The 133,418-nt window shown below is 52.0% G+C and overlaps 1 protein-coding gene and 3 long non-coding RNA genes across 15 annotated transcripts; 1 reads left to right on the top strand and 3 right to left on the bottom strand.

The window, feature by feature from the left end:
• Positions 1–22,109: 22,109 nt before the first annotated feature.
• Positions 22,110–77,669, bottom strand: FOXP4 (forkhead box P4). Of its 12 annotated transcripts, none has more exons than XM_055263342.2 (17): positions 77,189–77,669; positions 58,765–58,984; positions 46,321–46,416; positions 39,559–39,681; positions 38,925–39,011; positions 37,283–37,430; positions 36,927–37,140; positions 36,522–36,626; positions 35,692–35,779; positions 34,576–34,659; positions 34,260–34,467; positions 34,083–34,159; positions 33,108–33,209; positions 29,464–29,585; positions 27,236–27,302; positions 26,527–26,696; positions 22,110–25,725 (listed from the first exon to the last, which is right to left on the bottom strand). In XM_055263342.2, the coding sequence occupies exons 2-17, from the start codon at positions 58,966–58,968 to the stop codon at positions 25,578–25,580; spliced, it is 2,043 nt and encodes a 680-aa protein (XP_055119317.1). In that variant the 5' UTR covers positions 58,969–58,984; positions 77,189–77,669; the 3' UTR covers positions 22,110–25,577. The 12 variants fall into 12 exon arrangements, with proteins under 12 accessions (XP_055119317.1, XP_055119320.1, XP_055119321.1 ...); XM_055263345.2 differs by having other exon boundaries at positions 34,260–34,431; XM_055263346.2 differs by having other exon boundaries at positions 34,260–34,431; positions 36,927–37,137.
• A 136-nt stretch (positions 77,670–77,805) lies between these two features.
• Positions 77,806–100,289, top strand: LOC129473092 (uncharacterized). The gene is made up of 2 exons (XR_008654204.1): positions 77,806–77,960; positions 99,959–100,289. It is a non-coding gene; the product is annotated as an uncharacterized lncRNA (long non-coding RNA).
• Positions 98,749–99,973, bottom strand: LOC134735720 (uncharacterized). The gene is made up of 3 exons (XR_010119130.1): positions 99,952–99,973; positions 99,308–99,583; positions 98,749–98,997 (listed from the first exon to the last, which is right to left on the bottom strand). It is a non-coding gene; the product is annotated as an uncharacterized lncRNA (long non-coding RNA).
• Positions 100,290–104,342: 4,053 nt separating the features above from the next.
• Positions 104,343–121,703, bottom strand: LOC129473323 (uncharacterized). The gene is made up of 3 exons (XR_008654242.2): positions 121,536–121,703; positions 121,169–121,345; positions 104,343–104,819 (listed from the first exon to the last, which is right to left on the bottom strand). It is a non-coding gene; the product is annotated as an uncharacterized lncRNA (long non-coding RNA).
• Between the last annotated feature and the right edge of the window lie 11,715 nt (positions 121,704–133,418).

Raw genomic sequence — 133,418 nt, 5'->3', positions numbered from 1 at the left:
TGAAATGGGAAGATTAGCCTGGATTATCCAGGTAGGCCAATCTCATCACTTAAATCTTTAAAAGTGGAGAGCCTTGCCGGGCACAGTGGCTCACGCCTGTAATCCCAGCACTTTGGGAGGCTGAGGCAGGCGGATCACGAGGTCAGGAGATCGAGACCATCCTGGCTAACATGGTGAAACCCCGTCGCTACTAAAAAATAGAAAAAATTAGCCGGGCGTGGTGGCGGGCACCTGTAGTACCAGCTACTCGGGAGGCTGAGGCAGGAGAATGGCGTGAACCCGGGAGGTGGAGCTTGCAGTGAGCCGAGATCGCGCCACTGCACTCCAGCCTGGGTGACAGAGCAAGACTCCGTCTCAAAAAAAGAAAAAAAAAAAAGTGGAGAGCCTTTTCTGGCAGAGATCAGAGAGAGAGTATGACAGCCTAGCAGAGGGCAGAGGCAGGCAGCAAGTGGGGGACTCTAACCCTCTTGGCCACCTTAGAGGGTGGAGAGAGGGAGTCAGGCCCCTGCCAACACTTCATCGTAGCCCCATGAGACGCATGATGGGCCTCTGACCTGCAGGACCGCAGTAAGATGGGAAACTCACATTGTTTAAAGCCGCTGATGGAATGACGGCAGCGATAGGAAACGAATTCATGTACTGACAAGCACAAGGCTGGAAGTGGAACCATAGTCCTAAAGCAAAAATGACTATTTACCAACTACGAATGAATCAGCCCTCCATCCCTGCAAGCTCAGTTTTTCCTAGCAATAACAACCACCAAAAAAAAAAATCAATGAGTCTACCATTTCTTGAGGGACAACTTCAGGCTGAGTGCTCCGCTAGGCCTTTTAAAAGGTTGTGTCATTTGATCTTCACACCCTGTAATACTCTTTCTATATTAATAGCGTAGACAGAGGGAGAGACCTCTTGTCCTTCCTTCTTCTCTTCTAGGTTAGCTCCTTGCTGATAATTAACTCTCAACAAGTCAAAATAAGCTCTTCAGTAAGCCAAAGTCCCTTTAAATCCAAAGAATTAGTTGGAGAGGTGTGTTTACTATCTTAGAGGCCTCAGTTCAAGAGTATCTAAAAGACAGTCTCGTAGGTTTGACAGAACATCACCAGAATATCTGGAGTGTCCTGGAACCATTCATTCATTCAATACGCATCTGTTGAGCACCAACTCTTGAACCCCTGCCCTCAAGAAGCTCAGACTCTGTGGGGACGGTGAGGTGTGGACAGGCATAACCACAGCCTGGAGCAGTGTGAGTTGTAGCCTCCTTCAGGAAGCATACCATGATTGTTTAACTGGGGAGGAGGCATAAGGCTGTGGCAATCTGGGAAGGCTTCAGGGACATGGTGCATTTAACTTGGGCCTTTAAGAACAGGTAGGCGGCCGGGCGCGGTGGCTCAAGCCTGTAATCCCAGCACTTTGGGAGGCCGAGGCGGGCGGATCACGAGGTCAGGAGATCGAGACCTTCCTGGCTAACACGGTGAAACCCTGTCTCTATTAAAAATACAAAAAATTAGCCGGGCGTGTTGGCGGGCGCCTGTAGTCCCAGCTACTCGGGAGGCTGAGGCAGGAGAATGGCGTGAACCCAGGAGGTGGAGGTTGCGGTGAGCCGAGATTGCGCCACTGCACTCCAGCCTGGGGGACAGAGCGAGACTCTGTCTCAAAAAAAAAAGAACAGGTAGGCTTCACTAAACAGAGATAGTGCCAGAGGCATTCTAGGTAGGACAAGCAAAGGCACAGAGGCAGGGGAACAGAGGCACATGGATCTTCTATGTCTCATGGCATCCTTATTGAGTAGGTATCAGTATTATCCCCATTTTGCAGAAGAATAAACTGAGGCACAGAGCAGTTGAATGACCTGCCTGCCCTAGAGAACACTCAGCTTATAAATGGTAAGCTGGGTTTACAGCTGCAGTCTGACTACAGAACTCCCACTCTGAATCTTTTCTTCACATCTGCTGGGGAAATGCAAGTTTAGCAGGGTGAATTCAGATCATGGGTGCAAATAAGTGAAATGCATTTAACCATTCCCTTTGTCATTCAATAAATATTGATCACATACCCATTGGATGCTAGCTCTGTGCTAGGGGACTTAGCAGTGTCCCCCCCCGCCCCCCAGGAGCTCCCATCTGGAGGAGGAAGGAGATGTGTGGATGGAGACCTGCCTCACTACTCAGTGAGTGCCCCAAGAGAGGGGGACAGAGGAAGGAAATTGTGGATGTGAAAAGCTGGCTCCAGAGGAATCATTTTTTAGGAAGATAAGCGAGGGAGCCAAGTCAGTGGAGTCAGGGAACAGCACTCCAAGAACCAGAAGGCAAGCCAAGAGGGCAGAACCACGCCCACCCCTAACATCTGCAGGACCCAGGAAACCCCATGAACCGCCCCTGGCTCACAGCCAGTCTCTTTCTGTTCACACTCCTGGCTTGTCTTGCAGAGTGAGGAGCGTCATGTGAATGAGCATGACAGCATGAGTGCCAGCAATGCCTTCAAGCTCTGGCCTATAAACAGCTCCACCTATAAACAGCTGCCCCTGGTTACTCCTCAGGCCAGGGGACACATACCAGAATCACACTTCAGCCTCATGAGGACAAAGTGAGGAAAAGGAGGAAAATAAAACAAAACCAAAAACAAAGGGGCATGAAGAAGATTTTGGAGGTAATGGCTGTGTTTATTACCTTGATTGTGGTGATGTTTTCACGGGTATATGCAGAAGTCCAAATGCATCAAATTGTATATAGGAGATGGGTGCAGTTTTTTGTATATCAACAACAAAGAAGAAAAAGGAGGAGGAAGAGGAGGAAGAAAAAAAGAAAACAGACATATAAAAAGAAAATAGATGATGGGGCTCGGGGAGGGGAGGAAGGGGAAGTGATGTTAATGGGTGCAGGATTTCTTTTTGGGGAGATGAAAAGGATCTAAACTTGACTGTGGGGATGGTTCACAACTCTGAATAAATGCAAAACTGTTGAATAGTATTTAAATGGGTGAACTGTGTGGTACATAAATTACATCTCAATAAAGCTGTTACAAAAAATAGCTATATACTGGGGCACATGGAAGCTTCAATAAGCTTCAAGGAATTGAAATAATTTTTTAGAAAATAAAAAAAATAATAGACCAGGCACGGTGGCTCACGCCTGTAATCCCAGCACTTTGGGAGGCCAAAGTGGGCAGATCGTGAGGTCAAGAGATCGAGACCATCCTGGCCAACATGGTGAAACCCCAACTCTACCAAAAATACAAAAATTAGCTGGGTGTGGTGGAGCGTATCTGTAGTCCCAGCTACTCGGGAGGCTGAGGTAGGGGAATCGCTTGAACCTGGGAGGCAGAGGTTGCAGTGAGCCGAGATCACACCACTGCACTCCAGCCTGGTGACAGAGCAAGACTCTGTCTCAAAAAAAAAAAAAAAAAAAAAAAGAAGAATAGGGCAGGCCAGGTGCAGTGGCTCACACCTGTAATCCCACACTTTGGGAGGCTGAGGCAGGTGGATCACTTGAGGTCAGGGATTCAAGACCAGCCTGGCCAACATGGTGAAATCCCATCTCTACTAAAAATACAAAAAATTAGCTGGGTGTGGAGGCACATGCCTGTGGTCCCAGCGACTCAGGAGGCTGAGGCAAGAGAATCACTCGAGCCCAGGAGGTGGAGGTTGCAGCAGTGAGCCAAGATAGCCAACATCGTACCACTGCACTCCAGCCTGGGTGACAGAGCGAGACTCCATCTCAAAAAAAAAAAAAAGAAGAATAGGACAAACTGAGGGAGGAAGCCCTTGCAGGCTCTAGAAGAGAGCCTAGGGCTGTTGGGGCAGATAATGTCCAAACACTGGTTACTTGGCCCATGGCCCAGCGACAAGTTACATGTTCCAGGGAGGTGTGTTTCTTTGACCCCGTGAGCTCCCTGCTCTATCAAGGACCCTGGTTGTCCAGGTCTAAAGGCCATTTTGGATAGAATCATGGAAGCCCTAACTAAGAACAGGTTTCAGCCTTTCTCCCTCTTCTCCAGGGAGGCTGAGTGGAGCAAGGATAAATAAGAGGCCACTGGCTGGGTGCGGTGGCTCACGCCTGTAATCCCATCACTTTGGGAGGCCAAGGCGGGTGGATCACCTGAGGTCAGGAGTTCAAAACCAGCCTGACCAACATGGTGAAACCCAGTCTCTACTAAAAATAGAAAATTAGCCGGGCGTGGTGGCACATGCCTGTAATCCCAGCTACTAGGGAGGCTGAGGCAGGAGAATCGTTTGAACCCTGGAGGTGAAGGTTGCGGTGAGCCAAGATCATGCCACTGCACTCCAGCCTAGGCAACAAGACTGAAATTCCGTCTCAAAAAAAAAAGAGAGAGGCCACAAGGTGCCCAGGCCTTGGTGAGAGAGCAGTGTCTGTGTTGCAGGGGTTTGTGGAGACGTCCCAGGGCATTAGGTGGGGAATGGAAGGTGGAAGGCACAGAGCACTCTTTCAAGAAATTTGGCAGTGAGAGGAAATAAAGCAAGAGGAAAAGAGCTGGAGAGGGAGGGAGGACAGAGGGAATGTTTTTGTTTGTTTGCATTTAGAGGGCAGTAGACAGGAGTATGTTTTCGTCTGAGGGAAAAGGAGTGTGGAGAGAGAGAGGGATTGAAAAATGAGAGGGTAGAGGGAAGGGCATGAAAAGGAAATATGACCAAAAAGGATCTTTCTTTATTTTTTATTTTTTGAGATGGAGTTTAGCTCTTGTTGCCCAGGCTGGAGTGCAATGGTGCGTTCTCGCCTTACCACAACCTCCGCTTCCCGGGTTCAAGCAATTCTCCTGCCTCAGCTGGGATTACAGGCATGAGCCACCACGCCCGGCTAATTTTGTGTTTTTAGTAGAGACGGGGTTTCACCATGTTGGTTAGGCTGGTTTCAAACTCCTGACCTCAGGTGATCCGCCCGCCTCAGCCTCCCAAAGTGCTGAGATTACAGTCGTGAGCCACCCTGCCCGGCCCCCCCAAAGGATCTTTTTACCTCATCAGCCAGGGGATTTGACAGCCTTATGAAAAAAGCAGGACCTCTCTTTCTCTGAGGGAAGGTAGGTGGTAGATTGAGGGAGCCCTAGCTGGGCGGTCTTGATTGTCCCTGAAATAATTCCATGTATTGAACATTCACTCACTGTGTGCCAGGCACTGTTTTAGGTGTTAAACATGTCATATCTTGCTCATTTCTCAAAACTACCCTCAAGGTCAATACAATCATTGTTCCCTTCATTTGACAGTAGGGAAAACTCAGGCACAGAGAGAGGACTGGTAACTGGCCCAAAGTAATGCATCGAGTTAGCGATGCTCTTAGACACAGGCAGAGAGGCCTCTGACCTGAGGTCTGAATGTTTGAAGGCTCTGCACGTCATAGTCACCCAGAAAACAAACATTAACAAAGCAAGACTTCAGCTACTGGCCATAGTGAAGTTACAGAGACGAGATTTACTGTCCTGCCTTAAAAACTAGGACTCTGGATAAAGTAGATGAAACAATGATTTTTCAGACTTTGAACAAAGGCAACTCAGGACTATGATCTCCCAGAAAAGGGAAACAAAAGAGGTGAGCCCTATAATTACCTCCAGCTCACAGCCTGAGGCAGTTTGCAGGCTTCAGTACAGGGACAGGGAGTCCAAACAGAGTTTGGAGTCTTGCTGATTAAGAAAACAGAATTCAAGAGGCCAATGTGCTAGAATTTGCATGGCAGAACACCAGAGAGGAGGGAGCTGAGCATATATCCAAAGATCTGCAGAGATGTCTTCTTAAATCTTTGGCTGAGTACTGATTTGCACATGCATGAAAAGCAAGGCCTGGGAAAGAACCACAGAAGGCAGAGCAGTGCCTGGAGCTCACACAGGGTTGGGATTAGTTTCTGTTCCCACAAGGCAGAACGAAAAAACCTTGCAATACATAGGATATCAGGTACAATTCTCAAACGGGTATTGCCTTAGTAGAGGTCTAAATTAACCTTAGACTAACAGCTCCTCTGTATCTGTCATAACAAATCTTAAAAGTAAGCATCAGAAATAAAAATCTGATTCCAAATGTGTTAAGTGTGTGGCCAGAACCAAGTCTGACATTACTTAAAGAAATGCAACAAAATGCAGCCCCAAACAATGTAAAGTTCACAATGGTCAGAGTCTTGTCAAACTACAGATCAATTACCTCATAAACATACATGCAAAAATTCTAAACAAAATTTTAGCAAATCAAGTCAAACAACATATAAAAAGTATAATACACCGTGGCTAAGTGGGATTTATCTCAGGAACACAAAGTTGGTTTAATGTTTGAAAATCAATCAAAATTAATTCACTATGTTAACAAACTAAAAAGTGAAAACCATGTGATCATTGCAATATATGCAGAAAAAACATTTGGTAAATCCAATATTTATTCCTGATAAACACTCTCAGAAAACTAGGAATAGAAAGAAAGTTCCTCAACCTGATAAAGAGCATTTAAAAACAAAGAAACAAAAAAACACAACAAAAAGCATACAAAGGGCCAGGCGCGGTGGCTTACGCTTGTAATCCCAGCACTTTGGGAGGCTGAGGCGGGCGGATCACGAGGTCAGGGGATCGAGACCACGGTGAAACCCCGTCTCTACTAAAAAAAAAAATACAAAAAATTAGCCAGGCGTGGTGGCGGGCGCCTGTAGTCCCAGCTACTTGGAGAGACTGAGGCAGGAGAATGGCATGAACCCGGGAGGCGGAGCTTGCAGTGAGCCGAGATTGCACCACTGCACTCCAGCCTAAGCAACAGAGCAAGACTCCGTCTCAAAAAAAAAAAAAAAAAAGCATACAAAGAAATAGAAAGTGTGACCCACAACCAATGGAAAAATCAATCAGTAGAAACAGACCCTGAAATGAAGAGATGAAGAAATTAGCAGAAAAGGACATTGAAAGAGATTACATAAATATGACTCATATATTCAAGAAGGTAGAGAAAATGATAAATATAATAATGACAATGTGACTTCCAGGAACAAAAATACAGCACCTCAAATAAATAAAAAAATACAGTATATTAAATAAAAAATACACTGCAGTGGATAAAAAGCAGGTTAGATACTATAAAATAAACTATTTTGAAGATATAGCAAAAAAAACTAAATAAAATACAGAGAGAAAATGAGGGTAGGGGGAAGAAACAGAGCATCAGTAACATTTGAGGTAATATTAGACAATCTAACACATATGTAATTGGAGACCCAGATAGGGTGAGGAGATAAAAAATTATATTTGAAGAAATAATGGTTAAAATTTTTCTAAATTTGCCAGACACCATGGCTCGTGCCCATAATCCCAGTGCTTTGGGATTACTAGGAAGATATGTTTGCTAGGAAGCTGGGACATAGTTTATGTAATGGGTGGACAGCTTTATGTGTAACTCTTAACTATCAAGACACCTCCTTTGGGAGGTTCCTTTGCACTCTTGCCCTGGGCTGCAAATGTGAGGGGTGGAGTGTCTGGCAGGTGGTAGACCCAGGACTTTACCCAGGTGGTCTGGCCCCAGGACCCACTGCACCACCCTCCATGGGAAGAGAGAGTGGGGAGACTGGGAAGAGTACAGCATGGAGAAGTTTCTGGAAGAGGCTTGCAAATAGCCACAAAAGCTCTGTGGGGCTGGAATTTAATATTGATGAGGAAATGTTTGATGGGTGAGGGTGGTAAAGAGGACAGATAAAGGGTGTGAGGTCTGCGGGTATTGACTATTTCTCTGGGGACAAAGGGGTGTTATCAGAAGACAGCTTGTAGCCCGGAGCTGAGCAGCCCTTGGGCTCTGATGCCTGTGTTGAAATGGCTCTCTTTATTTAGCTAACTCCCTATTGCCTTCAGGAATGGAAAGCCAGTGTCACTTGGCAATCTTAAAAATACACGCTGGGGAAACAAAGCAAGGTGCTACGTTTTAATACTGTTGCTGCCAGATGCTGCTAAATTCTGACCCAGCGATTCACCGGTGCTTGAGAGCCATTGCAGACAGGCTGCACTAAGCTGAGATGATTCTCTTTGATGATGTCAGAAGAATTGAAAGAGAATTCAAAATGCAAATTTTTTGCTTCCCAAGGTCCACCAAATCATCTTCAGGACCCCAGTGATACAGCCACCGTGGTCTGGGAAAGTCTGGGAGAGGGTGCTAGTCCAGTTGGGCAAGCCAGACTTCCACCACTTGTCCGAACTTACGTGTCGGGTACACTGTTTTCAAAGACAGCCACAATTTCTCCTATCCCTAGGTCGTGTCACTCCTCCTACCAGAAGGTAGAGGCTGTTTCCCCTCCCCTTGATTCTGGGCTGGCCTTGGAACTGGCTTTGACCAACAGAACGCACCAAAAGTGTTGCCGTGTCAGTTCCAGCCTAGGCTTTAAGAGGCCTGGCTGCTTCTGCCTGCATTCTCTTGGAGGCTTGGGCCACCATACAAGAAGTCAGTCCACCCTGCTCAAGAAAGAAGGTCAGCCAGCCTCCACCCCTTCCACCCACCCCAGCTGAATGGCCAGCTGAATGCAAACAAATGAGCAATGCCAGCCAAAACATAATGGGTAGCTGCTGTTTTTTTATTTTTGTTTTTTTTTTAGACGGAGTCTCGCTCTGTCATCCAGGCTGGAGTGCAGTGGTGCTATCTCGGCTTACTGCAGCCTCCGCCTCCCGGGTTCAACGGATTCTCCTGCTTCAGCCTACTGAGTAGCTGAGATTACAGCACCCGCCACCACGCCCAGCTAATTTTTGTATTTTTAGTAGAGACGGGGTTTCACCATGTTGGCCAGGCTGGTCTGGAACTCCTGGCCTCAGGTGATCCTCTCAACTTGTCCTCCCAAAGTGCTGGGATTACAAGCCTGAGCCACCACGCCCAGCCTAGCTGCTGTTTTAAGTCACCACATTTGAAAGTGAATTTTGCACCGTGTAGAGCTTTCCACGTGTTATTTTTTTTTACAACACAATGTTCCCCACACCATTCATATGAGAGTGTTATCTTTTTTTAATATGAAAATTTTATAATAAAATTATTTTAAGCATCCCCCACCCCGGCCGTTTGCTAAATTAAATCCATTGCCTCATTCTGCTCTAAAAATAAGGGAGACTGTTTGATATGATTATATAAAATTGGTCATGTTCTTGTTTGAAGTTTGAGGAGTTTTTGGCATAGAAATTGCACAAATAAAGATTTCTTTGTTGTTTTTAAATTTTAGTTGACATGTAATAATTGTACATATTTACCGGATACAGAGTGATATTTTGATACATGCATATGATGTGTAGTGATCAAATCAGAATAATTAGCATATCCATCATCTCAATCATTTATAATTTCTTTGTTATGAGAGTGTTATCTCCAGCTCCACTTTACAGATGAGAAAACCAAGGCTCAGAAGGGTAACCACTGGATTCCATGAGCTGAGGGATCACGTCAGACTCCCTCTGGGGAGAGCGTCATCTGCTTCCTTTCTCTTGAACTCACGGCTCCTCTCAGCCTCATCCGTCTCAGACTCAGGCAATCCTGCCCAACATTCTTCTTGGGTCGCCAAGCTAACCCTGAAATCCCTCCTCCCTCTGGATTAGCTGGACGCTGTCTCTGGTGGGTGAGAGGGGAGGGATAAGTTTCACTGTTCAGCATGCTAATATGTCCCCAAGCAAGTCAAGCAGGGTGTCCTCGCTAAGCCACACTGGGACTCCGAGTTGAGCTCTATGCAGAACTGGTTGACTAGGGGCCCCTCTGGGCATCTTTTTGCATGAGTTTACCACCGTGCTGGCAGGCATTCCTTTGGAGGCCTCAGAAGAAAAGGGAAGTTTCTGGAGCAGTTGCCTGGGACAGAGGTTCAGATGGAAGGGAAGGCATGAATACAACAGAGGGTGTGGTAGAATCTGAAGTGTCGTTCAATCTCTGGTCCATACTTCCCTGGAAATGTTGGAACGCTGAAAGCAGCATTGTTCAAAACTTCCTTTCCATAAGGATTCAGGCGGAAACTAGTTTCCACCTAATGTCATACCTTTGGTGGTGTTTGGAAGGCAGAAGCGAGGCGGAGGCCACTTTCTTGCCCCTTTGGCAGCTTGTGTTCCCAGGTGAGGTGGTGGAGATGTGAAGTGTTTCTGCAGCAACATTCCAGGATCCATTCTGGAGTTTGCTGGGTGCTGACAGGAGGGTTTGGGGCAACAGTAGCAGCTTCCTGAGCCCTGGATTGCAGCCATGGGGTGTGTTCTGAAACTTTTAGCTCCAGTGGGGCCTCAGAGGGAGGAGTCTCCTGCTGGGCCCCAGGTGGCCACCACCTCCTCTGTGGAATGCTGTTCTCTTGAGCGGCTTGGGCGATGTTACACAATTCTGGTAGGAGCCACCTGAGCCTCTCTAACACTTCCTCCTTCTTCTGGATGGCTTCGTCTTCCCTCCTTTTATTCCCTCTGTTCCATCTCTTTAAGTCCTCTCTCCAAGAGAGCTGCTTGCCTAACTCACCACCTGAGCACTGGGGAGGGAACATGTCATTTCTACTCTGTGGGCCTCAGTTTTCTAACCTGTAAATAGGGTTGCAATGAAAGTTCCCTTCTAGCTTGAACCTGCAATGATTCATTCCACAAATGTGTAATTGCAGTCTGCCAGGTTCTGGGCTAGGTGGTGGGCCACAGGATGAAGGGGTCTGGTCTCTGTCCTAGTGGCTCTCACCTTCTGGAGGACACACAGACGAGTAAGCACGGAGTGACAACACAGGGGGCTCCAGACCAGGGTTGAGAGCATCAGTTGGTTCCACTGGGCTTGCTAAGAAAGGCAGGAGCATCCTGACTGCCCCGCCTCTCCTGCCTGCTCCCTAGACATGGCCACTTTCAGTTCTTCTAGAGGATTATTTTGATTTTCAGCATCATATGGGTCGAAAAGAGACTTGCATTGCTACTTTTTGATTTTTCAGTTTCAGGTACTCATTAAGCCCACATTCTATGAGACGTGGATTCAATCCCTTTCACCCGCTCACCTCCTTGTAACCTTCCTCCAGCAATCCCCTCCTGTCTCCCCCTCTCCCAATATGGTTACACCATCCTTCTGGTTAGACTAGGATTCTGTGTTTTCATTATTAGGACTAACTGTTATGTACAGCTAAACCACATAGTATGTTATTATTACTTTTCTTTCAACATTTTGCTTAGTTTTATTTATTATCATATTAGGGATTCAACCCCAAATTGTCCCCCATAGCACATTAGATCTCACCAGTGTCTTCACATGTCAGGCATTCTGTGAGTTCCATCTTCTGCGGGAACTCCCTTCCAGCGCCTTTGCCTTCTTTGGTCTGGCCTGGTAGCTCTTTCCTCCCGGGATGGGGTCCTCTAACCTCTTCCTTATGCCCATCCTCTGCTTCCCTTTTCTTGTTTTTGGTGGAACACATCCTTCACCCTCCTACTATGAGAAGTGGTGAGTGGAGCTGCATTTGGGGAATTTGCATGTCTCGACATGTTTTTATGCTGCACTTAATTAATAGTTTGGCAGAGCATGGCATTTTAGGTTGGAAACAATTTTCCCTTAGAGCTTCAAAGGCAATGTTCCATTATTTTCTATGACAGTGTTGTACATTCCAATACTGTTTTTAATGTGCTCCAGGTGTCTGTAGGATCTTCTCTTGTCTGCCATGTTCTGAAATTCTGTGATGATGTGCTTCGGTGAAGGTACATTTTTACACACACTTTGACCCATTCAGTTAGATGTGATAGAAACTCACGTCTATCAATTCTGGGGCATGCTTTTAAGTTACTTAGGAGTTTTCTCTTCCCTGATTCTCTCTTTTTAGGCCTCCTATTATTTAGATGTTGGATCTCCTGAACTGGTCCTCTAATTTTATTTTTTCTCCTCTGTTTCTCTTTGCTGCTGTTTTATTTGCTGTACTTTGTGGAAAATCTCTTTGACTTCCAGCCTTCTTGCTGTAGTTTTCATTTCTGCTATCATATTTTTAATTTCTAAGACCTCATTTTGTTCTTGGAATGTTCATTTTTGTAACATCTTAATCTTATTTCATGAATGCAATATCACATCTCCTTGAGAATAAATGACTTTTAAGTTTTCCTCTATCTGCCTGGTAATATCTTCTGTGTTGCTTTTTGTCTGTTTTGATTTCTGTTTTTCATATTAGGTGTTCTACTCATATCTCTGTTGGTCCTTGCATTTTTATTGAAAAATAGGATTCTAAAAGCTCTGTGTCTGTGAGTGGGCCTTGCTGACCTGACCTTTGGGAACCCTTGATGTCTATGGCTCTCAATCCCCCTGGAGTGTCCCTGCTTCAACCACATCAGTGTCTCCCAGCCCAAACACCCTCTACCCCTCCAGAATATTCATCTCCCATCATCTGCCATGGTATGGGGAGGAGAAGAGGCCTGCCCATACAGAGTGGCAGAGTGGGGTAGGGGATCTGGAGGACTCACTACTCCCTAAACTGACTTTCAACCAGTTTGCCTGATTTTTCTTTTTTTCTTTAACAAAATAGGCTTGTCAGGGCACGGTGGCTCACGCCTGTAATCCCAGCACTTTGGGAGGCCGAGGCAGGTGGATCACCTGAGGTCAGGAGTTTGAGACCAGCCTCACCAACATGGTAAAACCCTGTCTCTACTAAAAATGCAAAAATCAGCCAGGCGTGGTGGTGCGTGCCTGTAATCCCAGCTACTTGGGAGGCTGAGGCAGGAGAATCACTTGAACCCAGGAAGTAGAGTTTGCAGTGAGCCGAGATTGCGCCACTGCACTCCAGCCTGGGTGACAGAGTGAGATCCTGTCTCAAAAAAAAAAAAAAAACAAAAAAAAAGGTTTTTTTTTTGTTTTTTTTTTTAAGAGTGGTTTTAGGTTCACAGCAAAATTGAGTGGAAAGTACAGAGAATTCCCATACACCCCCTATCCCCGACATGCACAGCCTCTTCCATGATTAACGTCCCCACTGGAGTGGTAGGTTTGTTACAATCTATGGACCTACACTGACCACCGTTGTCACCCAAAGTCCACAGCAGTTCATTCTTGGTGTACATTCTGTGGGTGCGGACAAATGTATAATGGCATGTACCCACCATTATAGTATCACCCAGGGTAGTTTCCCTGTCCTATAATCCTCTGCTCTGCCCATTCATCCCTCCCTCCCCTCCAGTTCCTGGCAACCACTTGTCATTTACTTGGTTACAGATTTGCCATTACTCCCACTTCTTTTCCTTTTTTTTTTCTTTTTGAGACAGAGTCTTGCTCTGTCACCCAGGCTGGAGTGCAGTGGCACGATTTTGGCTCACTGCAACCTCCGCCTTTTGGGTTCAAGTGATTCTCTTGCCTCAGCCTCCCAAGTAGCTGGGACTACAGGCGTGCACCACCACACCCAACTAATGTTTGTAGTTTTAGTAGAGGTGGGATCTCACCATGTTGGACAGGCTGGTCTTGAACTCCTGACCTTAAGTGATCTGCCCGCCTTGGCCTCCCAAAGTGCTGGGATTACAGGTGTGAGCCACTGTGCTCGGCCATTACCTCCACTTCTAGAAGTACCCAGTGCCAGCCAACAGTCCCTGAGCATTGGTGGGGAGGTCCACATGCAGAGTGGGCTGCCTCTCAGCTCTTCTCATGCTACCTTAGGACTCAGCTGTCTCTGCCCATCCTCTCCAAGGGCTCTAAAACGTGTTGCTGTTGTCTCCTGTCTGGTTCTATTTGTCTCTTTGAGGCTATTCCTTAAAAGAAAAATCCCTCTACTGTAGTTCAGCAGGGCTCCAGGAGGGCATGAAGGAAAGTGCATGAGCTCAATCCGCCATGTTTATGAGAAGCTGCTCCCATTGGGTTTTCTGATGTCACCTCAAATTCAACTCGACCCAGACCAGTCCTCTCATCGTGTACTACAAATCGAGCTCCTGCTCCATATATCCTGACTTCCGCCAGTGGCTTCTGCCGCTCCCTCACCTAAGGCTGAAAGCCGTAGGGGCCTCATATGTCTTTGTTTTTTTGCCACCCACTGTGGAACCAGTCTCACCTTCTTCTCTTCCTTTGTGGGTGGGGCATCCCTTCCATTTCCCTTCCTCTCTGTTCACAGCCACCGCCCCCATCCAGCTTCTCACACCCAGGCCTGAATGAATGGCCTGTTGATTTTCAAGCTTGTCTCCCTCACATCTAATCTACAAGTGCCTGTTATAAAAAAATGCCATGATTATATCATTCCTCCACTCAAAAATATAGTTTTTATTTTTATTTATTTATTTATTTATTTATTTATTTATTTATTTATTTGAGACGGAGTCTTGCTCTGTCGCCCAGGCTGGAGTGCAGTGGTGTGATCTCAGCTCACTGCAACTTCTGTCTCCTGGGTTCAAGCGATTCTCCCACCTCAGCCTCCCAAGTAACTGGGATTACAGGTGCCCGCCACCACACCTGGCTAGTTTTTGCATTTTTAGTAGAGACGGGGCTTCACCACGTTGGCCAGGCCGGTCTGGAACTCCTGACCTCGGGCAATCTGCCCACCTTGGTCTCTCAAAGTGTTGGGATTACAGGCGTGAGCCACCATGCCCGGCCAAATATTGTATTTCGTCCAGAGTAAAAAGTCCAAAGTTCTGAGTCAGGCCAGTGATTTTCCATAATCTGACTCCAATCTACGTCTCTGGGCCTAATTCTCCTACCATGACTGCTGGGCACGGGCACTCTGAACAGATCAGCTCCTTTCAGATGCTGTGCCCTTCACGTGCTGTCCTCTCTGCCTGGGCACCTCTCAACACCCAGCTCAAGTGCTTCCCTGGTGTGAAGTTTCCCAGGTTACCCCAGGGAAGTTGCAGACATCCTTTTCTGGGTTCCCATGCCCAAACTGAATGCTGTATTGTCATTCTTCTGCTTATATATCTGTCTATATCTATAAGCTTCATATATATACATCATTCTTCTGCTTATATATGTATCTGTTTGGAGTTCTTTGAGGAGACAGACTGTGTCTTATTCATCTTGTACTTTCAGAGCCCAGCTTGGTACCTTGTATGCAGAAAGTTCTCAATAAATTTTGAATGTATGAACGATTAACCTCAGTTATACTTCATATTTGTTGCTTTCTATTCTTTTCTATGCAGCTGCCTTCTCTGTCACCATATTAATAACAATTTTTATAGGAAAACTTTTTGTAAAATTAAACCCCTTGGAAGTGTCGTAAGAAGACCCTTTTCCATATGGGGAGTGCTTACAGCAGAAGGGAGTCGAGCATATTCTTTTGCCTGGGGCCTTATCTTAACTTATTTTACTTCTTTACATATCGGTGCTATTTTCTTTCTTTCTTTTTAATTTTTTTATTTTTTTAGACAGAGTCTTGCTCTGTCGGCCAGGCGATTCTCCTGCCTCAGCTTCCCCAGTAGCTGGGATTACAGGTGCCTGCCACTACATCTAATTTTTTTAAATATATATATATATTTTTAGTAGAGATAGGGTTTGGCCATGTTGGTCAGGCTGGTTTTGAACTCCCGACCTCAAGTGATCCGCCCGCCTCCGCCTCCCAGTATGCTAGGATTACATGTGTGAGTCACTGTTCTTTTTCCAGCTGCTCTGTTAGCCCCTTAGGGTAGGTAGGGCCTGTGCCTACTCATTGCTTTCCGTATTCCCCGTAACTCCCAGCCTCAGGCTGGGTGTAGAATTGATGCTCAATAAAGGTTTGTGGATTGACTGGGTGCGCTCTGGGGTAGGGAAAGATACACGCGTCGGTTTGGGGTGATTCTCCAATGCGGAAGCAAAGTCAGGAAGCTGGGGGTGGGTCGTGGCAAAGGTCTGACAGCCGAGGACCAGAGCGGGTTGTGGGAGAGGGCACCCGGGGACAGCCAATGACAGCTGAGCATTCTTTGTGAAGCAGGAAGCAAGAGAAGGGTGAGGAAGGAATTCCACGGAAGAAGTAGGAGAGAAACTTGTGTGAATGGTGTAATGGTTGGGTGGGAGTGGCAAGTGCAATAGGGGAGGGGTGCAGGGAGGTGAGAAGGCTCCCGGAGTGAAGGCTTTAGCAGGTCTAACAGGCAGGCCAGCCCTGTCTTCCCTGCCACCTCCCTTGGCTCCTGTTCACACAGATGCTCCACACTGCGGCCCATCTGCCAGAGCCACCTTTGTCTTAACTATTGAGGAGCCCCTGAACCGCCCCACACCCTCCTTCAGTGTCATCAGGCCCAGGCCTCTGCTTGGGGATGGGATTCCCACCTGCTCTTGACTTCCCACTGCCAGCTGTGAGTCCCATGACTGTTTCTAGGCTGCCCTTCCCAGAAGGGGTCCCCACCCCTGTTCCTGAGTTCTCAGGGAGATAACAAGGAATGAGACATGAGAACCAGGGGAACTGCTGAGTTTGCCGGAGAAGGGCCAGCTCATGTATGCGCTCATAAAGAGGTATACAATCTGAGCCCATTCTGCCTTTTCCCTTGCTCCTTTTTTTTTTTTTTTAAATTGAGAAAGAGTCTCATTCTGTCTGCAACCTATGCTGCCTGAGTTCAAGTTATTCTCATGCCTCAGCCTCCCGAGTAGTTGGGACTAGAGGCGCACGCCACCATGCCAGGCTTTTTTTTTGTATTTTTAGTAGAGACAGGGTTTCACCATGTTGGCCAGGCTGGTCTCGAACTCCTGACCTCAAGTGATCCACCTGCCTCAGCCTCCCAAAGTGCTGGGATTACAGGCATGAGCCATCATACCCGGCCCCATGCTGCTTAAAAATACACTGAGGCACATATAACCATCACTGCTGAGACAATTAATAATAAAACATTTTCTTGACATTCCTTGGCTATGTCCCACCTCCTCTCAACCTCTGAGGGTCTTCTCTCTCTCTCCCTTTGTTACTTACTAAAGTCACTGAGAGAGAGACCTACACCTGTGCCTCTACTTCCTCTCCATATACAGACTCCCTAACCCAGGGGTCCCCAACCCCTAGACCATGGACCTGGTCTGTGGCCTGTTAGGAACTGGGCTGCACAGCAGGAGGGGAGCAGCTGAAAAGGGAGCATAACCACCCGAGCTCCACGTTTGTCAGCTCAGCGGTGGCACTAGATTCTCACAGGACTGTGAAGTCTATTGTGACCTGTGCATGCAAGGGATCTAGATTGTGTGCAACTTATGAGAATCTAATGGCTGATGATCTGAAGTGGAACAGTTTCATCCCGAAACTATCCCCCCACCCCCACCCTGGTCCATGGAAAAATTGTCTTCCACGAAACCAGTCCCTGGTGCCAAAAAGGTTGGGGACCGCTGCCCTAACCCACCATTCTGCCCTCACTCTTCTTAGAAACTATTCTGTCCTAGGGCATCAGAAGCTTCCAGTCGCCAAGTCCATGGAAGCAGCTCCCAGGCCTTGAATTTTGGGAACCCTGTGGCCTCTGTCACAGTGAACCCTCAGCAATGCCTTCTCTTGTGGTTCTCCTTCCTTGCCATCCCCGTACTATCCCCACCTTCCTTTGTGGCCACATCTCCTGTCCCACGACCAGATGTGGGCCCAGATGTGCTTTGCCAATTTCCATCTGTCCAGTCCTGGGCATGGGAGCCACTTGATGTCCTGCCACCCCTGCAAACCCCTTTAACATTTTGTCTTTTCCCTTGCTTGTCTTGAGCCCACAGGGGCTGAAAGGATAAGAATTCTTCCTGTGGCATGGACCCCAAACCTTGGAGCTATTCTTCTTTTATTTATTGATTTATTTATTAAATCCCTTATTTATTTATTTATTTATTTATTTATTTATTTATTTATTTATTTAAAGGCAGGATCTCACTCTGTTGCCCAGGCTGGAGTGCAGTAGCACGATCTCAGCTCACTGGAGCCTCCACCTCCTGGGTTCAAGCAATTCTCCCACATCAACCTCTCGAGTAGCTGGGATTACAGGTGCGCCCGGCTAATTTTTGCATTTTTAGTAGAGACGGGGTTTCACCATGTTAGCCTGGGCGGTCTCGAACTCCTGACCTCAGGTGATCTGCCCGCCTCAGCCTCCCAAAGTGCTGGGATTACAGGCATGAGCCACTGCACCTGGCCCATTCTTTTTTATTTTTAAGTGAAATATTCCAGCCACAAAAAGGTACAGAGAACAGATTTAACCTCTGTGTTCCCACCACCCAGCTCCAATACTAACCATTACCAACAGACTTGAAGCCCCTTGAATACTCCTCCCCATTGCATCCCCCTCCCCAGAGTGACAGCCACCACCTTGAATTTGTTATTTATCATTCCTACAAATTATTTAAATGTTTGCTACATGTATGTGTGCCCATACATGATATATAGAATTATTACACGTTTTCAAACATACAAATGAGAACAGTCTCTATGTATCTTTCTTCAACTTACGTTTTTTTTTTTTTTTTTGCTCAAATTTACCCTGCTGATGGGAGCTCTTTATTTACTCTTTGCAGTGTAGTATTCCATTGTCAAATGTGCCACACTTGATTTCCCTCTCTCCTGTGAATAGACATTTAGGAAGACCCTGTTGAGCTTGGTCCTGACTTCCTTTCTCTCAGGTAGCCAACAGCCCCTCTTTTACTCTGTTGTTTTGCAAAAAGCCTCCTGACACTATTTTCCAAAGCAACCCCCCACCCTACTTAGGCCTTCATCATCTGTCACCTGGACAACCCGAAGAGTCACCTAATTGGCTCCTGTCATCCTATATGGTTCCACCTGGTCTCTTCCCCAAATCTCAGGTCAATCCTGTTATTTCTCTGCTCTAAATGCCCCTGTGGGTACAGCTCCCCCAAGCCCCAGCTTGGTCCCCAGCTTGACCTGAGGGTCCCTCCCCTGTCTGGTGCCTGCCTTTCCACTATCACCTCCCACTAACCCAGTCTCCCTGTCCGGCCTTCCTGGCTGTCCCCAGGTGTTCTGCCCAGTCCACCTGTGTGTTTTCAGCTATCCCCTGCCTTGCAAACCTTTCCTGCTAAGTCGAATCTGTATGGCTCTGCTCTGCACACCTGTGAAGGTCACAGCACCACTCACTGGCCCCTGCCACATCTGTGAAGTACCCATTTAAGTCCAAGACAGTCCCTCTGTGGATGGAAACTCCCCAGTGGCATCAACAGCAGCAGCAGCATCACCACTTACTGGCGTCAGCAGGTGTGGGCATGCTCATGCCACCAAGCCGGGTAATTCTCCCCTTAGCCTTCTGAGTAGTCAGGGAGTCTTAGGGCCACTTTATGGGAAACCACACCCCAATTCACCCACCCAAAGCCCAGGGCAGTCAGTTGGTAATGACAGGGATGGGGCCAGGTTTCTTTTCTTTCTTTTTTTTTTTAGACGGAGTCTCACTCTGTTGCCCAGGCTGGAGTGCAGTGGCACAATCTCGGCTCACTGCAAGCTCCGCCTCCTGGGTTCATGCCATTCTCCTGCCTCAGCCTCCTGAGTAGCTGGGATTACAGGTGCCCACCACCATGCCCGGCTAATTTTTTGTATTTTTAGTAGAGACGGGGTTTCACCATGTTAGCCAGGATGGTCTCGATCTCCTGACCTCGTGATCCGCCCGCCTCAGCCTCCCAAAGTGCTGGGATTACAGGCGTGAGCCACTGTGCCCGGCCCCGGGGCCAGGTTTCTAAGACCCTATTGGCCTCCCTGCCTCGGCCTCTGTCTCTGCTGCTTCCATTTAATTTTTTGTTTTCTTCCACATTAACCTTCCTTAAGCTCCATCTCAGTTCCCCTGCAGGCCTAGAATGTCCTCTCTTCTCCCCTCTTTCTACCCAAATTTCCCCTCCTCAGCTCCAGAACTCTTCCAGGGAGTCTTCCAGGATACACTGGTCCCCAGTGAGCACTTGGGTCCCCCTGAGCCCCTATGGTGACTGGCACTCAGGACTCCATTTTATTAACAGCCATTATGTATTGAGGGCATATTATGCACCAGACATCTTTTTATATATCATTAATCTTCTCAACAAGCCAGTGATGTAGAGATATTACCCCACCCCATTCTACAAACGAGAACTCTGAGGCCCAGAGAGGTCCAGTGGCTTTCCCAACGCCACAGAGCTGGCAAGCAGCAGAGGCAGGATTCGAACCCTTGTGTTTACTCCCTCACAGCACATGACACTCGGCTGATCTCCATCTGTTTCCCAGCCAGAGAAGCAGCTCTCAGAGAACAGAGACCCACTCTGTGTTTCTCTGGTGACCACCCACCCTTACCCCCTGCACCTGGCCCACTCCTGGAGCCCAAGCATGGTGGCCTTGTATAGACAGGCCTGCATTCCAGGTCCCAGAACAGGAGAGGCCCTCGTGGGAGAGCCAGGGCCAGAAGCCCAGAGTGCCGGCTTGGTTACCCAGCCCACCACTGCACTGTCCCTGTTAATTCAGCCAGTCTTCGGGAGGTTGCCAGCCCTGTCCCTGGCCCCTCCTGGCTAGGACAGAGGGCCTTTCAGCTGGGCTGCCACCATGACCACCTTCTCGGGAGGGGCTGTTTTTCTAAACTTTTGATCCTGAGGCGGATGCAGACTGCAGGCCAGTGAGGTGTCGGGGGTTCTGTGTGGTGGGATGTCCCACCCTGGGGGTCCATGGCTGGTCACCTAGAGATGACTGCAGATGGAAGGGACCTCTGGTGTCAGCATATCGGGTAGTAGCATGTGCATGTTTGTGTGAAGGTGTGTGCTATGCGTGAGGGGTGTCATTGTAAACTCCTCACCACAGACAAGGGGATCTTTGTCTGCACTGCTCTGCCTCACCGTCCCATCAGAAGGGCCCCTGTCTGATTATTTTTATAGGGTAATTCAGACTTCTTTCTCTGCTTCACTCTGTCCTTCAGTGACTGTTCCAAGATCAATTTACCTTATTCTGCTTAGAGAAGAATGGCAGCTGGGGAACTCAGAAGCCAGGGCCTAATTCCTGGCTTCGAGGTGCTCGGAGCCTCATTTCCCCACTCGGAGCCTCCAGAGAAGCAGGGAAGCAGCGAACACCAAAGTAAATTGTGTCACTAGAAAGCAGGGGCAAACCACAGGGTCTCCCTCTTCTCTTTCCCCACCGTCAGCCACAGGTTCCTTTTTTTTTTAAGCCCAGAACCCGGATTGCTCATCTGCAAAGATTCTTTATTCTTAATGCTTTATCTGCTCATCTCTTTGACTCTGCCTCAGTTTCTTCATCTATAAAATGGGGATAATAATATCTAACTCGGAGTCGTTTTGGGGATGAAATGAAATATAAAGCTTCTAGGATAGTGCCTGGCACATAATGAGGGCTCATTAAATGTTAATAATTATTACTATTTAAAAACAGGTACGGAGCCCTCCGCTGTGTGGCGGCTGGCATTCTCAGGGAAATTGTTCTGTGCTCTGGAGACAGGCAAGTTTGTCCAGAGGAGCCGGTCTGCTTTGTTTAAAGCGCCCTCTGCTGACCATCAGCAAGAAGGCCTTGGGCAAGGTGGCGAGTTCACGGTGGGGGAGCCAAGTCTGAGTGCCAAGGGGAAGGGGGACTTCTGCCGGATGCAGAGCACAGAGCGCTACTTATCCCTCCCCTAAAATGTCCGGCTTGGAGCATTTCTCTCTTTTTTTTTCCCCAGCTGAAAACAGGTTCCAAAGATAGCTTCCCCAAAAGGGCTCAGCAATGCTAAGACCAGGACAAGCTGCCAGCCGCAGCTAACAACAGCCTGCACCCTGGCTGTGAGTTAACAGTAGGAAGGAGAGAAGCTACATACCCAGCGTTCAGGGCTTCCTGACGGCAAAGCGTGATGGGCGTTGGCGGGGGGGTGGACATGTTTGTTCTTACTTCGAATAAGGTAATAATTGCGGGAGGGCTGCCCCATGTAGGATGTCAGATCAGGAAGAAAATAAATTACTGAGTCTATAAGCCCAATGCACCCAGAAGGTGATGGCTCATAACAGCTCTTGTTTGTTATATTGCAAGACCCTCTCCTGTACCAGTGTCCAAAATAGATCATCACCCCACCTGCAAATGCACTGACCATTCACTATATCCCTGTGAGAGGAATAAAAAGAGGACTCTAGTTGAAGCAGTAGAAACTGAAGTTAGACTGCGGGAAGGGCGGTCCTGAGAATAAAGTTAGGTGCAGTCTTGTCCCTCCAGAGTCTGGCATAGGAAGAATGCCCCTGGGGCTAGTCCACAGAACTGACGCTCTTCTTCAAGGGGGTAGAGTAACAGGGTTGGGAGACTGGCAGCCAACACCTCAGGATTCTCTGGGGCATTCTGGTAGGTCCCGGCTGGGAGGGGAAGAAGGGGAAGGGGGAAGCGGCTGCAGCAAAATCATGGGTAATCGTTTTATTGCATTGTAGAGAATGCCATTGTCCACAGATTACATGCAGCTAGGTTTACCGTACAAGGCCCTGGCAGCCTCCAGGAGGGCTGGGAGGGGCAGATTACAATACACATCAGTGCTACTTCTTTAAACAGTGTCTGGTGGGGAGACTCTAAGACCAAGCTGAGCTCCCCAGCCCCTCTCGAGGTACCGTGGGGGACAGGGAATTCACCCCAGGCTCTACACAAGCGTCCAGAGGATTAGGGCTGTGGTGGAGCAGGCCTGCAGAGTGGATGAAGGTGAGACAGAGAAAGCGGGGTGAGGGAGCGACAGACAGAAACAGATGGAGGAAAAGGACAAAAGACATGCCTGAAAGTAGAGAGAGGTCAGCAAAGACTCACCATCTAGGTCCTCCTAGCATTTGGCTGGAGAGTTCCAGCAGTTTGGTGATTTGTGGAAAGGGTGATTGACTCCAGTTCAGCTTTCTCAACACCCTCCCCTCCCATGCTCCCCAAATACACTCTTTCCTGGGCCTTGTCCCTAGGGACAGGCCTGGGACTCCTTTCTGCCCTCAAGGAGGGAGTGTCCAGAAGGTGGCATAAGACCAATGAGGGCCGGGTGCGGTGGCTCACGCCTATAATCCCAGCACTTTGGGAGGCCGAGGCTGGCGGATCACCTGAGGTCAGGAGTTTGAGATCAGCCTGACCAACATGGAGAAACCCCATCTCTACTAAAAATACAAAAAAAATTAGCCTGGCGTGGTGGTGCATGCCTGTAATCCCAGCTACTCGGGAGGCTGAGGCGGGAGAATCACTTGAACCCGGGAGGCAAAGGTTGCAGTGAGCCGAGATAGTGTCACTGCACTCCAATCTGGGCAACAAGAGTGAAACTCCCATCTTAAAAAAAATAAAAAATAAAGAAGACCAATGAGACGGCTGAGGCCCTGGGGATGTGCACGGGGGTCTGAGGCGGCGGGAGGGGTTCTGTTGAGGAGGGGCAGCAGGTGGGGAACCAGGACTTAAGATGGGATAAGAGGCACAGGCTGGTGTGCTGGGGCTGGGGGAGGTGTCAGGGCCCATCTTTGGCTTAACAGCTTGGCCCTTGGCCTCTTTCCTTGCGGCCTATCCAGGGTCCCCTTTGTACAGGTTGAATGATCCCATTTCTGCCGTGAGCCCACGACTATGAGGACTACGGTCACCGCACAGCGTGCCACGTGGGTGTGTATGCACACTAATGGTCCTACTGCTTTAGGATGCCACCACCGCACCTGGACACGACTACACACACACACGCTTATCCAGGCAGCCCCCTTGAAGACGTGGACAATGGGCCCGGAAGGACATCTGGGCATGGGGGTGATGTCTCCAGATCAGGTGACACAGGTAAAGGAACCCTGAGGCAGTGGTCCTCTCCATCCCTGCAGCAAATCAGCTGCCTTCTCCAACACTCTGGCAAGAACTTGGATTTCAAACTAGTGAAAGAACTAGGGCAAAGGATTGGGACACTGGAAGAAAACAGGAAAATGACAGAGAACCCTGTTTAAGCGTGGAAGGGACAGGAGGCACAGGGGAACTGGAGGTGGGTGGGCCCTGTCTACAGTGAGCGCACATGCCCAGCACCCCTGCAGGGCTGCTCATTCCATCCACTCACAGAAACCACCACCACAGCGACCCTCACATTGCTGCTGCTCTGCCCAGGTTCCCTGAGCAGAGCGATCTTTCAGCTTTAATGCTCCTCCCCTCCCGCACCTCGGTGACACACACAGGGCCCGGTGAATAGAGGACGTTTAATATTTCTGTGCTGGTCAAACGGAACACAGGTGGGGAATACATGGGGAGGGGGCGGAGGGCCCCCTGCCTCTCAGGAGGGGTGGCTTGTGAGGGGTGTATGTGGGGGGTTCTTGGGAAATATCCAAGGAGTCTTCTCAGTAAAGGGGCCAGGCCAGAGGTGTTATGAGCATCCAATGTGCCCAGTCCTTGGCCTTGAGTTGGGGTCCCCCATAGGGGGTCTGTGGAGAGTCTCACTTTTTTCCAGCTCTTTTGCTAGAATCCACACTCCCAGCATGACGGGTGACTTGGTCCTAGAGAGGGGTCTGGAGAGCCCCCAGGAAGCAGCCCAGGGTCGGGGAGGAGGGCTCCTGTGCCCACTCCTGACGGGGTGAGAGCCTGCTTCCTCCCCCGCTTTCTCCTTCCCCCAGGCTAAGCAGGAGCGGAGGGGAGGGGGGCAGGGCCCTGCCTCCACTGAGCCCCAGGGTCCTCGGGGTGGATGGAGGAGGGGTGGAGAGAGAGGGTCTTGGCCACCAACAGACACTGTAAACTTTGGTTTAAAACAATAACTTAAGTGGAGGGAGGGCTTCCAGCCTGGGGCCGGGGTGGGAGAATGGGAGGGCAGGTGCTGGGGAGGCGACAAAGGAAAAAGCCAACAAAAAGTTTTGGTTTTTGCTTCCGGCATAAGAAAGGTCTTTGGTCATCCGTTTAACTGGGGGAGGGGGCTGTAGGGGGAGAGGCGGGCAGGGAAGGGGAGCTGAGGGCGACTGCAGAGGAAGGGGAGCTGAGGGAGTGTGAGAGGACTGCAGAGAGGCCTGCAGGCTGGATGTGGGTGTGGAGCCGGGGTCCAGCCTGGCCTTCCCCTGGGCTCCCGGCCCAGGCCCCGGCCTCTGGCCTCAGGGGGAGCTTGGCTCCACCTGCAGAAGCGCACCTGGCACAGACCTCTGTGGGTGAGGCAGTACCAGGCCTCTTCCCATGGGGGCGGCTGGAGGATCCCCCAGCAAACGGGGGTGGGGGTGGAGGCCTGGCTCAGCCTGGTTCTGTCTCAGGTTGGGGGCAGGGCTGGAGCCAGGTGGGCCTGCTCACACGGACTCCCACAGGGCACACAGACAGTCCCACCCCAGCAGCAGACGGGGCTGTTTCTTCTGGGGATGGAGGAACAGTTCCTCCACTCAGGCCGGGGCAGGGTGGGAGCTGGGGGTGGAGAGTTCTTTCTTCACAGTACGGAAAAGGCGGCGGAAGGGAGCACGAGTTAGGAAAGTGGGGGCCTCTGGCCAGAAAACACGGCCAGAGCCAGGGGCCAGAGCCAGGTGCCGGGGGCCCTGGGTTTGAGAGGGGTGGCTAAGCCCCGCCTGCGGGTCTCCATGGTGCTGAGGGGCCCTGTGGGGATAGCTGGTGGGGGAGGAGGGCCCTGCTGCTGCTGGTGGTTGGGGGGAGGCGGTTTCAGATGTGGGGAGGGTCTGAGGAGGGGTCTGAACCCTCCGTGTCCTCTACTGGTCCGAGACCAGGGGTTGTGTCCCTGGGGGTGGGGACCGTCCTGCCCCTATGTGTTTTTGTCAGGTCACACTGGGAGCTGCTGGCCCGGGCCTCCCCCCGTCTGAGTCCTGGATTTGCCTTGAGGCTCGGGAGGGGCTGTGGAGTGGGGGGAGATGGGGCCTGGATTCTGGAAGGGAGGGGTCTCACCCCTGCCCTGCCGGTCCCTACAGGCCCTTAGGACAGTTCTTCTCCCGGCAGCTCCTCCTCCAGGTCCCTGTCTTCCAGAGGCCCCGAGGCGCTGGGGTTAGGGGCGCCCAGGGGAGGCCCGGGCTGCCTGTCTTCCTCCGCCTCTGCTGGCTCCTCCTTCACCTGCACCTGGTGGCTGAGGCAAAAGTATGGCATGGGCACCAGGTGGCTGTCCTCTGATGCCCTCTGCCCCCTGCCCCCCAAACTCACCCAGAACTCTGGGGCACACTGGGATGCCCACAGCCCCCTCCCCAGGATCCCATCAGACCTGGGGGCTGATCTCCCCTAGGGCTCTCTTCAAAGAAAAGCCGGTGCTGGGGCAGAGACTGCTCTGGGTTGCGGAGCAGAGAAGAGGGGAGATGAGCGAACGGAGGAAGGAGAAGAAAGAGAGAAGAAAGGCCAGGCGAGGTGGCTCACACAGGTAATCCCAGCATTTTGGGTGGGCGAGGCCAGTGGATCACCTGAAATCAGGAGTTCGAGACCAGCCTGGCCAGCATGGTGAAACCTCATTCTCTACTAAATACAAAATAATTAGTCGGGCGTGGTGGGAGGTGCCTGTAATTCCAGCTACTTGGGAGGCTGAGGCAGGAGAATCACTTGAACCCAGGAGGCAGAGGTTGCAGTGAGCCAAGATCTTGCCATTATACTCCAGCCTGGGTGACAGAGCAAGACTCCGTCTTAAGAAAGGGGGAAAAGGGGGAAGAGAAGGTGGGAAGGTGGGGAGGTGGGGAGAGGGGAAGAGGGGGTAAGAAGAACAGGCAGGTGGGACAAGGGAGGGCTGAGAGGGCTGATGAGGGAAGGTAGAGAGAAGCCACTTGTCCTGGGGAGAGGTGTGGTGGGGGTGGGATGGGGAACCCCACCCAGGGTGGGGGATGATGCCTCCTCCCTGGTGGTTGAGGGGCGCTGGGGTGGGTGGCGGTCCGTGCTGTGTGCTCACCTGTACTGGGGTGGGGAGAGGCGAGGAGGGCTGCTGCTGCCGTTGCTGGGCAGCGGCTCCACGGGGGCACCCACGTCATCGTGGCTGAGGGGCAGCAGGCTGCTGGCGGAGCCAGGGTTCAGCATGCCAGGGCTGTTGAGGAGGGGGAAGCTGCTCTCGGCCAGGGCGGCCTGGAGGGGCACAGGGTTGGGCCTCGTCAGTGGCTCCACAGGACGGGGCACACTCAGTCTTAAGTGCTGTGCCTTCCCCACCCGGTAGAGAGCCACCTGTGTGTCTGCCTACTGGCCCCACGGGCGGATCTGTCTGGGCAACTCCCAAGCCCCAACTCAGCCTTTGAATGTAGCACCCCTCCCCCATGGCTGGAACTCTGACCCCCCAACCTCCTACCTCCCAGCTTTCCTGGAACCTGGGCCTGGCTTATCCCCTCTCCCAGGGAACAGAGAACCCCCAGACTGACAAACCAGGAAAGGGGATGCTATAGGTATGCCATCCTCCCAGCTGCCTGCCTTGTCTGAACCCAGCCTTGAAAGCAGAGGTGGAGGCTGGCCCCGAGCCGGGGTGGGGCAGAGAGGTGGGGTCTTGGAGAGTTTGGGTCTTCACCCTCCTTCCCTCCTCTGGTGAGTCCTCTGCAGGGGAGGACAGGGTCTCTTGTATGAGAAAGCAAGGGGGCGGGAGGTAGAGGTGAGTGGGTGGGCTCTGGGCTGGTCACCTGGTAGCTGGCATTAAGTGCTCCATAGCTGAGGCCCGAGATCATGTTCTTCACCAGGGTGGGGCTCCTGGAGGACAGAGAAGGCCATCTTTGGCTCACTCATTCACTTAGCTCTTCATTCGCATCTCTTCACTCTCACTAAGGGCCTGTGCTGGGAATGGGTCCCATTCCCTATTCCGGGAGGCCAGGGCGGATCAGCCGCTGTCTTGGAGCTGTGTGTGTGCTTGGTCTGATTTGGTCTTCAACACTCAACTGGCCCTGCAGGAGCAGCCCCTTCACAGGTGGGTGCAAGGGGCTTGGTTCAGGGACCTGTCCAGGTCTCAGAGCTGGGAAGCGGGAACTGGCATCCCCCCAGTGTCTGCCTTCACAGCATGCTGCCCCACTCCCCGCCACCCGTTTTCTCTCTCCGGTCTAGATTTTCCAATGTTTGGCAAGGTCCAATCTACAGTCTCAGTAGTTACACACCTGGTCTGCCCGCACTGTCTTGCCATCCTAGATTCTGGGACATGTCAGACATACGCTCAGCCTGTCCCACATGCTTCATACAGAAGGCTTCTCTGCACGGGAAGGTGTTCGGGAGTTGGGACAGGAAAAGCAGTGGCTGGGGGCTGTCCCTTTTCCAGTGATGACACCATCACAGAGCTCTCACAGAGCTTAAGGAAACAGCCAAAGGTCACCAAACTGGTGAGAAGCAGAGGTGCAGGCGCAGCCAGGCCCGGAGACTGGCCCCTGGGCATTCACCAGGCAATGGCTTCCCTCCATTCTCCAGGCTCCCACACTGCCTGAGGTGCAAAGGCTCCTGCCTGGACAGCAGGCATCTTTTGAGCGGAGCAGACACCCCACACCTCAGAGACATCCATCTAACTTGCTCTCCTCTCCTTACCCAGGGGCTCTGGCCCAAGGGGCACAGCAAGCAGGTGGCTGGGGTGGGGGTGTTTGAGGTGGGGAGAAGGCCACTGTTGCTACGTGGAAGCCAAAGGGAGGTCCTGACCCTGTCCCAGGCTCCTCAGTTTCTGTTTAAACTGCCAGGTGGAGGCCAGATGCAGTAGCTCACGCCTGTAATCCCAGCATTTTGGGAGGCCGATGTGGGCAGATCACCTGAGGTCAGGAGTTCGAGATCAGCCTGGTCAACATGGTGAAACCCCGTCTCTACCAAAAATACAATAATTAGCTGGGTGTGGCGGTGGGCGCCTGTAATTCCAGCTTCTCGGGAGGCTGAGGCAGGAGAATCGCTTGAACCCAGGAGGTGGAGGTTGCAGTGAGCCAAAATCGTGCCACTGCACTCCAGCCTGGGCAACAGAGCAAGACTCCATCTCAAAACAGTAATAGGCCAGGCGCGCTGGTGCATGTCTGTAATCTAGCACTTTGGGAGGCCAAGGCAGGTGGATCACCTGAGGTTGGGAATTCGAGACCAGCCTGACCAACGTGGTGAAACCATGTTTCTACTAAATACAAAAAAAAAACTAGCCGGGCGTGATGGTGGGCACCTGTAATTCTAGCTACTCGAAAGGCTGGGGCAGGAGAATCGCTTGAACCCGGGAAGTGGAGGTTCCAGTGAACTGAGATCGTGCCATTGCACTCTAGCCTGGGCAACAAGAACGAAACTCCTTCTCAAAATAAATAAATAAATAAAATAATAAAATTAAAAATAATAATAAATAATAAATAAAATGCCAGGTGGTGAAGCTGAGCACAAAAGACCAGGAGGGCAGAGACCTGGTCCTGGAACTAGCTCTGCCACAAATCTGCTCTGGGGCCTCCTGCCAGCCCCTGGCCCTCACTGGCTCTCCTCTGCCATAAGATGAATTGGTGGGGTCCCGGGACCTCAGAGGTCTAGTCATCCTGATAAGCTGAGAGAGCGGGTGCCCTGGGGGGTGGCAGCCCCTCATCCACGGCCCATTGGCTGGCATCTGCCTGTGTGCCAGCTCTGGCCAGGGCTACTTGGGGCCCCTGTCTCTCTTTGCTACTAGGCCTCCTGCTTGGCCCCTTCCCTCAGTCAGAGTGAGGACAGAAGAGGACATAAACGTCTGCCTTCTGATTATCCATCACTTCCAGATTCCAGCCCCCTGTCCCCAAGCACTAGTCTCCTCTGCTCCTTTCTCCCCACATGCCTTCCCCCAGCCAGGAAGGATCTGGTGCACATGTGTACCCTGGAGAGGTAGGGGGTGGGGGCGAGTTGGCTCCTGCCCCCGGGCAGGTGCGCCCCATCCAGCTCTGGACCCACGTACCCTGCCATCTTTGGCGGCCTCCGCTTCTGATACTCCCGCTCGTCCACAGTCCACACGGCACCCTTGACGTTCTCCACGCGGACGAAGCACTTGTGCAGGCTGAGGTTGTGGCGCACGGCGTTCTGTGGGTGAAGAGGAGCTCAGAAGCGGCTTGCGTGGCCAAGCACAAACATGATAGTCCTCATCCCATCCCACGTCCCCCGCAGCAGTGGTCCACCTTCCCCAGCTCAGGGATGAGCAGGGGAGGGGGGTGGGCTGGGAGGAGACACAGCCAAAGGGAAGGCGGGCCCCTACCCTTTCCATAGAGCCAGGGGCTCCCAGCCTCTTCCCCATGGATGACCCATTTTATCAGCTGCCTCCTCTCTCCCTGCCACATCTTGGAAAGTTCCGTCTACTAACTAAATGCTATCTAGTTAGTAATAATCTGTTTCATCATCTTTGTTCATCAAAGACACATGTAATTGTTACTCAGGGCTTTGGATCAGCAGATCACATTCAGGCCCTGACATCTCTGCAAGCCCAGGATGCTTTATCTCAGGTGCATGCAGAATTTCCACTAAACTTTTAAAAGTTTAGGAAAGAGCTCATAAACCCTCACTGCCACCTCCACTGACCCACAGGAGCCTGGGAGCCATGCTTTGGGCTGTGGCTCAGAACAGGCAGATTATATTTTGAGAGTACAAGGTATACAGTAAAGGCCTCATACATGTTGAAATAAACAGGGAGAGAGGAGAGTGTGGGTTGACAGCTGAGAGTCAGAAAGAGGAGAGAAAGAAGGTAAGTCACCTCGTCTGCTCCACCTCCTCCTGGCAGGATAACTTCAAGAATTGAGGTCATCTGGTTTGTAGGACGCTTGGGTGAGGGCAGGGTGCTTGGCCCAATTCCCCCCCTCACCACCACGGGAGCCCGGACTAGGGCCCTAGTCTGCCCCACCTCATCGTGTCCCTCAGTCCTGTCCCTGCACCCTCCTCTCAGCTGTGCTACCCCCACGGCCAGCTCCCAGTTATCACCATCCCTGCCTGCATCTCTGTCCCTGTTACCTGTCCTCCCTTAGCCTCCCCCACCTCGTCCCCATCCTTGTCTCCTCTTTACATTTCTAAACGGGGAAGAAAGCGGGTAGGGCAGGCAGCCCGTGCCCCTGGAGATCCCCTCTCCCTCTCTCCCTTCCAACTCTTGCCACTTGCAACTGGCCCGATTTCATTACCAATTTTAATTTGCCTCTAATTAAATCCTGTGTATTTTTCCGACTCGCTTGCTAATCCACGAGGGAGGCGGGCGGCTGGAGTGGAATCTCTTGGAGCGATAATTACAAAGGGTCTAATCACGCCGGGGCTCCTGCCTCGGAATAAATTTGCCCGCATTACGGGGCTCCGATCCTCCGCTTTGCAAATGAGAATGACCCCAATTTCCGAGGATGGCCTCACCGGGGCTTTTTTCCCTCATTTCGAAGCCTGATTCGTGATGAGAGACTAATTCGTTACGCTGAAACATTAACGGCAATTTAAGGGGTCTGGCGGGGGCTTCGTAAACAAAAGGACGGGCCCACAACACGGGCCTTGGGAGGGGATGGACAAGGGGAGGGCCAGCAAGGACCATCAGCTTGGCAGATGGCAGCTCTGTCCCTGGATGAACGGCAGCTGGTTGGGCCCACACCATGCCCGCTCCCAACCCTTCTGCCCTGGTCTGAGGTGGAAAGTATCTCAGGGTGAGAGCCAGCAAAGGTGAAGAAGGGAAAGAAGGAAGCACAAATAATTCGGGAGAGGGGCAGAGATGACCTGACGGGCTGAGAAATGAGTGGAAAGTAGAGGTGGAAGGGAAGCAGAGTTGGGTGTAGATGGCGTATTTCCCAAGTAACATGAATGGATGTGGCTGAAAAAAACCAGAAGGTCAAAGTGGACCTCAAGCTGGATGGATTCTGTTGTGCCATGCGGAAGACTCAGGCAGTGGCCTCAGGCACAGAAGCAGCAGCAGAGTACTGCTAACTGGGAAAGTCACCTACTTAGTCGTTCACTTTCCCCAGCCCAGATGCTTCTTACTGGACCCTAGACTAGGTGAGGGGAGACGGGGGTGAAGAACTAGGAGGAACACACCACAGAGATGTCAAAGGCTGGGCTGGGCAAGGGCGGCAGGGTTAGAATATCAGGGGGGTGGCTTCAGGATGGTCACTGAGTAGTTTAAGGAAGTCACCTAAACCAGGTCACCTAACCTGACCTCAAGAGAAGAATTAGAAAATTGCAGCAGGGCGTAACAGGTGAGAGAGAAGGAAGGAAGGAAGGTAGGTGGCTTAGCAGTACTTTGCCCCCAAAGAGGAGGCTGCCTTACGGAAAGGAGGCTCTATATTGCTACCCCTAAAGGCAAAGGATTAATATGCATTATTAAACATTAGGTAATAATTATAATCATTCCTTACGTTTGTAGGACTCTATCATTTATAAAAACCTGGTATCTGAACTGACTTGGAGGTTGGAGACTGGACCAGGTGGTCCCAAGCAAGCCCTGCTGGCTCATAAAGAGGGCAGGAATGTGGCTGGCAGAAAATGACATCACTCACAGCCAATTAGAGCAGCTGTCCCAGCCTCCCAGCTTCTCTCCCAAGCTTTGGGAATTGGGTATGGGGATATGAAAGTCATGATGCAGTCCCTTCTGCTGCACTTAGCATAATCCCAGGGCAAAGGTAGGCAGGCACTGTGCAGACCCCACCAAGTCCTGGGCGCTGGTGGGGAGGAGGGGCTCGGTAACACTTGTTGAAACCTAGTGCGATTGGGGGAGGTAGCCCGTTTAACTGCAGTTTCTTCAGTGGCCAGCAGGGGGACTCAAGAGCCAGGGATCCAATTAAGGTTCAGAGAGGCAGTCCTTGCCCGCGTCTAACCTTCCCTGCAGGGGCCAACTCTCTTCTTCTTCCCCCCTACCCCGCCCACTCTCCCAATTTAGATATCGCCTTCCCACCTTGAGACAGACACACACACACCCCTTTTGGCTATAGAAAAATAAATGGCCTAGTGCCCCAGCATCTCTGTGTCCCATTTTTCTAGAGTCCCCCTCTTGCCTGCTTCTGCTCTCCCAGGAAAACTTATGGCTGAAGGTGTTGAAATGACTAATTGGATGGAGACAATTATCTTCCTGCCAGGGACGGCAGAGCTGAGGACGGCTGTGAGTGCCGTCAGTGCACCAGTGTGTGGTCCAAGGCTCTTGGTCCATCCGTGTGTCTACGCCTGCACTTTCCTAGCCCCACCTCAGGCTTCAGAACATGTACTTTAAGCCAAGGTATCCAGACCCTTAGGGTCTCTGCGAAATTCGGCCCAGGCCTCTGTACCAAGCTTGGGTGTTGGCAGTTCCTAGAGGCCCTACCTCATGGGGCTGGCATCTTTGGGGCCCTTGTGGGTGTATCCTAGAGAAGAGAAGGATTGCTTCCCAGAAAGGAGGCAGCACCAGGCTGGAAGGAAGGGATCATTAAAAGGTTATGGAACAATCCGCAGCTCCTGTTGAGGTGGGCGTGGGGCATGCAGCCCTGGCTGGGCCCTTGGGTGGCTGTTTCTGCAGGACTAATGGTGTAGGGAACTAATTGTTAGGCAGCCTTGGTCTCCATGGGATATGGTAGGTCTAAGGGTGACTGGGGCCCAGAAGGTGGAAGGGGCCTGCTTCACCTTCCAGGTGGCAGTGTTTCTGCGGAAATAGGCGAACATCCTGGTGAACCAGTTATAGATCTCATTCAAGGTCAGCTGCCTGTCAGGGGTTTCCAGGATGGCCTGCGGGGAAGGAACAAGCAAAGGGACCGTCAGCCTGGGCCTCGAAGGGTCACAGCCCTGGGTTCCCTCCCCCAGTATCTCTCCCTTCTGCCTGGGCCCGAGCTCACCTTCTAAGAAGACCTGCTCAGAAATGTGTGGATAACAAGATGGGTGGTGGCTGGTGGGTCCCCTCAGAGGGACAGGCTGGTTACAGCCCGGCCAAGGATAAAGAGGGCAGGAGCCTCCAAGGGCTATGTATTTGTACAAGAAGGATTGGTGCTGCTTCTGGAGAGAAAATGCCTTTAGTACCTGGCCCTGGACCGAGGGTGAAAGCAGTCAGTCCTGTCTTTCTTGGGAGAGACGTCCACGGGGTGGAGGCTGTTTGGAATTTATTCTGATTTTGGCAAAAGGCACCCTAAGCACAGTGTGTGTGAGAGAGAAAGAATGTGTGTGAGGGTGTACATGCCTGTCTGGGTATCAGGGAGGACATATGTGTCCATGTAAGTTCACGCTTGAGTGTGAATACTATGTGAACACTGGTGACATGAAGATCATGGGCTCGAGGGAGGAAAGAGGAAGGAGACAGACTAAGAGTGACCCTGAGTCTATCATGGGGGGCTGTGTATGTGGAAATGAGCACATGAATGCCACGGTGGGCGTCAGTAGGAAGAGCAGTGTGTGCACCCCCAGAGACACATAACCCTATGCAGCAGGCTGACGGGGCCCAGCCTGCAGGAGAGCCCCGCATAGCAGGGAGGGAAGACCGCCATGTGAGAGGGAGCGGGACAGCTCCACTGCTTGGCCCCAGGACCTTCCTGGAGGCAGGGGTGTGGCGGGGGCTGGGGGAGCAGCCTGTGTGCCATTCCCCACCCTCCTCCTACCTGCCCTGCTCACCTGGCGGATGAGGGAGGCGTAGGTGAAGGGGGGCCGGACGTCGGCGTTCTTGTAGAACTCATGATTCTGGGCCAGCTCTGGGGAGACAGGCAGAGGATGAGGTAGCCAGACATGGGGCTCAGATGGGAAAAACAGCCTCACTCTGCTGTTGCCCTGCAGCCCCCAGCCCACCCTCACCTGAGGAGATGGGGGAGCAGAACTTGTCGCTGCTTCTCCGACGGGCTGGGCCCCCACCATGCAGGGAGGCAGAGCCCAAGCCAGGGGGCCGTAGGGGGGTGACAGGGGCTGCGGCCGAGGTCGGGGGGTGCACGAGACCATCTGGGAACGAGTCTGCTGCAGAGACGGTCACCTTGGAGAATGAGGAGGAGCCGGGGACCGGGTTCAGCTGTGAGCAATGGGGAGGGTACTGAGACCAGTGCCCGAGGGTGGGGGTCTCGAGGCTCCAGGGTCTGTGGAAGGCTCTGGGAGGGGCGGGGAGGGGAGCAGCACTCACTGGCTGGCTGAAGGGCTTGGGTTCCGAGGGCCGCATGTGCAGGTGGGCCATCATGGCCTGCAGCCGCTCGCTCTCCTTGGCGAGCTGTGGAGGGTGGCAAAGCAGGAGGTGAGCGGGAGCCTGAATCCTGGAGGCAGTGTTGTCCCACCCCTCCACCTCCAGGCCCTTCAGAAGGCCACCGGTTCCCACCCCCAGTGGCTTCCTTGCCTCAGCATCCACGCTCCCTCTGTGACCTGCTCCAGGGAGGCCTCAGCAATGCTCTACCCCTCAGGGGCTGCCAGCTCCACGAAGCCTCTCCCTTTCTTCCCTGGACGGCGACCATTTGAGCCCTCCCAGTGCGTCCTGGCTGGAGCTTATCCCTGCCTCTACATGTTGGGGGGCTTCTTCCTACCCACCCACGCGGGGTGGCCACTGTGCCTTGTGCAGTGGCACTTGTGTGTGAGGGCCTCGCATACTGAATGCAGATGCAGGAACGGATGAATGGCTCAGACACCCCATTCACAAACTCAATGGGTCTCTCATGACCACCCTCTCACAGCAGGATGCTCTGCTAGGTGCTGGAGGGAGCAGCACAGAGGAGCTGCCCTGAGTCGCTTCCTGGGAACCCTGTGCTGCCGAGTGTCCCCTCTCAAGTAGCTGGGATACTCCCTTGGGAAAGCCAGGCTGCCTGGGTTCTAATCCCAGCTCTGCCGCTCACAGGCAAGTTACTTTAGCTCTGTGTGCCTGTTTTCTCCATCTGGAAAATGGGGAGAATAATGGTACCCACCACATAAGGTTGTTGAGAGGATTCCTTGAGCTATATAAAGTATTTCGTACAGCACAAAGTAAGTGCTGCATATGTTAGCTGCTAATAATTATTTTTGATGTTTCTATGTAGCGTGAGTCTCTTCTGGACCTCCCAGCAGAGACGCCCCCAACCTTGGTTTACCCCTCAGAATCCAGCTGTCCTCACCTCACAACCATGGTCATTAGGACCTAGAAAGCATAAGATGGTGGCTTTGACCATAGGACCCTTCCATAAGACCCTCCCAACAGAGCCCACCTAGCAAGTCAGTGCTGTGGGTGGGCAGGCGCTGGAGCCCGCCATGTCCCTCCCCAGCATCTTCTGGGCCACACCTGGATCTCCAGCTGCTGCACCACTTGCATCTGTACCCGGCACTGGGCTGTACTCCGGTCATCGAGGGCGTGCTCTGTGTTGAGGTGTCTTCAAGGGGAAGAGAGGAGGAGAGAAACTTGGCTTCAGTTTCCCTGCTGCCACCATCCTCCCATCCTATCCTCTAATCCCACCCATGGCCTGAAAAGCAGACAGACCAAGAGATACAAAGAAGAGAAAGAGATGGAAAAACGGGGCAATGGAGGAAGGCTTCTCCCTTCCCGTCAGCCTCCTTTGATGTCTTTGCTAAAATCCCAGCTACAGAGAGATCTAATTGCAAATGAACTAATTAAGTAAACCTCTGACGAAGCGTGAAAACAATTTGTTTGACCCTGATGCTGCAAGGGTCTGGGAGACAGCGGAGTTAATCAGTCAGTGACAGAGCCTGGCACGGCTGTGGCAGCTGGCCGCCTGCTGCCAGCCGCCTGTCCACCTCCCGCCCTGCCTGTCTGCGGCCCTCAGCCTGTCACTCGCCATCACTCCCCGGGGCTGAGGCTGGAGGGGAGCTGGGGAGGGTGGGGGGAGGAGAAATGCTTACGTTTGTCCTCTCCTTCTACCCGCACCCTGTGCTGGGGATGGAGTCCGGGGAATGCAGGCCCAGAAGTATAGACGGGGTAGGGAGTGGGTGATCAGGGAGTCCGTGGGGGGCAGAGAAAGAATTAGAACCCCCTGGAGTGAGGACAGTAGTACAGCTAGTGAGGAGGGCTCCCAGAAGGGGCAAGCTAGTGGGCAGGGTTGGGGGAGGGGCCCTGTGGGGAAAGGCTGCTGGGGAGGCGCTGGGGGTGACACCTACTTGATAAACTGGCCCAGGTCTTCACACAGGGTCTCACAGCCTGGCCACTTGCACTCTCCGTGTCCGTACAGGGGGTGGGAGCCGGGGGTCTCCTCGTGGGAAGAGCTGGGAGGACAGCAGGGAGGTGGCCGATCAGGGACCCTGAAGACCCCAGCCGCCCTATAGTCAGCTGAGCACCAGCTCCCCTGCTGGTGACATTTCTGCCCCAATACAGGTTTCCCAGCGGCCAAGCACCATCTGTACACCCCGGGAGAGGGAGTGGAGAGGGAGTGAACCTCCGGTCCCTGGGATCCACCCCCTCCCTCACAGTCCCCATCACAGGGCCAGCCCTCGGTGGGGTGGGGGGGGGGGCAGGTCTACCCCCAGGCAGGGCTTTGATGCCCCTCCCAGCCTGGACCCCTGTACCTGTCTCTCCGAGATGTGAGCACAGTGGGCTGTCCGTTGGGCAGAGTATGGTGGGAGAGGGGGGGTGAGACCTTGGGGGGAGCGGCAAACGAGGTAGCGGTGGCGGCCGTGCCAGTGAGGTCCAGCCCCTCCTGCTTGACGCTGTCCTCGGCAGGCTGCCCGGGGGCACCCTCACCCTTCCACAGCTGGGGCAGGTCTGTTGGGCAAACAGCTGCTGTGGGAGAGACAGGGGAGGCTGGCAGGGCCCCACGAACACTCGGCTTTCTACCTGGCCCCAAGAGCAGGGGCTGCCAGTTCTTACATACAGGCAGGGCTGTGGGGTTGGGGCTGGGAGGGGAGGAGTGGCAGGCGCTCACCTTGCGGAAGGGTCTGGAGGGGCCCCGAGGCTTGGTTGGGCTGCAGGCTGACCAGCCCCTGCCTCTGCAGGTTGAGCAGGTGCTGCTGCTGCAACTGTTGCATTTGCAGGAGCTGCTGCTGGAAGGCCAGCTGCTTGTTCCCCAGTGCCTGGTGAGGGGCCCGAGGGGGCGGGCAGAGAGGGGTGCCATCAGCTTCAGGCATGCCATCTGGCCCCCACCCTGCGGCCACCCCCTCCCAGGGCCTGTCAGCCCCTGGAGCTGTCGTTGTGGCGTCTGCAGCTGCAGTGTGTCTGCTCCCGGCCCAGCTTCCATAAGGCTGCATGCCTCCTCGCAGTAAACACACGCATGCACGCACGTACGCACGCGCGCAAACACACACAGCCAGACCCAGACACGCAGCACGACGCCCTCCCTCCTCCCGCCTCCCTCCTTCCGCTGCTTCAGCTCCCTGCACCGCAGCTGTGCACGCCTGGGGGGGCCTCATCACAATGATCGATGAGCCTGTCAGATTCTGGGGGCCACTCCTGCCTGGAGGGCACCCTTCCCACATGCCCGGGGTGCCCCCCTTCTGCTCTGGGGAGGGAGTTTGCTCTCCCCCAGCTCTTTTCCTCTCTTGCTTTTTAGATACAGAGAATCAAGGAGTCTGACGGGACTCGCTGGGACCCAGGCTCAGAGAACAGTCACATCACCACTGCCCAGGCGTCCTGTACTCGCTGGCTCACCCACTCTACCTACCCCCACCCATTCAGTTCTTCACACAGGCACTGACAAGTCAGGCTGTCAGCAAGTCTCTTTTGAGCCCCAGGAGCCAAGCATGTCCTGGGTGGGTTGAGAGGCAGAGATGTCTCTGCCTGCCTGCTGGGAGTGGGAAGCATGGGGTAGGGTGGGGGCTGGCTATTCAATACAGAGACACAGGATAAACTTAGCCTAGAGATTTACCTGCCGATAACACAGCAATTACAAGACTGCTGACGGGGGAGACTGGGGGTGCTGGAGAATTCCTGGGTGTCAGGGCAGCCTTCCGGGAAGAGGAAACTTAGAGCTTGGGGCTGCGGTTGGGCAGCAGGAGAGATCCACAGGTCTGGGACCCAGGGGAGAAGGGCCTCCAGGGCCTGGTATAGAAGCTCCGATGGGGTAGGGGATGTAGGCTGGGGAGCTCTGAGAGGAGACTGAGGGGTGGCTGGGCAAGTCATGACAAGAAGGGGAAGAAGCTGGGGGCAGGCTGAGGTAAGGGGAGGTGGTTTGCTGAAGGACTCAGAGATTCGCAGGACAAGGAGAGGAGGGCTGAGGTGCTGGGTCACAAAGACACAAGGGGACAGGAAGATGGCGCGACCACAAGGCACATAAGCGTGGCCTGGCAGACGCCACACACGGGGGTGACACGTACACACCTGTCTACACCCATGTGCACAGAGACAACAACACGAGGCAAGGAGAGAAAGAATGAATGAGGATGAGGGGAGATGGAGACACGTAAGAACCACCATCCCCATTTCCCCCACAATGATCCTTGGTCCCCATCCTCAACCTTTTCTAGATTTTTCTACGATTCCTGCAAGGCAGTTCCCTCCTGACCAGCTCTGGACACCCAGCCTCTGGGCAGGGGGTGAGGGTGGTGGTGGGCCCTGCTACGGCCCCTTACCTCTTTGGGCTGCGGCTTCCCAGCCTGCTGCTGGGTGAGGAGCTGCAGGTGGAGCTGCTCCTGCTGCTTCTTGTAGTACTCCTGCAGCTGGGGGAGTGGGGGAGTGGGGGAGGGTTACCACTGGCAGGGTACTGCTATCCCCAGAACCCCAGCCCTGTCCCATCTGGGCTCCTGGGGGCAGGAGAAGGGAGTTTCCCTAAAACATGGCCTGGCTCTCCGCAGTCAGCCTGGAGGGGCCCTGAGCAGGGTCTGGGTGGGGAGGGAGGGGGCAAGGGATGGAGGAGTTTCATTCCCACAGCTCTGAACCCTCCCTGCTTTTGGTGGATCTCCTGAACAGGTCACAGGGAACAAGGTGCCAGTATGTTCCAGTACTTTGCCCTTCCCTGTTCAGGAGATAGAAGTGGGGCCAGCATGCAGGGAGGGAGGACGGGGGAGTACTGTGGGGGCAGGGCCGCCATGAGAGATGCCTGACCTTTGACCTCTCCCCACTACCCTAGAGGAATGCAGATCGGTCTGGCCTGAGCGGTCTCTCTGGTTTCTGGGACAGCTTGGGCCCTTGGTGAGGTGTAAACAGGATGGGAGGAGCCAGGCCAGGCAGAGGAGGAGGGACCAGCTGCCCTGGGGCCAGACTCACCTGCTGGAGCATGAGGGCTTGCTGCTGCTGGAGCAACGCCTGCAGCTGCGGGGGCGACAGGATCTGCTGCATCTGTTGCGGGGTAAGCATCTGTGGCGACATCATGGCCACCGACACAGGCACCTGTAGGATTCGGCCCGTTAGCCCTGTCCCCTGGACCCCACCCCAGGAGGAGGCACCACCCAGGGCCCCACTCTCAGCGTGGCAGAGTGGCTCCCAGGGAGGCTGCCTGGGTTCCAATTCTGGCTCTGCTGCCTGCTGGTTGTCTCCCTCTTCAGACAGTGACTTACCTCCCTGTTGTCTGTTTTCTTTATCTCTAAAATGAAAACAGTGATAGTACCTACCTATTAAGGTCACCATGAGGACTAATCAGTGAATACTTAAAACAAGGCCTGGCACACAGCAAGTGCATATAAGGGTTGGCTATTATCATAGGACATGCTGTCCTTACAGCAGGAAGATTAGGCTCTAGTGACACTGGTCAGTAGAACCCATGCTTTGGCTGGTTCCCCCCAGTAATGGGGGAGGGGCAGCACACCAGGCCACCCATAGTCTCACAGAGTCTATTTTGAGACCACTTCCTGCAAGGTGGGCCTGGCTGGGAGGGCAGTCTACAGCATGGGAAGGATTCAAAACATGGCCCACCTTGCACGAGGACCTGCACTTTGTCTCCTCTCACACACCCCGGCACACCTGCCTGGACGGCACACACAGTGGCCAGAGGTGAAGCCCACGGAGCGCTCTTGGTGCCATCCTGGTCCTAATGTGTGTGCGTGTGTGTAGCTATGTCTAGGGTGGGGTGGGAAGAATGGCAGGCAGGGAGTTAGCAGGGCAGGCTTCTGCTCCTAGCTCTGCACTGAGCTGGCTGTGCGACTCTAGCAAGTCACTTGCCCTCTCTTACGTTTCCGTTTCCTCAAACTTAAAACATAAGAGACTGGGCTGTAAGAGATGATTCCTTCTAGGCTGGAACATTCAGGATTCTCAAAGTAGAACAGCTACCCAAAGAATCCAGCTATCGGGAAGATTCAGAAAAAAGCAATGACATCATTATCTTCCCAGCCCCACCTCCCCTGAACCCCCCAGGCTTGTGCAGTCATGGACGGGCAGGTCTCAGCTGCTATTTTGTCTTGTTCCCGTATTAGCAGGACAGGTGCTCTGATGGGGCTGTCTGCCGCCTCCACTCTGTGACCCCATGCATACAGGACTCTTCTCTAATTTCCTCTCTCACTCCTGAGCTGTGGCAGAGTGCCTGGCACACAGTAGGTACTCACTAAGTGTTAGCCCCCCTGAGCTGAAATGCCTTCCCCGGCACCTCAGAGGCCCCTCTGCCAGCCTGGGAGCAGGAAGGGAAGGTTACAGGGCTAGCCCAGTCAGAGAGGAGTGCTGTGCAGGAACTTGTCCTAGGCTGTGACAGGCTAGGTCCTCAGGGGACCCTCCCCCAAGCCTCAGCCTCACCTGTGGGGTAGGGGAGGAGGAGCTGGATCTCTTTTCAATGCCTGGCAGAGGCAGGACTCAGCCTTGAACCACCCCTTAAGCCATGGATTAGGAAATCCCCAGGCAGAGAAGCAACCAGGGAGGTACAGTGAATCCAAGGACATCGGGGAATCCCGTGGCTCCCAACACCTCTCGCTCACCCCATCACTGGCAGCTGTCCCTGCCCCTGGGTTTTACTCCCCTATCCCAGCCCATCTCTATCCACATGGCCCTGGGAGGGGTAACACCTAGCTCTTTAGTCATGGGCATACCATGTGAATGAAGGCTCCAAGGGACCTCTAAGCCAGTGGGGGATGTGCCCTTAGGAGTGTTTTTTGTTCTTTGTTGTTGTTGTTGTTGTTTAACATCATTTTTACCAATGAGGAGACCAGGAAAGTCTGGCAGCCTTAAGTGGCAGGGTTGGGATTTAAGCCCAGGTCTGCGTACTCCATAGCTCCCAGGGTTTTCACATCCTATGCTGACTGCCCCACCCCCGGACAGGTCTTGGGAAGGGTTAGGGAGAGAATGTGGAGGTGGGACGTCCGGAGGCTGAGGGGGCTGATGAGGCTGAGATCCCAAAGGCTAACTTCCTACTCTTCGGTTGTATCCTAGAAGGACTCTCTGAAAGCCAGGCTGCAAGGGTGGAGGTGGGGGCCTGGGGTTGGAGGCAGACAACGGCATAGACCCAACTCCAAAGCCAGCCCCTAAGTCTGTTGTTGGGTGTTCCAGAGGCAGCTGAGGAGGCTGCTCAAAGAAGGTGGGTTTTGCCATCCAAAGACATGGAACAAGTACCACTGTCCTTTCTTTCCTCCTCCCAAGGGGGTGCCCAACAAAGAGAGCCATCCTGGTAAGCTCAGAGCCCTAGATTTCTGGGTCAGGTGACCTTGGTTTTTGTCCCTGATATTTACCAGTCTTGAAATCACCAAGCCTCACTTTCCCTGTCGGCTAACTGGGATTTGGGGCACCTGCCCTCCCTGCATTATTAGCAGATGTTGCTGACTGCTTATTATGTGCCAGGCATGGCACTTGGCTAAGCCCTTTACACGTGTATCTCATGGAATCTTCACGGCAACCCTGTGAGGATGGTGCCATCATCATTAACATCGCACAGATGAGATGGGAAAACTGAGGCCCAGAGAGGTTAAATAACCTGCCCTGACCCTGACCCGGAAGGGACAGTGGGAGCAGGGGTGAAAGTGACTTGTACGCCACTAAATTCTATGTAAACGTGAAGAAAATCACTTTTTAAAACATTTTGGATTTTCCCTTTCCCCTCCTTCTCTGTCTCCTCCCCTGGTGTGCCTTAGGGTGCTGCCAAAGGTCACTGAGGACCAAGGCACTAGGTCACTCATTCTCACTGCTGTGAGAGCTGAACTAGAGACAAACGTGGCCCGCGACAGGAAAGACTGAGACCAGACACTCAGAAGATCTTTCCAGGCACCAGGACTGTGAGTCACTGACAGGTGCATGCGAACAAAGGATGTGGCCTTTCCTTCCTTGGGCCTTTCTTACTTGGAAGCAGGGGAATGGAAGAGATGACCTTGGAGGGCCTCCTTGGCACTTGCTTTTCCTGCCACTTGGCTAAGCAGCTGCCTGTGGAGGCTGCTACAGAGATCTGGACGGATTACATGGTGTGCACTTGTCTCGAGGTGGCCCACTGGAGTCACAAAGGGTCTGGGAAGTGGCTGCCGCATGCTGATCTCCTGAGTTGGTTGACCTCATCCACCTCTCCCCGTGCCCCTTGGGGGTCTGAGAACTGAGCTGGAGCTCCGCTGGTGTCCCGGCCGGCCCCTTGCCAGGCTCAGATGCCTCAGGATGGGTGCTCTACAGCTAGAGGGCTCAGCAGGGCCCATGAGTCACCATCTGGAGAGTAGCTGGGCAGCTAAGTGCTAACTTAAGCCCTGGCAGTGTGAGAGCCCTGGGCCAAACGCCGGCAGCTGCTTCCAGCCCCTCCCTCAGGGACCCTGCACCCACCCATGAATACAGTGTGCTCGGCTGGACGGTCTGACTGGAAAGAACAGGGACAGTGCCTGACACACAGGAAGCTTATTTGAGGGCTGAGAGTGGGAACGAATGCAATTTGGTGCCAGGGTCAAGGACCCAAACTGTCTCTTAAGTATGGGGTCCCTGTGAGTGGGGGGCGATGTGGGGAGATCAGGCCAGAGAACTCTCCTGCAAATGACCAGAAGTCCTCAAACTAATTCTGGGCTGCAGCTGCAGCAAGGAAAGATAGCAGTGAGATATAAAGAAGGACTTCTGGAAATGCCAGATGGGGATGGAGGAAGCCAAGGCCCCAGCCGCCTTTGCCCCCATCATGTCCTCAACTCTCGGCCACCTGTGCCGCCTTCTATGATAGGCCTCTCCCTGGTGGTGTCCAGGCCTGGAAGGAGGGCCCCTCACTAGGCTGGAGCTGGAGACCTGATAACAGTTTTGGAAACTCTTCTGAAGCTGGCTCTGGAGGAGAGGGGTGGTGAACGTGGCTGGGAGGTGTGTGGGCAGAAAATCCTGCTGGGGAGCAGAACAGCGTTCTGTGGGGAGCCCTGGGAAAGGAGCTGCCCTCGATCTCCCTTCATTATCCACTGTACTCAGGCTCAAGATGCACTCTTCTGCTCAGGTGGGGAGCCCAGTCCTTGCTCTCCCCCATCCCCTCACCAGTCTTGAGCTCACAGAAGAACATTTCAAGGCCCTGGACCCTACTTCCGGACAAGGATCTGACCTCCTTGGAGATAATAAACTTACGAATAGGGGCAGAAGGCAAGGAAGGTATTCAGGGTTGGAGGAGAAATAGAGGGATCAATACAGGTGGGGAATCCAGGCTCCTTGGGAAGCATGGCTCCATGGCCCCAAGAACCCCCATCTCCCTGAGACCCTGAGAACCATCTGGCCTAGGCTTCTACACCTGGGAAATATTGGCATTATTTCCATGCCAAGCACAAGGGATTGTCACAATGCAGAGATTAAAAGTGTGAGGTCTACTGGCCGGGCACGATGGCTCACGCCTGTAATCCCAGCACTTTGGGAGGCAGAGGCATGCAGATCACCTGAGGTTGGGGGTTTGAGACCAGCCTGACCAACAAGGAGAAACCCTAAAAATACAACGCTACTAAAACCTACTAAAAATACAACCCTACTAAAAATACAAAATTAGCTGGGTGTGGTGGCGCATGCCTGTAATCCCAGCTACTCGGGAGATTGAGGCTTGAGCTACTTGGGAGGTTGAGATCGCTTGAACCCGGGAGGCGGAGGTTGTGGTGAGCTGAAATCGCGCCACTGCACTCCAGCCTGGGCAACAAGAGTGAGACTCCATCTCAAAAAAAAAAAAAGTGTGAGTTCTGGAGCTACTGGGTTCAAATCCTCTGTCCTTTATTCATTGTATAACTTTGGATAAGTTTCTTAACCTCTCTGGGCCTCAGTTTCCTCATCTGCAAGATGGGGCTAGAATAGCACCTCTCCCATAGGACTGTGAGGGTAAGTGAGGTAGCTGTAAAGTGCTTAGTGTCTGCGCTTCGTAGTAAGCACTCTGTAGTGTCAGTTGTTAGTTTGGGATGTACTCAGTAAGTATTTGTTGAATGAATGAATCAATCAATCAATGAATTTTTGGAAGTAATGAGACAAGGAGAGAGAAGGCCTGAGAAAAAGATCATTTTATCTGTCTTTTCTGACCCTGAAACTTCTAGGCCTCTCTTATTTTGGAGGGAGGGAGTTTCCTAAGGAAGATTCCATAGTCTCCCTTCAGCTCTCAATTATTTCAGATCTGTGACCCTTAATCCCCAGCTGAGCAATCCTTCTGGATGTCTTACCCCAGTCCCTCCCACTACCATCAAGCTCCTACCCTCCTACCCCTGGGTCAGCAGCCCCTTTCTGGTTTGGGGGAAACGTTTGCTGTTGTCCAGCCTGCTCCTTCCTGTTCTAAGCTGGGTCCAGGGCGGGCAGGATTCACAGTGGAAGCCCAAGGACCACTTCAAACCCTGGGATTGTATGTGGGGGATCATTAATTTAAAGAGACCCAATCCTGACCAGCATGGGTATGAGAACCTTTTAGATCTCATTCTGATGAGATCTTTCTCTTCCTCTCTTTATTGACTTTCCAGATTGTGTCTTCCCCTCCTCCACCGCAGGCCATGCCCTGATCTTTGCCCAGCTCCTCCCCTTTGAGGGTTGTCTCCTTAGGGTCAAGAATTTTAAAAGAGGGTTACTGTTAAGGCTGCACATCTGTTGGGCACCTTGAACTTTTTCCAAACATAAACTTGTTTTACATAAAACCCAGACTTTGTGAGAGCACTGGAATCTCCGCCCAGGACAAAGCCTGGTCCTGGGTCCTTCTCTGAGCACCCTGCCCCCACCCCACCCTCCTCTTCACTTCCCTCAGCACCCAGCCCCAGACTCCAGAGCACCTCCAGCTCAGGACCAACCATGCTCACCCTTCTTCCCTTAGATAAACTTCCTTTCAAAGCCCGGCTTAATCCCTTCCCCAATTCTGAGCCTCCCTCTGCTAGGGGAAGGGTGGGGGAGGCATGGATCCCAGGCTGCTAGGCAGAGGGGGAGGGGAGCGACTGCCCAAGTAGTGACCCAACCCGGACTCTGACTGCAATTCTCCCAAGTTCTTTGTGACACAAAAGGTAAACAGAAGGCCTGGCTCCCCCACCACCCCCCCGCCCACCCCCCACAGATCTCCCCTCCCCCAGCCAGCCAGATGGGCTGGCAAGCTGGGGGGAAGGGAGAAGGGGAAAAAAGGGCAGATTGTGCAAAGGAAAACAAAAGAGACAGAGAGACATCAAGAGACAGGAAGCATGGAGAGACTGCGAGAGAGCTGGTGGATGAGGGATAAGGGGGGAGGATAAGGGAAGGGGGGACTTGGTGACGTGACCGCAGCAACAGAGATGGCCTGGGAGGGGCTGAGATCCAGACACAGGAACAGAGAGGGACAGAGGGAGGGACCCACAGGGACGCAGAAACATGAGAAGTGAACGAGAGAGACCCTGAAGGGAAGAGGCAGGGGAGAAGAAACAGTGAGAGAGGTACAAAGAGACAGGGAGAGCTGCAGACAAACTTTGAGTGACAGGGACAAAGAGACTAAGCTAGCGGAAGGTCTGGCTGATCAGGTGGAGACGAGAGAAAGTGGAAGTCTTTTTGCTCCACCCCTGCAGTGACTGTATTTCCTTTGAAAAGTTGCCCACTTTTTGGTGTTGGAACTGGCAAGAACAGTTCTCCAACGGGTCCTTGCCCTCCCTCTGTGCCAGGCCCACACTCCATCCCAACTCAGAGCCAGCGGGGTGCTCTCTTCCTCACCTGCACAGCAGAGGCAGACTGTTTGCTCTCATTGTTCCCTGGGGAGCTCAGGCCTGAGGCCTGCTGCAGCAGGAACTGCCGGGCCACTTGGAGAGCCTGCAAGACAGGGGCTGAGTCAGCAATGGCCTGGGAGGCTGGGGGGGATCCTGGGATTAGGGAGTGTTTGGGGCAGTAAGGAGGAGCTCAGGGTAAGGTGGAAGGTCTTGGGGGTGACAGGGTCATGGGTCCATAAGGCCTTGGGGTAAGGGCAGTAGGAGTCACTGAGAAGGGCTGTTGGGGTTCAGGGATCAGAGCCTCTACAGACTCAGCCTGGGACCCAGTGAAGTTTTGCTAGGACTCAACGGGGACAGCAAATGGAAGGGCCCATGGTCAAAAGGGACTCTTACAGGAAAATAAAGGGGGTGGACTCAGGGCATTAGTAAATCAGTACTATTTGTTGAGCATCTACTATGGGTCAGGCACTATACAGGCAAGAGCTTATTTAATCTTCCTCTGTAAGGCTGTGAGGTAGGGGTTATTGCCCCATTTTGCAGATGAGGAAACTGAGTCTCCAGGAGATTAAGTAACTTACCCAAGATCATACAGCTAGGCGGCATCAGAGCCAAGATTTGAGCCCAGGAAGCCTGGCTTCAAGGCCAACTGCCTTACTGGGTGGTCAGCCTGGGGGCTAAAAAGTAGCATTCACTGTGGAGCCAGAGCACACAGTTGGGAGGATGAGGGAAGAGCCCTGGGGTCAGTGGCACAAGGTCTGAGTACCATGTGACTTTCTGAGTTCAAGGATTGTACATGCATGCTGCTGGAAGAATTAGATCAAGTTCTAAAAGGTATACTATTAGCAGAGATGCATGGACCATTGTGCTGTGGGCTTGGTAGCCACAGTGGCTTAGACTGAACTGAGCCAGAGGGGTCATAGGAGTGGGAGGCATATGGAGATTGCTGGAGAAATCACTCTAGTGGGTCAGTATGACAGTCAAGGAGTAGGAGGGGCCTGGAAGGTAAACTGATGGGCAGTGAGACGTCTGGTAGGAGTGAGAGGTCAGGAGGGCCCAGGAAATTATCTATGAGGCCAGTCAAGCCCTCTATGTCCTCACTCTGCTTCAGTGGGAGGTCTGAAGGCAAGTTCTGAATCCACATTTCAGGAGCACAAAACTTATCTGCTTCCAGATTGCTCAAGACCCCCTTGGGAGCCAGTGCAGGTGTGTCTAAGCCCTTGACGCAGGGCTCCAACCTTAGGCAGTCCTGGGTTTGAATCCCAGCTGTGCGGCCTGCCAGCTACGACCTTGGGCAAGTTATTCCAGTTCTCTGCACTTCAGTCTCCTTATCTGCAAAACTGTGAAACTACCCATCTCCAAATTACTAGGGGGATTAAAGGACCAATGTTTGGCATCCAGTTGGCATTCGGGAAGTATTCATTCCCTTCAACTCTCATTAATCACTCAACAATTCTCCACTTCACCTCCTCCAGCCTCTCCCCAACATAGCCTCGTGCCCTGCGCACTTATTAGACGAAATGCGCCTGCTTGTGGCTCACTCTCACATCTGTCCACACACGCACTTGTTTTTTCCCACTTGTTTTTTCCGTATGGGCCCCTATTCTCCTACCCCACCATAAGCACCTTCAAGGCAAAACCTTTTTTTTTTTTTGAGACGGAGTCTCGCTCTGTCGCCCAGGCTGGAGTGCAGTGGTGCAATCTCAGCTCACTGCAAGCTCCGCCTCCCGGGTTCACGCCATTCTCCTGCCTCAGCCTCTCCGAGTAGCTGGGACTACAGGCGCCCGCCACCACGCCCGGCTAATTTTTTTGTATTTTTAGTAGAGACGGGGTTTCACCGTGGTCTCGATCTCCTGACCTCATGATCCGCCCGCCTCAGCCTCCCAAAGTGCTGGGATTACAAGCATGAGCCATGGCACCCGGCCAAGGCAAAACCTTTTAAGGTGGGATATGGCTGCACCACCCGTCGCTCAACAAGCAAAGAGAGTGACCACTGTGTACCAAGCACGTACACACAACCACCTTCGCGTCCATTCATCATCAGTGTGAACAGCCGAGCCTCCTGAGGCTTTAAATCTAGTTTTCCCTAGGATGGCAACTAAATATGCACTGGCCTATTGACGGGAAGGTGTCCTGCAGCAAACCGGGAGCTGCAGGTGTGCTCCTCACAGGCCACCCCCACCCCACCTCCTTCCCTGGATGTCACACCCAGAGAAGTGCCCTGGGCTTCCAGAGCGGGACAGGATGTTTCTCCTCTTCCAGATTCACTTCAGAAAGCAGAAATCTGACCTTTCTAAGTCAAAAGACTCTGCGGAAAGAGGAGGAAGGGTGGGGGGGTTGTGGGTGAGGAAGGGCAGGGAGTCAGGTGCTCATTAGGAAGGAGCCCCTGCCTCTGCTACCTTGCTTTTACAAACCCCTCCAGGTCTACTGACAAGTGCTCTTTGTCCTCCAAAGGTGGAGGTAGAGTAGGGTTGAGGGGGTACAGGGGTCAGAGGCCAGGGGACAAGGGTAGGGGAAGAAGATGGCTCAGAGGGGCTGGCCAGCCCAGGCGACCCAAAAGGGACACTGGTTGGGGTGGGGAGATGACGCACTCCAGATCCCTGGGGGACAGGAGGAAACAGCAGGGAGGGGCTTCTGGGGGAAGTTGGGGGCAGAGTCCTGCTCAGTCTTCTGGGGTGGGGTCGGGGGTGGCCAGGGGAGTTGAATTCACTCCCCACTGACTCTCTTACTTTGTGGTCCCCTGGAGCATGAAATTACATGATTTACAGGAAAAAAATGGCAAGGCCTTGCAGTCTCATTCCTGAGACCTCCCCCTCCCTGTGACAGGCCCTTCCTCCCCCCACACCCCCTACCCACAACCCCTTTCCTTCTTCCTGCCAAGGCCAGGCCGGATGAGAGCCAGGTAAGACCTTAGGTCTGGCCAAGGCTCCCCTCCCTCAGCTTCCCACCATTCTTTCTCATACATAGGTCCTCACTCACCACTCCTCTCACATCTATGAAGTACCTGCTGCATGCCAGGGACCAGGCTAGGGGCTGGGGATACAGAGAAATAGAACATGGCCTCTGCCCCCCAGGGCTCACAGCTCAGGTTCTGTGATGATGGCCTCTAATAATAAAGAATGATAGGCCGGGCGCAGTGGCTCACGCCTGTAATCCCAGCACTTTGGGAAGCCAAGGCAGGAGGATCATGAGGTCAGGAGATCAAGACAATCCTGGCTAACACGGTGAAACCCCATCTCTACTAAAAATATAAAAAATTAGCCAGGCGTGGTGGCAGGAGCCTGTAGTCCCAGCTACTCGGGAGGCTGAGGCAGAAGGATGGCGTGAACCTGGGAGGCGGAGCTTGCAGTGAGCCGAGGTGGCACCACAGCACTCCAGCCTGGCAACAGAGCGAGACTCCGTCTCAACAAAACAAAACAAAAAACAAGACAAAAAACGAATGATAAGAAACTAGTCAGCCTGAAGTGGGGGTGAGTGCCAGGGCTCAGAGAAGGCTTCTACCTGGGGAAGTCTGGGAAGGCTTCCCAGAGGTGGTGGCAGCACTAACTGGAGTCTTGCCATCTGAAGGGCGAGTTGACATGGTGAATGAGGAGGGTCACATCTACCACGCTGCTGCACCAGATGTGTTCACACTGCCTGCTGGCACTGCGGCCTGGAGATCACTGGACTGCCCACCTCCGAGAGACATGGGAAAGAACGGGTCCTAACTCCGGCAGATCCCCAGCCCCACTTTCTTTGAATATGCCAACCAGAGTGAGGCCTCCTTGAAAGCACAGATGTTGTCAACTGTAGCTGTGAACCCCCATCTCCAACCACCAGCACACAGCAGACATGCGATACCCACTCACAAAACTCATTTTAGTCTAGGCTGAATATGGGGGGCTGGCAAAGGCTAACATTAGCTTAACAGCTAACATTTGCCTTGCAGTTTTCAAAGCACTTTTTCAAACATTTAATTGAAGCTTCACAACATTGAGCTAAGTGGAGCAGGTACTGATGTCCCTGTTTTACAGACAAGGAAACTGAGGCCTGAGGTTCCACAGCTAGGAAGTGGGAGAGTCCAAACACCTCTGACTGCTCAGGGCTTACCCCACTGAGGGGTCTCCATGATCCCATGCACAGTCCAGCGAGGCCTTCAAATCTGCCTTCCCCCTAATCTGCATGTGTTCAGCCCTACAGTGAGAAGGGGAAGTGAAGATGGTGGAGGTGGAGGAAGAAGACCAAGAAAGGAAACTCCAGGGAAAAAGTGGGCTCAGTTTCCCTTCCCTAAGGACAAGAGATACCCAAACACAGCCCTGGGTGAGAAAGGTGTTCAGATACCCACACCAGGAAGAAGCCATTATGGAAAACCTAGGGAAGCAGGAAGAGGGGGCTTAGGCAGAGTGGAAAACTGGGAGCCATTTGGCCTCTCAAACCTCATTTTTTTCCTCCTTCTGCCCCTTGGACTGAAAACCAAATGTCCAGCTCTGTGGTTTGGGGATGATGTCCAGTTTTCCTCTAAGGGAGGTGTACTGTCCATTCATGCGTGGACTTCAAGAGAGATGTGGATCCAAGTTCTGGCTCCACCATATACTGGGTAACCTTGGGCAAGTCACCATCTCTTTGAGCCTCCGTTTCTTCCTCTGCAAAACTGGAACAACCCCATACTTTCTTCACGGGGTTCCTGGGAACAGCATGTGGGACTGTGCACATGGAGTACTTAGCACACTGCCAGGCACCCAGTAGGTCCTGGATGAACACTATTATGATGATTCACCAGCAGCTCCTGGTCATTTGCCTGGTGCCACCTGGAAGGCCTTGCTAACCAAACCCTCTTCCAGCCCAGCCCCCATTCCCCCTCAAGCTTAAGAACTCAGTCTCGCTAATGAAGCTGAACTCTCCTCCCCCCATCCCCCATTCAGAAGTCATTAGCAGGATCTCCGCAATTAGGAACAAATGGCTTATAACGGATGGCATCCAGGGAGGGCGGTTGGGATGGTGGAGAATGAAGCTGTAGCTTTGAGGGCAACAGGGAGCTGCTATGAATAGAAAAACAAGTCTTGGTGCTGTGGGGTCTCTCTCTCCCCTCCAGGATAAGACCACACTCCCATTTCTGGTTCTGAGAATTCGGGGTTGGTTGGGGGGGAGGGGTGGAAGAGGGGTCATTCTCTCTCAGGAAGCCAGGTGCGGGGCTATTTACCAGTCCTTTCAGCAGGCTGGAGGATCCCAGATCTATGTTGGGGTGCCAGCCTTATTCTCTGTGTATGTGGGAGGACAGGGACGCGATCATCAGGGAGACAAGCTTGAAGGGCTGTTGAGAATGAGAAGTCGAAGGGCTTGGGCCACAGCCCCTGGAGAGCTGCAAGTGTTAGAGGGTATCTAGTCCAGTATTTTTCAAATTGCTGCTCATGGCCCAGTAGTGGGTCATAATATCAATTTAGTGGGTCAAAAAATAGGTATTTTCTAGTTCACTGACAGATTGAGAAACAGAGATCCAGAGATGGGCAATGATTTGCCCAGTGGGACACAGCAGCAAAAGCAGAACCTGAATGTACCAGACCTGAAACTGGGCTCTGCACAGGGAAGAGAAACCAAGCGCTGGCTGGGCAGGATGGAGGAGGTACTAGCAAATTCTGGTTTGATGTGGATTGTGGTGAGGGGCAGCCAAAACAAACAAACTCCAAACTTCCTTTGTCTGCCTCTGGCTGGTTTTGGCAAAACTGGGATTCGGTCTTATCTAAATTGTCTCCATAATTAATTTTCACTGGGAACTGGCTGGATTTAGGAAAAGAAGGGACTAGAAGGGTATTTGAGGGTGCTGGCCCACCTCGCCCCATTCCGAGCCGGAAAAGCATCCCCAGGAAAGCCTATTACCTTTACCTCCAGAGCCACAGCATGACTATTAATTTAACAATTTAATGAGTGGTTATTAAGCCCCACAGGGCACTCACAGTGTCCTCAGTACTGGGGACTCAGCATCTTTGCTTTAACGGTGCTCACGTTCTAATGGGCTGAGACAGACACTACACAAAGAGACATGCAAACTCAGAGTTGGTGGCGAGTGTCCCACAGAGACTGGCTGGCTGGCTGGCTGGCTCTAGGGTGTGTGGCCAGGGAAGGTCTCTCTGAGGAGACACAACATCAGGAGGAGGCAACTCTTCCAAGGGAGAGAATCTGAGGTGGAGGGAACAGATGGTGCAAGGGCCCTGCTGTGGGAAAAGCTGGGTGCATTATGAATTGAAAAGCCAGTGTGACCAAGAGAAGAGTGGCCTGAGAAGAAGTCCCAGAGGTGTGCAGGGGCCAGACTGCACAGGGACAATGATTTTTTATTTCATTATACACCTGAAAAATCGCTGAAGGATTTTGAGTAGGAAGTGATACAGTCTTTCAGGGTAGATACTTACTGCTGATAAACAATGGATGCCTAATAAGCACTCACTGGTTCAAAGTAAAGCAAGAATATCGCTTCATCTAACCCTCAAAATGCAACTCCTCAGGGACCAGAGGGTGGAAGAAAGGGGTACAAGAAGGAGGAGTTAGCGATTAGTGGTCCTGACCACTGAGGGAACTGACCTGGCGGGGAGGAAAGTTCTCGACCAGCCAGGCTTTGTCCTCCAGCAAAGAGACATAAAAATGAAATTACACAGAGAAGGGGGACAAGGAAGGTGGGGAGAGGAGACCATAAAACCCCTGAAGTTATTCCGCACCTTTTTCCCTTGGAAAAAAAAGCTTTTTGGAAAAGGCTGTAAATTTTTTTTACACCAACCTCGTAAAAATGACATCGGCACATTCTCAAATTAGAACCATTAAAATGAAAACCAGCAATGCACAGACACAGACAGGCCCACGTCGGTGGGAGACGACTCACATCCTGGGTGTACAGCCCCGGTTTCAGGACCCCTTCCCTACCAAGTGCCTTGAAAATGCCTCCTCTCTACAAGGAACTAGTCTCTGGCCTCAGAGAGATGAGAATTTACAGCTGAACTCAACAGCGTGGATGAGGAACTGCGATCTTTCAAAAGGCTCCTTCATTCTCTTCATTCCCCGCACTGCTGCTCTCAAACTCAGGCAGGCTTTGCACCAGCTGTGCCCGGCCTCTGCCTGCTTCTAGCAATGATGCGGCCCAGGGCTCATCCAGCTCCTGCAGCCAAAACCAGCTCTGCAGGGTGTCATGAGGGGGAGAGTCCTCAGTGCCTGGAAGGAACTCTCTGACCTCCAGCAAGGAGGTGAAATCACCAAGGTGGTGGTGGGTGGCCGAGTGGCAGTGATGCAGAAGTTCCTGTGATCATTTTCCTCATTCTTGGTGGCATTTGGAGGTGGCTACCAGACATACATCCCTCCCACCAGTATCTGTGGAGTTCTCTGGAAGTGGGTCTGTGCTGGGGTCTGGGTTCTGAGCCGCTTCACTCTAGCTACCACTGCAGTGTAGAGTTGGAGTGGGGGCAATGGTGGTGGGGGATGCAGTTCTCTTCCTGAAGATTCCTACTGGGCCTTCTCAGAATAAAGGTGCTCCCCCAGGGGAAAAGCCAGCTCTCCCACTGAGGGTTCCAGGCCAAGTTCTGCCCTGATGAGGTGACCCTAGGATGCAGCCTTCCCCCCTTCAATCCTCAAGATAAACCCTTTCTCAGAAGGAACATTCATCTCCCTTCCCCAAATTCTCCTCTGTATCCCCAGTTCTAATCAGCAGGGACAAGAATTCTGCCATGAAGGGGAGGTGAAGGAGGGAAGAAGAGGGATTTCAGAATTCCATATTAGGAGGGAAGCTGGGGGCTCTCCTGCCGGTAGAGTGGGCTGGCTCCTTTTAGTCCCAAGAAAGCAGGGGTCTGCAGATCCCTCCTCCAGGCCCCAGCCCCGCCCTCTGCCCTCCTAGCACTACTCCCTCCTAGGGGAATTTTCCAACATAGGAAACAGGGCGGTCTTTGGCTCTCAGGGACCTGGGAGGGGTACAACAAGGGGGATGGTTAAGGCCCTCTCCCGGCCACAGCACTCCCCAGCTCCTCCCACTTCCCACTTCCCACCTGCCCTTCTCTCACTGTGTCAGGCCAAGGAGGAAAGGGCAGTTTTCTGAGCGTTCCCCAGCAGCTGGTATGAACTGGTGTGATGTCCCTAAGCCTCCCCTCTGGAGAGTGCAGGCCCCAAATCTCCCTCCATGCCATGGTTCCTCCATGGGAGGGGCTCATTCTCCAGAAGAAAAAGGAGAATGCAGAAGGTGTGGGATCAGACAGGAAACTGTAGAATCTGGGGCACACAGCCAGCAGTCCTGAAGAGAAATGGGCCCTGGACCTGCAGACCAAAGACAACTGTTGACTGCGTGTGTGTGTGTGTGTGTGTGTGTGTGTGTGTGTGTGTGTGTGTGTCAGGGGGTGGTGGGGGGCAAATTCACCCTCTGAATCCTCCCCTTCCCCCGCTGTCATCCCTCTAAGTAGCTTGGGCAGAGGAGGGCCAGATGGGGGAGGAAAAGGAAAGAAAAGTCTCTCCCATTCTTCTTCTCCCCTCCCCCAACTGCCTGACATCCCCCCCATCTCTTTGAAGGGGGGTGAGTTAAAAGCCCATTAATGTGCAGAGCCCCCCAACCCTTTTGAATCTCCTCACAGGATGTGAACGGGGTGGGATTTGGCCCAGTTGCCACAGCAACTGCAGTGGGAGTTCCCAGACGCTAGGCAACCCTCCCATGACCCTCGCTGACCTGTCACCCCCGCAACCCATGGACAATGGGAGTGCGTGCTCCAGAGGCCCAGGACGCCTTTCAGCTCGGCCTCAGCACCGCCGCCAGTGGCTCTGCCTGCCTCCACCCCACCGGCTCGGCCCTCCTGGCCCCAACTTGGCCAGCGCACCCAGACCAGCCCCCAAGACCTCCCCTCCCAAAATCTGCCACACACTTCTCCTAGGCTTCATGGCCCCTATCAGAGAGAGTCCTAAGGGTATTTGTGGGGTCCCTGAGAAAATCCCCACACTGGGAACATTTTCATACAAGTGAAATCAGATTAGGATAAAACACAAGGGCAACTTTCAAACAAAAGAGCCATCCCATAGGGTAAAAATGCAGGGAGGGACACTGCGGTAGAAGCATTTGCCTTGGCGAGGGAGGGGACGGATGGGCCGCGGGTGTGTCTACGGTCTAGGGTATACTTTAACAGCAGCTGGGGATCACCAATGCCAGCTGGCCGCCACGGTGCCCAGTGCAAAATAAGACTGAAGGTGTGTTTGCAGCTTGACTGACTGCTCCAGAGCCTACTGTACTTCCTGCACCTTCTCCTCAGGGTAGACAGATTCCCCATAGGGCATAAGACTGCAGACTTGGTGAAAGCCCCAAAGACAGCGTGGAGGTGGTATGGCTCTGTCACTCACCAATGACCAGGCTGGGATGAAGGAGGTGGAAGCTGGGGCCTTGAGGGCTGAAATGGGGCAGCCAGCCAAGGACCCTCTCCCTCTAGTCAGACCTGGCCTGGCAGCCAAGCCAGGTCACCCCCCAGCCTCTGTTTAAACAAGCTCCCAGCCTGCTCGTTGCATGGAAACAAGCGCCTGCTCTTGTTCCAAAGTGACGTGGCCGCCCTCTTCAGCACTGTTTGTTTCAGCCTAAAGTCCTGTCACAGGCCTGACTTCTGACTCGCCCTGTTTATCTCTCTCCTCTCTGCCAACTCATTACTCCCAAAGGCCAGGATTGCATTTCCAGGGCTTGTTTACTGAGAGCAGAGGGACAAGGACCAACAGACAGACAAAGGCAGAGGAGCTTGGAGAGCCACAGACGGTACGAGGAGAATGGGACCAGCGTGTGGTCCACAGACCCTCTCCTGCCCCACTTCCTATCGAGTTTGCAGATGGCACTGGAGTGGCTACTTAGGGCCAGTGGGCAGCATTGCTTTTCTATCACAGAACCCTTTCAGGTTGGAAATGAAATGCTCTCATTTACTGATCAACAGACATTTCCTTAGCACCCACTATGCTTGAGGCCTCGCTGCCTCCATTTCCCACAGTGACTGTGTGATGGAGAAGCAGCAAAGGGGCAGGTGTGCTGAGCCCTGAACTAGGAACTGGGAGAGTGAGGTCTACACAGCCTTTATTGTGCCATCTTGACAAGTCATTGCCTACCTCTGGCTGTCTCATCTGTGAAATTGGAATAATAATATCCACCTTGCAGGGATGGTGAGATAACGACATAGCATATGTGAAGACCCCAACGCACCAAAGAGACGAAAGGCATTGGTTTGTCCTCTAAGTCCTTTCAGGTTGGGGTTGAGAAGGAGCAGGAACCCAAAGGGCCAGGCTCTCTTTCCCACACTTGTTTATCCTACAAGTAGGAACATTTGTTGTTGGGGACCAGAAAATGTTACCCTTGAAGCTCCCCCAAAAGCCTCGTTCACACACTCAGGGTAGAGGAATAGCCCATGGACTATTTCATTTTAATTGGAAATCTTGTAATTTTAATTTTGCAAGGTTCTTTTCATAGTTTGGAGCCAACAAAACCTTTTTTAAGTCTCAAATATGTTCCTTGGCCCTGGGCACTCTGCCCATAGTGAGCCCAAATGGATAAAACAGCCCTCTGCCTGCCTCCAACTCCCCACCCCAGTTTATTTGTGAAACAGATATAGGATTTTCCAGGACTGTGGGATATTCCCCAAAACAAACAGGAATAACTGGAATGTGGAATATAGATGGGAAAACATGGCTCATGTGCAACGCAGAACCAAGAAACCTGATCAGCACAGACAGTTCTGTCTTTCCCCACCCCAAACATTTCCCCAGTTATCCAGAGAACTGTGTTCGTTCTTCATTTTCAGAAATTTTTTAAAAGAAACTTTCCAGTTTCAGTACTCCCCAACCTCTACCACATTTAAAATTTTTCATAACTCTGTCTGCACAGTCACAGAGATGGAACAGCTGGCCATACAAAACGGGTGGCCTTGGAGATTTCTCGTGGGGTGTGTTTTGCTATTATGTTGGTAAAGGGTAGGATATTGCCCTTTAACCTTCTGTCCCCAGCAAACGGCACAGACTCTGTGGGTCTCTTCCCCAGGGAACCTGCTTAGGAAGGCTTGGGAGATGCCAGCAAACTCCTGAAGAATATCTCCCTAGGGAAGGGAGTCAGGCCCTTCCCTGCTCCAGTCTCCACTGCTGGCAAGAGAAAGTGATTTTTGAAGTCCTCCGTTCCACTCACATCCACATGGACAAGTGAGCTGCACGTGTTGCACACCCAAATTGCACCTGATCCTAACAACTCTGTACTTTAGGTGCCAAGGAGGCCAGGGCTCAGGCAGGCTCATGACTTGGTCAAGGTCATGCCACTGGTTAAGGGGCTGACTGGGACTTAAACCAGGTTTCTTCAATTCCTGCTTTAGCGCTGGCTGACCAGCTCTGTGCAGGGGAGTCAGGCTTCTGATGGTGTTGCTTCCAGTCTGACTGGCTCCAAGGAATATGATGGGAAAAGGCCCCTTAGGGGTTATGAAGTTGGGCTGTGGGAGAAGGAGTGCAGAGTCCCAGGGTGAACTTGGGAGAGACAGCAGGGCCACGGAGGAGCACATGAGGGCACTGTGGTACATACATGTGTGCACGCATGAGGCAGGAGTGGAGTACTGAGCAGGGAGGTACACGCAGAGCCCTGCTTCTCCATGTTCCTAGCATACCCCTACCCCCGCCCTGCCCAAGGGCCAGCACCACCAGCAGTGATTCCAGGAGCAGAGTCAAATCAGAGAAAGACAATCCCAAGGCCAGGGCTGTTGGCTGGGCAGGTTCTCCTCAACTTGTTAAGCATGACTCTCCCTTTTTCCCTGGTGGGACCAGGACATGAGGCCCCTGCTCTGTCATCACCCAACCAGATCTAGACCCATCCTAGTGCCTCTAGATCCTCAGAGAGGCTGGTCTTAAACTCCCAAACTCTGCACTTTAGGGTGGAAGAGGAAATAGAAGACACAGACAGGGGTTCCCAGTTTGAGCCCTAAAAATGGAGGCCTGTCTTTGCCTACCTCTCTTGGCCTTTACCCAGCTGCCTGGGCCTCTCTTCACTGCTTGAAATGGAGGCCCAGGCTGACTCGGAGGCAGAGAATGTTTTCCAACAGAAATAATGTGAAGATCCCCCTGTGTGCACAGCACCCTCTTCACCCTGTTCATTTAGCCAGTTTCCTAGCCAGTGTGCAGGTGAAGAGTGGCGTGCCCACCAATCCAACATCCCAATCTCAAGCCTGCTGCCCCGGTGTGTGTCTGTCTCTTCTTACTGGCATTTCTAGGACAGTTTCAAGCTTCATGAGCTCAGACCTCCGAGTCCCACTTCTCTCTCTTGACAATGCTGTGGTAGCCCAGGCTCAAGGTGGCCACCAGAAGGGGTGGGTGGACAGGGAGTCCTTGGAGGCTGGACTGTCTTAAGAATGGTAAAGTGAGGCTGCTTGGCAGGGAGTGGCGCTCCAGCAGCCAGGATGAAGTAGAATGCGGCCTAGTGCCCCCTCTCCCACTCCCAGATACCCCAAGGCGCACCAGCTCCTACCTGTTGCTGCTGGAAGTGCAGCAGCTCCGCGGGGCTCATCTCACCATTGCTGTCTGCACCTGTGGTCACTTCCCTGCCCGTGCCACTTGCAGTTGTCCCTGTGGCCCCGCCGCTGCTGCCATCGGCTTGCCCAGAGAGGCTGCCCACACCATTCTGACCAGATGGAGCCGACCTGATTGTCTCCGAGGCAGATTCCACCATCATGTCGCTCTAGCGGTACCTGGAGGAGGAAGAGAGAAACGGGGGAGAAGCTGAGGCTGAAGGCTGAAAGGGCAGTGACTGCTGACCCCCAAAAACATAACCATCGCCACAGGAGTAGCTGGGCATCTACTCCTCTTCAACTTCCCAGAGGCTGCTCCTGGGATGCCTGATGGAATGTGGCTCCTCCCGATGTCCCCCCAGGTGAGGGGTGGCTCCACACCCCCAACCATGTTTTCTTGACTTCTAGGAGACCTCGTGCTGGGGTGGGGAAGGGAGGAGACAAAGCCCTTGCACTGCTCCTCTGGGTGAGGATTTTTTGCCCCAGTTGAGGTTTTGCACTGTTTATAATAATGACATGAAGAAGGGCTTTTTAAGGTTTTTGTTTGTTTGTTTGTTTTTGAGACAGAGTCTTGCTCTGTTGCCCAGGCCGGAGTGCAGTGGTGCGATCTCAGCTCACTGCAGCCTCCGCCTCCCGAGTTTGAGCGATTCTTCTACCTCAGCCTCCTGAGTAGCTAGGATTACAGGCGCCTGCCACCATGACCAGCTAAATTTTTGTGTGTGTATTTTTTAGTAGAGAAGGGGTTTCACCATGTCGGCCAGGCTGGTCTCGAACTCCTGACCTCAGGTGATCTGCCTGCCTCAGCCTCCCAAAATGCTGCGATTATAGGCATGAGCCACAGTGCCCAGCCCCCGTCTGGGTCTTCAACCTACACCAACAAAGCAAAGACAAAAGTTATTCACTAGGAACCTACCATATTACTGCCTTCCTACCCCCACCTGAAATGGACTTTGTGTTTGCTCCCATCCCAGGGCAAACGACCTTCCCCAGGCCACAGAAGGTCCAGAGCAACAATTATTCTTCTACAAAAAAGGCTGCCACTTGCTCAGCACCTACTGGGAGCCAGACACTGGGCTTCGGCATGGAGGTGTGCAATGAAGGAAGCCCTGGTTCCACTTTCCATCTTCCATTTTAAAGCCCTCAGCCTAGCACCTGGTCAAAAGTAGACACTCAGTAAGGTTAACTCACTCTCCATAGGAACCATGATTTCTCCTCACGAGAACTGTGGGAGACAGTTATCACACCAATTTTACAGATGGAAAAACCGAAGGTCCAGAGAGTTAGGTTACATACCCAAGGCAAAGAGTCAAAGTCTGGATCCCCCGACCCCGGAAATGCCTCTCAAGGAGTTGCTGAAACATACGTCCAGACAGAGAGGGTATGTGTTTGGGATGGTCAGGGCAGTAAGGAGGAGGTGGAGGCCTGAGCTGCTTCTTATAACTCATAGAGGTTCCAACAGTCTTTAAAATTTAATTAATTTACTCATTTTATTTTATCTTTTTGAGACAGAGTCTCGCTCTGTCACCCAGGCCGGAGTGCAGTGGCACGATCTCGGCTCCCTGCAACCTCTGTCTCCCGTGTTCAAGTGATTATCCTGCCTCAGCCTCCCAAGTAGCTGGTACTATAGGCATGCAACACCATGCCTGGCTAATTTTAGTAGAGATGTTAGCCAGGCTGGTCTCGAACTCCTGGCCTCAACTGATCCACTCGCCTCGGCCTCCGAAAGTGCTGGGATTATAGGCATGAACCACTGCATCTGACGAGGCTCCAATATCCTTAGTATGAAAAGCTGTTCTCAAATTCTGGGGGCTCCCCAACTACCCCCGAGTCACAGTCCCTTGAGAGGAATATGGACTTCAGTCAAACAGGTCAGACCACGGTTGGTATCCACTACTGATATTTGATCCATCTTAAACTCCCCAACCCTCAGATTCCTTGTCTGTGGTAGGACAATGTTTCTTGGCACCTATGGGGGATTGGTTCCAGGATCCCTGTGGATACCATAATTTCCAGATGCTCAAGCCTCCCAGTTTGTCCTGCAGGACCTGTGGATACAAAAGTTGGCCCTCCCTATCTGTGGATCCTGCACACTGCAAATACTGTACAGTATTTTCCGTCTGTGGTGGATTGAATCCACGGATGTGGAACCTGCGGATAAAGAGAGCCAAGTATATTTCATCCCAGCCTCCAAGTCTTTTGAGGAGAAAATAAACATGCACATGGCACCTGACAGAGCAAGCCCCCAATATTGATCAGCGCCTTCTCCACCCACCATAATTGTAAGGGTGAGGACATTGAGACCCAAAGAGGTCAAGGACTTGGCCCAGATTGCACAGAGATCATCGAGGGATAGAAGCCACATGAGCATTTAGCAAGGCCCGTGGAAGCCAGCCAGTTTCTTTCCTCCCGATTCGATCTCTTTTGGCCTAGGCAGACCCTATAACCACATGGTCTCCCTGACCCAACTGACAGATGAGGGCCTTGTAGGTAACAATGAGAAACTGCAGAAAGAGACTGGACTGTGATTTCTCTAGTTCCTTCCCCAAGTCAGTAGCTCCCCAAAGCATTTCCCTCCCACTCCCAAATTCTCTCCTTTCACTCCAGAAGAACTCTTCTCCCTCACTCTACCAAGCCATTTGCTCAGCTTTCATCCTGGCTGGAAGCAGAGTGGGGAGGAGACAGAGAACTGCAAGGGGTCCACAGAAGCCACATCCCTGTTCCTGTGGCCCCTCTTCATCTGTGACTCTGGGTGTCACTGTCCCAGTAAGTCTGAGTGGCCTCCTGGGTACCCTGTATTTGTGAATTTCTCTGTATGTTCCTAAGGGCTTGCTCTTCCCCCAACCCAGCTGCTGCTCTACTCCTAAGTTCTGAGAGGAGCTGGGCTGGAGTAGGGGCAGGATGGGAGTGATGGTTCGGAAGAGATTGAGCACTCGGTCTCAGGCCTTAATGGCCATGTCAGCCTGAGGGCTAGTGGCGGTGAAATGACGGATGGGGTGGGCACCATTCTCCACTTGTCACAGCACAGGGCTCCATCACCCTCCCCTGAAACCACCCAGTCAGCAGCACCTTCCCCCACTTGGGCCTGGGCCTCAGTTACATGAGGGGGATGGGGAGACAGGAGGGAGGGGGGCGTCTCCCCCAACCCTGGCTCTGCTGGTGGTGGAAAGCAGCTGCCTGCTCTGATTCCAAGTCTAGCTTCTTTGAGATCTGAGAACTCCTGGGCCCCAGGGGACAAAGACCAGAGCCTCAGGGGTGTATGCATGCAAAGGAGAAAGGAAAGAGAATCTGGCAGTTACCTCCCTGGGGTTAGGGAGAGTGGCCGGCCCCCTTCCAACACTCAAGGAGTATCATAAAGTTGCAGATCAGACAGTAAGTTTGGAAAACGAGAAAAAAGGAAGGAGGAGGATGCAGACAGAGGTGCTCCTTTCTTTTCTTTTTATGGGGGGGGGGCATACAGAGCAACACCCAGTGAACAACATAATTGCTGCAATGTGGTGTATAATAATAGCTATTCAGGGGCCGATCATTCATATTAAACAGGGTGAAGCAAGCCTCTCATTTGCATGCTTGAGATTATATGCATTTGAAAAGTCATTTCCGCAGGGTGTGTGAATGGCATTAATTCCCATGTGGCATGCTCTGCCCCCTCCAGGGTCTTTACCCCACTGACACACACCCATACACCTCCTTCCATGCTCCCGCCCACCTACCAACATACCCCCCAAACCTGCATGACAGACACTCCCAAGTGCTTTCTGAATTCTCACCTCTGCCCTGGGATACCTGCCCGCCAAGGATGAGCACACCAGCAGCCTCATGTCTCCTGCCCACCTCGGCACAGGGCGCCGCGACAGCACGGGGGTGCTCCCTGCACTGTGGGTGAGCAGGCTCTGGGTGCCTGGGACCTAGTCAGCTAGAGACAGGATGGGGAAGGGTGCTGGCAGGAGGCCTTGATTGTCAGTCCCCTGTAACTACAAGGGTGTGGGGTATGGAGGAGAAGTCAGTGTCCACAGGAGCCTGAGCCCTGGTTAGGGGAGCAGGCAGGGGCCTGGGCTCCGTCACACACTATTGTGAATCCTCGGCCTTCCCTTTTCTCTGAGCCTCTATTTCCCCATCTCTATACGAATAGGTGGTCCTGAAGGTCTCTTCTCACTCTCAGTCTGGCATGTGGACATGAAACCACAGTATTTCAGTGAATACTGGTAGGCACTGACTGTTGGTCTGCTGGAGTCACAGCCGGGTCCTTTCACAGTGGACTCCACCCAGTGTAGATCTGAGCTGCTTCCTCTGGTAATGAGGGGCAAGCTCCAAGAGGTCCTCCTTTCTTCTCCACACACCCCTATCTTCCCAATCCATGCTTCTCCCCCAGCCACCAAGGTCCTTAGCAAGGAGCAGCTGAACACCTGCGGAACAGGAAGGCAGAGGCTCTGAGAATTAGATCATCTGGTGTGACCTTGGGCAAGTCACTGGGGTGCTCTTTCTGCCTCCATACAATAAGGTAGGGGTTGGCCAGGGGTCTAAGGTTCGCTAATACTGGGCTCTTATCCCCCACCCCAGACTTTCCATATCCCTCTCCTACCACATGTTGGGGGCAAATGGAGATAGCACCGGAGGCCGAGTTATTTTGGCAGGTCCAGGATTTGTCTGAGGCTCAGGTCCTGCACTTAGGCAGGACCTAGTTGGCCCAACCCTCAGCGTTCCCCGTGGGGGAGCCAGGGCACCTCGGAGCCTATGTCAGGCCTAGAGGCTCCTGCAGATGCCGTCGGAAGGAAGCTGGGTCAAAGCCGCGGCTGCCTCTTCCGCTCTGAGGCAGTCTGCGGGCCGCTGGGGGCTCCCACTTCCCCGGAGGCTCCTGGCTCTTCAAAGAACCTGGGCGGGTGAGTGCGCAACGAGGGACGCCCTTGGAACTCGCCAGAGACCGCCCCGTCCCCTCCCAGGCCGGAAGTGACGAGTTCCACCTACCCTGGGGCCAAAGGGGGGACCCACGGGCTGGGGTGCTTTCGGGGAAGGAGAAAAGAGACGGGGAGCCCCACATGCGGAGAAACCTTTTGTGCCTTTTCGCGGGCCCATATGGCGTAGCGAGTATTAATTACCGTCGCTTTTTAATTAACAATCGCTTAATCTGAGCCGTAACATTTGCCATGACACCCTGCGCCTCGCCGCGAACCCGCACCGCCCGCCCTGCCAACTCATCAATTAATTTTTATTGACGTTTTCTTCCCCCAAACAGGCACAATACCAGGGTTTTCCAATTAACACCTCTGCGATCTCTAATTAGTACAATTAACAGACTGATGGATGCCCGGAGTTTACCCGCGGGGGAGGGAGAGAGGGGCGGGGCAGCCCCCAGCGCGCTCCTGGGCGCGCGTCCTGCCGGGAGCACACGTGCACGCGCAGCTGGAGTGGAGATGAGGCCCCAGTTCTTAAGGGAGACACGGGTGGGGAATGACCACAGGTAGCCCGTACCCAGAGCAATGGTGGCGGTTGGAATTTAAATAAGATATCGTTTCCAGTTCTCCGGAAACCTATAATCTAGTCTGGGAGATAGCAGGACGTGGCCCAGCTGACAGCCTGACCCTGTAAGTTGGTGTCTAGCCCCAGCGCTAACACCAATTTACTACTGAGTGACTTGTTTTTTTAAGAGTGGTGGTGGTGGTGGAGGGGGGAGTCTCATTTTGTTGCCCAGGCTGGTCTCCAACTCTGGGCTCAAGTGATCCTTCCTCCTCAGTCTCCCAAAGTGCTGGGATTACTGGCCTGAGCCACTGCACCTGGCCTACGAGAGTGACTTGGAGCAAGTTGATTCTCCTCTTTTCTTCTCTGTATAATGGGGAGAACTGGACTAGATGTAGCCATCTATTTTATAATTTATAATTCCAACAAAGATTAGGAAGCAGATTGCAATAAGAGGTAAGATTTCTTAAAATACAATAGCACAGAGTAGAAGATGAGAATCATGGACCACAACGTTAAATCGGGGGGTTGCAGACCTGAGTGCATCAGAGTCACCTTGGAGAGCTTGTTAAAGCACATTACTGGGCCCCAACAGAAGTTGCTAACCCAATAGGTCTGGAGTGGGCCTGGGAATCTGTATTTCTAAGAAGTTCCCAGGTGATGCTGATGGTGGTTGTCCCAGGCAACGGGGCTCCAATGATGAACACTAACTTTAGTTATGAGTTTCCTGCTGGGCAAAACTAGATGATATATCTGCAAAAGTCATTCAATTATTCAACATGTATTTAGGGCCCCATTAAGCTAAGCACTGGGGATCTACCTGAAGGAAAGTGAAATGTGGACCCTACTGAACAAGGCAGTGCAGCAGTGTCCTTAGATGCTCTGAGAGCTGCAGGTAAAGGACTCAGCAAGGGCAACTGGTAATAACGGAGGTCCTAGCCCCTTCTCTTTTTTCCTAGATAAACCTGGCACTTGTTTTTCCTCAAAACAAGCTTCCTAAAAACCAGTGGGGCTTTAGCCATGAACAAAGTCATGCTTCTCTCTCCTCCAGTGGTTGGCCAGGAGCATGTTTCACCAGCAATTACCCTTCATCCATTCATTGGTGCGACCAATGTTTAAGTACCTACAGTGTGCCAGGCTCTGTGTATGCAGACTCCAGCAGAGCAGGACACAGGCCTTGCTCTTGTGGAGCTTATATTCCCATGAAGAGGGTACAAATGTTAACTAAAGACACAAGTAAATGGAGAAGCCCAAGTCAGATACATTCTATCAAGTGTGAGTACAGGAAATAAATGGGGATCTAAGGTAAGTGGAGAGGGGCAGGCAAAGCCTCCTTTTTCCAGGAAAGGGCATTTATGCTTAGATATGAAGTCTGAGTAGGTATTGGCCAGGCAAAGTATACAGGGCAAACAACATATGCAAAGGCCTTTATTTTACAAAAGAAGGGTCGTCAGTTTCAGACTTTTCCAGAATTAAAAATCTTTGAAATACATACATTTCGAGATTATATAAAGATACACATGTGGATACCAGAGCACAAGATGTCTTCTGGTTCCTTCTTTCTCTATTTGTTTCTTTCTAGTTATCCTGCTATATCTTACTTGTGTCAAGAGACATAAAACAGAGGGCTTTTCAGAGCAATGAGCCCTGGCCCTACAAGTAACTGCAGGATGCTTCCCAATCCAAAGTCCCAGGGACCAGCCTCCCCCATTCAGCCCTGGCCCCAGAGGCCCACTGGCTTCTGGCTTCAGGCTCCAGGTAAGGGGAGGGCTCCAGGGCAGTGGCCACTTTGGGCCTCTGGCTTACTTAGCCAGCCACTCATTTGCCAGATGATCTGCTAACCCTTCCTGGCCTCTTATTACCTTTGTGACATTGGGGAATGAGGTCACCAGTCTGAGCCTTGGTTTCTTTATCTGTAATGTGGGGCTAATGCCAATACACCTTCCTTCCAGGGTTGCAGTGGTATCAAATAAGACACACTGCATGAGGAAGACGTTTAGAGAAGGGTAGTTACTATAATCACGGGAGTCCAGAAAGTCCTGCTACAACCCACCTGAGTGGGCTATGGTTTAAAAACTGATCCCACCCCCCTCTCCCAGCCCTTGGTTCAGCACTTGAAGAAAGTGAGTCAAGACTCATGAGTTAGAACCTGTGGCTATAGCTCCAAAATAGGTCCTGAAGCCGGAGCTGGGTGATGTGAGTCAAGCATTGCTTGGCTCCCTGATCATGCCAGCAGTTTCTCTCCCCAAGCACATGGGGCTCTGTGAGTTCCAGAGTAGGCTTAATCCCTCTCCTTGGGCACTCCTCATTGTGTGGGTCAGAGGCTGGCACGCTGGACTTCCCTCTGTACCCCCACCTCTGCCTGAGTTCCTGGCCTGGGAGTCTCCCTCAATGACTGTGACATCCTAGAAGCTACCTACCCCAACTCTAGGGACCATTCAAGGCCTCTTAGCACAACACTTTGGTGCTGGGAGGAGCTCAGTACAAGTGGCAGGGCAAAGACATTCCTATCTGAAAGGCTCCAACAAAGCCTTCGATTCGTAAGGTGAATCTGCCATCCTGTGCTGTCTGTTCCAGGTCCTCTTCCAAGTTCCAAATAACTTTATTTCTGAATCCTAAAAGTAAGAGACATCCTGGTAGAAAATTTTGAAAAAAAAGAAAAAAAAATAGAGTACTCATAATCCTACCCCGCAGAGATCTAGCCCTTTGGGATATATAGCCTTTCCGGTCAATCCATTCTCACTCTTTTGGCATATAAACATTTAAAAAGTGAAATTGGGGTCATAATCTATACATGGTTTGAATTTTCCTCTTTTTCCACTCACCACTTACTATCATAAGCATTTCCACATGCTATCAAATATTTTAAGCAACAGTTTCTAACGGTCACACAGTTGCTTGAATGGGCCGCATGTTCCAGAATGTATTGAGCCAATCCCCTAGAGCTGGACATCTAGGCTGTTAGCTATGTTTTACTATGACTCTGCAGTAAACACCTTTATGGGAACAGGATACTCTACATTTTTGACTAGTTGCATAGGATACATGTTTAGAAGGTGGAACTGCATATTTTTAAGGTTCTTGATATATTCATTCCCAAATTGATGCCCATAAAATTCATACCAATTTTGCCCAGTTCTTCTTTAGCAAGGCAGTCACATCTCGTAAGACTCTCGGGCCCTAACCTCTTTAGTGATTTCCCTCAATTCTCCTCAGCTCCTTCTCCAGGAGATTCTCAGAGCCTGAATAAGGCATTTGCAACTCAACACTATAGGCCCTGTCAAATCTGGGTGAGTTCCCCAAGGTCAGAGTGGGGCAGGGAGCCTTCACCTGCAGCTGACACTGAACACAGTGGGCACTGGGGTTGGGGCAAATGGAGGTGAGCGAAATGCAATCCTTGCTTTTGCCGGGCTTGAAATGGAGAGAGGAGAAAGACTAATGGGCACGTAAGTTTTCCTTCTAAACATCGGAATCATCTGGGGAACTTTAAAAAAACAAACCCACCAACCCATACCTACAGCCCACCCTAAGTCAATTAAATCACACTCTTCAGGGAATTGGACCTAGGCGTGGATATTTTAAAAAGCTTTCCAAGCATTCTAAATTCCCAGTGCAGCCAGGATTGAGAACTTCTGTCTTACACAACACACACAGCTTTACAAATGTTATGTTAGACACTGGGGACCATGGAGCCTGGAGGGAGTAAGGGGTGCTCTGGAAAGGCTTTCTGTAGGAGGTGGCTTCTGAGCTGAGCCATGATGCAGCAAGGCCTCGGGACACAATTTGTGAATATATTTTATGGTTAAAAACCATTCGATTGCTGGACGTGGTGGCTCACACCTGTAATCCCAGCACTTTGGGAGGCCAAGGCGGGCAGATCACGAGGTCAGGAGATCGAGACCATCCTGGCTAACATGGTGAAACCCCATCTCTACTAAAAATACAAAAAATTAGCCGGGTGTGTTGGCGGGAGCCTGTAGTCCCAGCTACTCAGGAGGCTGAGGCAGGAGAATGGTGTGAACCTGGGAGGTGGAGCTTGCAGTGAGCCGAGATGACGCCACTGCATTCCAGCCTGGGCAACAGAGCGAGACTCCATTTCAAAAGAAAAAAAAAATTCAGAGTCCCCAAGAGTGCTTTCCTATAGCCTCTCCCTCTTCTCTCCCCCATGCAATTTTGCACTCATTTTGACAGAGGATGGAACCACACTTCAAAGATGCCAAAGACTTGACAAGGTTATCTGACTAATAAGTGGCGGAGCCAAACTGAAACCAGGTGGCTCTCCTGACTCCTAAACCAGTGCTCCTCCCCACGTCCTCTCTCCCCGAGTCACTCTGGAATCCAAGCCTTCCCTTACCCCTACCACCACCCTCCACCTTACCTTTTACTGGCTCCATCCCTGAAACGCTCACAGGCCCTGGCAAGGTGGCCTCCCTCAATACCCCTTCCTACTACACAGACCAAAAAAAAGAATTAACAATACAGGGGGAAAAAAAAGAAAGAGAACCAAAGATCCCACTCCATCTCATTAAGAAAGTAAACATAAGAGCCATCTAAGTGTCTAATTAAGCTTCTAATTAGTCCCTGCTTGTTACTAATGCAAATTAGATTACTCCGCTTAACTACAGCATGTCCACAACACCCTTGTTAATTGCGGCCTTTTGAAATTAAATTACTCCCTAATTAGCATATCAAAGCCATTGATTCGGAGCTGGGAAAGATGAGGGCAAGAGGAGCCGAATGCCAAGTTTGATTAATCAGAGACGGCTAATTAAATAGTGACGTCTTATGTGGGGGGCCTGCTGGTTAAGGGGTAGGGGCAACTCGTCCAGGGCCTGAATGGCCATCTGGAGCCTGGTTCTGGTAGTGCCTTTGGCACCACGGTTTCCTGTGGGCACAGGAGGGGCTCTAGCGGGCCTGGGACAAACCACTGAGTATGGTCATTTCTAGGCCCCTGGCTGTTCTGCCCAGCTTGCCCCTGACATGCCTTGGCCCCTCCCTTCATTTCCCCAGATGTAGGGGGCAAGTGATGACTTTATCATAGAGGGGCTCACCCTGGCAGGGATGGGCTGATTTCATCTTGAAACAGGCCCCCGGAGACACAAGGCCTTATGGTACAAAGACCTAACCTGTATGGTAGAAAGAAGGAAAAAAGAATCACCCACCACCATCAGTTCTTCTTTTTGAGACAGGGTCTCACTCTGTGTCACTCAGACTGGAGTGCAGTGGCGTGATCTCGGCTCACTCACTGCAACCTTGCCTCCTTGGCTTAAGTGATCCTCTGCTCTCAGCCTCCCGAGTAGCTGGGACTACAGTCATATGCCACCACACCCTAATTTTTGTATTTTTTGTAGACAGGGGATTTCACCATATTGCCCAGGCTGGTCTCAAACTCCTGAGCTCAACTGATCCTCCCACTTTGGCCTCCCAAGTGCTGGGATTACAGGCATGAGCCACTGCGCCCAACCCACCATCAGTTATTAAGTAGCTGTGCGGGAATTAGATTTGGGTCAGGGTGTCCTTATAGGTCCTCTCTCTCAGATCTTCTTGTACAGACCCTGCAGTCTTTTTTTTTTTTTTTTTTTTTTTGGAGACAGAGTCTCATTCTGTCGCCCAGGCTAGAGTGCAGTGGCACAAACTCGGCTCACTGCAACCTCCGCCTCCTGGGTTCAAGCAGTTCTCCTGCCTCAGCCTCCTGAGTAGCTGGGACTAGAGGTGCCTGCCACCACGCCCAGCTAACTTTTGTATTTTTAGTAGAGATGGGGTTTCACCATGTTGGCCAGGATGGTCTTGAACCACTGACCTCAGGTGATTCACCTGAAGGTGAAGAACTTCACCTGAAGAACTTTCTTCCCCCATCTTCCATGCAGGGGGGCAGAGCAAGGGCTTCCAAGTGTTCTTGAAAATGCTGAGGGCTTGTTCCTGCAGATATACCTGACCTGACTGTTGGGAGGCTTGGAGGTACCACACACCTATGCCCTCTGCCCTGCATTTAATGGATCAGCTCTGGCAGGGGCAGCAGCTTCTGAATGACAAAATCCTGAGGGTTAAAAAGTCCCTAGCTTGGTCCTTCTATACCTCCCGTCCCCAACTAGGGTGGAGTCTGTTCCCAGCTCTTCCTCCCTCCCCTAGTCCTCCTAAGTTTCTCACCAGTAGCCCCTGGAGCACACAGGATCACGGCCAAATTCCCAAAGGGCGAGATTCTGTTTACCTAAGGAGAGATCAGACATGGTCCAGGGGAGGGGAAGTCCTCCTGTCCCTACCTGAGAAAGGGCGAATCCCAGCCCGTACCCAGCCCACGGGTATCCATCCAAGCCAAATTGGGCAAAGGGGCACAGAGCAGTGGTTTTATTTTAGAAAATAAGTGCAATTAAAAGAAAGGCAGAAAAAAAGGAATGGGGGAGGTGAAGGCTGCCCTGGTGTGAGGGGGAGGGGGGACGGCGGCACACAAGGGCCAAGCTGAAGCCCGCCTCGCCTCGCGGAGCTCTCTCTCCCAACGAAGATTCAATTAATTGATAACATGAGGCATCAAATTAATTTCTGGAGAATGTGAGATTCTGATGAAGGGAAATCTCGTCGATGGGGATCGGGTGGGAGGGGGCAGGCAGCACCCCTTTTAATCAGGCTCCACTGCCTAATTGGGAAGGAGGAGACTTGCCTGGGTCGTAGTGTCCCCTGCCCCGAGCTCCACAGCACCCCTTTCAAGAAGGACCCATGGAAGCAGTAGGCTCCTGATGCCCTTGGAACAAAGAGGGTGTGCGTTGAGACCTGCAGGTCTCTTCCTGCCTGGCTCCCAACCCGCAGCTTCAGGATGGTGAGCCCGAGGATGTGGGACTGCAGGTGCCCTCTTCACCCACTGTACAGTTAGGAAAACTGAGGCCCCTCTAGAGAGAAGAAGGGTCATGCCTAAGGCCGAAGAGTGAGTTAGGAACTTGGCAGCAGTGGGCTTACCGTGGCCCCTCATCGTGTACCTGTGTGGGTCCAGACCGTTTAGGCCTAGACCCACAAAATCATCTCTGAGCACAATGGGTGGGCAGCCTTCTCTGTGGCTAAAAACTGCCATGCTGCCTGAGCCGTCCCCTCTTCCAGTGTTTCCGGATCCCCAGCTGCCGGCCTGAGCTGGCCCAGCTGCAGTTATTTTCTCTGCGTCTGGTGAGTGCCGAAAACCCCTTGTGTTACATCCCTGTGCTCAGGTCTCAGACATGCAGGAGCTTCCAGCAACTGGAACTGATGCGCTCAGTTAAAAAGGTAAAAGCTCACTGGGGGAACAATCCAAAGCGAGTGCTCAGCTGGGGAGGGGAAACAGGTAGCTCTGGCTCTCTGGGAAAGAAAGCTTAGCGGCTTCCTGAAGGAGGGATTCTCTCAGTGGACCAACTGTACACCCTCAGCATGGCCTGACCATCCAGCTTCTCCAGCTCCCATCCAGAGACGTAGCCTCAAAAAGCCTGGCGCTTTGCTCCCTGAATGCTTATAGCTGCAGCCTCTCGCTGGGTCTCCCACAAATCCTGATGTTTCATATCTCCCCAAAACTCTCCAGTGCACCCCTTCCTTTCAGGATGCGGATGTGCATCTGCAGGGGAACCCCGAAGGAAAGGAGGAAGTACACCGCCACCCTCTTTTGGAGCAACTTCTTTAGGCCTGGGTCTCCATTGAAATGTTCCCCTAGAAACGTAAAGCCAGCCAGGAATGGAATCCAAGGAAGACCCGCTGAGGAGACGAGAACGGAAGCCACCTCAACCTCCCCTCCCACCCCCTGGTTTCATTTCACACGGGGAGGCCCTCCTAAGGGCTCTCTGGGTGGCACACATGTCCTGTCTCAGCTGGGGGTTTCAGGACCCACGCGAGCTCAGGTGGCCAGTGCCCACAGATCTGTGCTCCGGCCCTTGTTCCATTTCTGATTTTCCAAGTTGCACGTGAGCCACCCCTTCTCCGGGTCCCTCCTGCTGCCCTTCACCAGCCTGGCCTCCAGCACACAGTAGGTGCTCCACAGTGTTCGTAGGATGGATACAACTACTGACTCCCTGGCTCCATTCTCTAAGCCACCCTGCCTTCAAGTCGCCATCATTTTGCTACCCCTTTCCTGCTAGTTGAGTAACTTCTGCTCCCACCAGTCCTGCCTACCTTGAACAAATGCCAGATGGTCTCTATTCTACATACTGTTAGTCTGAGGAAAACCCACCATGTCACCCCACTTTCCATTTACATGGTAGCCTGGGTCACAGACCATCAGAACTGCAGCAGAAAAGGAAACACCATTTACCTCTATCTTGCACTATCAACTGGCTCCACCCACCATCAGGCCTGGCTGTGGAGGCTCCAGTTGGCCAGAGGATGGGGCCCAGGGAGGTGGGCAGAGCAGCTGGGATTCAGGGAACAGGCGGCTGTATGGCTACCATCCAGACGGGAGAGAAGGAAGGTGCAGGGCTATACCAGAGGGACAGCCGGGAAAAGACCCTGGTCTCAGGAGGGATCCTGGGACCAGTATCAAGGCAAGGAGGGCATTCGCCAGGCCCAGGCCTGCCCAGCCTGGGCGACACACCACAGCAACACTGACTCCATGGTCCAACACCTGCGGCCCTGTCCAGATGTGTACCTTTTGTGCCAGGAGCTCTTGTTTTCTAGCTCAGGCAGGTGTGCCCTGCATCCAGGCTCTGCAAGGGCCCAGGAGCAACATCTCACAAGACCACAGCATCCGAAGTGGCAGAATTCGGAGGAAAGAGGGTTCCCGCTGTGATCCCGGCTTGGTGGAACTGGCAGCGGGCTGAAGGTGTGTATTTCCACAGAGAATCCTGGGAGGCAACGCTGAAGGGAGCCAATAACTTCAGGCTCAAGGGGAGTTTCCTTTTGCTTCTTTGAGATGATCCATTCAGTGACAGGTCCCAAATTGGTCTGAGACTTGTTGCCAAAATCTTCCATAAGGACGTGTAGGCTAGGGTTTCCAAACCCTAGAAATCTCCCTTTCTGGAGAGAGGGGTTATCAGTCATTTTTCCTCCTCTGCATTCTGGGGAATTCTCTCTCCCATTTATGTGTGTCTCACAAGAACCTTAGGAGTGCCTGGGGAATGCTCCAGGGTTGTGTGCAGGTGCAAACACCAGATTCTGCACCTACAGTCCTCCTCCCCACTTAAAGGGAAAAGAGAAAGACTTCACACTAGACACACTAGAAGGCAGGTGGCCTAGGCCAAGCTTATGGAGGAGGGAGTGAGGAGTGGCAGCTCCTCCCATCCTTTCTCCCTTCACCACAGCACAGGCTCAAGCCCTGCTGGTTATACTGGGAGTCGAGGGCCCCATATTTTAGTTCCAGCTCTGCTACCATGTAGCCGTGTAACCTTGGACAAGTTGCCTCTTCTCTCTGGACTTCATTTTCCCAACCCATAAAATGAAGATTAATACTTCAGTATTTCCATATTCAACCAACATGTGGCCTGGCAGTGCTAGCAAATTAATAATAAAAGCCATCCCTTGATCAGTACTACCATGCACCCGGCACTGTGCTAGGTACTTGACATCTGCTCTTTCATCCAACTCCCAAATGGAATCTCTAAGGTGGGTATTATTGACCTACTTTACAATGAAAGAACACTGAGGTTCGAAGAGCTTAATTAAGTTCTCCAGAGTCCCATCTCTAATGCCAAGTTCCAAAGCCTTTTCCACTCTGACACATGTTCTGCCCTGGGGAGGCCTCAGTTCCTTGCTCTGGGTTCCAGGGTTCTGGAACCAAATCTGAGGAGGTCATTCCAGCCAACGGAGCCTCAGAGTCCTGTCAAAAATAGTACCTGCCCTGCCTTGGTCTGGGAAAGCTGGAGCGTGGTAAGATCTGCGAGAAGGGAAACTGTGAGGAGTTTCACGGATGGAAGAAATTATTATTTCACACAGTTTAGGCTATTCAAAAAGTAAAGACATTGTACCTGCTTAGGATGGGACTGGGGGGCTTGCACTGTGGCTGGAGAGACAGGAAACTGCCAAGGCAGTGGGGTAGGAAGGGTTAAGATGCAGGGAAGGCTTCTTGGGGAGACGACCCTTCCCTCCCCTTGCACCTCACACCTCTCCTCTGAAACAGACACACTGTTCCCATTCTTCTCCCCCCCACCATGTGATATCTTATCTGTCTCTCCTACCCCAACAATCTGAGGTCCAGAGAGCAGACTCCAGCCTTCATTGCTTGGGTACCCCAGTACTCAGCCTGGGACCTGCCCAGGCAGAGTAGGGGCTCAGCAAAGATTTGGGGGAATTACTGGATCAAAAGCAAGCCTTTCTCTCCCAGTCCCTCTGCTTCCCTCCCACCAAGGAAGAGGTATGTTTGGGGTAGGGGCCCAGCAGGATATGCACATTCCTGGCAAGAAGGGACCTACCTGCCTACAGCCAGAAAGGAAGTTTTCGGCTCTAAAGGCAGAGGAAGGGGGCTGGGGGAGTCTAGGTGTGAGGAAGGTCCCTACACAGAAAGGGACAGGAGCAGGTCCCTTTGCAAGTGCTCTGGCCCTGGTGTTCTCCAGCACTGGGGTCAGGTCTTTCTCTCCCCAGGGCTCAGGGGTTCCCCAACTCCATAACTCCTGGGAAACCTGTCCAGGACAGGGAGAAAGGCAGAAAACCCTACCCAGGCACCCAGCCCTTGGTGCCAGGAGAGAAGGCTCCCATGGTCTCCCAAACTTAGTAGCAAGGCTAGAGCCAGGATAAAGTGGGTCCTGAGGGTCCCGCAGGAGAGATTCAGCGCTCACCCTGGCCCTGGGTGTGGAGGCTGCGAGGGGGCAACCACAAAACCACCTCTTCCCCTTGCCACCTTGCCCCACTGACTAGAGTGTGAGCGACTCCCCGAACTCACAGTTTTCTGAGAGTCTCAGATAGAAAGGGCACCATGGGAGCCAACAAGCTGTCCAGGTACCAAGAGCAGAGCCCCAGTATCCTCCCTCCAGCCACCAGGTAACAGAGCCCCAAAACCCCGAGGCAAAAGTTTCTCAAGTTGGAAAAAAAAAAAAAAAAAAAAAGGCCTGCAGACTTCCCCACAGCGGTTTTCCGCGGGGGCGGGCAGAGGTTTTCTGAGGCCGTGGCTCCCCTTCAGGCGGCTGGGTCCACTGGGCCCGGCCTTCGGCCCCTGCGCCTACCGGCTGGTTCACAGCAGGGCGGGGTGGGGGGTAGGGGGAGAGCTCAAAATGCCCGGTGCCCGCAGGGCATGGCGGTCAGGGGGCCGTTCAGCCCTGGTTCTCTGTGGAAAGTGAGCTTCTGGGTTCGGCGGTGGGACCGGCACAGATCTTCCCGCAGCTACAGGCCACACGACAACCCCGCTGCTGTTTCTTTCTGCGGGCACTCGGGCCAGTCCTAACAATTGCCCCTCAAGCTGTGTGTGCTGCCCTAACCCTCAATCCCAGACCCGACACAGTGGGTGCTGGGACGAATCCAGGCGGGTCTCCGAAACCGGGGTGAAGATGCTGAAGTTCAGGTAAAAACCCGCATTGGCCAAAATGCTCCCGGGCTTTCTCGGGAGCCACCCAAACGGCAGCTTCAGACTCGGGTTTGCTTCTCCGGACTCCCCACCCCTATTCCCGGCTCCAAGAGCCGCGGTCAACCTGCGGGGAGACCAGGCGTTGGGGTGCCAGCCACGCGGTGATCTCCAGACGCCCGAAACGCCAGGCGCCGAGTGAGCGAGTAAAGCAGCCGTGAGGGGTTTGGCCAGGGAAGCCGGGGAGCAAAGGAAAGGGCGGGGCGCGCTCTGGGCTCAGGGTTCCCATACCCTTTCCCCCTAACCTAGGATCGGGGTGGGACGCAGGTGTGTTCACGAGGTCGCCCCAGTTGGGGGACACAGGGAATCCGCCGCCGTCTGGGCCTCTGTCTCAAAATCCGCATTCCGCGAAATCACCCGGTCCTTTATGGGGGCGGCCGGGACCCCAGGTCGCATTCTAGCGCCACTGGCTCTGCTCTGACGCAGCCCAAGGAAGTTTGTTTGGCGTGGATGAGGAGCCCGAGGCTGAAGCGCCGCGGGTCAGAGAGGTGCTGGGGTCGTCCAGGGGAGATACCAGACTCCTCAGTTGGGGCGGGGGTTCCTGCTCGGTCACTCCGGGCTCCTTCCCTGGTGGCCTCCGGGCCCCCGTGGCCGCCCTCTCTTCTCCCCTTACGCGGTGAAGCGGGAGCTCTCTCCACAGCGGGTGAGTAGAGGTGTCAGCCAGATCGTTTCCCCACCCTCCACCTCCGGCGCACAAATCACAGGGGCCATTTCCAGACGCTCTCAAGTCCCCAAGAAGTTTTCCGCTCTATCCCCGAGCTGACTGAGCGATGGGAAAGGGGCTGACTGGCCCTGGCACTTCCGAGGTGCGACCTCAGCAAGACAAGTCCCCTCTTCACCAGAGACGACACGGCGGGTAGGACCGCGACCCCCCGCTCTCTCGCCCCCACTTTCATCTGCCTCCGGCGCGTCCTGGGGAGTCCGGTACCGACTAGAGTTGGGGGGAGCCACTTCCCTTCCCAGCTCTGGAAAGTCTGGGCCGGGAAGTATTCTTTGTCTGACTCGGGGCGGGGAGGGGGTCGCGCCCCCGTACACCCCATTCCCAGCGGCTCGGCAGGGAGGGGGCGGGGCCCAGATTCTTGGGGAAGGGCGGGCCTTGGTGGCCTCTCCGGCCGCCCCCCTCCCTGCCCTGGCCTCCGGCTGCCCCCACTCCCGCCGCGCCACAGCCCCCACCTGTTCCCGAGGCAGCTCCGGCCCGCGGGGGCCCGGGCCAGGGGCGGAATGTCGCGGCTGCGCGGGGTCAGTGCGCCACGGCCGGCCCTGGCTGGAACAAAGTGCGCCGGCCCGGGCCCGGCTCCTCCCGGCGCCCGGCGCGTCTCGGGCGGGCAGTTTGCAAACACAAAGTGAGCCAGCGAGCGGGCGAGAGAGTGTGCGAGCGAGGGAGTTGGTCTGGTCGCCCGCCCAGCCCCCACCCGCGTCCCTGGGCCCGGCCCGCCACCTACCTGTCCCTCCCGGCCGCTCCGTGCGGGCTCCGGCCCGTCAGCCCGCGCGGGGCATGGGGCTCGCTCCGGTCGCAGCCCGGGCCCGCCGCCGCCCGCCGGGGCTGCCCCTCCGCGCCGCCCAGCGCCGCGCAGCTCCCGGGCGTCCTCCCAGCGCGCCGCGCCGACCGCCGCGCGCCTCAACCCCGCCGGGGCATCGCACTTTATGGGCTGCTTGGCTCGCTGCGGCTCCGCTCCTCCTTCCCGGTCCTTCCGCGACGCTCGTCAGCTCGCTCCGGCTCCCGGGCTCCCGGACCCCGGCGTCCCCGCCCCCAGCCCAGCCCTGGTTCCGGCCCGGGCTCCTCCCCGCCGCGCCGCCGCCGCCTGCGCCGCGCCCTCCTCGCGGGCTGGGGGCTTCGTCCCGGCCGCCGGCCGCACTGTCCGGTCCGCAGGGGCGGCGGGCTCCGGACTCCGAGGGGCTGCGACTGAGCCTGGGCTGCGAGTGGCTGCGAGCGGACGGCGCGCGGGCGGGGCAGGAGGGGGCGGGGGAGGAGGAGGGTGGAGAGGGAAAGAGGGAGCGCGCGGAGCGCGAGGGAGGAGGGAGCGAGAGAGCAAGCGGCGGAGGGAGGGGAGACCAACTTCTAGTGCTACCATAATTCGCCTAAAGCAGGTGCAGCAACTTTCACCCCGCCTGGCAGCCCGCTGAGAGCGAGAGAAGACCACGTGCACCAAACTTTAGGGGAGGAAAAATGGGAACATGGGGAGAAGACGTGGGGCGGCAGATCTGAAAAAGATGGTAGGTGGAGGGACCCCAGGGATTCACCCTGGCCTCGGACTAATCCTATGGCGCGCTTGCAAACCCCGGCCATCCCTTGGAGTCTGGAGGTACGGCCGAGTCCTGCTCCCACACGGTTCACTGGTTCCCGGCGGGCTGCGCTCGGCGCAGGGAGTGGCCGGGGGCCCAGAGACGGAGCCAGTGTCAGGCCCGGGCCCTGCCTGGCCTCCCTCCTGCTCCCCACTGCGTGGGGGCTGAGGGTGGGCTTTCTGAGCCTAGGGTAGAGGGTGGGGAGGCCCCTTCAGGGCTTTGTGAACGGTCACCCCCGGGCGCGCACTGCCTCCCTCTGCGGAAAGGGAATTTCCCGTAAAGTGCTCTGCGAACCAGTGAAGAAGGGGCCCAAGGCCAGAGCCATGCGGGCAAAGTGAAGTGCAAAGTTGAGGCAATTATCCGGACAAATTAGATTGTAAACAAAACCCCGCGTCTCTGAACATCGCTTTTGCCCAGGGGGACTGGAGGAATTGTGGTGCTGGCGGCGATGGTGTGTTTGGGTTGGGAGGGGGAGGTCTGGGTGAGGAAATGCCCACGGCCCAAGGGGGAGGGCTGTGTTGGTAGCAGACGCACCACTCAGAGTCCCGTGGAAATCTCAATACCTGTCCCCCTCCCCGCCCCACACACGCCGGAAACATCTCCCATCTGTCGTGTGTGTTGGGGGTGGGGAGAAGTGAAGGAGGCCTCAGGGGTCCTCATGAAGTACCCCAACCTAGCTCAGTGATGCCGGGTCCCCATGACCAAGGGAGAATCCTGTTGTGGGATCAGGACAGGAAGACAATGGCTCTTGAAGCCTCCCCTGGCCCTAAATCCTCAGGCAGGTGGACAAGGGGCCGGTATAGTATATGAGCCCCTGTGGAGTGGGAGCTGGAAGCCTGAGGGGTGGGGGCGGAGCTGCAAGGATTGATGCTTAGTTGCCTGGGGGGAGGGGATTTCTTGGCCCTTCCAGTGGTCCTTGAAAGAAAAGGGGACCTCAGAGAGGAGGCACCCTCTTGGGTTGTTTTTCATCACTTCTGTCCCTTTTCTGCAATGTTAGTGACACCTGCACAGGTCCACATTTTATATATTTGCCCGTTGGGCAAGTGTGACAGGCATACTTAGGTCCTGCTGGAGCGTTTTAGGTTTCTAGGTGTGAAATTGTGCAGGGAAGACTCTAAGTGCCATTTATGTGGATATCTCGGTGTCCTTTCCAGTGTGGCAACTGAGATAACCATAGCCGTAAGAATAAAATAACAGCTAACATCTGAGTCGTACCACCCACCAGCCATTTAATCTTCACAGTAAGCCCAGTAGGGAGATAATTCTATTATCTCCATTTTATAGAAGAGGAAACTGAGGCACAAAGAGATCAAGTCACTTGCTTGGGCTTACACAGCTGCTGGTCAGTGATGAGCCAGATTCCAACTAGAGCCACTTCAGTGAGGACAAGAAAGAAGCTTATGGTGGTCTCTGAAGCGGCACTGCCTGCCTGTGGGTTAGCTGAGGGGAAGGGTATTCTGGGAGAAGGAAAGCCCTTGGTAGTACTATCTGATTTATCTCCTGTTGAGGGCCAGCTCTAGTGGAAATCATGGTGTGTGGACAGCCCTAGGCCAAGCTTGGAGTGGCAAGTCGTTGTGTCAGACCAGCTGGGCCAGTGACTATGTCATCAGTTCTCCTTCCTATCCTTCTTGCAGCAAAGGCTGAGGGTGGGGTGAGAACTAGGGGCTTTGGAGACAAAAGAGAGAATTTCTGTAGGGGAGTATTGAATGAGGTGACCTCCGAGGGGCTTCAGTCCTCTTCTGGCTGGTTCACTGAATGGTTTTCCCATCGCCTTCCTGCAGCAGCCCTTGTACCTCACACATGGGCTCACTGGTTTTCCCATCCCCTTCCTGCAGCAGCCCTTGTACCTCACACATGGGCTCACTTGCCCAGAGGGATTGCCCTGGGAAATGCTTCGCTTTCAGTTCAGTTTACCCCTCATCTTCAGGCCAGTTCAGTTCACAGCTCCCTGTGAGCTACAGTGGGGGCTCAAGGCATCAAAACACCCTGTCTTGTCTTCACCTAAAGGGCATTTTAGTGAGGAAGACAAAGCCTCCCCAAAGAAAGATACAGAACAAATGCCCCCAAATCAAAGAAGCCAGTCCAAAGCCCTTCTTCCTGGTGCAAGAGCTTCGTTAAGAAGGTTGAAAAGAGTAGCCCTTGGCTCCAAAGTGGGAGTGACTGGGAGCAGGCAGGAGGGTCCCCTTTCTGTCCTTGTTCCTTCACAGGACTCAGGGCAGGTGCAGGTGCTTTGGCGGTGGCTGGAACCAAGGCTCATGGCTTGGCCCTTCCAGGGGGGCCATAGTTAAGAGCACAGGGGCTAGAGTCAGGCAGCTTTGGGTTGAACTTCAGCCTCTGTCATTTAACCAGTGTGTGACCGAGGCAAGTTACATGATGTTTGAGTCTCAGTTAACTCACTCATCACCTCACTCATCCGTTGGGAGATTGGGAGGCCTCCTTGGGTGGTTGGGAGGGAGGATGGGCAAAACTTCTAGCCTGGTAATGTGTTCCTCACATGCTTTCCATAATTACTTATTTTCCCTTTGATGAGTTCCAGGGTCCTCACTTAAAATGAGGAATGCTGACCTCACAAAGCTGCAAATCATGAGTTGCCACTTATTAAATGCTTGCCAGGCAGTCGAATAACGTGCTGTTCAGCTTATCACCCCAGCAATGGTGACTCTTCTCCAGGTGGAGCTAAGAGAGGTCAAATGACTTGCTCAGTTCACATAGCTAGGAAGTAGCATGGCGAGTACTTGCTCCCATGTCTCCTGCTCTGAAGCAGATGCCCTTTCCCAAGGTCAGCCGCCACCCTATTGTGGAGGTGAAGTGGGCTGATGGATGAGCTTGTTCCTAGCAGCAGGCCTGATACTCAGGAGTAGGTTGGGGTGGTGATGGTGTGTACATCTAGAAACATTTGCTTCCTTCCTGTGGTCCCAACAAACCTAAGCCCAGATATTTTATGTTTCTTTTATTCTTATTCTTATTCTTATTATTATTGAGACAGAGTCTCACTCTGTTGCCCAGGCTGGAGTGCAATGGCACAATCTTGGTTCACTGCAACCTCCACCTTCTGAGTTGAAGCAATTCTCCTGTCTCAGCCTCCCGAGTAGCTGGGACTACAGGCTCATGCCACCATGCCCTGCTAATTTTTGTATTTTTAGTAGAGATGGGGTTTTGCCATATTGGCCAGTCTGATCTCGAACTCCTGACCGCAAGTGATCTGCCCACCTTGGCCTCCCAAAGTGCTGGGATTACAGGCATGAGCCACTACACCTGGCCAAAAACTATTTTTTAGTTATTGAGGAATAAAACTTTATCAGCATAGGCTGGGTGTGGTGGCTCATGCCTGTAATCCCAGCACTTTGGGAGGCCGAGGCAGGTGGGCAGATCACCTGAGTTTGGGAGTTTGAGACCAGCCTGACTAACATGGAGAAACCCCATCTCTACTAAAAATACAAAATTAGCCAGGTGTGGTGGCACATGCCTGTAATCCCAGCTACTCAGGAGGCTGAGGCAGGAGAATTGCTTGAACCTGGGAGGTGGAGGTTGCAGTGAGCTGAACTCGTGCCATTGCACTCTAGCCTGGGCAACAAGAGCGAAACTCTGTCTCAAAAAACAAAACAAAAAACAAAAATAAAACCCACTTTATCAGCATAATACAGTAACTCCACTCCATTCCTAAGTATATGCCAATAAAAATGCATATGTACGTATGTTCACCAAAAGGCATACACCAGAATGCTATGCCATCTCTTCGCACGTGCTTACTATTCACAACAGCCGTCAACAATGGAATAGGTGACTAAACCACGGTCTTCTCATCCGTGGGCTAGTCCTTGGCAATGAGAATGAACAAACCATTGCTACGTGCAACAACATGGAGGAATCTCACAAATATAACGTTGAGCATAAAAGCCAGACACAAAAGAAAACAGTTTGATTCCATTGATAGGAAGTTCAAAACCCAATCCAATGAATTGATGGCTTTAAAACTCAGGAGCATGACTGTTTTAGGTGGGGGTGTGACCAAGGGGCACGAGGGGATTTCTGGGGGTCTTTTTGAATTTGGGAGTTGGTTACATGCATGCGTTCACTTTGTAAACATTAATTGAGCTATAAATTTTATGCTTAAAAGTGAAACATGTAAAAATCATTGCTAATATAGGCCTTTCCGTGACTCTCCTTCTTTCCCATTCTCCATCCTTCCCTTGTGGTTTCCTGAAGTTGGCCTTCCCAAGTAAGTTTTCTACTCTTACTCCTTTGGTATTGCTTAGGTATCTCAAAATTTTCTTTTGTTTTAGTTATCTATTTTTATTCACTTTTGTGGCATAGTATAGTATCAAGCAATTAAATTTTTAAATGAAAGGTAGCCTGCTCCTTGTTTTTACTTGTGTTTTGCTGAACTTCATGCTGCCGAGATGAATGTCTACATTTTTGTTGCATGTGTTGTGTGTGTCTCTGGGTCACTTACTTAAGAGGCCGCTGGAGAGGATTCTACCATATCAGTGTGCCCCATCTTGTTTTGTTACCCAGCCTCCCACTGATGGGACAGTTCGATTGTAGTAGATGTTTGGGTATTATGGTCTCCTTGCTGCGGTAGGCTTCCTTCTATGACCTCCCTTCCCACTGTGCCTCTCCTTCCCTTCTACTCCGGAATCTTTTTTTGTGGTTCTTCTACTCCGGAATCTTTTCCCTTTCCCATCTCTCCCCTGTTCCTCCATTCCCTGCTTCCCAATCTTTCTGACTGGGAAAGACTTAGGATCTGTGCCGATTGGAGGTGAGGGAGGGATAGGAGAGGGACAGCCTTTTCCTTTTCCACAAAGGCTCCTCTTCCCTAAGATCGATGATGATTTAAAGAAAGAAGTATTTCATTAGGGGTTGACATCTTAATGAACCATGCCAGGAACCTTCAAGGCACTCTCTAGGCTTCCTCGGTTTTAAGCGGAGCTCCTACCTCTGGGGGAGGCTTATCAGTTTACCATATTGCCCCAAGTAGATGACCATGGTAGTGTGGGTAGCTGTGCCAGGGGCTGTGGAGGAGAGGGCCGCCAGGACTGGGGCGAGGCTGGCTTGTCCTTCTAGGTGCCAGGCTGACCGGGTGCCTGGGCCCTTGGAGATATTTGCAGTTCCTTTTGGGACTTTTAGGGAGTCAGAGACTCAGGCCTTGTCCAAAAGGTGGTGGGCATGGGACTTTGGGCTGATTGGTGGAAAATCAGTCATTAAAGATCAGGAAATAAGCGATAGCTTGACAAGCAGTGAGCAATTTTCCACTAATTGGAACACAGCATTTTTAGGTCAAATGAGATCCCTACATGGAGGGATTTCTGTGCAGGAAGAGAGCAGGACACACAGGGAGGGGCCAAGAGAGCAGACCCAGTGCCTTATCCCTCCTGCATGCACCCCACCCATGGGGGTGGGGATGGGGTGGAGGATGCATGAGGGTAGCAGAAGCCCCAGGAGTGGGCACAGAGAAAAGAATTCCTTTTTCCTTCATTTGGTTCTTCCTCATCTTTTTTTTTTTTTTTTGGACATGGAGCTTCCGCTCTGTTGCCCAGGCTGGAGTGCAGTGGTGCAATCACAGCTCACTGTGATCAACCTCCTGGGCTCAAGTGATCCTCCCACCTCAGCCTTCCGATTAACTGTGACCACAACAGGTGTGAGCTACCACACCCGGGTAGAGAAGGGGTCTCTCTGTTGCGCAGGTTCGTCTCAAACTCCTGGACTCAAATAATTCTCCCGCCTCAGCCTCCTGAAATGCTGGGATTGCAGGTGCAAGCCACCTCTTCTGGCCCTTCCTTATCTTTTAAGAGCTATCCCACATTTTCCATCCACTTGAAGACTTTTCGATTTAAGTCTCAATTCTGTCACTTTTCTAGCCCCAAATCCTGAAGCAAGGGGCTTAACCTCAGTTTACTGAACTGCAAGATGGGAAGAAAGATGAGAGGCTGGCAGAGAGGTCGTGAGGGCAAGTATGGCTCATGTAGGATTCTTCTCAGTTTAGGCATTGGATAGACTATAGCTACTGTTATTCTTTCTTGATTAACCCAGCCCACTTCTGCCTCTTTCCAGGTGCTCTTTAGCACTGCTATGTCATTGATGTTATAATGTGTTGTTAGCTAACTTGTTTAATAAGCTCCCAGTAACTTTTAACAAACCCTATTTTTTGTTAACGGTTTAGCCATTTTATGCCTCATTTCTCCAACTAGATAATAAACTCCTTAGTTTAGGGACCCACAATTTCAGTCATTTGGGGATTTCTCATTGCATCCAGCTTAATTTCTTTTGCAAGGTAGCTGCACAGTACATGCTTATTGACTTGATTATGATTTGATACTTTAGAGCAAAGTTTAAAAAACAAAAAATAGCCTAACACTTTAGGGCAAGTTGGTGTCCTGCAGGTATCGGCTGCATGTTGTAGGACATATGCAATAACTGTGTCTTCAGTGATTGCAAGGAAAGAGCTAGCTAGGGTCAAGGGGGAAACTTGGGTAGAAAATGGGACAAGGAAGACTCTCATTCCCTCAGAGCCATCCCCTTCTCTCAGAGGGCTGTGCTCCCCATTCTTCTCATCTCTCCTCTGGCTCCCTTTCTGCTTGTTGACTTAGGATGCCTTCAGAACTCTGTTCTTAGCAGAGGATGCATTCCTTCCCCATGGAAGCTGGAAGACCTGGGGCTTGGAGTGTCAGCTGCCAGTGCTGGAGGGTGAGGTGGGATATGAAAGAGGAAAGTTAAAGCCCAGGTAGACTCACATTGAAAATAGCTGCCACCTGTCGAGCATCGACTGTTTACCAGGCACTTTTAATATGTGTCTCTGATTCCCGCAACAGTCCTATTTTTTTTTAAGAGAAAGCAGTGCTCCAAATGTCAGAGGCAATGAATGTAGAGTAGAAATAAGGGAAGATAAGAGAGTCTTTATACATCCCTTATTGTGTATGGCATCTGGCTGGGTCCACGGAGTGGGGCTCACACATTTCCTCATCCTTGTAATTCTATGCCAGGCCTGGGCCCCAGGCCCCACCTCCTTCCTGGTTCTCCTGTACCCCCTCTTCTTTCTGGTCTTCACCATGTCCCCTAGGGTCTTCTCTCCTCCAGTCCCCTCTGCTCTTGACCCATGGCTCTCCAGCCCCCAGGACCTCTCTCAAGATTGTAAGGCAGCAGGAAGTCCCTGGAGCCAGGCAGTTGAAGGCAAACTGAAGCTGGGTCTTGCTTAAAGAAGAACCACCCATGCATCAGACACTGTGCTAAGCACGCTCCACACATGACCTAATTTCACCTCCCAACAGTCCTCTAAGATGATGCAACAGATACTTGTTGGTGCTCTGTCTGGTGCACTGTGACTTTTCACCCCTAAGGCTTCCAATCACTAGTGCCTGCCTTTCCTAGCCTAAGGGTTTCCTTTGGCATTAGAGCCCACTTTTCCATTGTGTGGGAGACCAGAAGTGCCAGGGAACTAACACTTCTTGGGGGAGCCCTCCACCCATAACTGATGGGAATTGGTATATAAATACCCCTGCTCCCTCACTCCCCTTGTGGGATAACTCCGAGTCGTGTGTGCCGTGCATAATCCCAGGGTTTCCTCTGTGGGACTGAGCCCATCCTGTAGCTGGCTTGGTAACATATACTTTGTTGCCTCCTTTCCTTGTCTTACCTCCCCACTTTTCTACTGGTATTTCCTTCACCTCCTAAATCAACCATTTGCAATGGAATAGTGTCTCAGGGGCGGCTTCTGTGGGAACCCAGCCTAAATCAGGTTGATACTATTATTATCTTCATTCTATAAATGACAAGACTAAAGCTCAGAAAGGTTGAAATTCATACACGGTTCCACAATTATGTAAGTACAGCACCTGCCTTCATACCCTGGCTTGTTACACACCAGAGTGATCACCTCATTGCTCTAGTATACGGCTTCTTGAGGGCCCTTTCCCCCTCAAGAAGACTGGTTCAAGGCAATTCCCCTTGGCCTCCTGCCTTGAGAGGTAGGAGGTGGGGAGCAGGGTGGGTCAGGGGTACACTGGGAGTATTTCCAGCCCACCTAGTCCCCGTCTTCCTGTGGGACACTGGCCAGCAGTCATAGCCAGTCTCTGGATAGCAGGAAGAAAGAGAAGCAGAGAACACCTACCGGGCTGGAGATATGATGAATAGAAAGAAGTGAAAGCCACCTGGAGTGCTGGAAAAGAAGAGGACTGAATCAGAGGTACAAGGAGAGGGCAGGCTTGGGGCTGAGGAATCTTTCTGAGCATTTGCAGTACACAGCAGCTCCTGCAAAAACAGAAAGAATGTGAAGAGAGACAGGAAAGGATTTATTTTTTTCTGTTTTATTTTAGAGTCAGGATCTCACTTTGACACCCAGGCTAGAGTGCAGTGACATGACCATAGCTCGCTGCAGCCTCGAATTCCTGGGCTCAAGAGATCCTTCTGCCTTAGCCTCTGAGTAGCTGGGACTACAAAAGGATTTCTTGATGTTAGAGTTTGCTCAGCCAGGGAATGTGGGAAGTCCCCTGCTGAGAACCTTCGGACCAGACAAGAAATTGGCCTGCCTCTTTTATGAGAGTGGAGGTGGGCCCCTTGGGACAGGAAAGACCTGATCCCTCCAGAGACAAAAGTTACCTGGTGAGAACATCTTCATGTTTTCTATTTGTTTGGTTTTCATGACACCTTTGTCTTAGTTTAGGTTCTCCCTGAAGCAGACTCTGACAGTGATTCAAGCATAAGTGGTTTATTTGGGAGGTGGTCCCAGAAATACCAGTGGGGGAGCAGGGCAGGGAGAATGAAGGGAAGGCAGCCAATCAAGGGAGTGTTATCCCACAGTCAGCAAGAGGAGTGCAGTCCCACTGGGGACGTGAGCATGCGTAACACACACTGCACACAAGCCAGCCCACAGGCGCAGGCCTTAGGGTACTCATCCACCAACTTCCCCTTCATCATGGGCTGTGTCCTCCTTCTAGGCGCATTCACTCTCCAGCACTTCCGGCCTGCTCTGGGCTGGAGCCAAGGGTGTTTCCACGGCCAGGAAAAAACCCTCAGGCAAAGAGCAGGTGTTGGCAGTAAGCAGGCTTCTACCTTTAGAGGCAAACACTGAGAGAGATGGGCAGGGTGCCAGTGCCTGCCACACTCTGCCCTTCTGTTCTCCTGCTTAACTTTTCCTTTTCATGAGTCTTTGTGGGCTCATCTCATCTCCCACCGTCCTGTCTGAAGCACTGGGCGTTGCCCCACTCTCTCCTCGTCCTCTGTGCTCTCGGACAAGCCCATCTACTCTCATGGTTTTACCTACCACTTTTGAGATGGTGGCTCCCACTACTATAGTGTGTGGGACCTGGATCCCATGTGCATGTTTCTGGGCCTCTAGGGATGGCACACTCAACATGTCCCCAGCCCAAGCCGTCTTCTGTGTCCATAACATGCTCCACCTCTGCATTTTCGCCCCATTGGTAGCACCATAATCTACCCAGTCACTCTAGAAACTAGAATCAGCCCTTGGTTCTCCTTATCTCTTCCTCTTCACATCCAGTCACCAAGTCCTGTGGCTTCCAAGGCATTTCTCAGAGTCATTCCCTCCTCTTTACCTCCACCTTCCCTACTATTGGTCAGGGCAGGACCCTCATCATCTCCCATCTGGAATATTCCAATAGCCTCCTAGCTGGCCTCCCCACTTCCAGCCTTATCCTCTTCTGGAGCCTCCCTTCAGTGCATCCTCCACAGTGGTGAAAAAGTTCTATCTAACATGCCATACCAGGCCGGGTGTGGAAGCTCATGCCTGTAATCTCAGCACTTTGGGAGGCTGAGGCAGATGGATTGCTTGAGGCCAGAAGTTCAAGACCAGCCTGGACGACATGGCAAAGCCCCATCTTTAATAAAAATTAAATAAATAAAATTCCAGCCTGAACTTGTCATGCCCTGCTTAAGATGCATTCAAAATTCAAGCACCTTGGCTGGGTGCGCAGGGTACAAGGTATCCTTTCTTGAACCTCTGGTTCTATCCCTGGCCACTCCCAGCTCTGCCACCTGGGACTTGTGGCATGTCCAATGCTCTTCCATGTAGCTAGGCTTCCTCTCAGACTGTGTCCTCTGTTTGGAATATCTTTTCTCCCATATGCTTTCACTGCTGACTAAGACCCAGCTCAGATGGCACCTCTTCTTGGAAGTCTTCCCTGAATGCCCCAGGCTGGATTAGACACTCTTCTTTTGTGCTCTTGAATCAGTGCAAACATCAGAAAATCCACTTCAAATTGGGCTTAAATAACAATGAAAATTGACTGACTCTTGTACCTGAAAGTCAAGGGAGCAGGACTCGCTGCAGATGATGTGTGATCCGGGGGCTTAAAACGATGCCCTTGGGTGCTCCCATTGCTTAACTCTGCCTTTTCCTGGGTGGGCTTTATTCTTAGAGTCCTTGGAGGGAGTCCCATCAGCTTCAGACTCACATCCAACCCACTTCAGTCTAGTGAATTGTTCAAGCCAACACTTACTTAGCTTATTTGAACTTGGCTAGGGATTGACTTGCCCTTCTCCAAACCCATCAAAATGGCCAAGGGCTTACAGTGTTCTACTTCAGGGGTTGGTGTATGATGGCCAAATCCTGCTTACCACTTGTTTCTGGAAATAAAGTTGTATTGAGCAGAGTCATACTCATTTGCTTATGTATCATCTGTGGCTGTTTTTGTGTGACAGGGGCAGAGTTGGGCAGTGGAGGCAAAGACCAGCAAATTTTGCTGTATTTTAACCTCTGCAGGCTATGAGGCAAAATTGAGAATATGATGCAGGGATTTACATAACAAGAGAGAAAACAAATTTCCACAAAACTTTTATTGATGAAATTAGAATGACAATAATAATTGAGTACTTTTTTTTGTACTACAGGTCTACTAATAAGAAGAATGAAATTTGGGGAAAGGGGATAACATTTTGCTTGGTTGGGGTTCAAATTTAATGCTCCCTATTATCAAAGCGACCGCCAATGTTCATCTGTGAAAACCACTTAGCTAACAGACCATACAAAACCAGGCAGGATTTGGTCTGTGAGCCACAGTTTGCAGACTCCTGAATTAAATCAAAGCATTACAGAGCTAAGGGAAGAGACAGTGGGAAGCTGATGCTGGAGATGATACTGACCCCATAGGTCTGTGGGAGGCATCTTATAAGGCATTTCTTTATAAGGCAAGTTCATGTCCATTGAGCTCCTTAATCCTGACAACAATTCCATGAGGGTAGGCAGGGCAAGGATGGTTGTACACTCTTCAGAGAGGAGACTGAGGCTCAGAGAGAAGTGGCTTGTCTGAAGTTTCATAGCAAAGCCTCTCTGGGACACGTTTGAGGATGCTAAGACATGGGCCTTGGAACATGTGCTTTGTTGAGTGATTGAACAATTATGTGTCTCCTGGTTGGAAGACAGGCTGAGCCAGCAGAGGGACAGGCTGGTCTGAACATGGCCTGGAAGGCTAAGTTTCCAGCTGGCTTTGTGACATCTAGTGGTCTCCAGGAATAGGGCTGGTCAACATGGTGCCTAGGAACCCAGTGTGGCTTCAAGACTCTCTGAGCATAGGCCTGTCTCCCTATGCAGGACTGGGGATACTGGTGTAGCAGCTAGAAAGAAATCAGGGCTGGGCGTGGTGGCTCACACCTGTAATCCCAGCACTTTGGGAGGCCAAGGCAGGAGGATTGGTTGAGACCAGCCTGGGCAACATAACAAGACCCCCCACTTTTTTTTTTTTGGAGATGGAGTCTCTCTGTGTTGCCCAGGCTGGAGTGCAATGGTGCAATCATGGCTCACTGCAACCTCCACCTCCCAGGCTCAAGCGATTCTCCTTCTTCAGCCTTCCAAGTAGCTGGGATTACAGGCACCCACCATCATGCCTGGCTAATTTTTGTATTTTTGTAGACACAGGTGTTTTGTAGAGATAGGTGTTTCATGTTGGCCAGGCTGGTCTTGAACTCCTTATCTCAGGTGATCTGCCTGCTTCAGCTTCCCAAAGTGCTGGGATTACAGGTGTGAGCCACCATGCCTGGCCATGAGACCCCTTCTCTACAAAAAATACAGTTATTAGCCAGGCATGATGGCGTGTGCTTATAGTCCCAGATACTCAGGAGGCTGAGGTAGGAAAATCTCTTGAGCTCAGGAGGCAGGGGTTGTCATGAACCAAGATCTCACCACTGCATTTCAGCCTGGGCAACAGGGCAAGACTCCGTCACAAAAAACAAACAAAAAAATAGAAATCAGACTTCAGGCAATAATGCCCAGCCCTACAAACAAAGATTTTGACCCTCTACCTCACTGCCTACAGCCTTCAATGCCTGGCCTCATCTGGGTCCCTGAGGAGCAAGCCTGCATCATGTGTCCTGTGGGCAGGCTGTGGGCAGCCCTCCTCCGGCTTACCTGGCCTCAGGTAGGGCTGCCTAAGGTCAGGGAGGGTGGGTGGAGGCAATCAGATGTGAAGGACAGATGCTGAGTTCCTTTCCAGGATGAAGATTTGTAGGTACTGAGCATGTGTGTTCTGGTACATACAAATACACACACAGACACTTCACACATTCCCTGTCTCACACACGTTTTCACACTCCTGTAGTCACCTCCATCTTCACTACCACCATCTCATACTCACATACATGAACAGTCTCACGGTTTCTCACTTTTTTTTTTTTTTTTTTTTGAGATGGAGTCTGGCTCTGTCACCCAGGCTGGAGTGCAGTGACACCATCTCAGCTCACTGCAACTTCTGCCTCCCTGGTTCCGGCGATTCTCCTGCCTCAGCCTCCCAAGTAGCTGGGATTACAACCATGCACCACCACGCCCAGCTAATTTTTGTACTTTTAGTAGAGGTGGGATTTCAGCATGTTGGCCAGGCTGGTCTCGAACTCCTGACCTCAGGTGATCTGCCCGCCTTGGCCTCCCAAAGTGCTAGGATTACGGGTGTGAGCCACCGCGTCCAGCTGGCTTTTCACATTTTTTCATGCACTCTCAAGCTAGCACAACATATTCGTATGCACAACATGTTCATACATTCTTCTATTAGTTTCCTGGGACTGCCACAACAAAGTATCACACACTGGGTAGCTTAAAACAACAGGAATTTATTGTATCACAGTTTTGGAGGCCAGAAGTCCGAAAGCAAGGTTCCTTCTGAGACTTGTGGGGAAGGGCCTTTCCTTGCCTTTGCTGGCTTCTGGTAGCCCCAGGTATTCTTTGGTTTGGAGGTGCATCACTTCAGCTTCTGCCTCCATCTGTCTCTGTGTCTTCACATGGACATCTTATAAGGACACTAGTCATAATGCATGAGGGCCACTCTATTCCAATAGGGACTCATCTAACTGATAACATCTGCAATGATACTGGTTCCAAATAAAATCATATTCGGAGGTTCTGGGGTTAGGACTTCAATATATCTTTTTTGGAGAGGAGCACAATTCAACCCAAAATACCACCTACAGCCATAAAATCTCACATACATAGGCCATACTGCCATAGTGACACAGATATAAACACACATTCCCATAATCACAAAAATCACACACTCCCATATACACTTTCAGGATCAGACACTCCCATGGTCCCCCCACATGCATGCATACACACATGGCAAGGTCATCACATACACACTCCTTTAGTTTCCCAGTCTTACATACAGCCCTACACACCCCCTACAGTCACACCCCTTCGCACACCCTCCTGCCCCCACCTCAGTCCCAGAGGCCACCCTGCGGAGGTCACGCTCAGAGACCCGGCACATTTGCAGCCTCGCACTTGGCTCATACATCTCACATCCTCTCCCACCCACACAGTCTCTCCCCTCTGACTCCTCCGCCCAGCTCACCAGTTCCCCCACCAACCGTCATGGCAAGGAGGCAGCAGACTGGCTCTGTCCCACTCCAGCGGGGGCACCAGGTGGCTCCCTCCTTGTCCTCTGGAATCTGGTGCCCCCACAAGCCTTCTGCCTTTTCAGGCTGCCACGCTTCCGTCTCGGGGGCAGACAGACAGACAGACAGACAGGCACATCCACACACTCTCATGCTCACACACGCGCCCCTCCGGCAGCCCCACGGCAGCAGTCTGTTCCTCATTATGGGCCAATGCGCCTGTTTACTCACCCAGCTGGAGATGGTTAGAGAGTGATAAATAATGAAAGAGAAAACAGGCTTTTCCCCTCTGTGGCTTCTATTTATGTAACATGTGTCACTGTGCATTCACAGACTTTGTTTCGGAGCTGGTTGCAGGAAATAGTTTATTTTTTCCGGACGGTGGCTTAAGGGGTGGGGAGGTGGGGGGCAGGGTTTGGGTTTCTGATCTCACGCCCATAGGAGTTTCAGAATCTGGCTCCCAGAGTCCTCTTCCCCTGGTGCCTCGTCTCCTCGCCTCCCCTGACATCCCGGGGGTGGGCATCATGGCTAGAGGCTGCCTCAGAACCAGGTTCTCCCACTCCACCTATTTGGAATGTGCTGGGGTGGTTGGGGGCCCCTCCCAGCTGCCTCTGAAACCTCCCAGACAGATGGGCTTGTTTTTAAGAGCCAGACAGCTTGAGGCTGGGACTCCCAGAGAGGAGGCAGTTGGACAGGGTCTTCCTAGGTAGCCTGCACCTGTTGTTGGGGGAAGATGCAAAAGGATTAATTCTATAAAATAAGAAAAAAAAAGACCCATACCTCGTGTTCACTTAGCACTTTCATCCCCGCGGTCTCTCTGAGGCCTCACAATTTTTAATGGCTGCTTCCCAGGTGAGAGAACTGGAGGAGGGCTTGCCATGGTCTGTGCAACTGGCTGATGAGGAGCCAGAACTTCACACGCAGGTCTCTGAGTCCAGAAGAGCCTCACAGAGCCCGCTGCCTCCTCCTCCCAAGGGTGCCTCCCTTGGTAAAGTTCTGGTCGCCCTCACTCATTCTAAGGTGGATGGGAGTAGTTATAAGGGTGTGGGGGTTGGAATTTGGGGAATGGTGAGTCATCAGAGGTCTGAGAAGTGTCCCCTTCTCCACCCTTTCCGAAACACTAAGGTGAGCCTCCTTTGGGTGACAAACCAGGGAAGGAAGAAGCAGCAGAAAGTGCCCTGCTCCCCAACCTCTAGTGCAGGGAGGCTCTTGGGAAGCTGGAAGGGCACCTGCCCCCACCTGAGCCTGTCTTTTTGAATGCCAGGGCAGGGAGACAATGTCTTTGTTTGACATGGAGCCCCGGTTGTATCCCAGGCCACCTGCTGGGGGGACCCAGAGGTTCTGACCTTTGAGGAATATAGCATCCACTATGGAAAATGGGCCCAGAAGCCCCCAACTCCTGCAGACTGTGGGGGATGAATATATACAGGTGCCATGGGATTAAGGTGCAGGGCAGAATCCTGCCCAGTGACCTCGGGGTTCTTTCAGGGAGCATCCCACAGGAATCTCCTGGCTGGGGGGTGAAGTAGCCACCTTCCCAAGACGAGGACTTTAAACACAGTCTGACAAATAAGAGCACATATGGGCCAAGGGCAAAAGAGAAAAAGTGCTAAGGAGGCGGTTTTCAAATTTAGTGGGTGTCAGATTCACAGGGGAGCTTATTAAATGCGGATCCCTGGGCTCCTTTCCTGGTGTTGATTCAGCAGGTCGGGGGGCGCCAGGAATCAGCATAGTTAGCAAGTTCCTGAGAGTTCTCAGACTAGTGGTTTCCCAAAGACTGGGAGACAACAGTGCCCTATGTGGGCCCTGGAGGCAACCCCCCTGCCCAACGCACAAAGATGAGATACAAGCATCATGGTTAGGTTGGGAGGGGTTTTGACTTCCCCCAAAGAGTGAGAATGATTTGGTTAGAGAATGATAAAATTTATTTGGTCTGAAGGAAGGGAGGGAGGAAGAGAGGAAGGAAAATAGAATTTACCAATACCTGTATGTGCCAAGCTGTTACATGACGCTTTTCATTTTGCTTTGTGTTTTTGTGTTTTAGAGACAGGGTCTTGCTATATGGCCCAGGCTGGAGTGCAGTGGCACAATCAAATCACAGCGCACTGCAGCCTCGAATTCCTGGGCTCAAGCAATTCTCCTGCCTCAGCCTTCTGAGTAGCTGGGACTACAGGTGCATGCCACCATGCCTGGCTGTTACACGACATTTTTACCTGGCTGCTTTGACTTTTTGACATTCATATCCATTTTTGGAACCTAAAACGCTGTCAACATTCTATTTCTTATTACCAAGTAATGCTCATACAGACATACCCGCCACAGCCCAAGTCAAAACTTTGTGTCAGCTGGGATGTTGTGCACACCTTGGAGCATTTACCACATGCCAGGCATTGTGCTTTGCACGTACTGCTTTGTTTTTTACTGCACCGCAGCACCGACAGGCAATACTATTCCCATTTTGCTGATGAGGACAGCAAGGGTCAGAGAGGTTTGGTGACTTGCCTAAGGCCACCCGGCTACGTCAACCCTGGCAACAGGAAGAGTTGGTGCTTTTGATTTTTTACTGATCCAGGGAGAGGCCCTATTGGGGAGGTAGAGGGACTGAATCCAGATCCTGCTTTATAGCCCCCTCTCCAGGACTCCCTCCCTCCCACTCTGGAATGGGGAGGTGGATGGAGAGGCACCCTCTCTGCCACTCACTCAACCCCTCTGCCTTTGGGACCCTATGGACTCTCATACAGCCCACCCAGCTTGCACCCTGAGCTCTCTCCCAAGAAGCTGCGCACCTGGGGTCTCAGGCACTCCCTTCCAATTCAGTCCCTGGAGCACTTATGGCTCTGAGGGAGTCCCTGGAGAGGGGGCCGAAAGAGGTGGGGGAGCTTAAGGAGCACCTTTCCTGGGCTTCCAGGAGCCTCTTACATCCCTATTCCTTTGGCAGAATGGGTGTGTCACAACTGGAGGGTGGGGGTGTATGGGGATGGCAGAACTGGCCAGACCTACGGTCCCAGATGTTTGTTCAGGCTGCGGCTGAGCCTGATTTCAGATGTAGGGACTCCCAGCAGCTTCATGGAGGTCCTGCCTGGACCCCCACATGGACACTCACTTGCTCACTTGCACACACGCGTGCCCTCATGCGACTCCCCTCCACACAGAGTTCCACTTGTGAAAACCCAAAGCTCCAGACTAATGTCCCTGTGGACAGTGACGTGAATGGTAAAAATCAGGTGCTCTGCACACGCTGACTGTAAACTTCACATTGATCCTGCGAGGACGCTTTTCCTAATTACCTCCCCCACCCACCACACACCTTATAGATGAGAAAAATGGGCTTCAGAAAAGCCAAGTGACCGCTCTGAGGCCACACAGCGACCCCATCGCAGAGCAGGGACGGGGGTGCATCTGTTGCAGAGCTCACCCGCGTCCCTCTCACCAGTCTGCTTTTCCCGTCTGGCTCCCAGGACCCAGCAGGTGTTCAGCACGTCCACTGATGAATGTGTATGTCTGTGTTTTCTTTCACACACAGTGCAGGCTCCAGCTGCCCCTCTCTCCAAACCCACTCTGAGCTGTGATCTCCCTGCAGGCTCAGAAACTTGCATACCGCTTGGCTTCCCCTACAGCCAGAACTAGTGCCAGCCTGAATTCCCTGGGCTCCAGCCTCAGTTTCCCCTGAGTTTCTCAGGCCTGCACACCTGAGCAAGTCCCTCCCTGCTTTGAGCAGACCCACAGCACTGGTTGAGCTCCTGCTCCAGGCCTGACCCCCACTGTGGAAGCCTCTGGGGTCCAGCCACCTCCATTCTCCTCTCTTCTTCCGAAACGTCAGGCCTGGCACTGCCCCCGCTCAGCCCCCTCTCCCTACGGCCCCCCGGGAGCCCAGACTTTGCTTGAGGGCAGCGAGTGAAGCCGGCTGTAACAGAGAAACCTCAGGCTCCTCTTTAGAAGTCCCCGGAGGAGGCAGATCTGAGGAAAGGCTGCCGAGAAGGCGCCTGCAGCAATGTCAGCTTGAGAACAACCTGGCTGACAGGATGCTGAGCGGGGATTAAGGTCGGGATCAGGGAAGCCCGGGAAATGAAGGCAAGTTCCCTGCTCCCCTCGCTGCCACCTCTGCTGCCGCGGCTGGGTTTGTCTTCTTGTTTGTTCTGGCTCTGGGAAAGTGGGCGGGGAGGGAAGTGGGCAGGGGTGAGGTGGGGAGGTGGAGGGAAGGACAGGGGAGAGGTGGAGAAGGGCTGGTAGGGGGATGGAGGGAGGTGGAGGGAAGAGAAAGTCAGGCTTCCTCTGGGTCTTGGGGCTCAGCCAGGGACGGGGCAGAGGCACAGATGGCCCTTACCTGGGACCCTTCCCCTATACCTGTCCCTATAGCCAGTCTGCCAGCCAGCGGAGCAGCCAGTCGCCCCCCGACCCCCACCCCGGAACCCTCCCTCATGTCCTGAGTGTGGGTGGCAGGACCAGTGAAAACAGAATCGACCTTGCCCTGAGAGGGTCCCAGATGCAGTCTACCTCCAGAGAGGAGGTGAGCCTGTCTCCACCTGTCTACACATGCAAGATCCCCTGTTCTGGGGAAAGACCATTACCCCAACCTGCCTCATCATTGACATGTCACAAGAGTCCAGCCCAACAGGCTACTGATTTCCAGGTCATCCAGTGCACAATTCCAGTGAAACCTCAAATCCTTGCGTTGCCCTTGGTGTGGTAGTGAAGAACGTGGCTTCTGGTTTCTGACTGCACGGGGTCACCTTTTGGCTCTGCCACTGATTTGCTATGTCACATTGGGCAAGCTGGCTAACTTTCTGTGCCTCAGTGGGATAAAATCATAGCACCTTCTTATAAACTTGTCAGGAAGATAGAGGGAGTGGACACGTGCGAAGTGCTTGGCATAGGGCCTGCCATGGAGGACAGAGGACATATGCCATAGCGTAGCTTTATTTATTATTGGGGCAGAGTACAGGAATAAGTGTGGCAATTTGAAGTGACTTGGCTGGAAGCTTCCTGGGGGAAGGGGTGTGGAAATCGGATTTTGGAGGCTGAGACTGGGCAGGGGTAGAGAAGTGAGTTGGGGGTATGGAACTGAGCTCCCATTTGCCGGGAGAGTGAGTTAAAGACGTATTTGGTGAGAGGTGAGAGGCAGAGAGGACGCATTTTCTAGGAGCCCCCATCCCAGCCAGGCTTTCTCCAAAGTTCCCACTTTAACTAGGGGTAACTCTTCCAGCCCTGCCAAGGGCAGGCCAGGGGTGCCAAGACCATGAAAACATGCAGTTTTTCATGGTGACTTTCCCAGAATGGAGTTTATTCCAGAAACCCTAGCCATTCAGGGAGACTCCACTTGTACCTGGGTTTTCTGGACCTGGCAAGGGAAGAAACAGGCACAGAGAGTATAAACCTGGAGGCAGATCGTCCCCAGGGTTGGGTTCCAGCTCTGTGACTGATCATCTATGTGCCTTGGAGCCAGTCAATTAGCCACCCTGGACCTTAGCTGCCAGGTCTGTGAAATGAGATAGTAATATGTACCTTAGAGGTGTAATGATGAGTAGTTACTCCATAACTATCCACTGTTGATATTCAACTTAGCAAAGAGTTGCTGAGGTCCAGCCAGCTACTGGGGCCCTAATGAATGAGAGACCCTTTCCTAGCCCTCGAGTAGCTGGTGGCCTGCCTGTGAGTCCAAATATGATGCTGAAGGCAGTGGTGCTACCTTAAAGGTCCACCTGGGAACCAAAGAGAAGGAGTTCCTGGCATCCACGTCCCAGGAACGTCCCAGGACACCCAAGCAGGGCCTGCTCCCCTGGCCCACCCTCCAGCCCTGCTTGGGTGTCCTCAGCCTCAGCCTATCACCCTATCTCTGGGACACCCTGGCCAGCAAGCTGGGGATGGGGAGAGTGTTGGTGGGGGAGGGGAATGAGAGCCTTAGGATGGGGTTCTGGGGTTCTGGTAATTGGGGAAAAGCTCTGCTGTGTCTGATTTCTGGGGGAAAGCCTTGGGCAAGGAGGCCCAGGCCCTGCAGAAGTGTGTGAGGAGCACCTTATTGGGGATTTTATCTCTAGGGTCCTGGTTCTAGAATTTTAAAAACCCGTTTTCTTTTCTTTTTGTTCTGTTAATAAAAGTTATGTATATTTATTGTTTAAAAAAATGGAAAATACAGGCCAGGCATGGTGGCTCATGCCTATAATCCCAGCACTTTGGGAGGCTGAGGCGGGTGGATCACGAGGTCAGGAGTTCAAAACTAGCCTGGCCAAGATGGTGAAACCCCATCTCTGCTAAAGCTACAAAAATTAGCCAGGCGTGGTGGCAGGTGCCTGTAATCCCAGCTACTCGGGAGGCTGAGCAGGAGAATTGCTTGAACCTGGGCAGCAGAGGTTGCAGTGAGCTGAGATCCAGCCACTGTACTCCAGCCTGGGTGACAGAGTAAGACCCCATCTCAAAAAAAAAAAAAAAAAGGAAAATACAGAAAAGCATAAAAAAGGAAATAAAGATCAGCCATAATCTTCCCACCCAGAGATAATCCTGGTACGACTTTACTGTATCTCCTAGTTTTTTTTAAGCTGACTCTCATACACACATTTACATACACTCACATGGACACACACATTCACACACACATTCACAAATATACACTCACTCGCACTCACACATTTACATACACATATATGTAACTTTTTGTTACATGTTTAATGTACACGTCTTTAAAGGTTTAGAAACAAGATCATGGAATCATGAATACATCACCATTTTGTCAACTAATTTTTTTATTAAATAAAATATTGAGAACTTTTCCCCCAGGTCATTACATATTCTTCTCCAACATAATTTAAAATGACTGTATAGTGCTCTGTCTTTGGGCATAAAGCATATTATTTGCATATCATTTTATCAGTCATCACCTGTTGGTCATCCATCCCTTTCTAGATTTTTGCTACTATAAATAACACTGAGGTGAACATCCTTGCAGAGAAATCTTCGAGGGGGTCGCTAACTTTCCAATTGTCTATTCATGTCTGTCTACTCCCAGCTTTGATTTTGAACCTTTCTAGGCAGGATCTGTGTCTGATTCATTGTGACCCCAAAGTCTAGCTTGGCTGCTGGTTCACCGTAGGCATCCAGTAATGGTTGAATTGAGTTGCTTTTCTAGAGCATGTGCCCTGGGCTGAGGAATTGGGAAAGTGGGCTGATGAGGAAAGAGCCCACCTTTCCTGCTAGAACACTCAGGGGTCCCCAGTGCCTCCATGCTGGACCTGCTAACTTCTCCTAGGAAAACACCTTCCCAAGCACAGAGCCACTGGCCATCCCAGGGGCTCACTGAATGGCCCTCCTGTATCTCTTATCTTCCCAGGCAAACTGAACCTTGCCCGGACCCTCCCCCTTCATGCCCTACCCCACCATCTCTGACTCTTTTGAGTTCTCTTGTTGTGTTTTCAAGCTGAAGGCCCAGCAGACAGAGCCCTCTCACCTCTCACCTGCCCGTGTCTGCTGGAGCAATGTTGTGGCAGCTCCCAGCTCCCCATGCGGTCGTCTCCTCCGTGGCCCCCACTTTTGACAGCACAGCCTGCTTGGCTCCTGAGAAGTGCCCACGTGGCACACCTCACCCCTGCCCCTGCTCTGCCTGCCACCTCTCATGGCACCAAAGGAGCCTTTGTCTCTTCCTCGTGGGGGCTCTTAGCAGATGCTGACGTTCTGATTTGTAGAATCATGGATTTTGAAGTGGGGACCCAGGTCCCAGTGTTTCAGTGGGTCTTTAAAAAACAGAGAAAGAGAGAGAAAGATAGAGAGAGAGAGAGAGAGAGAGAGAGAAAGTGAGCAAGAGCGTGAGAGGTAAGAGGCAAAAGCTGAGAGGTAAGACTTCCTAACTTAATTTCCCCTCACCAGCATCCACACTCCAAACGTCCTGGAATTTCTTCTCTTCTTTTCAATTTTTAATCTCTTCTTTTCCTCTCTTTTCTTTCCCTCTTCCCCCTTTTCACTCCTTTCCTTCTCCGCTTTCTCTGTCTCTCTCAGCTCTGACATGAACACCCCCCCACCCTCCTGTCCTCCTCTCCCCTCCTCTCCCCTCCTCTCCTCCTCTCCCCTCCTCTCCCCTTCTAAGTTTTTTTTTTCTTTTAACTTTCAAGGTCATTCCGGACTCCTGATGCTGCCAGTCCCGCGGTGAGACGTGAGCGCCATTGGCGTCCGTGGCCTCTGTTTCCGTGGCAACCTAGTAACCATTAATTTTCAATTAAAGGAGACAAAAAGCTCGATGACAGCTCCAGGTCTGCTGAAGATGTCAAGAATCTGTATTAATATACAGCAAGAGAGCATAATTGTGTGTCCATCTTCCAGAGCAGCGAAAAATGGAGGGATAATTACCAGCTCGAAAGCCACTCTGTAATTTAGTTCTTACTGTCACCACAGCCCTACACATTAGCATAAATTAAAAGCAGAGTTTATTGTTATCAAAGTGCATTGATATCGCCAGACCTGCTTTCTTCCTTTTAACTGTTTGTCGTGGGTGAGTGACTCCCCAACTCTTGCCAGGGTTTCCCCAGGGTGGGGAGAGTGGAAGTGTGGCTACTAGACCTGAAAGGTCTAGCTGCCAGCCTCCTTCAGGGCAGGTGGGGACAAGGGTCAGTGTGTTGCCCCTCTGATAGGGTCTGGGGATGATGAGGGGGATGGAGGAGGCTTGGATATTTATTCACTTTTCACATGTAAGTGCTTTGTTTTGCCAATGCGTGCTCCAGCTCTTTGCAGAGGGGGCTGCTGCCCCATCACGGGTCCCCCTTTAGTGCCTAGTACAGTGCAGGGCAGATGATGAGTGCTCTAAGGCAACGTGTTAAACAAAGGAATGAGTGCATGTGTAGGGGTATTCTCCCGGGGTGAATGTCAGTGGAGAGACCTTGCATTCCCTGTTCAGGGCGTGGCCAGTTCAGGTGTAGATGCTCGTGTCTGCGGCCCAGTTCCTGCTTGGCCACCCAGGACCCCAGCTCCCCAGAGGGGTCCCTCTGGACCCCACACCCCTAATCTTGCCGCTTGGCCACCCACCTCCATGGCCTGGGTCCTGCCACGGCCATCGCCTTCATACTCACCTCCTAGTGGTTGGAGAACCTCGAAGTGTCTCGCTGCCAGAGTGCCAGTGACAGCCACAGAAATCATGAATTTCCGTGAATGGGGGATGCGGAGTTTTCTTGTATTCAATCCAGAGAGAGCTGTCCTTCAGAGGGGAATTTAGTGTAATTACCCTTAAGGGAGCGATCCTTACACAGTCAGTCACAACACTGACCTCCTGGCTGAGATTTGACAGCAAAATTGCAGGCTGTGTACTCAACAGAAGGGGCATCCTCCTTTTTTGGGTGTTGAGGGGGGGAGGCGGGAAGGAAGGAGGAGGAGGGAAAGGAGACTCAGAGGCTTTGAAAAGAAAAGTGCTGGCTTACAGCTGCCAGGCGAGCGGGTTCTCCTTGGCAAGGCGTCTACAGGGCAAGGAGAAGGTGTCCAGAGATGCCCTGGAACTTCACCTGGCTCATGAAGAGGGGCCAAGGTAGGCACTCCAGCCCTTCAGATCTTTGAGCTCTGGTTTGTGATCTTAGCTAAAGTTAATCTTATTGTAGGAAGGATTTGGAGGGTACTAGGCACTATTTGATAAACTTCTCAGGCATGTTTTCCCAAACATATCTGTCCCTCGGTCCCTCCCTGGTGCTAGAAGTTCCACCGTTCCTTTTACCTTTAAGTTGACAGATCCAAGACCCTGTAAACCTGCATCTGGGTTACCTGTAAGGACTAATGTGTTAATCTGTGACCACTCCAAATTTAGCTTGGATGCATCTCTCAGATGTGCTGGCCCATCACATGACTGAATCCATAGGACACAGGGGTCAGGCAAGTTTTCATGAAGGATTGGAAAAAATCTTTTGTATGGGTAGATCTTGATGGACTGTGAAGCCTGGCAAGGAATGGAGGTAAATCCCCAAAATCTCAAAGCTGGAAGGGACCCCAGAAGCCAACAGGTCCAAACTTCGCAGAGAAGGAGTCCCCACCTCTCTGTTCTACCTCTATCCAAAATTCAGGGCTGGGCGCGGTGACTCATGCCTGTAATCCCAGCACTTTGGGAGGCCAAGGCGGGCAGATCACCTGAGGTTAGGAGTTCGAGACCAGCCTGGCCAACATGGCAAAACCCCATCTCTACTAAAAATACAAAAATTAGCCAGGCATGGTGGCATGCGCTTGTAATCCCAGCTACTCGAGAGGCTGAGGCAGAAGAATCACTTGAACCTGGGAGGCGGAGGTTGCAGTGAGTGGAGATAGTGCCATTGCACTCCAGCCTGGGTGACAAGAGTGAAGTTCTGTCTCAAAACAAAAAACAAACAACAAAACAAAGCAAACAAACAAAAACAACTCAGCCACCTCTGCCCGCACAATTCCTAATAGCAGGAGCTAGCTGTCTCTATAGAGGTCCTTCCTGCTGTTAAATAGCCCTGACCGTTGCCAAATTCATCCTGAGTGCAAGTGAAAATCTGTGTCCGTGAAATTTCTTCCTTCCTTTTGGAGCCCCTTTGGAACAAATCTAGGCTTTCTCTGGAGGTACAGCCCTTCAGCTACATGGGGACCATGCTCAGCTATTCATCATCTTCTCCTCCAAGTCTGGGACCCAGTAGACTCATCACCATCTGGCTCATCCTTTCAGGAAAGTGCCCAAAAGGAGTCTGAAAGGGCACAGGACAGCCCAAAATGCAAACCCAATGTTTATTGAGCATCTGCTATGTTCCAGGCAGAAACACCCACCATATCTCTTTTCTTTTTTTTTCTTTTTCTGGAGATGGAGTCTCGCTCTGTCGCCAGGCTGGAGTACAGTGGCACGATCTCAGCTCACTGCAACCTCCACCTCCCAAGTTCAAACAATTCTTCTGCCTCAGCCTCCCGAATACCTGGGACTACAGGCTCATGCCGCCATGCTCAGCTAATTTTTTGTATTTTAGTAGAGATGGGATTTCACTGTGTTGCCCAGGCTGGTCTCGAACTCCTGAGCTTAGGCAATCTGCCCGCCTTGGCCTCCCAAAGTGCTGGGATTACAGGTGTGCGCCACTGCGCCCGGCCTCATATCTCTTTTCATCCTCTCAACCAATTCAATGAAGGGAAGATATATTATTCCCATTTTACTATAGAGAAAAGAAGGACCCAAGAAGCTTCAAATCACTTGCCCCAAATCACCTGCCAGCAAGGGGCAGAGCCAGAACTGGGAGCCCAGACTCCTGACCCAGGCCAAGGACTTTCCTTGAGAATCCAGCTGCATTGGTCCCTACACCCCTTGGGCACCACTGGGTTTGGGGAATGAGCTCTGCCACCATTCTCCTGTCTCTCCACCTCCATGATGCTTTTCTGCAGAGCCTTTCTCTCCACTTGGCAGGGAGGAGGAATTCCAGGGGAAACCCAGCTTAAGTCCTGCATCCTCCCTGAAGCCTTCCCTGCCCATCCCAGGCCTCAGTAACTGTTTCAGTATAATGACAACATTGGACGTTATTTACTGACCACAGGACTATGCGTCAGCACCTACCCTAAGGTATTTGATTCAATCCTCCAGGCATTTGCCCTGGCTGAGGATTCTGCCTGAGCTTCTCTCCCCTCAGATACCTGCATCTCCTTCAAGGACCACCTTCTCTGGGAGGTCCAACCTAACCATCCTTTCCCAGGTTTTTGTACCCACTTTATTTCTTTCTATAGCTCATGTCACCTTCCGAAGAGTATTTAATTTAGTGATTATTGTGCTCATTGCCTATCTTCCTCCTCTTTAAGTTCCAAAAGGACAGAGACTGTATTTTGTTTACTGTTGCATCCCAAGCACCTAGAACAGTGCCTGACATACAGTAGGTGCACAAGCCATATTTGTCAAATGACAGGAGGAAAACTCAAAACCCTTTGAGGCAGGTGTGTTGTTTGCACAGCAGAGAGGAACTAGGGCTCTAGTTCTGGGTTAGGTGGCTTGTCCAAGGTCACAGAGCTGGCCATACCCAGCTGTGTATTGGGCTGCTGAGTATGAGGCCCTTTGGCGTGGGCCTTGAGGCTGAGCCTGTTCTGAACTTTGAGTGTGTGTGTGTGTGTGTGTGTGTGTGTGTGTGTGTTTGGTGGCTTCCTAGGGGATTTCTGCCTGCATTCCAACCAGCAGGTCCTTCCGGGCACCCCTCCCCTCCTTTACAGGGCTTCTTCCCTTCCTGCAGCTCCTTTCAGCCCCTGCTTTCTTGCCCCAAGCCTGGAGAGGCCTGCGAGTTCAGTCCAGCTCACCTCCCTCCCCTGAGCTCATGGGTCCCTGCCTGGGCTGAAGTCCACACCAGGAGCCCAAGGTGCCCCGGAAGGCCCCCACCTTGGCCTCTGAGTGGCTCCTCTCCCCAGAGATGTAAATCCGGGCCCCAGAGTGGCCACACAGAACATACATCTTAAACAAACACTTCTCCTTGCTGTTTATCTCCCTGGCCTTTAAACAAACTCTTTCAAAGGTTTCTGCTGATAGGAGAGATTTACTGAAAACCATTCCTTGCTTAAAAGCCCTGGGTTTATGCTGCTGGGGTGGGGGCAGTGGGGCCTTCAGGCCTGGGGTTTCTCTGCCTCCGGACCACATGTTTATCCTCCAGGCCTTGATAGAGGAGCAACACAGACTAATCTTTACGGAAAAGAAAATAATAAAAGCAGGAAAGGGGAGGGGTGGAGGCTGGGGGACGTTTGGTTCTTGTCACTGACTCCAAGAGGTTGTGGCAGGTCGGGGTGTGGCAGTGCCCACCACACTGTAGCCCTGCCTGTGGGGGGTGGGGTGAGCTGAGCATCCGGGAGGGGTGGGGCTCCCTTGAACTTTGGACGGAAGGCCTTTGGGCAGGTGAGCCTCTTCTTGGGCTTCCAGAGGCCAGAGTGGGCCTCTCCCTACTGGATGGGGGTTGGAGGGAGGGCAGCAGTCACATGATCATGTCTATCCCTGCATCAGCCGACACTCAGAAGGCACCTAGCCTGTGCCAGGACCTGGGGGTGGAGAGAGGAATAGCTGTTAACATTTACTTTAGCATTTCTGTGGGCCTGGTACTGTTCTAAATCACTTACATGAATCAACTCATACAATGGCCCCAGAAGTAGATTCTATAATTGTCTCAGTTTTGCATATGGGGAAACCAAGTCACAGAAAGATTACTGGCCATACTCCAGAGGTTTTGGTTTAACTGGGATGCAGACTGGGCATTGGATTCCAGCATGCATCCCAAGTGGAAAACTATTGCTATAGAGATTGACATTCCCATTTCCCACCCACTCCCTACTTGTCCTCCCAATAATACAGTATCTCATCCACTTCAAGGTGTCTCACAATTCATTGACAGTGGTATTTCTTTCTTAGTGGATCGTAAAATAATGGTGCATCTTACAGTCTTAGCTTCAACAAAATATAGTAATAGAAAACTAACCTCTACCAACTCTGGGGACTGAGCTGGATGATTTGCATCCATTATCTCATTTAATCCACCTCCCAAAGCTGCAAGATAGGTCACAGGAGCACCTCTGATGAGAAAACTGGGGCACCAAGAATTCAATAGCCTGCCCAAGATCACCCAGCTGGTGGGAGGTGGAGGCAGGATTTGAATCCACAGTTAAACGGCCTAATATTTATCCCTGACCCTTATAGAGCGCCTTATGTGTTTCAAACTGTCTTCCCACCTGTTTTGTCCATTGAGGAAGATGCTGAAATCCAGAAAGGTTAAGTGACCTGCTGTAAGTTACACATCTGACTTCTCAACCTATAACTGTGGGAGAACCATGGGAAGTGGGTTTTGTTGTTATTGTTGTTTGCTTGTCTTAAGCCTACCTGGGCTTTTATAGCTAGAAGCCACTCCTAAGAGAACACGACCAGGAAAGTGGGCCAGGGCAGGGGCACCTGAGAGTATGGGCCATCCTGGGGTCTTGGGTGCTGAAGGTTGGAGCCAAGGCCTGTCATGGGACCTCCCAAGGGCGGAGGACTTGGGCAGGGGTAGAGGCCATTGCAAAGACTCCACTGACTTCCGTCTCTGTTTTGTTTGTGAAGCAAAGTTGCTGCAGTGGCAGGTGGGGAGACAGGAGAAGGCTGGGTAGGAATTTCCAGTCCTTCCCTGGGCCCATAGCTCAGACCGGAAGCCACTCCCTTCCTCCATGTTTACATGCAGCGGGCCACACCCCTTGAGATGGCACAGACTGACACCCCCTTCCGGTCCCCCTGCTCCAGGCCAAATACTTTTTGACTCACGTTAAAGCACCTTTCAGCACCTGGGCCCTGAGCTGGGGAGCATTTCCAGGGAGGAAAGAAGGGAGAGGGTATGAGGAGGAGGCTGGGGATGGGTTGAGGGAAGGTGAGGAGCTGGGGGTAGTTGAGACTAGGATGAAGTTATTTGGGTGATTGTCTTGCACCCATCATCTTTCTTTTTGTATTATTCTTTCCTTATATAGTGACATCCAGTTTCCAAAACTGTTCCTTCCTCCTAGCAACTCTTACCCTAAGATACTTAATTCACACCAAGGTAAACATGACTGATAACAGCTTCCAAAGTGATCCTTTCAAGGGCATTTTGGCAGTGGCCTCTTTATTTGTTCATTCATTCTTTGATTTACTCAACAATTTCCTTTGGCATTCCTGGAGACCCTCCATCCTATTGCGAAGGCTTAGCTGGGACACCTCTAAGCTGTTTGGTGGGCTGCTGTCCAAACTCTGGGCTTTGTGGGTAATGGCATCCACACCCTCTGACAGCATGTAGGTATATTGGCAGCAACCCAAGCTGTCTTTTTTGCACCTTCAATGGAAGGAAAGGTAATTTCTCCTCATGAAAATAGTCTGGGAGATTTTGCCTAAATGAAAAGGGAGGTGCTTTAATGATAGATCTCCAGGCATCAAACCCATCAGTCCATCTGAGTTTGGTCATGGGCTGAGCTCCCCAGGACAGCTGGGCAGGAGCCCATCCAGGACATCAGAGCTTGGGGTAGAATTTCCACCCCGCTGGCCCTCAGGGCTCTGCATAGATTTCTCTCTCTGTCCTTCTTGGTAGGGAAGTGGCTGATGATGAGGAAGACCGAGCTCAGAGCTGGAAGATATCCAGGGAATCACCCAGTAGTTTGCAGAGGACAAAATGACTCAAAAGTATACCGTAATCCAAAATATAAAACAGCTAAGAATGAACCTCCAGTTGAAGGCAAAGGTCTAGACCCTGCCTCCTCTGCTCTCCCACTTGGCCTATAAGTGGTCCAAAGCTTCTCTGTGGACCTCCAAAGCTCAGGAGAACACGAATAGAATCCACTGAGCCAGTCTAGTGATCCATTTTGTAGACAAACAAACTGAGTCAGAGCATGATGGGATGAATGAGAGTCCTTAGGGCCCTCCACCCTCCCATGATCGCTTCTGGTTCGTGCTCATTCCCTGGATTCATAATGTACCCTTCTTTCTAACTTGACCTGCGCAATTCTACAGACTCTTCAGGCTCAGCTCAAATGTCACCCTCCACCGTGGAGTGTTCCTCAATTCTCTCCTCCAGTTCTGGCCCTACTCCCACCCGGTTCGGTGCTCCTGGAGCTCACTGCTTTTGCATCTCTCTTAAGTTCAACCTCTCATTTCTGCTCATTTGAAGCAGCTCTTTTCTGCCTTGTCAGGCTGTTGGTCTCCTTGAGGTCAGGATCTTTTTAAAAAATCCCAAGCCTCCAGCCCATGAGTAGGTGTGCAATCACAGTGAGGCTGCTGACATGTTTTCTTGGGTGATGGTGAGATGCTTTGCCCACTGGGGTCAGGGTCTCCCTACTGGACGGCCCTAGTTCTCATCAATTTGGTGGAGAGGGCATAGAGTTTGATTAAACAGTTACTTGAATACCTGAAGTAGGGCAGGGAAGGGGATACAGAACCTTCAGAGCCTGGGGAGGAGGGACCCTTCTGCTCTAAATTGTCCACTCGCTCCATCCTCAAGAAGATGGAGAGCAGAAACAGGGGTAGGGGAAGAGAGCTGGGCCCCGCACACTTCCCACCGTCACTGATTTCCCTCTTCTCTGGCATTTTAAGAGCTCAGACTCAAACCCTTCAAGGGCTTTTGAAACAATTAGATTTGAAAGTGCCCAGTGCTCGGTCTAATTGCTTAAAAGCCACTTCAGGCTCCAACTGACCCAGAGTAAAGCCTGCGGGGTGGGTAGGGGGGAGGGGAGACCCGAGACACTCTGTCGCCCTGTTTCTCAGGCCTTCCTGGACAACCAAGGCCTAGGTGGGTGGTGATGCCAAATAAGGGCCTTCAACTCTTCCCGGGAGGGGGCAGAGCCACCATACTCTTCCTGCCCCTTTCCCAGCCCTTGCCCCCAGGGAACCGCTCACATCTAACCTTTCTCTAAGATACCTTCTCATGCAAATTCCAGCATTCTTAGGGGTGATTGGAGCACTTATGTCCAGAACCAATTTTCAGTGTCAGAAAGTGGACTGAGCTGGTGTAAAGAGGCCCAGAAGTATCAGGAGACAAGCCTTGGTGTGTCCAACTCAAGATGATGCTTTGCTTCTGGGATATTCTGAGATTGGGGATTTTGCAATCTCTAAGTCAGTTCCATCTCTCCATGCTTTCCTGATTACTCTTCTCCCAAGTTCCTTTTTTTTTTTTGAGACAGAGTCTTGCTCTGTCACCCAGGCTGGAGTGCAGTGGTGCGATCTTGGCTCACTACAAGCTCCACCTCCCAGGTTCACACCATTCTCCTGCCTCAGCCTCCCGAGTAGAGTAGCTGGGACTACAGGCACCCGCCACCACACCCAGCTAATTTTTTTGTATTTTTAGTAGAGATGGGGTTTCACCGTGTTAGCCAGGATGGTCTCGATCTCCTGACCTCATGATCCGCCCGTCTTGGCCTCCCAAAGTGCTGGGATTACAGGCGTGAGCTACCGCGCCTGGCTCCCAAGTTCTTTAAAAAAAAAAAAAAAAAAAAAAAATTATATATATATATATATATTTTTATTTTTTATTTTGTTTGAGACAGGGTCTCATTCTGTCATCCAGGCTGGAGAGCAGTGGCAATGATTATGGCACACTGCAACCTTGACCTCCCAGGTTCAATTGATCCTCCTGCCTGAGCCTCCCCAGTAGCTGGGACTACAGGAGTGTGCCATCATATCCAGCTAATTTTTAAATTTTTCATAGAGATGGGGTCTCACTATATTGCTCAGGCTGGTCTCAAACTCCTAGCCTCAAGTGATTCTCCTGTGTTGGCTTCCCAAAGTGCTGGGATTATAGGTATGAGCCACCGTGCCCAGCTTTAAATATAGTTGCGGCGTAAAATTCTTCTCTCTGGCTTAAGACCTTGCAATGGCTCCATGTCAGATAGGAGCCATTGCAATGTTAAGCTACAGAGAAGCTCCCCCAGCCTTCCAGCCCCTCTGTAACTTGCTCCCACCTCACCTTTCCAGCTCCATCTGCCCTGTGTGCCCTCGGCTCCAGCCCACTGTGGTGCCTTTTCACAGGCCATGCTCTTGGCCCCCATTCCTTCACCATCTGAATGAAGTCATCTGTTTATGTGCCCAGCAACAGGCCAAGCAGAGGGGACACTGAGATAAATGAGCCAGGGGCCCTGCTCTCGGGGGGACACATTCTACCTGGGACATGAAAACATAAACAGATGATCCCCTTGCCAAATTTTTCTTGAGCACCTCTATGTGCCAGACCTGAGGATGCCGAGGTGGACAAAACAAAGTCCCCACTCTTGTGGAGCTTAGATGGTTGAAGGAGAAACAGACAGAAACACATAAGCAAAGAGATATACAATCTGGCATGGGGAGATGAATGTGTGAAGTAAAACAAAGTAGCGGGGAAGAGAAGGATGGACCTTGGAGGTGAGGATATTTGAGCAGAAACCTGAGTAAAGGGAAGGAACTGCTTGTGCAATGGTCCTGAGGCAGGATTGCCTTTGGGTTTAATGAGGAGCAAGGAAAGAGACCAGTGTGACTGGGGAAGAGTGAGTGAGGGAAGGAAGAAGAGAGAAGAGTAGAGGGAGCAGGGGCAAATCATGAACTATACTATAGTCCTGGCAGGCCTTCGGATCCTATAGTGAGATGAGAGCCACTGGGGATATTGAGCAGGGCGTAAGGTCAGTAAACACATGTCTTTTTTTTTTTTTTTCTTTTGAGACGGAGTTTTGCTCTTGTTGCCCAGGCTGGAGTGCAATGGCGCAATCTTGGCTCACTGCAACCTCCGCCTTCCAGGTTCAATCGGTTCTCCTTCCTCAGCCTCCCGAGTAGCTGGGATTACAGGCACGTGCCACCACATCTGGCTAATTTTGTATCTTTAGTAGAGACAGGGTTTTGCCATGTTGGTCAGTCTCATCTCGAACTCCTGACCTCAGGTGATCTGCCCGCCTCGGCCTCCCAAAGTGCTGGGATTACAAGCGTGAGCCACTGCGCCCAGCCCAAACACATGTCTTAAAAGGCTCACTTTGGCTGCTGGTGGAGGACAGCCTGGAGGAAGGGGCAAGAGTGGAAGCAGGGAGAATAGTTAGGGAGCCACCGCAATAGTTCAAGCAAGAGATGGCAATGGTCGGAGTATTGGGAAGTGGTTAAATTAGTGATAGTTATAATAGAGTGTAGATACTAATATGAGAGCACAAGCCGGGGACTCCATGCCAGACCTGGATGTAGGAGTGGGCTGTTGAAAAGAAAGGATTGCTGCAGGTTTGACCATGAAGCCAAATCTTCGAGAAGAAGGAATTCGTAGAGACAGGAGGTGAGAAAGTGGGGCAGAGGAGCAGCACACACTGCAGTGTGTACTTCCTGTCTTGCAGGGCCCTGGGGGCAGTGTAGACAGGCCAGAGCATCATTTAGAGGCAGGGAGTAGGGCAGGCTGAGGCAGGAGGGCTTGAGAGGGGCTGGACACCAATGTCAATGGCCAAGTTGAATTTGGGTCTTCTGTGTGCAGCAGGGAGCCACGGAAGAGTGTTAAGCGTGGCTGCATCATGATCCAGTTTGTGTTCAAAAAGGATCACTGGCTGTGGAGGGGTGGGCAAAGGTCTGGGGCCTGGAGGACCAGTTAGGAAGCTGTTGTGGTGACCTGGTGGTAGATGAGAGTGGCCTGGACTAGAGGGGCTGTGATGGGGCTTGGAGAACGGTTTAGAAAGGAAAGTTGCCAGGATGTTCAGATGTTGGCTGATTAGACAAAGGGATTAGAAAGCAGAGGGAATAAAGAGTGACCCACCTTCAGCTCCAATGCCTGTAGACAAGGGGCCCTACACTTAGGGCCCCTCCTTTGGCCCTCCTCAGAGGGTAGGAGTCTGTCCAGAAGGAGGGAGCCACCCCCACTCCTGAACCATAGAAATCCCTGTCCTAAGGGCCCGTGCCCTGCATCCAGGACCTCTGCAGGCCACCTCCCCAGGTTCAACCTCCAGAGGGTAGCTTGTGTCTTGGCTGTGAGTTGAGTGTGGGGCATGCAGTCAGCAGTTGTGTGTGTGGATTGGAGTATCTACACACGTGCTCGAAGCCCTAGTTTAAGGTGAAGGTGGGGCTGGGAAGGGAAGAGGCAGGCTGAGGGCAGGGCTGGGGGAGAGCAGAGGGAGTTTCTCCCTGTGCCGTGTCCCTGTGCAGAACTCCAGGAAGCCTGAGAACTCTAAATTCAAATCAAGCCTTCCAGATCTTTAGAAGGTGTATGTGTCAGCCTAGGAGAATAGACCATATTTTATTAAACAGTTTGTTAACTTGATTTTTAACTTTTAAATATTTAGACATATGGAATGTGGGTCTCCATTTGTACTTTCGCTTGGTCTAAGAGGGGTGAGTGGAACACTCCCCAAGGCCAGGATTGTGTCTTATTTGTCTTGTTCACCCTCCCCATCCCCCCAACCTTGGACCCCTGGACCTTGGTAATTTCCATCGAACTGGAAAGAGAATCAGATCCCAGCCTGATAGTGAGAAATGCAGACTTGATGAGACCCCAGGAGGGAAAAGAAAAGTTGGTCAGGCAACTGACTACAGAGGGCTTTGGAGATGTGGTCAGTGGCTGGCGAGGAAGCTGACCCAGTGTCCGGGGGGTTAAGAGCAGGCAGACCACCTGGGTTCAAAGCCCAGTTCTGCTCTTTAGGACTGTGTGGCCCCAGCAGGTTGCTAGCTCCTGGTGCATCGGCCGCCTTCTTATAAGACAGGGTAACGATAATAATCCCTAATGGCCCCAACCGCCTAGTTTACTGGGGCAAGATGTAGTGTTTGGCATGTAGTGAGTTCTATGAAAGTTTGTTATCATGTGAAATGACCCCTTGGAAGGAACTCTTAAGTCCAGCTAAGGGGCAGCTCCTGGCAAATCAGAGAAGGAGACACTGGTTTTGGTGGCAGACTTTTCTCCTCTCACTTTCAAGTTTCCCCATAGCAGATGCGGGCTCAGTGACTAGGCTGTTCCCCCTCTTCTACCAGGGCTGTCTGTGGCCTGGGGTAACTCTCTCTGTTCTCTGTGTCTTCAAGCTCCACCAGCTCCATCCTCTCGTTCCTTGGGGACTTTGCCAAGCAACGCACTTGCTAATCCTGGAGGACATCATTCACAGGAAGATAGTGGGCCCAGTGCTGTGTTGAGTGTCCCAACAGGTTATCTCATTCAATCCTTTGTTTTCTGTCAGGGAAGTTGAGACAAATTGTTCACTTCTTTTAATAATCCTCTGAGCACTGTTCCAGATATTCTTATCCCTATTTCCCAGAGGAGACCAGAGCAGAGAGAGGTTAAGTATTTCAGTATTTCTCAGCTGCAGAGCTTGGACTAGAATCCAAGACTGTGTGGCTCCAGAGCCCACTCTTGACTTTGATAAGTCCTGCCTTAGTCAGAACTAGTGGGACACTCCTGCTTAGGAAAGAGGTGGGACTTTCTGGAGCCAAGGCCGTGTCCCACAGGAGGCACTCTGATGGGACGGTAGACACTGAGACAGGCTGACGGTGGGTTGGTGTTCTGGTTTGTTGGGGAGAGGAAGTTCTTTTGGTTTCCTTCAGATTATTGCTAAGGGCCTTCTAGGCAACCAACCAACCAAACCATCAACCCTTTCTTTTTGAGGGACATGACTGTGGGTGGGTCTGGAAAGCCAGGTGCTTTGTGTGTTGAAAATCCTGAGGCCTCTGCCTCTGTTTGGCAGTGAGTGTTCCAGACAGAGGGGATTCCATAGAGACAAGGAACTCCCCCTTCCACACTCCAGCCCTGTCTCAACCCTACAGCCTGTCCCTACCTGGGGGCTGTGGAGGCAAGTTGATAACATGGACCCTCTGAAAGCTGCCAGCCTTGGGGATCAAATGCCTGTGAAATAACACTCAGGCATCACATGTTTGTTGAGTGGAGACAGAGATGCCGCATCCTGGTCCTTGCTCTCTAGAGCTTCCATTCTCCTAGCAGGATGGGCATACACACTGGGGAAAGTATCCCATGGAAAGAGCATTGGGGAGGCTGGCCCTGTGGCCCTGACGAGAACTCTGTGTAACTTGGACAAGTCACTTACCCTCTCTGATCTTGGTTTCTCACCTGTGAAATGAGAAAGTTAGAATTGATCACTGGGTTAAACCTTGTTTTTCCTCTTAAAATCAGCTCTAATGAAATCCAACACAGAATTCTGCTATAAAAAGTAGAACTGCTCTGCTTGTGAGAGGCGGGAGCCAATCTTCTCTGGTTTCTTCCTCTTCTTTCAGGATGATCCCCAAGGGCGGCTCTCAGTGTCTTTCACTGAAGGCATGAACCTCGTGGAACAGCTCAGGAATGGCTTCACGGAGGCAGTCCACGAGGGCTTGAAGGCTAGAAGGATTTTGGAGTGAAAGTGTGGGGAGGGCACACCGGGCAGGAGGCGCTGTGTGAGAAAAGATGCAGATGGGGAAGAGCCAGCCTGGCTGGGGGTGGGAAGTGCTGGAGGAGAGGGAGTGCAAAGAACCCAAGAAGGAGTCCTCAGGGGATGCCCATGGGAATTTCACAGGAGCACCAAGGGGGAAAATGATATCTACAACTGGGAACTCAAGTCCAGGCCCCTTCCTACAGAGATGGGTGGGGTGTATACCCTGCTGTGAGGGGAGGGAAAGAACCAGCATCAAGGAAATGATACAGTGTCCACTTTGGAGGGTTGCTTTAATGGTGAAATTAGTGAAGCTAGCTAAAGCCTCAGGACAGAAGGAATGCTACACAGGCATTTGTTAAATGCGGTCGGACCAGAGTGGACCCTGAGCTTGCCAAAGGTCTGCATCCCTCCTGGCCTTGGGCCCAGCGCTGGTGGTGATAGCTTAGAATTTCAGCAGCTTCTATGCTCAACAGTTACAGTGATTATGAGATGTATGTGTATGTGCGTGTTCGGGGGATGTGGCTGCAGGTGTCTTTCAGCCACCTTCTAACATGCATGCTAGTGGACACACACACACACACACACACACACACACACACCTTCTCTTAGTCTTTTCTCTGGAGCTGGTGCACTCCTCAGCACCCCCACCCCTTCATCCTCCGAATCCCCACCCCATCCCCTTTGCTTCAAGTCCATACCTTGCTCAGCCTTCTCCCTCCCCTCTCTCTGAGTCCCTGGTCCTCCCACCCACCATAAATCTGTAACTCGGGAGTGTGTGTGGTGGGGGGAGGGGGTGGAAAAGCAGCAAACCAAACCAACTCCAGCTAATGAAAACGGCGATAAATCTCTGTCTATCAGGTTTGTTGTGAGCACAAACATTGCCAAACAAGGGCCCAGATGGCCTGCAGGCCCTCCTCCCTATGGTCTGCAGAGCTTTAAATGGAAATCGTTGCTTTATACGTCTATTTACTACTTGGAAATGGGGGATGACTGAGACCGGGGTGCCTGGCCAGGAAATGGGGAGCAGACCAGGTGTGAGTTCTCTGCCCTCCATGCCTGAGCAGGACTGCTGTCTAGTCCCCAGCCTTTACCATTCCTGTTCCTGGTGAGCTCTCTCTGACATAGGTCACTGGGCTGGAGTGGGGAAGAGGCTACCTTGCTGGCTGACATTCTGGTCTCCACAGCGTGGCCTCAGCCTGCTCCAAGACACACTCCTGGCTAGCTGGACCCAACTCCTCACTGTTGTTTTCAAAGTTCTTCATGTTTTGCCTAGAACTTTCCCTGTTTTCCATACGGCCTGCCCTGGATGGGTAGAAGTGGAAGCCTACCTTGTCTTTCAAGGCCAAGCCAAACCCCACCTCCTCCAGGAAGTCTCCCCATCCCTAGTCCTCTCTGGGCTCCATTCCTGTAGCATCAGCCATGGACAGCCTAGGCAGTCTTTACAAGATAACTGCTTGGGAGGTGGACAGGTCTGGGCACACAGCCAGGCTTTACCACTTAGCTAAGGGACCTTGACAGGTTAATCTCTCAGCCTCAGTTTCTTACTCTATGTAATAGGTATAATTATGATGCCTACTTCTTACCTGCCAAATAAAAAATAAAAATAAATAAATAAATAAATAAATAAATGAAGCAAGTGTAGAACGTGCTTAGCAAAGTGAGGAGCACAGTCTTAGAGCTTTGGACGTGTCAGCCTTTATTATCGGTGCCACCCAGTCATGACTGGGAATGATTCTTCTCTGTGCCTTGCCTTTTCACAGAGATGTGTGCGTGTGTGTGTGTGTGTGTGTGTGCACGCATGTCTCTGCATGTCCTAGTTTGGTTTCCCCTGAAATCAGACCCTGAGACAAGAACTTGGGTGCAGGTAGTTTACTGAGGAGGTGATCCCTGGAGGCTGGAGGGAGGGAATGGGGAAGTGAGATAGGGATGGCATAGGAGAAAAGCCAGTGAAGAGTGGTTAATGATCGAGTTTCATTGTGGGCAATGGGGGCCCACTGAGGAACTGTGAGAACACACCATGGAATTGTCCAACGGAGTCCCAAGGCAGCCAGGTTGCTTATCCACCCATTCTTATCTCTTATTAATAACTTGAGGGTTGCCCCTGCAGTGTTAAATCCCAGCTGTCCTGCGGGCTGAGTAAAGCTCTCTTGGCCCCTGCACTGGAGAAACTCTGCAGGTGAGAAGCAGAAAGGCTGCTTAGGGTGGACAATTCCTGGGCTTGCTGACACCTTCCCATCACAGTGGCAGATGAGTGGAGAAGTGGGCTAGAGGACATAGGGTGAGGCACGAACAGCATCCTCTGCTGAATCATCACCTTTCAAGCCCTGACAGCCTCCAGCACGGCATTTTGCACACAGTAGGCACACTGTACGTATTTGTGGACCAAAAGGAGGTTTGACATTAGAGCTGGGAAAACCTGGACTCTCCCCATTGCTCAGTTTTTAATTCATTGTGTGATGCTAAGCAAGACATAGGACGACTCTGGGCCACATCGTCTATAAAATTAAGACCTTTTTACCTTCTCTGCTTATGTCATATCCGGGTTGGAACAAGCTGGAATGATGTTTGGGGAGTGCTCAGAACAGGTAAGAAGGGGCTGTGATGATGGTGATGATGATGTGTGTAGGGAAGGGGAAGTTTCCCCTATCTAGGCATGATCCAAGCTTGAGGTACCTAGTTATGTTATTCACTGTGTGGTCAAAACACAAAGGTGTGTTCCCCTGGCCCTGGTGGGATGACTCCTGCCTCCTCCTATTCCAAGACAACCCAAAGGTAAAAGATGGAAAAAGAAAAGGCCATGGGGGTAAGATCTGCTGACTCCTCAGTGAAAAGGATCCCACATTTCCCTGCCTACAAGGGATAGCCTGTGGTTCCTTTTACCTAGGTCAGTAGTGGGTTTTACTGATGTCTGATTAGTGTAGAAACCATTTTGTACAGCAATCCCAGACTTCGCGGTGAGAGGGGTGGCGGGGGCGGGGGGGGGGGGTTCTTGGAATCCCTAGGGAGCCCATGGATAACCCTTAAGAGTCCCTAAGTCCCTAAAAAAATAAGTAAAAAATGGCCTGGCATGGTGGCTCACACCTGTAATCCCAGCACTTTGGAAGGCTGAGGTGGGCCGATCACCTGAGGTCAGGAGTTTGACACCAGCCTGGCCAACGTGGTGACACCCTGTTTCTACTAAAAATACAAAAATTAGCCTGGTGTGGTGGCCACCTGTAATCCCAGCTACTTGGGAGGCTAAGGCACAAGAATGGCTTGAACCCGGGAGGTGGAGGTTGCAGTGAGCCAAGACGGCGCCACTGCACTCCAGTCTAGGAGACAGAGCAAGACTCCATCTCAAAAAAAAAAAAAAAAAAAAAAAATCTATCTATCTATCTATAGATAGATAGATATGTAAAAATGGAGTGCTTGAGTATATATGTACATATAAGCCACTCTAAATTGGTGACCTGAAGCTTCCAGCAAATTCTCAAAGGAGTTTGTAACCCCAAAAAAGTAGATTTGCTCTATCCCAAATCTCCCATCTCAAAGAGGGGGACACTGAAGTCCAGAGAGGGTAAGCGACCTGCTGGGTCACACAGTAGAGGCCGGATAGAAACCAAGGTCTCTAACCCTGTGTGGCTTTGTGGGTCTGCTAGGCAGACCTAAACAGTTAGGTCTGCCTGGCTGCACAACCAGAAAAGCAGGCTGGTTCACCAGGACGCTGTGCTGACAGTCCATGGCACATTACAAAGTCTCTACTTGCTCCCGGGGGAAACATCTCAAAGGCATGATATAGTCACTATTTTCTGGGGATGAGGGTGAGCACTGAGCTCTATTTCCATGGAAAACAGAACAAGGAAAAACTAGACCAAATGTGGAAAGAAACAGAGCCCTCTGTTACTGAGAAAGAGCGCTGGGGCAGGGAGTGCTCTTAAAACTCAAGTGAAGCTTGGGTGCATTGGCAGGCCTTAGTTTCCAGAGGCAGAGATGGAAATGAAAATCATACTTACCCCCCTAAGTTGTGAAGATTAAAAAAGATGATGCAAGTGAAAATGGCTTATAAATAGGAAAGCAGTACACAAATGCTAGTAATGATCTTTACGGCAGCGGCCTGGTAAATACTTGTTTTGCTGCTGGGAATAAATTGTATACCACCTAGGTGTCAATTACCCAATTCTGGACAGCTATACCATTGTCCTTCAAGCCCTTGCAGCCTACTGTTGGAGCGAGAGCCCTGGCTTTGAAGTCAAACCTGAATCTGCACCTCAGCTCCACCACCTGTGCACGTGTGTGACTTTGGATAAATCATGTAACTCTCTCAGCCTCGAATTGTCCATCTGCAAAACAGGGACACATGCCTACCTCATGAGGACATAATGAAGATTTGATGAGTTGGTAAAAATGAAAATATCTATAATGGTGACTGGCACACAATAGTTACTCAATAAACATTAGCAATTTTGTTCCTGTTCCTCAACAGTTTCTAACTTTGGATAATTCATTTACTGCGTAGTTTCTGTCGCTCTTCTCCACTAAAATGTAAGCTCTGCAGCGCAAGGACATGCCTGACTTGTTTACCGCTCTGTTTCCCAGGCTGGGCACACAGTGTGCTACAGACATTTGTGAAATGAATGAGTGGAAGTGCAAAAGCACGTTTTTAAAGGATGGGAAGGAACTCTGACAATGTGAGAATGCTCACATTGGATCAGCCCCAAGGGGGACCCGGAGCTGTGCCAAGAACCCTATTAGGGGTCAAGAGAGTTGGCCTCTGGTCCTAGCTCTGCCGCTTAACTGCTGAGCCACCTCCGGGCAGTTTGTTGGCCTTCTCTGGCCCTCTTTGTGTTTCCTCCAGAGCGTGGGAGCCCTAAGACTCCAGGGCTTCCCTCTCAGATGCTGACCTCCAAGGAGCTCTGGCCAGCTGGGAAGTGTGGGATTTCGGGATAATTCAGGGACTAAATAAAGAGAAAGGATAAGTGGGAGAGGATAAAGACCGGGAAGGAAGAAAAGTCAACGCGTGGCTGCGGCACTGGGCAGCTACGGGTGGAGGTAGATTGGGGGAACGCTGCGCTGGGCCAAAGCACGGAGCTGCTGTGCGCGCCCCCGAGCATGTCTCCGCCGCGGCTGATGCGCCCGAGCCTCCGCCTGCCCCTCCCTTCCTTGAGCGCCTCGCCAGTTCCCGCCGCCACTGACTTTCTGACTTCTTAACTTGTCAGCAAATCCCAGAGTTAAAAATGCACACGCACCCCGGCCAGCCGCCAGCAGGGCCGTCTGGCCGAGGCTCCAGATGTGGGGCCACCGCGCGGGCCGCCCGCCCCGCCGCACAGACTAAACAATCGGCCTTGGCCGTGAGCGCAGCGCAATTCCAGATGCCGCGTCCCTCGCGCCGCGCGCTAATTGGGCCGCGGGCGCGAGGCTCTGTCAGCGCCAGCAAGGCCCTGCCCAGGGAGGCCTTGGCCAGGCGCCCGCCCGCTGGGCTACCTAAGGCGGGGGCAGGGTGGAGAGATGGAGGGGAATGGTGGGGGGGACGAAAAGGGGAGAGAGAGGAGAGAGGAGAGGAGGAGGAAGAGGAGGAGGAGGAGAGAAGAAGACACAGTGAGACAGGCCACGAGACAGCGTCAGCTCTGAGACAGAGAAACACGAAGAGGGGCAGACAGAAAGGGACATAGACATTCTCAGAGAGAGAGCTTCAGAGACAAAGAGAAAGCCAGAAGCACTGAGCCATATTCAGATTCAGAAGGAGACAGAGAGGGTAGAGAGGGAGAGAGACCACAGAGAGTTGGAGAAACAGAGGCAGGGCAGACTGACACGAGAACAGAATCAGGGGAGACCAAGAAAACGAGAAGGAAACCAACGTGGACGCGGCCAGGAAGAACGCAGGCGGTGGGAGCACAGGAGACCCGCATGTATACCACCGGGTCGCTGCTGCCTGATGGGTGTCTAACCCCTTTTGTTTTATAGTACCTCCTCCCTTTACATTCTCACTTTTTATCATTCTTCCTAGACCCGGGCGAATCCGGGAACTGAGCCCACCAGCGCGGTGATCCATTCCTAGTCTGGCTGGGGGACTGCGTAGAGAAGGAACCTGAGCCGTCGAGATTTCACTCCTAAGCCTGGGCTTGGAGACAGGGGTTCGCCCTGGACGCTGCGGGAGGGTGCGGGATGGGACTCCGTGGGGATTTGCCTAGAGGCAGGGGATGCCCCGAATGACCCCTGTAGGGCCCGCCCCCAGGCAGCCACCTCGGCAGCACCCTCCTTTCCCATGCGCCCTGGGGCCTCTTCAGCTCTAGAGACAGGAGGATGACTCAACACAGGTTAGTCAAGACCCAGGGCAGGGAAGCCCACCGGGGACCACCCGGGGGAGCCCCCCAGCCTCGCGTTCCGCCCCCGCCGGGAGGCCCGGGCGCCCCGGGGCTGAGCGCGGAGGGCAGTGCGGCGGCCCGGCGGCTCTTGGCGGCCCCTCTCTGACAATCTTTCCTTTGTTTGTTTTCTTAAATCTGGGAGGCCCGAATTCCTGCCGGATTCCGTAGGTTTCACTCAGGAAGGAGGCGCCCCCACCCCCACCCCCTCTCACGTCGGGCCCGGCTGCGGGGGGAATGGCAGGTTCTTCCCGGAGGCCAGCGGCGCGCAGCCCCAAGGCCCGGGCAGGGCGAGCGGGCGCCGGGCGCGGCGGAGAGTCCCGGGCGCCCTGCCCGCGCGCGCCACCGCGCAGCCCCGCCGGAGGGCCGCAGGCAGCCTCGGCAGAGAAAATTAAAAGAAAAAAAAATCAAACCAGGAGCGCTTTAAAAGACACAAAGAGTAGCCCTCCCCCCACCCAGCTTCATTCCACACCCCATCCACCTCTCACACTCCCCCACCCCTTTTTTATTTTGGTCTCCAAACTTGAGCCTCATTAATTTCCAAAAAAAATTTCCCCCAATAAAAGGCAAACATGGAAAGAAAAACAAACTATTAGAAAATAGAGGAGGGAGGAAATGTTATTTAAAAGGTTAGCAGACCGCATCATTTTCCAATGATATTATATACTCCCAGCAGTATCCAAAATATATATGGGCCCTGGGCCAAGAATGTAAAAAAAAACTTTTTTTTGAAAAAACCCTTACTTAGACGCAACATCTGGACCGGAGAGCGAACAAACCCCCCATTTATCACACTTAATCCTCCAATGAAGCAATCGACAGTTGACTTCTGTTTTGCTAATTTAGTTGCTTTCAAGCGCCGGCCCAGTCCAGACCGGGAATTAAGTGTCACTTGTGGAGGGCCTGCCCTGCCCCCGCCCGTCTTCGCTCCGTCCCGCGCCCAGGCTCTCGGATAGGGAAAAAAGGCCATTAATGAAGAAAGAAACTTTTTACGAATTCCCTTTACCCCCGCCCACTCGGGTCAGTGAAAACCTCGACTGTGACCTAGCTCTGTCCCCTCGCCCAGTACCCGACACCCACTTCCTTGGCAGCCACGCCCCCACCCGCCAGCTGCCTCCCCCCAAGACTCGGTGGAGCAACGCATCAGCCGGCACAAACTCTTGCAGCTCCAGGAGGTCACCCAGCTCACCGCCTTCTCCGCGGGTTGGCTAGGTGTTGTCATCCTCGTACCTGGCACTGCCTGGTGGCCTGGCAGCTTGACCCTTAGGCCTGGAGAGGGCAGGGGAAGGTCGTGGTGCTTGGCGGTAGGGAGCTTCCATTCCCCGCCCCCCCCCGGAAGTGGATGAGAGGCAGCAGCTCCCGAGGTGGTGGAGGCCCTTGGCCAGCAGTGTCCAGAGACAATGGGATCTTGTGAGATTGCAAGCTGGAGAGAGAATAAATCAGGGAAAGTGTATCATTTGAGGATTAGTCAATAAATCCCGGGACCCTGGCCCAGTGGGGCTGGTGCCAGAGGCTGGGCTATCCTTAAGTGCAGACTTCCTTCCTCAGCAACCTTCCCTTCCCTTCCCAGAGGCCTCCTGGGTCTCTCTCTCCTCACCTCTCTCTGTCCATCTCCATGGCTCCTCTCCTAAACTTTGGAGCCCAAGGCATAGCCTTCTGTCCTTCCTCTCCCCCTTGCTGGAAAAGGTTCTACAATGGAGCAGAGAAGGTTTGAAGTTGTCCTCAGGCACCTGCAAACAGAAGAGGCTGGAGAATGTGTCCCAACTCCAGCCTGCCCGCTCCTGTTCACTCTGATCCAGCCCACCCCCTAGTCCGCAGCTTTGAGCCCTGGCAGAGTCCACAGGAACAGCCTGCACTCCTAAAAGAGGCCCCCAGTACCCTGAACCCCAGTCCTCTGCAGGCTGTCATGGTGGTCTGGCTGGGCCTCAAACTTCTTGGGGAGGGGCCCTGAGTTCTGGCCGCAATCCAAAAGCAGTCTCAAACCTCCTGAGTCCATCCCCTAGGCCCATGGAAGCCTCCTATCTGGAGCACCCTCCATACTCACTCCAAAGGGCACTTATGAGTGCACTTAGTATATTCCAGGCAGTGTGCTAGACTCAGGACATTTGGAGACTAATGAAACTCTCTTCCTGCCCCTCCCTTGGACCTAAGCCTCTACTGGGCTTTATTTTCTGTTCATATGGGGATACCATATTACCCAGCTATACTCCTTCCATAACCAGTCATTAAGCACCTGCCATATGCCAGACACTGTTCTAGGCACTGAGGGTTCAGAGCTGAGCAAAGGCCATTTCTGCCCTCCAACTTGCCAGGGAGACAGACATGCTGACAATTAATTCCAAGACAAGGCCAAAAGTCAGGGGCCATGGGAGGCATTTATAAAAGCCTTAGAAAAGGGACTGACTCACCTTGGCTGGGATAGAAGGAGGGGTGTTGGCTGGGTGCAGTGGCTCACACCTGTAATCCCAACACTCTGGGAGGCCGAGGCAGGCAGATCACGAGGTCAGGAGTTCAAGACCTGCCTGGCCAAGATGGTGAAACCCCATCTCTATTAAAAATACAAAAATTAGCTGGGTGTGGTGGCGGGTGCCTGTAATCCCAGCTACTCAGGAGGCTGAGGCAGAGAATTGCTTGAACCCAGGAGGAGGAGGTTGCAGTGAGCCGAGCCGAGATTACACCACTGCACTCCAGCCTGGGCGACAGAGTGAGACTCCATCTCGAAAAAAAAAAAAAAAAAAAGGGGGAGTGTGTGATGGATCACAGGGTGGTGGGGGTAACCTCATCACTCCATCACTCTAGCTCTTAAAGCCCATCCCGGGGGACCATACAGCCTACTGGTTAAGAGCAAATGGTGTGGTTTAACTTCCTACTCTGCCACATCAGTTGTAGGATCTGGGACCTCTTAGTCTCCCTGAGCCTCAGTGTCATCATCTGAAAAAGTGGAACTAACGATAGGAACTGCCTTGTGAGTCTCTGGCACAGTAACATGGGGCAAGCAGCTGGCATACAGCAACCTCTGAATGAATGTCCACTTAATTAGCTTTCTTTCAAAGTATTCGAATAGACTAGCTTGTAGCCTCCTTGCCACCCTCTTCTTGTCCTCCTCCTCAACTTGAGGGCCTGGCACGGTGCTGGGCATATAGTGTAAGTGGTGGAATAAATCAATGAGTACAATAGAAAGCCCATCAAACCTTGGCTCAAGTGCTACTAGGTAGACAAGGCTGTGGGCAGTGGGCCTGAATGTTCCATTTCTTTGTTCTGATACCTGGCCATAGGCTGGGTGGGCCATGATGGCTGTTCTTCTTGCGCCCACATTTCCCAAAGTCAAGCAGAGTATGACCCTCTGAAGCCCCCTTTTTTCTGCTCAGTAGAAAGTCAAGAAATGTCTTCTAGCCTGGAGCCATCATTCTGTGACTCTGGTTTGGGCTGAGTCTTGACTTGCTGTGTGACCCCGGGCAAGACATGTCCCTCTCTGGGCCTTGGACTCCTTATAGGTAAAATGAGTAGGTTGGACTGGATGCCCTCCAAGCTCCTCTGCAGCTTTGTGGCTGATGTCTGCTTCTTCTTTCAGATGGGGGAACCTCATCTTCCTTGCCAGAGCCTGCTTACCTGGGGGTGTGGTTTTCTGCTCTCCCGTTTCCCATCTGCTTCTTGGCTTTTCTTTTCTTTTTTTTTTTGAGATGGAGTCTCACTCTCGCCCAGGCTGGAGTGCAGTTGAGCGATCTCAGCTCACTGCACCCTCCGCTTCCTGAGTTCAAGTGATTCTCCTGCCTCAGCCTCCTGAGTAGCTGGGATTACAGGCACATCACCATGCCTGGCTAATTTTTTGTATTTTTAGTAGAAATGAGATTTCACCATGTTGGCCAGGCTGGTCTTGAACTGCTGACCTCCAGTGATCCACCCACTTTGGCCTCCCAAAGTGCTAGGATTACAGGCTTGAGCCACCGCGCCTGGCCTCGCCTCTTGGCTTTTCTCTGTGGTGTCCCTGTCTTTCTCCCTTCTTGCTCCCCTCTTCCTCTCTTTCTCTCTCCTCTTCTTCTGTCCCAGGGTGTGAATAGTATGTGGATGAACTGCTGATGCTTAAATTTCTCCCGGGCAGCTTTCCCCTCCCACCTCTACCCCGCTTCTTGACCCCCAAACACAATCCAGGCCTGAGGAGCAGACCTCTCCATCTGTCCTCTTGCCTGGGCTTCTGTCCCTGAAGACCTTGGTGGTGCCCTGACCCTTGACTTCTGACTTCTGAAAGAATGGGAGAATGGCATCCCAGCTGGACCAAGACAGTGCCTAATATGGGTCTTCTGTCCCTAGAGATGGACAGGCTTTATATTCCCTCGCTGCCCTCCCCGCGAAGTCCCCAGGCTCAGGGAGACAGGAAACGTTTTCTAAGTCTAGTTGACACTCAGCCCTGGAACCCACCTCCTTCACAATGCCATCGCCCACCTCTGAAGCTGGGAGAACCCCTTGACAGATGGGCCTGAGGTTATGACCGTCACTAAGGAACCACTTATTGTCAGGAACCATTTCCAGAGAACTACTGTGTGCCAGGTACTGTGCTATGAGCCAAGAGGAGGGGTCTGTGTTGGGGTAGAAGGGACTGGGGGTGGGACAAAAGCTGGGGGGAATCCCCAAGAAGGGCATCACTGCCAAGCCTAGGACTCGTGGGCAGAGGGTTTGGCAATGCCTGTGCGTGGGCCCAGTTGGAGTGGCACCTGAGATGGAGCCAGGCCTTGGAGGCAGGTAAACAGTATGCTGTGTGCTGGGTGTGGTGAAGGGAAGGGGGATACGGGGGCACAATGGACCATTGTGTGCTCTGGAGTTGCCTTCACTTCTGGACTCTCTACAACCCTCCCACTAGGCTGTACAAATATTTTTTTTTGTTTTTTTTTTTTTTTGGGGACGGAGTCTCGCTCTGTCACCCAGGCTGGAGTGCAGTGGCGCAATCTCGGCTCACTGCAAGCTCCGCCTCCCGGGTTCACGCCATTCTCCTGCCTCAGCCTCTCCGAGTAGCTGGGACTACAGGCGCCCGCCACCACGCCCGGCTAATTTTTTTTGTGTGTGTGTTTTCAGTAGAGACGGGGTTTCACCGTGGTCTCGATCTCCTGACCTCGTGATCCGCCCGCCTCGGCCTCCCAAAGTGCTGGGATTACAAGCGTGAGCCACCGCGCCCGGCCTAGGCTGTACAAATATTGAGACATAAGAAAGATGTGGTCATAGATACCAAGACAAATGGAAGATGATAGTCATCTGCTTTTGGACTCTTCTTCTCTTGCCTAGACCACAGTGGACCAAGGGGTTGTGGTGGATGCCGCATGGCCCCGCAGGACGGCAAAAGGAGGGAGCATTTGGCTGCTGGGATGTGGTTGACAGAGATCTAATCAAGTCTGGTGACGGGGCTGTGGCCTCAGCTGGGCCACTATCTAGCTGTGTCTGTCTTTAGGAAAGTCACATTACTGCTCTAACCCTCAGTTTACTCATCTGTAAGATGGGATAAGGGTTACCCTTGCTCTGTCTACCTCACAGTGATGTGTGGCATCGTGACAGAGCCTTGGATGTTGTTAAGGGGGGTACACAGGGCAGAGCTGGTTGTTCTTGCTTCTGTTGTTACTCTGCTGCAAGATCCTTTTTGCCTGACAAACCTCCCCTCTGGGTTCATATGTAGGCAGAATTGATGGCTACCCATGTGGGACTATTGAGGACCTAAGGACAGGAATCAGGACTTCAATTATCTAAGTGTTCAGCCAACCAATCTTCATTCATTCACCATTCATTCAGTCAACAGACATTTTTTTTTTTGAGCTTCCTCTCTTATGTCAAGCACTTTGATGCCCTGGGCCTTTGAAGATGAATAAGGTATGTTTCTTGTCCTCAGGGAACTCCCAGTCAGCTGGGAAAGGGGCTGAACACACACACACACACAGCATTAACATATAATAATAACGAATATTTATTGAGCACTTTGTATGCGCCAGGAATGGTTCTAAGCACTCGATATACATTAATTCATATAATCATTTTCATTTTGAAGATGAGGAAACCAAAGCACAGAGAAGGTAAGCAACTTGCCAAAAGTCTCATAGCTAGGCAGGAACAGAACCAGGATTGACCCCAGGCAGCCTGTCTAGAGCCTGTGTTCTTAGCCAGTACCTAGTACGCACAACATGCATGAACCTACACTAACAAGGGCAAAAGAATAGTAAAGAGAAGAGTGGGCTGAGCCTCCAAAGAAATGGAAAAGGAGAGGAGGGATCAGCTATAGTCCAGCTTCCACTAGGGCAGGAGACGGTGAAACAGGCTTGACTAAGCTGGACAGATTTGCAATGTCTCAGACAGGAGGTCCTGGGATGGGTTTCCAAGGCAGGAGCCTGAGTCAGGCTTCTTTGAAGGCAGCAGAGAGCTAGTTGGGATAGATTCCCTGCCAGCCCGCTGCTTGAGGTCCTTTCCAGCCCAAAGCTGTGTGAGGAAGAACTTTGGAAGGTTCCTGGTAGGAGAATGTGACACCTACTCCACATATAACTTGAGTTCCCCAATTCCAAACCCCATTGGGCCCTTTCTCCTTCTCTGGGCTGTAGTGTGCTGGGAGCTGGGAGTTATTAAGTAGGACTGAGCGTGCCAGGAGATATTGCTCAGGGAGCAAGTGATGGAAATTCACCTCCAACTAGTTTAAGCAAAAGGAAGGGATTTATTGGCTCAAATAACCAAGAAGGATAGGAGTGTGTGTGTGTGTGTGCACGCATGTGCATGCACATGCATTGGGGCAGGGGGCAAAGTTTAGAGACTGCCATGCCTCAAAAGATATCTTCAGCTTTCTCTCTTGCATTCTTTCTTGATCTCATTCATATGGTGGCTATGCTTTTTGGTGTGTGATAGCCTCATCTTTTTGTTTTGTTTTGTTTTTCCTGTGGCAATTGATCTTCCTCTCTAATTGCAGTGGGGGCGTGGAGAGGGAGAGGGAGAGGGAGGTCAAGACTTCTCTCATCTGCTGGAGGGCAGAGAGAGGTGGGTAGAAGAGCATGGCAGCAATTTCATGCTCACATCTCGGAAGAAAGAGAGGATTTGCTATTCCCAGCACCCCCCATCTGTAACATTTTAGCAAAGAGCTCCTTTTGGCCTAGCTTGGGTCATGTGCCCATCTTTTGGACGAATCAGGTGTCTAAGAAAGTTATGTTTGTCAATTGGCTAGATCTGGCTCATGGGCCCACCCTGAGGCCAGAGGAGCTGGGGAGTTGTAATTGGCAGCCCCACAGAATTGCATGGAAGAGAGGAGCAGGGGTTCAGTGAAGAAAGGGTTGTAGTCACCAGAAGTAGACAAGGCTGCCCGCAACAACACCCTCTCTCTCCCTCCCTGGCCCCTACTGCAGGGGACAGAGGAAGCAGTAGAATAAACTTAGCACACCTTCTTGGAGCTTCCATTTTATCTCAAGATTTTGGGGGAACATTTTAAAATGACATTTAAAACATTATTTTAATTTATAATACACGTAGTTATGCAGTGGAGTGAAATTCAAAGCTGATAGGCTTTTAAGATAAGACACAAGATGTCAAAAAGTTTTGGACTTGTAGGAGGCTGTTTTTCTTATAGAATCTCCTCCTCCTCCTCCCTCTATATTTGTTCAAGCTCCCCGATGTTAAGGATACTTGGGCAGCGATGGATTTGGGGCTGGAAATTTGGAGATGCACTAGAAATGGAAACAACATGGATTTCGGTGCCAGAGAGATGAAGCTTAGAATCTTGCTCCACCAGTTTCTAGCAGTGTGATCTTAGGAGAGTCACACCCTCTCTCTGAACCTGTTTGCTCTCCCTGTTAAAATGGGTACAGTGATGCTTGGTTGGTAGAGAAGTGGTGAGAAGGATTATGTGATCTAATGCTGAAACACACAGCCCGGTGCCTGGCTTGAAAGGCCAGGAGCTTCAAACCTCAGTCCAGAGCCCTAGGAGCTGAGGAAGGGGGCCCCTCATATGGCCCCAGCTAAACCTCTAGCAGTCTTGGAAGAAGACTTATGAGTTGCTCCTCTTGCGAGCTATAACTGTAGATATGGGCATGGCGATAGCTGGCCTTGCCACCTTGTAGATACTGAATAGGCAATTAGTGCTTTACTGGTGTAACATTAGCCACTGAGGAGCAGTTCATTGTCCCATTTCCCCAGAGCTCCTGTAATAACTTCTTTTGTGGTATTATATTACCCAGCACCACAGTGATGCGTTTACCTGTTTATAAGTCTCTTGCTCCCACCCGTTTGTTAATTCTTGGAGGCAGGAATTGTTTTCTCTACCTCTGTTTCTCTGGCGCTCAACACAGAAGTTGGCACGGAGTAGGGGCCCAGTAATGGACTGAAGAAGGAATGAGTGGACACACCTGCTGCACTGAGGTGCTTTTTGGCCAGGTAACAACAGTTGCTACCACTGTTTATTGAACCATTACAATATATCAGGTATGTCCTGGGAACTCTTTCATTTTTAAACAATAATCCTTAAAACAACCCTATGTCTTAAGAACTATAATTTTGCCTCCATTTATTTATTTATTTATTTATTTATTTATTTATTTATTTAAGACAGAGTCTGTCTCTGTCACCCAGGCTGTAGTACAGTGGCGCGATCTCGGCTCACTGCAACCTCTGCTTCCCAGGTTCAAGCGATGCTCCTACTTCCACCTCCCGAGTAGCTGGGATTACAGGCATGCACCATTACGCCCGGCTAATTTTTGTGTTGTTAGTACAGATGAGGTTTCACCATGTTGGCCAGGCTGGTCTTGAACTCCTGACCTCAGATGATCCACTCTCCTAGGCCTCCCAAAGTGCTGGGATTACAGGCGTGAGCTACTGTGCCGGGCCCTGCGCTGCCCCCATTTTTGAGGTGAAAACCTGAGGCCCAAAAAGGGTTAAGGAAGTTGACCATGGTCTCCCGGCCTGAACGTGGCAGCATCAGAATGCGAGTCCACTTCTGTTAGATGTCAAAGCCAGGGAACCAAACGTCTACGTGCTTCTGTCTTCCATTTCAGGTTATACGGAGGGGCGGAGAGAAGAGAGCTAGGGTATAGAGAAATTCTTAGGAATAAAGCTGAAATGGGGGGTCCACTAGAGACAGAAAGGCTTGGTGATCAGAGAGGATTCAGGGTGAGGCTTAGGGGGAAAGTGGAGGGGGACTCTCGGGGCTGCAGGTCATGGGGAAGTTCAAGGGGACTTTGGGTTTGGGGAAACTGGGTTGGTGGTCAAGCACTGTGGGGGAAGGTGTCAGGGCAGTGGCTTCCCCTTGGAACTGGCTGGAGACAGAAGCAGCCCCTTCAGGTTGTTTTCAAGCGGGATTGGGGGTGTTTAATATTAATAGTAATGACTGTGGCGGGAAGATAATAGGCCTCAGTCAGATGAGAAGGGGGTAAGCGCTTATCTATGGCTGCTGAAGACACATGTCTTTCACCTGCTCCTTTAATATCCCCCTTCTTTCATTCCACCGCCCACCCCCTCCCACCAGCCTAGAACAAAAGGGGTATTATGGGCCGGGGTGTTTTCAGGCTGCAGCCAAGGAGACCTCCCCTTCCCCCTCTGCCTCCCCCCGCCCAGTTTGAATGAGGCTTTTTCCTCCCGCAGGAGATTAGCTCCGTTTGACAAGGCAGTGAACTTTGGGAGGGGTGAGTGGGGGTCTCCTCTGGGAGCCTCCGGAGTGCAGCCCTGATGAACGAATGCTGCCGGAGAGAGACCCTGAGAGACAGCCACGAAGACAGACGCACGGAGTCAGCAGCAGACAGACAGACAGACACAGAGCAGGGAGGCATCGAGGTAGAGTTAGATTCTTAGATGCAGGGACACACACAATACACACACACACATTCTTCAGGATGTTGGAATAAGCAGGGAGAGACAGGGAGAGACACACACGGAGAGACAGACAGACACACAGACATCCACAAAGAACAAAGGGACAGAGAAACACACATACATGCGCTCTTGCCACTAAATAGACTGACCCAGAGAGAAAGAGACAAAGGCAGAGAGAGAGTTGAGGGGATAGAAGACATAAAGAAGGAGACACCAAAGAGACAAATAAGATGAGAAGAAAGGAAATGCAAGGAGAAGAAGGAAGTGAGAAAGTGAAATTGACAAGAGGCAGGGAAATAAGAAGGAAAGTTGTAAGCAGGCTGCTGAGCCCTTGACCTTCCTGAGTCTGCGCCTACTGACCCTGGCCTTGGACCCTGAGGAGTCAGGCCGCCCTAGAGTGGGTATTTGCATAGCTTCGGAGGACTAGGGGTGGATAATGGAGCTTGGGGTGAGAGAAGGAAAGAGACTGGGAGTCTCCCAGTCTCCAGACTGAGAGGCTGACCCGGAGACAAAGATAGTGTGTTAGACAAGAGGTGAGTAGAAAATGCCCACAGGAAATGTGGATTTCCTTGATAAGATAGCCCCAGCCTCTGAAGGGACTGTCTGATGGGCGTGAGCAGGTGTGGAGGGGATGTGTTGGGGAACAGCGTTCTTTTGGGGGCCATATAGAAAGAAGGCTCATCACTTCTGCTGGTTGCCAGATGGAGAGAGGAGGAAAACCAAAGGCCACTTCCGCTATCGCTATGACTTTCAACGGTATCCTCCTGGTGGAGAGATCCACTGGCATGGACCATTGGCATGAGGGAGCTGGGCTGTTAGACCCAGACACTCCTGGGTTCAAGTCCCAGCTCTGCCACTATGTGACTTCAGAAAAGGGACCTAACACATGTTAATCCCACTTTCCCTATCTATAAAATGGGAATAACATAAGTGTTTTCCGTATGGGTGGCTGTAAGACTCAAATTACAATAACGTATTTAGCGCTATCAGAGACCCAGAGTAAGGATGAACATCTATTGGCTACTTATGTTTGCAGACCCTGTTCCAAAGCATCTTTCAGGTATTATTTCTTTTAAATTTCAGAACAATCCCTCCCATCATAGACTAAAGAACAATGTAAATCACAAACTGTTAAATGGTGGAGATATGATTTGAATGTGGACAGCTGAAGCTTAATCACCACTGCCTCTCACACTGGATACTACACTTATTAATAAGAGACAGACAGTCCCAGTCTTCACCATTCAGAGGAGCTCCCCAGCCTTTTTGGGAGGAAAAGTGGAGTTTTATATACCTGAAAGGGGCTTGCAGTTCTTACGGGTGGAAGAGCAGGTGAGGCAGTGGTGTGCTGGTAAATGTTCAACAGCTGGCTCTTGAGGAGGAAAAAAAAGCATTTCCCAGTTTCTGTGCTGTAAATACTCCACCATGGCCAACTTCAAGCTACTAACGTGGCATTCGCTGGGCCAGGAGTTGGGAAAAGATGCCTGCAGTCTGCCCTGGCGAGCCCATGTGAACTGGCTCCCGCATGGCCCTGAGTAAGCAGGGCCCAAGTTGCCTGTGTGGAGAGATGACTTCAGTGTGCCCATCTTTCCTGGCTGCTGGGAGCTTCAAACCTCATTCAAGAGAGAAGGGGCACCTGGTACCCGCATTTTGTGCCAATGCCAGGGGCTGCACAGAAGGTTACAGACCAATGGCACATGCTGTGGAGTCTGTAGAAATTCAGAGGTGGAAGAGAGTGCTGGGGGCTGGCTGGTGGGATTGGTGTCTGTTTTGTGTAAGCTTGTGTCCTCTGCAGTTGGGAACTCCGAGACACAGGAGTGGCCTCTTCTCCCCCGACCCCATCCTTTCTCCCCAGCCTTGGCCAGTCCTTGCACTCCCTTGCCCTCCACAATGCCCAGAACACCCCTCTAGGTGCTGTGAACTCCCAGTGTGTGGTAACAACAGTGCTGGGGGAGGCGTGGCACCAAAGACCTGTACCCCCTTCTTCTTTGGGGCCCCAAGTGCCTTCTGTGAAACCAAATACTCCCCCTAGTCGCCCACCCGGACACCTGACTCCCTCCTGAGGCCCACTCAGGGTGAAAGCCGTTTCCTGTCTGGGTCTTGGTAACCCCCTGAAATCCCGGCCTCCCTCCCCCGATCCCTTCCAAATGCTTATTAAGCCGTTTGCAAATCCAGGGCTGAACCGCGGCGTGAGTTTAATAAAGCAGAAGACAGATGCCATCCATCACGGGGCCGGGTGGGGCGAGGCGGGCTGATGGGCTCACACCCTTCTGGCTGCTTCTAGGTCAGCCAGCCACACATCCACACAGACCCTTCTCCTTGTCCAGGACCTCCTGGCTGTGACCACTCTTCAGCTCACCTCCCTGTCACAGATCCTGATCAGAAGACCACTGGTCCATGGTGGACAGAGAGTGGCCAGGAATCGGGAGGTCAGCCCAACCCCCGCATTCCACATGGTTGTCTGCAGCAGGCAGGACTACATCTCAGGTGCAAAATTTAAAGGGAGGCGGGAACAAAACTTCAGTAACCAAGATAAATCATATGTTAATGCAATATTTTAAGAAATCAAACAATGCAACAAAAAATTCATGATGAGCAAAACCCTATAATTTTAAACAGACACGGGATCAGTCTTCTGGATTGTTCCTCTAATATCACTCATCAGGCACTGATAACGGCCCCCTCAAATTTGTGGGTTCGATGTTCAGATGAACCTGATCTGTCCCCAAGCCTGTTCCTTCTGTAGTCTTCCCACTTCAGGAAAGGCGATTCCTGACCAAAAACACCGGAGTCATACCTGACTGCTCTCTTTCTCCCATACCCCACACGCAACTCTCAAGCCATCTTGTTAGCTCTACTTTCAAAAGATGTCCAGAATCTGACCACTTCTCACCCCCTCTATGGTGGGCCCCTGGTTCCTGTCTTCACCTCCTCTCCCTGGGAGGACTGTGGCGCCCTCCTCCCTGGTCTTCCTGCATCCCCTTCCCCCATGGGGTACTCTTTCCACAGAGTGGCAGGAAGATCCTGTAGAATTCAGATGGTGCCAGTCTTCTACTTAAACTGCACCCCCCGTCCCTGCTTCCCCACTGCACTGGGAGGAAGAGCCAGGCTCTTAACAACAGCCGTAGGGTCCCACATGATCTGCGCCTACCTTCTCTAACATGCCTCCTACTTTCCTCTCCCCTGCCATCGGTTCCCTGGACACAGTTGGCAGGCTAAGCACACTCCTGTCTCAGGGCCTTTGCACTCACTATTCCCTCTGCTGACACTCTTACCCCAGATGCTCATACTGCGCCTACCCCACCCCCACCCCCATGACGCCCACTATTCCCCTGTGCTGTTTTTCACTTTTTTGTTAGTTTGTTCCTTGAGGCCACAGTTTATCCCCTTTGGGATTCCAGGGCTGGGCACTCAGTAGAGACACAGTCCGTGCTGTCTGCCAGCCCCACTGTGGCGTAGCCTTCCCCACACACCAGTCTTTGAATAGAAGTCTCATCATTAAAAGCACTTCCTGGCTGGGCATGGTGGCTCACACCTGTAATCCCAGCACTTTCGGAGGCCGAGGTGGGTGGATCATGAGGTCAGAAGTTCGAGACCAGCCTGACCAACATGGTGAAACCCTGTCTCTACTAAAAATACAAAAATTAGCTAGGCATGGTGGCACGTG

This window comes from Symphalangus syndactylus, chromosome 23 (assembly GCF_028878055.3).
Source record: "Symphalangus syndactylus isolate Jambi chromosome 23, NHGRI_mSymSyn1-v2.1_pri, whole genome shotgun sequence".
In the NCBI taxonomy this organism is placed as follows: Eukaryota; Metazoa; Chordata; class Mammalia; order Primates; family Hylobatidae; genus Symphalangus; species Symphalangus syndactylus.
The sequence above is the reverse complement of the archived record's forward strand: the minus strand, read 5'-3'. Positions and strand labels throughout refer to the sequence as shown.

Excerpts from the sequence above, each read along its gene's own strand:
- FOXP4 (XM_063632681.1), bottom strand. The coding sequence starts at position 58,968 with ATGATGGTGGAATCTGCCTCGGAGACAATCAGGTCGGCTCCATCTGGT. Across the intron at positions 39,682-46,320 it reads AGTCTGCCTCTGCTGTGCAG|GTGCCTGTGTCGGTGGCCAT; the intron begins GTGAGGAAGAGA and ends CGAATCCTACAG. Across the intron at positions 37,162-37,282 it reads CCTCCAGACCCTTCCGCAAG|CCTCCCCTGTCTCTCCCACA; the intron begins GTGAGCGCCTGC and ends GGGCCCTGCCAG.